Source organism: Anolis sagrei, chromosome Y (assembly GCF_037176765.1).
Source record: "Anolis sagrei isolate rAnoSag1 chromosome Y, rAnoSag1.mat, whole genome shotgun sequence".
Lineage (NCBI taxonomy): Eukaryota > Metazoa > Chordata > Lepidosauria > Squamata > Dactyloidae > Anolis > Anolis sagrei.
In genome coordinates, this window is record NC_090035.1 from 30,691,792 (window position 1) to 30,808,539 (window position 116,748).

Consider the following 116,748-nt stretch of genomic DNA (forward strand, 5'->3'; position numbering starts at 1 on the left):
CCATTCAACCTCACTCCTCAGGATGTCTGGTTCTAATTCATTCACCACACTGTCAAAACTATCCTCAATATTATTATCCTTCCTATACAGATCTTCTGTATAGTCTCGCCACCTTCTCTTGATCTCTTCAGCTTCTGTTAGGTCCCTGCCATCTTTGTTTCTTATACCAATTTTTGCCTGAAATTTACCTCCAATGTTTCTAACTTTCTGGAAGAGGTCTCTTGTCCTTACTATTCTGTTGTCTTCTTCCACTTCCATGCATTGCTTATTTAAAAATAGTTCCTTATCTCTTCTGGCTAACCTCTGGAATTGCGCATTTAACTGGGCATATCTCCCCTTATCCCTGTTTCCTTTTGCTTTCCTCCTTTCTTGGGCTACTTCCAGTGTCTCAGCAAACAACCATTTTGCCTTCTTGGTTTTCTTTTTCTTTGGGACGTACTTTGTTGCCGCCTCCTGAACAATGTCTCAGACTTCTGTCCATAGTTCTTCTGGGACTCTGTTTACTAAATCTAGTCCTTCAAATCTGTTCTTCACTTCCACTGTATATTCGCTAGGAATGTTAGTGAGATCATATCTAACTGGTCTGTGTATTTTCCCTGATCTCTTTAGTTTTATTCTAAATTGGGCAATAAGAAATTTGTGATCTGAGCTACAGTCAGCCCCAGGTCTTGTTTTCACCGACTGGATGGATGTCCGCCACCTTTGGCTGCAAAGGATGTAGTCAATCTGATTTCGGTGTTGACCGTCTGGTGAGGTCCATGTGTAAAGCCGTCTTTTAGGTTGTTGGAAGAGAGTATTCGTTATACACAGCGAGTTTTCCTGGCAAAATTCTATCAGCCTGCGTCCCGCTTCATTTTGTTCTCCCAGACCATGCTTGCCTGTGATCCCTGTTGCCATTTGACTTCCCACCTTGGCATTCCAGTCTCCTGTAATGAAAATAATGTCTCTTTTTGGTGTATTATCCAGTAGGTCCTGCAGATCCTCATAGAACTGATCTACTTCTGCTTCTTCAGCAGCTGTGGTTGGGGCGTATATTTGGATCACTGTAATGTTGAAAGGTTTTCCTTGCACTCGAATTGAGATCATTCTGTCATTTTTTGGGTTGTATCCAGGCACCGCTTTAGCGAATTTCTTATTAATTATGAAGGCTATTCCATTTCTTCGATGTTCCTCTTGTCAGCAGTAGTAGATCTGGTGGTCATCTGATGTGAAGTGGCCCATTCTATTTCAGTTCGCTGACCCCCAGAATGTCTATCTTTAGTCTTGACATCTCACCAATAACAACATCCAATTTGCCCTGGCTCATAGATCTTACATTCCAGGTTCCTATGGTGTGTTGATCTTTAGAGCATCGGATTCGTCATTCGCCTCCAGTACCGTCGGCCGCTAGCCTTCCTTTCGGCTTTGAGCTAGCTGCGTCATCACATCTGGGGCTAGTTGAACTTATCCTCTGCTCCTCCCCAGTAGCATTTTGGCCATCTTCCGACCTGGGAGTCCCATCTTAGAATCATAGAATCATAGAATCATAGAATCAAAGAGTTGGAAGAGACCTCATGGGCCATCCAGTCCAACCCCCTGCCAAGAAGCAGGAATATTGCATTCAAATCACCCCTGACAGATGGCCATCCAGCCTCTGCTTAAAAGCTTCCAAAGAAGGAGCCTCCACCACACTCCGGGGCAGAGAGTTCCACTGCTGAACGGCTCTCACAGTCAGGAAGTTCTTCCTCATTTTCAGATGGAATCTCTTTTCTTGTAGTTTGAAGTCATTGTTCTGCGTCCTAGTCTCCAAGGAAGCAGAAAACAAGCTTGCTCCCTCCTCCCTGTGGCTTCCTCTCACATATTTATACATGGCTATCATATCTCCTCTCAGCCTTCTCTTCTTCAGGCTAAACATGCCCAGTTCCCTAAGCCGCTCCTCATAGGGCTTGTTCTCCAGACCCTTGATCATTTTAGTCGCCCTCCTCTGGACACATTCCAGTTTGTCAATATCTCTCTTGAATTGTGGTGCCCAGAATTGGACACAATATTCCAGATGTGGTCTAACCAAAGCAGAATAGAGGGGTAGCATTACTTCCTTAGATCTAGACACTATGCTCCTATTGATGCAGGCCAAAATCCCATTGGCTTTTTTTGCCGCCTTAAATAAATAAATAAATACTGTTATGAATCGTAATGTAAATCTCTGATATATGGGATGTATTCTCATTGTTACAAACTGAAGATAATAAAAGCATAGTGATTAATCACAAAAGCAATATGTTTGGGGGAGCATGGACAATGGACGATGGTATTTGCAGTACCTTCAACCGATTCAGCTCTGACTTCCGCAGATGACTGAAATCCCCATGAATGACAGACCTGAACCAAACTTGGCACACAGAACCCCCATAGCCAACAGAAAATATGGAGAGGTTTGGGAGGAATTGAAGGTGATTTAGGGGAAATGTAGTTCACCTACATTTGCAGAACATTGTGAACCCAAACTACTATGGATCAGTACCAAATTTGGTACAAATACTCAATATGCCCAAATTTGATCACTGGTGAAATTTGGAGAAAACAGACATAGACATTTGGGAGTTGTAGTTGCTTGGATTTATCACCTACAATCAAAGAGATCACTATGGACTCAAACAATGAGGGATCTGGACCAAACATGGCACAAATACTTAATATGCCAAAATGTGAATACTGGCGGAGTTTGGAGAAAATAGACCTTGACATTTGGAAGTTGTAGTTGCTGGGATTGTAGCTCACCTACAATCAAAGAGCATTCTGAACTCCACCAACAATGGAATTGAACCAAACTTGGCACAGAGAACTCCCACAACCAACAGAAAATACTGGAAAGGTTTTATTAGTCCTGCAGTCACTCCAGGAGACTATTCTTATACATTATTATTATTATTATTATTATTATTATTATTATTATTATTCGACTCAGGCAGTTGAACGGGAGCCCCAAAGGTCATATAGTCCAGCCCCCTTCTGCCAGGCACGAAGATAGAATTACTATTACATTACTATGCATTTTATCATTGTTGTAAGACTCAGGCAGTTGGAAAGGAGCCCCAAAGGTCATCTAGTCTAGCCCCCTTCTGCCAGGCAGGAAGATAGAATTACTATTATATTACTATGCATTATTATTATTATTATTATTATTATTATTATTACTAGCTGTGCCCTGCCATGCGTTGCTGTGGCCTATAGTAAAACTTATCAAAGTTGAGGTAGATATCTTGACTATTATGAAAGAGAGGTACCTACCTATTCCTTCCCCCTTTTCCTCCCCCTTTCTCTCCTTTCTTCCTTCTCTACCTCTTTCTTTCTTTCTTTCCTTCTTTCACTACTTGGTTTCATCCTTTTCTCTTTCCTTCATTCCCTCCCCCTTTCTTCCTTTGCCTTTCTTCCCTCCCTGTTTGCTTCCTTCTTTCACTTTTTATTTCCTTTTATTTCACCACCATCATAACAATAACAATAATGCAATGCATTGCCTCCGGGACCTGACACCTCTCCCATTCCCCCAGGGTCTAATAGGAATAATAGCATAATAATAATAGAAATAACAACCTTTACCCGCCACGTGTTGCTGTGGCCAACCTTCCCTCTTTCCTTCTTTCCCTCCCTCCCTCCCTCCCTCCTTCCTTCCCTCCCATTTTTCCTTCTCCTCTTCCTTCTCTATCTCTTTCCTTCCTTCCCCCTTTTTCTTTCTCTTCTGGTCTCTTTTCTTCCTTCTCTCTTTCCTTCTTTCCTTCCCTCCCTCTTTCCCTACATCTTCCCCCTTCCTTCACTCCCTCTTTCCTTCCTTCATTCCCTTTTTTCTTTCCTTCTCTCCTTCCTTCCTTCCCCCTTTTTTCCCTCACTCTCTCTCATTTCTCCCTTCTCTACCTCTTTCCTTCCTTCCCCCTTTTTCTTTCTCTTCTGCTGTCTCTCTTTTCTTTCCTTCCATCTTTCTTTTTCTTTCCTTTTCTTCTTCCTTCTTGCTCTAACTTTCCTTCCTTCCCCCTTTTTCTTTACCTCCCTTTCTCTTTCTTCCTTCCTTCTTTCCTTCCTTCCTGTCTTTCCTGGATTTTGACAGGGCGGGAAGGGGCAGGGTGGGGTTTGGAGGTGGTGTGAAGTAAAAGGAGGTAAGGTTGGGGCAGGGGAGTGATGGAGCGTGGGGTTGTGTGTGTGTGCAGCGGCGGGGGGAGTGATGGAGCGTGGGGTTGTGTGTGTGTGTGGGGCGGCAGGGGGAATGACGGAGCGTGGGGTTGTGTGTGTGTGTGCGGCGGCGGGGGAGTGATGGAGTGTGGGGTTGCGTGTGTGTGTGTGTGGCGGAAGGGGGAGTGGGGTTGCGTGTGTGTGTGCGGCGGTGGGGGGAGTGGGGTTGCGTGTGTGTGTGCGGCGGTGGGGGAGTGATGGAGCGTGGGGTTGTGTGTGTGTGTGTGGCAGGGTGTGTGTGTGTGCAGGAAGCGGTGCGGTGGGGCTTGGAGTGGGCATGGCTTCTGCAGAGGAAATGTTGGCCGGAAGGCTGTGTGCGCGCGCCAGGGAACTTGCGGCTGGGCGCCAATGCGCATGCTCAGTTGTTTTGCCGTTTTGTAAGTGTGTTGTGTTGTTTTTCATTTTGAGTAGATATGTTTGTACCTTGTGGGTTGTGTTATGGGCATGGGAATTTTGGTTAAGTTTCGTTGGGTTTTTTTTGAGTTTTGTTGTTTTGCTGTTTTGTGAGTGTGTTGTGGTTTTTTTTCATTTTGAGTAGACATGTTTGTACCTTGTGGGTTGTGTTATGCGCATGGGAATTTTGGTTAAGTTTCGTTGGTTTTTTTTAGAGTTTTGCTGTCCCGTTGGACTCGTCTAACAGATTTATATATATAGATTGTTATAAGACTCGGACAATTAAAAGGGTATCCAAAGGTCATCTAATCCATGAACACACATTTTCTCATGATTCTGAAATTCATCAACCATGAAATTGAATTAAACTTGGCATACAGAACTCCCATGATCAAGAAAAATGCTGGAAAGGTTTGGGGAAAACAGACCTTGACATTTGGGTGTTGCTGGGCTGTATAATTCCTCTGCCATTAAAAAGCATTCCAAACTCCAACAACCACTGAATTGAAATAAACTTAACATATAGAACTTACATGCCAAGTGTGAGAACCAGGAAACCCAAACACTCACGTAGGCCTGGGCCCTGCAGGGAGTCTGCTTCCCGGTTTGCACTGCCCCCAAGCGCAGCGGACGGCGAGAGCCACATGACCCAGGCCCCCAGGCAGTTCCTGGCCATGCAAGGAGGCCATCTCCCCTGCTCGCCTCATCCCCAAGCGCAGTGGGTGGCAAGAATCTGGCAACCCAGGGTGAGAGAGGAGGCACAGGGCGAGAGACAAGGCAGCAGCAGAGGAGGAGGGAGCCCCAGCCCAGAGTTTTCCACAGCCTTGCTCTCCTTCTTGCTCTCCCATGCACGGCCGCGGTGGTAAGGGCAGCACTGGGAGGAGGTAGAAAAGCCGTGCATGGTGCGAGGCGAGGGAAAAGGGAAAGGTGCGCACTCTGCCATTCCTCTCTCGCCCTGCACACACCTTCCTCGGTGGCAGAGGCAGGAAAGGCGCACGAGGGAGCAGAGAAATCTCTGCTCCATTTGATGGTTATATGGGAATTTCAGCAAATGTTGCTTTTCGCACAACCAAATCCCAGCCACACTACCAAGAATCTTTCTTACACATCCTTCAAGGTAGAGGAGCCTTTTCCAGTTGTAATCCTGGCAACCCTAGGAGCCGTCCCTGATCTTCTGGAATGGGTTGTTGTGTAGCTTCCAGTGTGTGTAACTCATGTGGTTCAATGCATATTGTATTCCTTGGCATTATGTAAGACAATTTGGGGCTCCTCAAGAGACCACGAAAGATGACCCGCTCAATTGGTGAAGTCTTGCCCTTCCCAGTTGGCTTAAGCAAAAACAGATTGCTGCATCTACCCCTAGCTTGTGTGTTCTTCCCCATTAATGCTTTTGATGGAGCCCCCGGTGGTGCAATGGGTTAAACATCTGTTTATTTCATTTTGCATTTGTTTATTTGGTTTTCTGTTATTTTCTCTATTTTATTTTGATGTTATTAGTTTTGTTTGTAATTTATTCTATTTTGTTGTACCGTAATTCTGGGCTTGGCCTCATGTTAGCCGCCCCAAATCCCCTACAGGGGATGGTGGTGGGGTATAAGTAAAGATTATTATTATTATTATTATTATTATTATTATTATTATACCCTTGTGCCCGCTCAACTGCTGGCTGAAAGAGGTTGACGGTTTGAATCCAGTGAGCGGAGTGAGCTCCCATCTATCAGCTCCAGCTTCTGCAGGGACATGAGAGAAGTCTCCCACAGGATGGTAAACCATCCCAGCATTCCCTGGGCAATGTCCTTGCAGACGGCCAATTCTCTCACAGTAGAAGCGACCTGCAGTTTCTCAAAATGCTCCTGATGTGAAAAATGCATTTGAACACATTTTTATATTATAAAAACACATACAGTACGTCCCTGTGTTCATGGGTGAAATGTCAGAGGTTGTCTTATGCCTGATGCCAACACTGGAATGGCGGTGGATGCATTAAGTAATTTGCCCCAGAAAGCTATTCCTTCTTGCTAGCCAAATATTAATCTGGGGGCCAGAACTGGTTTATGATTCACCCTTTAAGAGTCACCTCTATTGCTTTCCATCCATCGTCCTCCCAATACACCAAACTGGGATACTGTCTTGGTGATCCTTTATAGCAGGGGTCCTCAAACTATGGCCTGCAGGCCACTTCTGGCCCGCCAAGGGCACTTATCCCCCCCACCCAGTGCCCCTCCCTTGGCTGGCTCACGCTATCCGTCAGGCCCGATGGGCAGCATGAGCCAGCCAAGGGCAGCTGCTCCGCGCGGCCTACTTGCGCATATAGCACCTCGCGAAGTGCTTTATGCGCAAGTAGGCCGCGCGGTGCTGCTCCTCCCTTGGCAGGCTCATGCTATCCATCAGGCCCGATGGGCATCGTGAGCCAGCCAAGGGCAGCTGCTCCGAGGCGCGTAAAGCACCTCGCGAAGTGCTTTATGCGCAAGTAGGCCGAGCAGTGCTGCTTCTCCCTTGGAAGGTTCTTGCTATCCATCAGGCCCGATAGGCAGCGTGAACCAGCCAAGGGCAGCTCGTGAGGTGCTTTATGCGCAAGTAGGCCGCGCGGTGCTGCTCCTCCCTTGGCACGCTCATACTATCCGTCAGGCCCGATGGGCAGCGTGAGCCAGCCAAGGGCAGCTGCTCCATGTGGCCTACTTGTGCGTAAAGCACCTCGCGAGGTGCTTTATGCACGAGTAGGCCGTGCGGTGCTGCTCCTCCCTTGGCAGGCTCACGCTATCCGTCAGGCCCGATGGGAAGCGTGAGCCGGCCAAGGTAGCTGCTCCGCGCAGCCTACTTGCGCGTAAAGCACCTTGCGAAGTGCTTTATACGAAAGTAGGCCGCGCGCTGCTGCTCCTCCCTTGGTAGTCCCCCGGAGCTCCATGCAGTCATGCCGACCACATGACCTTGGAGGTGTCTACGGACAACGCCAGCTCTTTGACTTAGAAATGCAGATGAGCACCACACCCCAGAGTCAGACATGACTGGACTTCATGTCAGAGGAAAACATTTAACTAGGAAAACTGTGGAAGATCCAGGGTGGGAGAAAGAACTCTTGTCTGTTGGAGGTAGGTATGAATGTTTCAATTGGCCAGCTTGATTACCATTTCATAGCCTGACAGTTTTTAGGGAGAATCCTTTGTTGAAAGGTGATTAGCTGGCCCTGATTGTTTATTGTCTGGAGTTCCCCTGTGTTTGAATGTTGTTCTTTATTTACAGTTATAATGTTAGAGTTTTTTGTTAGAAGTATTGTAAAATGTGCAAAATTATATTGTTCATTGTATGTATTTGGTTATATTTGTGTAAGTGAGTTTGTGCCTTTAATTGCTGAAATGCTTGTGGTTTGGGTTTGGTCAATTGGGTGCAGGTGGATCCCACTGCTGCTGTTATAATGGTTTGCATCTGCCTGCAGTCTTTAGGTCTTGGTCTTGGATTTGGTTGGAGGTTTTTGTTTAGGGTCTGATGTCTGATTTCTGAGTTTCCACTATGAAGCTATAATAAAGTAAGCTTCTGCTGTAGTATTGTTATTTTTTATTTGATATTATAACTCTGCTGTCAGGTTATGGGCCCAGAACGCTGCATAATCCATGTGTCTGAGGTGATGTTTGTTTTTGAAATATGTGGTGGAACATTAAGAAGTTTTTTGAAGGCATTTTTGAGTCTTCTGCTCCTGGCTGCTTTGGTGAGCAGCGAGGTTTAAAGTGATAGCTTGCTGCTGAACACTAAACCTTGGAAGATTTGCCTTCAGAGAAATCAAGAAGATTTATGGCTTGCTATGTTGGAGAATTTGCCTTCTACGTGCCTGAGCAGCAAGGGCCAACTATGTTGTTTTCCTGTCTTGCCTTGCACAAAAGGTTTTTTCAGCAAATGTTTCTGAAGCCAAAAGAAGAAGCAAACAGTTTGTGAGTCAGACCCTGTGTTTGAATTCCAGAGAATTACTGCAAAGTTTTGAAAGATATTGGACTGCTAGAAGCCAATTTTACTTGAAGAAATGAATATAAATTGGCTGGGCTGAAACCCGGGTATACTGGGGGTCCTTTCTTTTTTGGTGCAGTAAGTATTTGTTTCTGGAACTTTGGGACTTTAAAGTGAAATACCAAAATGGCTTTGCCGCCTCTTCAAGTTGGTTCACTCCCTTTTGATAAACTATCTGATAGTAACTGGCTCAGTTGGAGCATCAGATTTAAAGCTTATCTTGTTTCCCAGAATTTATGGGACATAATTGAGAATTTGCCAGCTCAACTAACTCCTGCGGATCAACAAAAAGATGAAAGAGCTTTGGCGCTTCTTCAGTTGTCTGTGTCAGATTCTTTGTTGGTTCACCTTCATAATATTCCTCATGCACAAACTGCGTGGAATCTGTTTAAAGATATGTTTCAAAGACAATCAAGTGGTTCAAAGATAATTCTTATGCGACAGCTGTTTAACCTCAAACATGAGGAGGGCACTCCAGTTCAAACTCATGTTACAAAAGTTGTGGCTCTTTTTTCGGAATTGAGAGCAAGAGACATTATTTTTCCCCCTGAGCAACAAGCGTTAATCTTGATGGGATCTCTATCTCGCCCTTTTTATGCGTTTATGGACTCTCTTCATGGAATTCCAAACAGGGATCTCACGATACCTTTTATTTCGGGGAAAATTATGGAATTTGAAGCTCAACGCAAATTGAGAAGTTTTGCTCCTATGCAGAAGAGTTCAAGTTCCGGGACTGCTTCTAATGACACTGCTTGTGTTGCTAAGCCAAAGTCACAAATTGTGTGCTTTAAATGTAAAAAGAAAGGGCATTATGCTAAGAATTGCAAACAGAATCCAGGACAATGGAGAAACAAGCAAGTGGAGAGACCTAGTTCTTCAAAGGACTTACAGCATGCTTTCCTAGTGACCTCTAAGAAGGATACAATGAACTCTTTCATTATTGACTCAGGCTGTTCTCAGCATTTGGTAAAAACTATAGAACTGTTGACAAATGTGAGAGACTCTGATATAAACTTTATTTCTTTGGCAGATGATAGAAAAGTTAAAGTATTTTCTTGTGGTGATCTTTATATTGACAGTCTGAAATGTACTCTTGAGAATGTGTACTATGTACCAGAAATTATGTATAATATTCTCAGTGTCAACAAACTTTTGGATGAAGGTTTTGAGGTGTCTTTAAAGAAAGAAAAGTCTATGCTAATTGATCTTCAAGGTAATGAAGTGCAACTGAGACAAGAAAAGGGATTTTTTGTTTTAAGGTCTGCTACAAATGTGTCTGCTTGCATTAAGCAGATACCTGATAATCCCAGGCCATTACACGACAAATGTATTCATGAATTTCACAGGAAAATGGGTCATTTGTCATGGCAGTATCTAAGACAGACAGCTGAGTTGTGTGAGATTCCTATTCAAGGATGTAAGAATTTTCTAGATTGTGAAATTTGTGCAGCAGAAAATCTTAAGAAAGCTCCTATAGCAAAATACAGTGCTAGAGTTTCAAAAAGGGTCTTAGAGCTTGTCCATATTGATGTATCTGGTCCTCATCCTACTTCTGTAGGCAGGTCGAAATATTTTTTGATTTTGGTAGATGATTTTTCACGGTTGAAGTTCACCTTCTTTCTAAGAACTAAAGGTGAAGTTTTTCAAAAAATTTCTGCTTGGCTGAAGCTAATGCAAACACAGTTTCCTGAGTACCCAGTACAAGCTTTTCAGAGTGATCGTGGTGCTGAGTTTATGTCCAAACAAATGCAAAATTTGCTTGAAAAGTTTGGCATAGTTCACAGGTTAACAAATCCTTACTCACCCAGTGAAAATGGGGTTGCAGAAAGGTGGATAGGTGTTGTAAAGGTTGTGGCTAGAAAAATGTTAAGAGATGCTAGTTTATCTGATGGATTGTGGGCTGAAGCCGTGGCAAACGCCACCTTTGTGCTCAATCGTTCTTTTTGCAAAAGTGTCAATAGTATTCCTTATGTGTTGTTTTTTTGGAAAAACTCCTGATTTGAGTTCAATCAGAGTTTTTGGAAGTGACTCATATGTCTTAATTCCTTCTCAACAAAGACATAAAAAGGATTCCATTTGGAAGAAATTGAAATATCTAGGCCCTGCTTCTGAGTCAAAAGGTTGGAGATTTTGGTGTGGTAATAATAGGGTGTTAGTTTCTAAAAATGTGAAGTTCCAACAACACAGTGGTTGGGAAAGGATTCATTCAAATAAGGAAGTGTTTCTGCCTTTCAATACTACTCAAATGCACACACCACTAACCACACAGTCAACTACACAGCAAGTTTCACAGCGGCCTGCTACACAAGTGCAATCAGTTTCACAACAGACTGCACAGCAAAATATACAACCAAGCACATCTCAAGATACACAGTTTGGAACACAAGTGCAAGTGAAGCAAGAATCTGTTTCTAGTCAGTTACAAGGCAGTAGTCCTGTAATTAAAAGGACAGAACCTCAGAAGAGAAAAGCTGAAGCTGAATCTTCTAGTTCAGAAAGTACTAGCTCTAGTAATTCAGAAACTGATGAGACTGATGGAGGAGATAGTACTAGGACCATTCCTAGGCGCAGTTCTAGGACAACTAAGGGTATTCCTCCAAAGAGATACCATTGTGAAGTTGTGAAAATACAAGAACATGACTGGTCTGAACCTCAAAGTTATAAAGAGATGTTGAAAAGAGATGAGACTGAGAGAAATCTTTGGTTAAAAGCAATGCAAAGTGAATTTGATTCTTTGAAAGATTTGCAAGTCATGGAGAAGTCTAAAACAGTTGACAATGTAAAGGTTCTAAGTTGTCGTTGGGTTTATAAACGTAAACAAACAAAGGATGGTGGTTTTTTGTACAAAGCCAGGTTAGTTGCTAGAGGTTTTGAACAGATATATGGAGAAAATTTTAATGAGATATTTAGCCCCACAGTGTCTGGGGAAGCACTAAAAATAACCCTTGCAATTGCCAGTAATAGGAATTTAAAAGTCAAACATTTTGATGTGAATACTGCGTATCTTCATGCAGACTTGGAGGAGAAAGTTTATATATCTGCTATCCCAGGTTTTGAATCTGACCTTCCTGAAGGGACTTATCTTCTTAAGAAAAGTCTTTATGGTCTTAAACAAAGTGCACGTAATTGGAACCTACATTTAGACAAAGTGTTGACAAAGTTGAATTTTGTTGCCAATAGTTTTGATCCTTGTTTGTACTCAAAAGGAAGTGGAGACACACAAATGTTTATTGTAATTTATGTGGATGATGTGTTATGTATTGGATCTGAGGAAAACATTCAGGAAGTATTTCAGAATTTGAGCAAAGTATTGAAAATCAAAAATCTTGGAGATGTTAATAGATATCTTGGCATAAATATTGCCAGAAATGAAAGTGGTTTTGAATTAAACCAAACTGACAAGATTTATGATCTTTTGAGAAGAACCAGAATGGAAAATGCAAACACTGTTAATACACCCATGGCTCTTCAGTTTTTACAACATGTAGATGGAGAAGTGTTTGATAACAATTTCATTTATCGTTCAGTTATTGGCTCTTTATTGTACATTGCAAACAACACAAGGCCTGACATTTCTTTTTCTGTTGGTATCCTAAGTCAAAGGATTCAAAATCCCTCACATACAGACTGGGCTGGAGTAAAAAGAGTTCTGAGATATTTAAAACAAACTGCTGAAAAAGTTTTCAGAATTTGTCCAGATGACAAAAAGTCTTTAGAAATACATTGCGATAGTTCTTTCGCAAATCTAAAGGAAAATAAATCTGTTACTGGATTTGTAATAAAATACGCAAATACACCAGTGTGCTGGAAGAGCAGAAAACAGAACATTGTGGCATTAAGTACTGGAGAAGCTGAATTCTCAGCGTTGTCTGATGCTTTGACATCAGCAGAATGGCTAGAATCTTTGATTAAAAGTCTGAACATTGATTTAGAATTGCCAATACAAGTTTATGTTGATTCTCAAACCTGCATCGCTTTGGGTAAAAGTCAAAATATGAAAACGAAGTCTAGATACATTAATGTTAGATATTCAAATGTGCAACAATTTGTTAAGGACAAAAGAATTGTTCTCAATTATGTTCCTTCAGTTGAAAATGTTGCAGATATTTTGACGAAGCCTCTTACTTGTGAAAAACATAACCAGTTTTGTGAAAAATTGAATTTATGAATGTATAAATATGAACTAATATAATTTTGTGGAGGAGTGTTAGAAGTATTGTAAAATGTGCAAAATTATATTGTTCATTGTATGTATTTGGTTATATTTGTGTAAGTGAGTTTGTGCCTTTAATTGCTGAAATGCTTGTGGTTTGGGTTTGGTCAATTGGGTGCAGGTGGATCTCATTGCTGCTGTTATAATGGTTTGCATCTGCCTGCAGTCTTTAGGTCTTGGTCTTGGATTTGGTTGGAGGTTTTTGTTTAGGGTCTGATGTCTGATTTCTGAGTTTCCACTATGAAGCTATAATAAAGTAAGCTTCTGCTGTAGTATTGTTATTTTTTTTATTTGATATTATAACTCTGCTGACAGAGTTCAGGTTAGTTGCTAGAGGGGCTCCTCAAGAGACCACGAAAGATGACCCGCTCAATTGGTGAAGTCTTGCCCTTCCCAGTTGGCTTAAGCAAAAACAGATTGCTGCATCTACCCCTAGCTTGTGTGTTCTTCCCCATTAATGCTTTTGATGGAGCCCCCGGTGGTGCAATGGGTTAAACATCTGTTTATTTCATTTTGCATTTGTTTATTTGGTTTTCTGTTATTTTCTCTATTTTATTTTGATGTTATTAGTTTTGTTTGTAATTTATTCTATTTTGTTGTACCGTAATTCTGGGCTTGGCCTCATGTTAGCCGCCCCAAATCCCCTACAGGGGATGGTGGTGGGGTATAAGTAAAGATTATTATTATTATTATTATTATTATTATTATTATTATTATACCCTTGTGCCCGCTCAACTGCTGGCTGAAAGAGGTTGACGGTTTGAATCCAGTGAGCGGAGTGAGCTCCCATCTATCAGCTCCAGCTTCTGCAGGGACATGAGAGAAGTCTCCCACAGGATGGTAAACCATCCCAGCATTCCCTGGGCAATGTCCTTGCAGACGGCCAATTCTCTCACAGTAGAAGCGACCTGCAGTTTCTCAAAATGCTCCTGATGTGAAAAATGCATTTGAACACATTTTTATATTATAAAAACACATACAGTACGTCCCTGTGTTCATGGGTGAAATGTCAGAGGTTGTCTTATGCCTGATGCCAACACTGGAATGGCGGTGGATGCATTAAGTAATTTGCCCCAGAAAGCTATTCCTTCTTGCTAGCCAAATATTAATCTGGGGGCCAGAACTGGTTTATGATTCACCCTTTAAGAGTCACCTCTATTGCTTTCCATCCATCGTCCTCCCAATACACCAAACTGGGATACTGTCTTGGTGATCCTTTATAGCAGGGGTCCTCAAACTATGGCCTGCGGGCCACTTCTGGCCCGCCAAGGGCACTTATCCCCCCCACCCAGTGCCCCTCCCTTGGCTGGCTCACGCTATCCGTCAGGCCCGATGGGCAGCATGAGCCAGCCAAGGGCAGCTGCTCCGCGCGGCCTACTTGCGCATATAGCACCTCGCGAAGTGCTTTATGCGCAAGTAGGCCGCGCGGTGCTGCTCCTCCCTTGGCAGGCTCATGCTATCCATCAGGCCCGATGGGCATCGTGAGCCAGCCAAGGGCAGCGAGAGTTTTTTTTTTATACTGGTAGCCAGATTTTGTTCAGACTAGAAATAGGAAGATATCCTATTCTCTGCTTCTGGAATTACTGCCTAGAGGGCTAGAAAAAAACCCCTCTAACGGCCCTTCCACACAGCAAAATAAGATATGTGCAATGTGCATAGGAATTTTTGTATTGATTTTTTTAAAAAAAAACTATAGTCCGGCCCTCCAATGGTCTGAGGAACAGTAAACTGGCCCCCGGTTTAAAAAGTTTGAGGACCCCTGCTTTTTAAACTTTTTAAACAGAGGACCAGGTCATAGTTCCTCAAACTGTTGGAGGGCCGGAATAAAATTTGAAAAAAAAATCATGAATGAATTCCTATGCACACTGTGCATATCTTATTTGTAGTGCAAAAAACACTTAAAAACAATACAATAATTAAAATGAAGAACAATTTTAACAAATATAAACTCAGATAAGAGAGGAATTCCAGTTGAAGCAATACAGAGAAGGGACAGATCGAAGGGACATTGATAAATGGAACAGAAGGTAGATGGAGGGAACATAGGTAGGTTGGTAGGTACTAGATAGATAGATATGTAAATGGAGTGATTGATGGATTGAAGGATGGATGGACATACATACAGACAAAGGGGGTTGGACTGGATGGCCTCTGGGACTCCCAGAGACTCTGGGACTCTGGGATGGCCTCTGGGACTCCCTTGACCATCTGTCGGGGGGGGGGGGGGGGGGCTTTGATGGTGTCTTCCTTTACTGTAAAATGAGATTGGACTGAATGGCCTTTGGGGCCCCTTCCTATACCTCAAAGGGTTTCCCTCGCCCGTCCTTCCGTGCGTGCGTGGCATCCAAGGGCTCCTTCCTTCCCCAGCGATCCCCTCCCTCCCCGGCCTCCCTCCTAACCACTCGTTGTTGTGGCCTAGCTTGGTGATATGGACAATATTTGAAAAGTAAACTACTAAATATTTTTAAATTAAAATACTAACAGTAAAATATTTTAAAGTTAATTAAGTATTTTTAGATTGAAATTTTGTAAAGGAAAACAATTTAATATTTTAAAATTAAAACATTAAAGTTAAATAATTTAAAATTAAATAATTATTTTAAAAACAAATTATTAAGTAATTAAATATTTCATAATTAAACCAAATAAAATACATTAAAATAAAGTATTATGAAATGTAAATATTAAATATGTATAAATTATAATATTAAAATTAAAGGAATAATATTAAAATTAAACAATTTTATATTTTAAATTTGAAAAATTAAAATAAAATAATGCACCAAACAAAACTACTGTATATACTCAAGTATAAGCCTAGCTTTTCAGCCCCTTTTTAGGCTTATTTTACTCTCTTTACTATTATTACATTTACAGTGTTTTACCCTATTATTATTATTATTATTATTATTATTATTATTACATTTATTATTTTACTTTATTATTATTGCATTTATTATTCTACTCTATTATTACTGTTATTATTGCATTTCCATTGTTTTACTTTATTATTATTATTATATTTATTATTTTACTGTCTTTATTATTGTTGGAAGGGTACGTAAGTACATTTACATTGAAGATATGTAATGATTTAATCAGAGTTGGGCAGTCTTATCTCAAATTACAGTTTTATGTAAATATTAAAAAAAATTCACCTCCTGATGCCTCAATTAATGTAATTTTATTGGTATCTATTTTCATTTTGAAATTTACCTGTGGTGGCTGCATTTCCCACCCTCGGCTTATACTCGAGTCAATATGCTTTCCCAGTTTTTTGTGGTAAGATTAGGTGCCTCGGCTTATACTCAGGTTGGCTTATACTCAAGTATATACGGTATTTACTACCTATTATTCCATGGGTGTATCAAGATCAGAGTTTTATTCCCTGTTTGGACACAGCTTTTTTGTTTTGTGTTTGTCAGGAGTGACTTGAGAAAGTGCAAGTTGCTTCTGGTGTGAGGGAATTGGCTGTTTGCAAGGATGTCGCCCAAGGGACGCCCGGATGTTCTGATGTTTTATCATCCTTGTGGGAGGCTTCTCTCATGTCCTCACATAGAGAGCTGGAGCTGACAGAGGGAGCTCATCCACACTCTCCCTGGATTCTAACCACCAACCTGTCAGTCTTCAGTCCTGCCAGCACTGGGGGACACAGTTGATAAACCCCAAACCACCCATGTGCAAATTTCTTTTAAACATTAGCAGAAGTATCAGTCGACGGAGCCCATATAAATACTGCTCCCATTCAACCTGTTTAATTTTGGGACTTTGCAATTGTGTAATTTTGCAATTATGACAACTCAGGGACCAAGTGTGATGGAGGAGATGTCCTAATAGGAAGCAGAGATGGCAATGGGGTCTGTTGAGGAAAGCCCAGTCGTAGCTGGCTTGAGCCAAACAGGATGGAACTTCCCAGCCAAGAGAAGGACAGGGAGGCTTATGATGCGAGCGCCATGCGCTGCCCGAGTCACAATGCCCCTGAGTGGTCACCTGCCTCTCTCTGGGCTCCATCCCAGCCTCTTGCCCTTTGCAAGAAGGCACAGCAGGCTGGCTGGTTGACTTCAGGGAGCATTCCTCTGCCTTTGAGAGGTAAGGACAGGCAGACAGAGGGGCCGAGAGAAGGGAAGGGGGTTAGGGAGGAGCAGGGGAACACTAAACCTCACAGCTGGGCGAGCCATCAAGTTCAACTCTATTGGGAGATGTCCATCCAACCTCGATTGGAAGATCTCCCAAAAGGGACAGCCCACAACTCTTTGGACTAGTTCCTCTTAGACAAGGTGTTCTTCCTAATGTTTAGGAGGAATATTTTTCCTTGTTAATTGGGGAAAAAAACTTCTTCCACGATTGGTTGTGGCAGGCATTTAGCCGGGGGGGGGGGGGGCTTGAGGGGCTTCAGCCCCCCCCCCCCCCCCGAAATTCTCATGGTGGTTCGCGAAAAGGCCTTACTGGTGCATTATTTAAACTGTTATGTTTATTCATATCATGATCTGATCACCATACTCAATATATCCCATAAATATGGGGTTATTGGGGTAACGATACAAAAGGTTTGCTAAGATAGACCCTCTTTCACTCAGACTCAGCCCCCCCAAAACAAACTCCCCCTCCCCCCGAATTGAAATCCTGGCTACAGGCCTGGGTTGTGCGAGCATTTTTCTGTATCAGTGGGATATTTTGGGCTAACTTCAGCTGGACTCTCTAAGGTCCTACTTGTCAGATGGCATCCAGAAACTTTGAAAGGCACGTTGAAGCCAGAATATGCCCTAAAGGGGGCTGTTCATTGCCCCACTCACATGGGAGGCACCTACCTGGGAGTCAGCTGCATTAAGATCACTACTGACTGAAAGGTCATGAGTTCGAAGCCAGACCATGTCAGAGTGAGCTTCCGACCAATTTGTGTAGCTTGTTGTCGACCTTTGTAGTCCGAAAGACAGTTGCATCTGTCATGAGGGGCCAGGAAGGCAGTTCCATTTTGCCTCCAGTATCATCAATTGGGAGCCCCCCCCCCCCCTTCCAGCATCAACTGCTGCTCTGAGATCAGAATGAAGAGAGGGGCCAGGAAGGCAGTTCCATCTTGCCTCCAGTGTCATCAGTTGGGAGCCCACCCACCCCCCTCCAGCACCAGCCACTGCTGTGAGATCAGAGTGGCCAGGAAGGCAGTTCAATCTTGTCCTGCATTCTGCATATAATATAATATAATATAATATAATATAATATAATATAATATAATATAATTGTGCCGTTACGCCCAGATGCTTTAAAATAAAAGTTTGACGTGCTGCTATCTAGGTCTGGGCAAACTGCTGGGGTCTTTCTTTAGAAGATTAAGCTTTCTTGAATAACTGAGTCCACTTCAAGTTTGAAACATTACACAGGGTATTTATTCATGAAATCCTGGTAGACTTGGCTCAGCTTATCAATATTACAAAACAGTCAATTGGAGTTCAATAATTGAGGCAATCTTTCTCCAAAAAAGGTATAACTTTCTCCAAAAAGGGTATCTCTATAACTATCTAGATAATCCTCTATAACTATCTAAATAGTTCTCTTTTAATCTATCTATCTCTAACTAAATAACTCAATCAAACTCAATTGTTTTTTATCTGTGACTCAATTGTTTTTACAATGGTATCTTCGGAGGTACCTGTCTGCCAACAGCACATCATGGATTCTTCCTTAAGACTGAAGGAGCAGGGAGACCTCCAAAATGGCTGCTTCTATCCTGGAAGCAGGGCTGACAGCAGAAGCTCACGCCGCTCCCCGGAATCGAACCTGTAACCTTTCGATCAACAAGCTCAGCACCTCAGTGCTTTAACCCACTGCGCCACTGGGGGCTCCCATACTACTAGTAATATTACAATATAATGTTATAGTACAATGTAATATATAATATTAATATTGTGCTATGATAATAATAATATATTGTATTTAATTTTTACTTGTAAGCTGCTCTGGGTGAGAAGGGCGGCATATAAATGTCATAAATAAATAAATAGGAAATTTAGGTACCGCGTATGCAGGGAGGCTATTTTAACTAATTTACGATGCCATAAAAATCTCCAGCAAGCATACAAAGAATGAGGAAGTACTTCATCAGTGTCACAAATGGAAGGTGAAGCAACAGTTCCCCTGGTGGCCAGAATACCCTCATCAAAAGCTGGAATGTTAAATAGCCTCTGTGTGTCTGTCTATATATGTTGTGTGTCTATGGCATTGAATATAATCCGCCCTGAGTCCCCTGCAGGGTGAGGAGGGCAGAATATAAATACTGTAAATGAATAAAAGAATAAAAGAAATCTCCACTCTTCTCTAGCCCTTTAGGACGTCAGATAGAAATCATCCCCAGACACTTTATAGAGTGATGACATACTGCAGCTATTGAGTTCTACAGATAGGATTTCAATGTTGTTCACTTCTGAGAGAGAGGTTGCAGAGATTGCTACACCAGATCATACAAAAATGGCACTACCATATTGTCTGTGACACAAAGACAACCAATAATGACCAGAGTAGGAAAGGACAATGACGATGCTAAATGGTTTACGGACTTGGATTTGGTGAACATTGACCACAAGATGTTTTTATTGCTGCTTGTATACTGTTTGACTGTTTTAATTAGTTATAACTGTGATATTATATGGTAAATTTGTGTATTGTATATTGTATTGTATTTTGTAATTGTTAGGCATTGAATTGTGCCTTTTGTAAGCCACCCTGAGTCCCCCCTAGGGGGTTGAGAAGGGTGGGGTAGAAGCACCCCAAATAAATAAATAAGTAAGTAAAATCGTTCCACTGCCAGTTGCATTTCGAGGATTTTTGGTCTTCTCATTGTGATGTCTCTGTGTGTTTCCTGTGTACATAAGATGTCACATGATATGTCCTCAGACATTTTGGCCAACAGTTCTTCCTTAGCAAGTGACAAACCTCCTATATTAATAGACATTAATAGACATTAATTAACAGAAGTGGAGTGGGCAGATCAAAAGACAACCTGGCAAAATGGCACTACCTAAAAGAATCCCACACCTTGTTTGACTGTGAAGCAGAACAGACAACTCCACTATACCCTGCCTCATGTACAGAGGAAGAATTGTTGGAGGCGACAGACAATGCCATTGCTGTTGCCCGTTTTTGGCCAAAAGATATTTAGCTCCTATTTTTATCAGTTTTATACTAATTTATGCAATGCTTTTGATACGAAATAAATAAGGATGTCACATCCCCAAATCCCCAGCCGTCATGGGTTAGGTTGGCAGAAACTGCAAGTCACTTCTGGTGTGAGCAAATTGGCCATATGCAAGGACGTTGCCCAAGGGACGCTTGGATGTTTTGATGCTTTTACCATCCATGGGGGAAGTTTCTCTCATGTTCCCGCATGGGGAGCTGGAGCCGACAGAGGGAGCTCAACCCACTCTCCCCAGATTCAAACCACTGACCTGCCAGTCAGCAATCCTGCCAGCACAAGGGTTTAATCCACTGGCAGAGGATGATAGGAACTGGTCCAAAACACATGGAGAAGTGAAGGCATCATTTCAAATAGTCCCTTACCAGCTTGAAATGATCTTATGAGGGGAAAGGAGATACTGAAACGGTTCTGTGTACAGCTTCATTGTCTCCAAATGGGGTCTGGCTGTCTCCCCATAGTTTTTCCTGAATAGTTCTCCTCTTCCTATGGGGCACTTTTTGGGATTGGAAGAAGACCCCAACCTCCCTGACCCTTTCCTGCTTCTGCAGACAGGTCTGGGGCTCTCGGTCATGAGCTCCCAAGAGACCCCACAAGGTCGGAGATTTCCCATAGAGGCAGGAGACTCTCCCAGCCTGGCGACGGCACCCGAAACACAGGAGCCAGTTGCACCTGAGCGCCCTGGAAGCAGGTGAGACAATTGATAGAGATAAAGAGACAGAGAGAGATAAAAAGAAAGATGTAGATAAAGGGATAGATAAATAGATAGAAAGATAGAGAAATAGACAGAGAGAGAGATAGACAAAGAGATAAATAAAGAGATGGATGGATGGATGGAGGGAGGGATGGTATCATTGAAGTGATAGGATTGGATGGATAGGGTAAGATGAATGGATTGTATCCTTGAAGTGACTGGCTTGACTCTGAAAGAGCTGGGGGTGGTGACGGTCGACAGGGAGCTCTGGCATGAGCTGGTGCATGAGGTCACGAAGAGTCGGAAGCAACTGAACAAATAAACAACAACAAGATAGATAGATATATAGATAGATAGACAGACAGACAGACAGACAGAGATGGAGATAGATACAGAAAGAGATGGATGGATGGATGGATGGATGGATGGATGGATGGATAGATGGATGGATGGATGGATGGATGGATGGATAGATAGATAGATAGATAGATAGATAGATAGATAGATAACCTGCAGCAAATATTTGCTATGGCACCCCCTTTATGGCTGCCTTCCCCTCGGCAACCCCATTGGCACCAATATTTAACTTTAGGTGTCAAGTGAAAAGGATAACTTTATAGTACAGCCTTTGAGGCTAATTGTTCATAGTCCTTAAATTGTGTGAGCATATAGATATTGCATTTTCCCCTATTTTCAGCAGAATTTCTAGTATGGTAGAGTATGGTGTATAGTATGAGTTAGGCCTATTTTTAATAGTTATTCTCAAACAACCAGAAACTACATTTATTCAGCATCTACCAATCCCCATCAGTGCTATGGGTTGCTGAGAGGCTACTGTAGTAACAACAACAACAACAACAACAGCAGCAATGTATGGTATATAATGCAGTATGATATGAGTTAGGCCTATATTCTCAAGGAATAGAAACTACCTTTCTTCTGCATCTGTCAATCCCCATCCGTGTTATGGGTTCACAAGAGGCTACTGTAGTAACAACAATAATAACAACAACAACAACGTATGGTATATTATGCAGTATGGATTTTTTGTTGTTGTGTCAAGAGTGATTCCTGGTGTGAGAGAATTGGCCGTCTGCAAGGAAGTTGCCCAGGGGACGCCTGGATGATTTGATGTTTTTATCATCCTTGTGGGAGGCTTCTCTCATGTCCCCGCATGAAGAGCTGGAGCTGATAGAGGGAGCTCATTCGCCTCTCCCCGGATTCGAACCTGCGACCTGTCGGTCTTCAGTACTGCCGGCACAGGACCCACTGTGCCACCGGGGGCTCCAATTGCAGTATGGAATGACTTAGGCCTATATTTATAGTTATTCTCAAGCTATAGAAACTACATTTATTCTGCGTCTACCAATACCATCAGTGCCATGGGTTTTCTGAGAGGCTACTGTAGTAACAACAACAACAACAATAACAACAACAACGTATGATATATTATGCAGCATGTTATGAGCTAGGCCTATTTTTATTAGTTACACTCAAACAATAGTTACTCTCAATCAATCCCCATCAGTGCCATGGGTTCACTGACAGCCAAAGGTAAGGTTTTCCACTGACATTAAGTCCAGTCGTGTTCGACTCTGGGGGTTGGTGCTCATCTCCATTTATAAGCTGAAGAGCCAGCATTGTCTGTAGACACCTCCAAGATCATGTGGCTGGCATGACTGCACGGAGTGCCTTTACCTCCTGCCAGAGTGATACCTATTGATCTACCCACATTTGCATGTTTTCGAACTGCTAGGTTGGCAGAAGCCTGGCTAACAGCGGGAGCTCAACCTGTTCCCCGGATTCAAATTGGCAACCGGTCAGCAAGTACAATTAATCAGCGGTTTAACCCACTGCGCCATCGGGGGCTCCTTCACTTAGAGCCTAGTGTAATAATAATAATAATAATAATAATACAAAATAAAATCCCAGGTGATAGCAGGATTACAGAGAAACAACTGGAAAAGCTGACACAATATGAGGATTTAAAAATCGAACTGCAAAGACTCTGGCACAAAACAGTCAAGGTGGTCCCAGTGGTGATCGGCACACTGGGTGCAGTGCCTAAAGACCTTGTTAGAAGTATTGTAAAATGTGCAAAATTATATTGTTCATTGTATGTATTTGGTTATGTTTGTGTAAGTGAGTTTATGCCTTTAATTGCTGAAATGCTTGTGGTTTGGGTTTGGTCAATTGGGTGCAGGTGGATCTCATTGCTGCTGTTATAATGGTTTGCATCTGCCTGCAGTCTTTAGGTCTTGGATTTGGTTGGAGGTTTTTGTTTAGGGTCTGATGTCTGATTTCTGAGTTTCCACTATGAAGCTATAATAAAGTAAGCTTCTGATGTAGTATTGTTATTTTTTATTTGATATTATAACTCTGCTGACAGACCTTGGCCTGCACGTAAACACAATCGGTGCTGACAAAATTACCATTTGCCAGCTGCAGAAGGCCACCTTACTGGGATCTGCATGCATTATTCGCCGATACATCACATAGTCCTAGACACTTGGGAAGTGTCCGACATGTGATCCAATTCAACAGCTAGAAGAATGTCTGTTGTGGACTCATCTTGTGTTTCAAATAATAATACAAAATATTGATAGTTGATGTTGCAATCCCAGGCGACAACAGGATTGAAGAGAACTGAAAAAGCTGACATGATTCAAGGATTTAAAGATTGAACTGCAATGACTCTGGCACAAGCCAGTAAAGGTGGTCCCAGTGGTGATCAACACACTGGTGCAGTGCCTAAAGACCTTGGCCTGCACTTAAATACAATCGGCGCTGACAAAATTACCATATGCCAGCTTCAAAAGGCCACCTTACTGGGATATGCACACATTATTCATGGATACATCACACAGTCCTAGACACTTGGGAAGTGTCCGACGTGTAATCCAATACAACAACCAGAATGATCTTGTTTGCTGAGGACTCATCTTGTTGTGTTTAAAATAATAATAATAATAATGTATGGTACAGTATGGTATGGTATATTATATGAGTTGGATTCGTTTTAATAATAGGCCCAACTCTTAAGCAACCTGAAACTACATTTATCCATCATTAATCTCCATATGGTGCCAGTGAACTAAGAGTTTATTCTATATTAATTCTATAGCATAAATACATCTAATGCTATGGAATTCTGGAATTTGCAGTGGGAGAGATGCTAGCCCTCTGGAAGAAAGCTTAAAAAGCCAAGGTTGATACATTGCTATTTATTGCAAATATAGTAAGTAAAATGGATAAAATAAAGGATCATTAGAGATATTTGGGAAAATAGCAGGTCTACAAGTTAACTGGAATAAGTCAGAAATGATGCTATTTAATTATACAAAGAAAGAAGAAAAAGACTTTATAGAACAGAGCAAAATGGGAATTAGAATTAAGAATAAATTAAAATACCTGGGAGTAATAATAACAAAGGATTTAAAAGAAACGGAAGAGGTAAATGTAGTAGCATTGAGAAAAGTTGTTCAAAAAATGTTAATAGAATATGAAAATATACATCTATCTTGGTTTGGAAGGATGGCAGTAGTAAAAATGAAAATACTTCCAAAGATAAATTTTATATTTAGGATGCTGCCACTTCAAATTACAAATGAAGAGCTAAATAGATGGCAACAAATGATAAATAAATATTGTAATGGTAGTAAAAGAAATAGATTAAACAAACAGTTATGGTACAGATCGCATAAAGAGGGGGGATTAGCACTACCTAATATTAAAAAAAATGTTATGAAGCAAGCAGATTAATATTGGCTATAGAAGGAATGATAAAAAAGAGGGAGTAGATTGGCTAAGAAAGGATTCAGAAAAGGTGGAATGTATATTTTAAAGAGTTTATGAGAAAAGAAATTAGGGAAATTAGAAACCCAATGTTGAGCAATATATTAAAAGTATGGAACAAATATAGGAGAATGTTAATAACAGAGGGTTCGGTAATAACCCCAATTGTAATAGAAAAGAAATTTCCATTTTTTTAAAGTAATGGATAAAAGGTTAAGGGAAACAAATTTAGACAAAATAGGGGATTGGATAAAGGTCGGAATGAAGAAGGAAATGATTATGGAAGAATTTAGAGAAATAAAATTGACATGGTTCCATTGTATACAATTAAAACAATGGTTTAAACATTGGGGGAAAAATAATAAAAATGGAAGTAAGCTTGATTTGAACAAATACTACAAAATGGAAGGGTTGTAGAGGAGCATGAAAATTTGAAAGGAACAACTAGTAAAATATATAAGATAATAATTGAAATAAAGGAAGGAAAAACAAAAAACAACATCCTCAAGGAGGTTTGGGAAGAAGATTTGGGAATAAAAATAAATGAAACAGAGCGGCAGCAATTATGGAGACAAAGACATCTAAAAGATTTATCAATACGGGTTAAAAAAATTATTATAAGTTAATATGGAAATGGTACCTAACATCAGTAAAAATAGCACATATGAATAAAAAACTATTCAAACAATTGTTGGAGAGGGTGTCAAGAATCAGGAACATATATACATATGTGGTGGCAATGTAAATATGTAAATAATTTTTGTGGAAAAGTTGAAATAGATAATATAATGAACATTAAAATAGAAAAAGTCCTAGTATAGCTTTACTATCATTATATAATAATAAACAATTGAAAAAGAGGATAACGATGTGATAACAAATTTGTTAACAATAGCAAGACTGCTTATAGCAAGGAACTGGAAAAAAAGAAATAAATATACAAATAGAGGAGTGGTATAAGGAAGTGTGAAAACTGGCAATAAATGATAAACTGACATGTATATTAAAAGTTAAAAGAGGTACATGGAAACAAAGTGATTTTGATGATGTATGGAGAAAATTTATTGAAAAAGGATTAAAAAATAAAGAAGGAAAGTTACCTCCACAAGAAGAATTGAAATTTTGGACAGATGATATGTAAAAGCCGTGGCTTGGGAGGGGGGAGGGGGGAGCAGAGCGGTGAGGGATAGATTATATGTATAAGCAGAAAAATAACAGTAATTGCCAAAAGTTAAAGCATGGTAGGTTGTATTGAATAAAATTTATCTTCTGTAAAACAAACAATGTATATCAAATGTATTGAATCATGATAAAATAATAAAAAATATCATTAAAAAGCCAAGGTTCCATAGCCTTGAGCCATGGCAGTTGAAAGTGGTGCCAAACTGCACTAATTCCACAGTGTAGATGCTCCTGTAGGGACGCATATGTTGATGGGATCTAGTGTGTATTCCTGCATGACGAGCTCTTTCCCCTTTTCCCGGTCCAGGCAGCTGCGAAGATGCCCCGGGTGCCACTGCCTGACCTTGCCCAACGTCCCCATTGACGTCTACATTGCCATGGGAGGCAGCCACCGGCCACGGACTACCTGAGGCTCCCCCAGCACAAGAGGCCACGGCGGCCGCCCCCTTTGGGAACAGACGAGGATGGACAGACAAGGGGTGGCCGCACAGCAAGCCACACAAAACAGCGACCCACATTTTAATAAAAGGACACCTTAAAATGTTTCGGTGGCCGTCCTTCCCGGAGGCCTGATTTGCTTCTCTCTCTTTGCGAGGAAGGGATGGAGTGTGGCCACAATTTGTGTCCTTGTCTGAACTCAGGGGCCTAGGGCTGAGGCATGTAGAATCACAGAGCTGGAGAGGAACCCTTCTGTCGGACAGGACAACACAATACAAGCCCTCCCGATAGAGGGTAATCCAAGCCCATAGACAGAAGCAGGTTTATGGAGAAATAGGGCTATAGGATCAAAATCCTAGAGTTCTAATAGACCCCAAGAGACATCCAGTCAGACTCCCTCCTGTGAGGCAGGAGTTGGAGGAGACCCCAAGGGCCGTCTAGTCCAACCTGCTTCTGCCAGGCAGAACATAATCCGATCCCTATCAACAGAGGGCCACCAGACTCCAAAGACAGAAGCAGGGTCATGGAGAAAAAGGGCTGTAGGATAAAAATATTCTAGATTTATAACAAACCCCAAGGGCCACCTAGTCTGACTCCCATTTGTCAGACAGGTGGGCATAATCCAAGCCTTCCTGACAGATGGTCATCTAGCTCCTGCTTAAACACCTCCAGAGAAGTAGACTCTGCTATCCAGTCTGCTTTGAGTGTTTCCATCTTGAAAGTTCACAGAATAAATAGAATACCAAAAAGTCATCCAGTCCAACCCTTTCTGCTTTAAGAGAAGGCACAATCATGACAGTCCAAGCCATCCAAGTTCATATACATAAGCATGATCATGGAGAAAAAGGGTGATATGATCAAAAAATCCTAGAGTTGGAAGGGACTCCAAGAAGCTAGCCAGTGCAACCCCATTAGGCTACAAGGGAAGACACAATTAGAGCCCTTCTAACAGAGGGTCATCCACTGCCTCTCCCTTAATCCTTTCTTTTCTATGGCACACATCAAACAGAGGAATTTATTTATTATTTATATATTTACGACATTTATATGCTGCTCTTCTCACCTCAAAGAGGATCCAGAGCAGCTTACAAGATATATATACATGTTGTTCATTCGTTCAGTCGTTTCCAACTCTTCGTGACCTCATGGACCAGCCCACGCCAGAGCTCCCTGTCACCACCCCAGCTCCTTCAAGGTCAAGCCAGTCCCTTCAAGGATACCATCCATCCATCTTGCCTTTGGTTGGCCCCTCTTCCTTTTTCCTTCCATTTTCCCCCAGCATCATTGTCTTCTCTAAGCTTTGCTGTCTCCTCATGATGTGGCCAAAGTACTTCATCTTTGTCTCTAATATCCTTCCCTCCAGTGAGCAGTTCCTGAAATATGGACTGGTTGAATCTTCTCGCTGTCCAAAGCACCTTCAGAACTTTCCTCCAGTACTACAGTTCAAAAGCATCTATCTTCCTTCGCTCAGCCTTCCTTATGGTCCAGCTCTCACATCCGTAGGTGACTATGGGGAATACCATTACTTTAACTATGAGGATCTTCATTGCCAGTGTGTTGTCTCTACACTATTTTATCGAGATTGGACATTGCTCTCCTCCCAAGAAGTAAGCGTCTCCTGATTTCCTGGATGCAGTCTGCGTCTGCAGTAAACTTTGCACCTAGAAATACAAAGTCTGTCACTGCCTCCACGTTTTTCTCTCTATTTCCCAGTTGTCAATAATTCTTGTTGCCATAATCTTGGGTTTTTTTATGTTTAGCTGCAACCCAGCTTTTGCGCTTTCTTCTTTCACCTTAATTAGAAGGCTCCTCAGTTCCTCCTCGCTTTCAGCCATCAAAGTGGTGTCATCTGCATATCTGAGGTTGTTAATGTTTCTTCCAGCAATTTTCACCCCAGCCTTGCATTCGTCAAGCCCTGCACATCACATGATGTGTTCTGCATACAAGTTGAATAGGTTGAGTAAGAGTATACAACCCTGCCGTATGCCTTTCCCAATCTTGAACCAGTCTGTTGTTACGTGGCCAGTTCTTACTGTTGCTACTTGGGCCTTATACAGATTCCTCAGGAGAGAGACAAGGTGGCTTGGTATGCCCATCCCAACAAGAACTTGCCACAATTTAGTATGATCCACACAGTCAAAGGCTTTAGAATAGTCAATAAAACAGAAATAGATGTTTTTCTGAAACTCCCTGCCTTTCTCCATTATCCAGCGGATATTGGCAACTTGGTCTCTCGTTCCTCTCCCTTTTCTAAACCCAGCTTCTACATCTGGCAACTCTCGCTCCATGTATTGCTGGAGTCTTCCTTGCAGGATTTGAGCATTACCCTACTGGCATGAGAAATAAGGGCCACTGTATTTATTTATTTATTTACTGCGCTTATACACTGCTGTTCTCAGCCCGGGGGCGACTCACAGCGGTGTACAACATAGAAAGGACAAGGTGCAAATTACAAGATACAATCTAAAATCAATCTAGCAATAACCAAAAAACATCTTCATCAAAAACATCAACAATATCACTAATCCAAAAAGCCGTTCGCGTCGTCTCATCGTTAAACCACAATCCAGTATCATTTTCCGTTGTTCCATTCCTGTCGTCATTACCAATTATTGCACTTGTTGTTCGAATGCCTTCTTGAACAGTCAAGTCTTTAATTTCCTGCGGAATATCATCAGGGAAGGAGCCAGTCTGATGTCCATGGGAAGGGTGTTCCACACTGTACAGAAGTCTGAGCAATTTTCACCCCAGCTTTGTATTCATGAAGCCCCGCACATCACATGATGTGTTCTGCATACAAGTTAAAAAGGTGGGGTGAGAGGATGCAGCCTTGCCATACGCCTTTCCCAATCTTGAACCAGTCTGTTGTTCCGTGGTCAGTTCTTACTGTTGCTACTTGGTCCTTGTACAGATTCCTCAGGAGAGAGACAAGATGGCTTGGTATGCCCATCCCACCAAGAACTTGCCACAATTTATTATGATCCACACAGTCAAAGGCTTTAGAATAGTCAATGAAGCAAAAATAGATGTTTTTCTGAAACTCCCTGCCTTTCTCCATTATCCAGCGGATATTGGCAATCTGGTCTCTCGTTCCTCTGCCTTTTCTAAACCCAGGTTGAACATCTGGCAACCCTCGCTCCATGTATTGCTGGAGTCTTCCTTGCAGGATCTTGAGCATTACCTTACTGGCATGAGAAATAAGGGCCACTGTACAGAAGTTGGAGCAGTCTTTCGCATTTCCCTTTTTTGGTATGGGGATATAAGTTGATTTTTTTCCAGTCTGATGGCCATTCTTGTGTTTTTCATATTTCCTGGCATATGGCGTGCATCACCTTGACAGCATCATCTTTTAAGATTTTAAACAGTTCAGCTGGGATCCCGTCGTCTCCTCCTGCCTTGTTGTTAGCAATGCTTCTTAAGGCCCATTCAACCTCACTCCTCAAGATGTCTGGTTCTAATTCATTCACCACACCATCAAAGCTATCCTCAATATTATTATCCTTCCTATACAGATCTTCTGTATAGTCTCGCCACCTTCTCTTGATCTCTTCAGCTTCTGTTAGGTCCCTGCCATCTTTGTTTCTTATCATACCAATTTTTGCCTGAAATTTACCTCCAATGTTTCTAATTTTCTGGAAGAGGTCTCTTGTCCTTCCTATTCTATTGTCTTCTTCCACTTCCATGCATTGCTTATTTAAAAATAGTTCCTTATCAGAGGTTAGCCAGAAGAGATAAGGAACTATATTGTACTACACCATTATATTGTAATATTAGTAATATACCATGTAATATAGAATATATGATTATAATATTGTATTATTAGTATTATATTGTATTATATTATAATATTACTAGCTGTCCCCTGTAATGTCTTTATGCTTGTGGGTAAACAGTATTTATTGTTGTTTGTCAGTGTTGATGTGGAGAGTGTCTGGTTTGCCTACTCTGGAATATGCAACATATCATAGTCCTTATTTAGGGGTCCCTTTCAAATGTATGATACTATATCTCTCTCTGTGTGTGTGAATCATATCTATCTATCTATCTATCTATCTATCTATCTATATCGATGGCTGGATGGATCTTTGTCAGGAGGGCTCTGATTACATTTTCTTGACCTGGTGAAGAGAGTTGGACTGGATGGCCTTAAATATTTTCTGTTGGTCATAGGGGTTCTGTGTGGGAAATTTGCCCCAATTCTGTTGTTTGTGGGATTCAGAATGCTCTGTGATTGTATGTGAACTATAAATCCCAATAACTACAAATCCCAAATGTCAAGATCTATTTCCCTCAAACTCCATCTGTGTTCATATTTGGGCATATGGAATATTTGTGTCAAGTTTGGTCCAGATCCATTAATGTTTGAGTCCACAGTGCTCTCGGGATGTAGGTAAACTACAACTCCCAAACTCAAGGTCAATGCCCACCAAACCCTTCTAGTGTTTTCTGTTGGTCATGGGAGTCCTGTATGCCACGTTTGGTTCAATTCCACAATTGGTGGAGTTCAGAATGCTTTAATTGTAAGTGAACTATAAATCCCAGCAACTACAATTCCCAAATGACAAAATCAAAATTTTTTGAGTGGACATACATTGGGTTGTTAGGTCTATGCTGTCCAAATTTGGTGTCAATTGGCCCACTGGTTTTTGAGTTCTGTTAATCCCACAAACTATATGTGTTTATATGTGTTCTGCATACAAGTTAAAAAGGTTGGGTGAGAGGTCACGAAGAGTCGGAGACGACTGAACGAATGAACAACAACAACAATCCCACAAACTAACATTATATTTTTATTTATATAGACTAGCTGTCCCCTGCCATGAATTGCTGTGGCCCAGTCTGTGTATATGTGTTTTATGTGTGTGCATATGTGTATATATGTGGTTTTACGCATGCATTGTAATGTATTTTTTTATTTTTTGGCTTTTTAAGTTTCTTCCGCTGTTTTCCAGTGTTTTTATGAGTGATGGTCATTCATTGGCCTGATAGGTGTCTTGTATCCAAATTTGTTGTCAATTCCTCCAGTGTTTTTTGAGTTATGTTAATCCCACAAATGAACATTACATTTTTATCTATATAGATACTAGCCGTCCTCTGACACGTGTTGCTGTGGCCCACTCTGGTGGTCATGGGGACTGTGTGGGCCCAATTCTATCATTGGTGGGGTTCAGAATGCTCTGTGATTGTAAATGAACTATAAATCCCAGCAACTACAACTCCCAAATGTCAAGATTCTATTTTCACTGTTCACCAGTGTTCACATTTGGACATATTGAGTATTCATGTAGAGTTTGGTCCAGATCCATAATTGTTTGAGTCCACAGTGATCTTTGGATGTAGGTGAACTACAACTCTCAAACTCAAGGTCAATGCCCACCAAACCCTTCCAGTATTTTCTGATGGTCATGGATGTGCTGTCGCATGCTGGGCCTGTGCATTAGACTGTACACAGGACATAAATTCTCTGTGCCCAACGGGACGCTGGGGCTGCGTCAGAATAAAGGCCCTTAGATTCCCCCAAACAGAGTCTTTAGAATGCTTTAAGTACGTCCAACAAAGTTCTTTTATTAAGGAACAAACAGGTACTTTAACGGTTTTCTTAACAGTCTATAGGCTCTTTCAATCTTGTCCACTAGGAACAGGCACTGTCTTCTTAACTATAATTAACTAAAGGGGATATCCTAGCTTCTAATCTGGGCAGTCTGTACTTGCCTCTGTTGACGTGGAGCCCCTGCACCCGGTACCAACTGCGTCTGGCTTCCTTGAGCGACCCTTGCCCCAACAGAGCTTTGTAGACCTCCAGGGAAAGAGAAGGAGTTCAGGTTGCTGTGGTGGCCGGCTGGAGTCCCTCAGCCAAGCTGTGGCTGTATGTCTCCTGGCCAAGCCGTAGGGCTGTATAACCCCGGCCAAGCTGTAAAAGATGAAGCTTTTCTACAGGAGCCACTTCATTCTATGTCCTGTGCAAAAGGCTTCTCTGTGAGAACTAACTCAAAATGGCTCCTGTTCCCTCCAAAACTCAAAAAGGGTTGAGACCAGGGAACCTAACTATTATTGACAGGTGGCTTGCCCTATGATTGCAGCCAAAAAAAAGCCACCTAACTGCAGGGTCCCTGAAACTTAGGACTGCAATAAACATTAAATGCAAAAGCAAACAGAAATGGAGCTCCTGGTACAGCTGTACCAGCACAATGGAAGTTCTGTATGCCAAGTTTGGTTCAATTCCATCATTGGTGGGGTTCAGAACGCTCTTTGATTGTAGGTGAACTATGAATCCTAGCAACAACAAATCCCAAATGACAAAATCAATTTTTGAGTTAAGGACATACATTGGGTTGTTAGGTTCTTGTGTCCAAATTTGGTGTCAATTCATCCAGTGGTTTTTGAGTTCTGTTAATCCCACAAATGAACATTACATGTTTATTTATATAGATAAATAAATATTGTTCTGTCACGCGCTGGGCGTGTAACAGCTGTACTTTTCTATAGGACGTATACTTTAAGCCCAGCCAGATGCCAGGGGGCCTCAAAGAGGGGTTCTCAGGGATTTTTCTGTAGTGATGGTCTTTAGAGTCTTTAGTGATGCAACAAAGTCTTTATTATGGAACAAACAACAAATCTTCAATGGTTCAAACAACACTTCAAGGCTTTCTTAGTCTAGTCCTCAATGGACTGGTACCTGATTAACTAAACTTTATAGGAAATCCCTTTTTAACTCTCCCAGGCTGCTTTCTATCTATGCTTCATCGGTGTGGGACCTACTACCGATTCCAAATGCGTCTGGGTATTGACTAGACCTACCAGCCGAGGTTTGAAGATATTTTAGATGGGGTTCTGTGGATCAGTAATGCTGTTCTGCCTTCGAGAATTCTTAAAAACTTCAGGACTGTTCCCTCTGATGCTGTGAGGTTGAGAGGCTGTGAGCTCTCAGCCAGAGCTTTTGGGACCTTTCTCCTGGAATTTCTGCTTCTGTATCCCAGGATGTTACTTTCCCTGGAAGCACCTTTTTCCCTGGATGGTTCTTTTCCCCTGGATGGTTATTGAGAAAGGAAGCTTTTCTATGGGACGAGCTGATCTACGTCCTATAGCTTAGCTACCTTGTGTGAGACTGCCCAAAAAATGGCTCTTTTCCCTCCCAGAGCCCAGAACAAGGGGTGGAACCAAAGCTTAATTATGATGGACAGGAGGCCTGTCCTATGACTGCAAAACAGATAACAGAAAGAAAATAAAGTTGGAGCTCCTGGTACAGCCGTACCAGCACAAATATTATATGTATATACAATCTGTATATATAAAAATGCTCTGTGCATAATGAGTACCCTAAAAACAAAAGAACAAATGAACGAAATTACACCAAATTTGGCAACAAAACGTCTCACAACACAAGGAGTGACCATCACTCAAAAAATTTTGATTTTGTCATTTGGGAGTTGTAGTTAATAATAATAATAATAATAATAATAAAACTTTATTTGTACCCCGCTACCATTTCCCCAAGGGACTCGGTGCGGCTTACATGAGGCCGAGCCCACAATACAACAATAAACAATAGCAACAGTAATTCAAAACAATAAATAAACTAATAAGCAGAAAATAAGCAATAATATTAACAATAACACGACACATTAAAAAACCTATGGTTGGGCCAAATGTAATAATTACATTTTAAAAATAATGCTGGGCATGACAATGTGGTATATAACTAGGGTAAAAGTTTTGGAGAGAGATGAGATGTGCAGACAAACCTAGATCACTAATAAAGTGCGTTTGGGGACATATTGCTGGGAAGCCCCACCCCTAGTTGCTGGGATTTATGTTTCACCTATAATCAATGAGCATTCTGACTCCACCAATGATGGAATTGAATCAAACTTGGCACACAAGACTCCCCTGACCAACAAAACACAATAAAAGGGTTTGGTGGGCATTGACCTTCAGTTTTGGAGTTGTAGTTCACCTACATCTAGAGAGCACTGTAGACTCAAACAATGATGGATCTGGACCAAACTTGGCACGAATACTCAATATGCCCAAATATAAACACAGATGGAGTTTGGGGGAAACAGACCTTGACATTTGGCAGTTGTAGTTACTGGGATTTATAGTTCACCTACAATGAAGGAGCATTCTGAAGTCCACCAATGACAGAATTGGGGCAAATTTCCCACACAGAAGTTGTTTTCTGGTGGTCTTTGGTAACCCTTCTGATACCTCCTCGCAACCCCCAAAGGGGTCCCAAACCCCAGGTTTGAAGTCGATAGGAACTTTTGAAAGGTCTTTCCCAGGAGGAGGGACCCTGAGACCCCACCAAAGAGGGATCGTACTTTGGTGAGCTAGGAGAAGCCTGATTTCAGCCATTTTTATTTCTTTAAAAATTATTTAAAAATTCAAAGAAAGTTGAAGAAGCGGCACCGAGGTGTTTTATTAGTGATTCAGCTGTAAAGGATGCAATGTAGCAATAATTCGCCTACAAAGCATGTGGTTACAGAGATCAGAGGCATTTTTATAGGAATAACAGGCTTAGAAGTTTCAAAATTTCCAGCCTCCACCCTCCTCCCGGCTCGAAGGGGATTGGCTGACGCAATAACAGCTGGGAGGAGGCTCGGCCGCCCGCCCTGCACCAGAGCCAATCACAGAGCACCTCCGCTGTGCAGGAACCAATCAGAAAGCTCCTACCGCCTCAGCGCTCTGGCGAATCAGGAGAAGGGAAGCAGGACAAAGAAGAAACAATGCATTTATGAGTGGATTAATGGCTTTCGTGCCTTGGGGGTCTTGAGACTGAGAAACCGGCCTGCGAAAGATGCCCAGCCTATGGTCTATTGATGGATCTGTGATAAGCATTGATTGCTTTATCCAGGCTTTCCTGTCGCCATCAGATATGACACAGTGAAGAGGCTGGGGTGAATGTCCATTGTGACAAGTTTTGAAAGGAAAAACAGTTTTGGGGGGAAAGACTGTTCGAAGGTCCTTTGTCCCCAATGTGAAGTGATCAAGCGAAATTCTTTGTTTGGCGGCCCAACTCCGAGACCAAACAAAGACTCTCTAGTTTATGGTTCCATGCAAAAGTATCATGATAAAAGTTCTTTTGTGATTGCTGATTCCCTTTTCCGCACAGCTGGCAGCTTCCTGATTGATTTCCCCCAAGGGGAGGGGGAAATGGGCAAGGCGTTCAGAGTCAGGTCAAAAATATGAGGGAAACTACATGGGGGAATACAGGAATCACAAGAAATTCATATTAAACATCCCCTTCCTCCCCCCACCCACCAGAGAAATTTATTAAAATAATAATTTCAGAAAAGCATGTGTCCATGGTTCATAGGGGGGAAATTCATATGAGAGAACAAGTTCATTAAAGCCAGAAATGTTTTGTAGAAGGTCCAACAGTCACAAAGGGAGCTTGGTGATCTCCACTGAGCCAAAGAATAGATTCCTGCAGCACCAAGTTCGAGCTGGTCCTTGGTTCTTGGGAAAGTATAATTCCTTCCAAGGACTGGGACCAAGGCCAGGCTCTTCCCTGAAAGCCTCATGGGATAACTGCAACGGGTCTCCGGGGCAGGGGCTTGGCAGAGGCGATGGAACAGCGAAAAGCAGCAGCACAGCAGCAGCAGCAGCGAGGCCAGTCTTTTGACAATCAGCTGTTTCTTGAAATTATATTCTTAAAACTTAAAAGATTATTCCCTGAGCGTAGAAGCCCGGAATGCAAAAAGTGAGATAGCAGATAGTGCTAAAATTAATCTAGGAAAAATATGCCATCAAAAAGGAGGCGATCCGCCATCTCGCGGATACAGGGGCCCCTAGGGGTTTCCGAATCCGTGGTTTGGAGGAGTGCAGATTCGGCCTCCCTGGAATGCCTGGAAAGCATTCCGGGCAGGCCTGCAGTCTCCCGCAGCCTGGGATTGTGGCGCAGCTGGCTGAGTGTCAGCTGCATTAAGATCACTCTGACCAAAAGGTCATGAGTTCGAAGCCAGCCTGGATTGGAGTGGGTTTCCAACCATTGTGTAGTCTGTTGTCAACCTTTGCAACCCGAAAGACAGTTGCATCTGTCAAGTAGGAAAATAAGGTACCGCCTTAAAAATGTGGGGAGGCTAAAATTAACTAATTTATGAGGCTATAAAGAAGCACTCCAGCGGGAAGCATGCGAGGAATGCGGAGGTACTTCATCAGCGTCGCAGATGGACGATGAAAGTGACAGCTTCCTTGGCGGCCAGAAAAAGTTAAATTAGCCGCTGTGTAAGTCTGTATATGTTTGTACGTCAAAACTGGCATTGAATGTTTCCATTTATGTGTACACTGTAATCCGCCCTGAGTCACCTGCGGGGTGAGAAGGGTGGAATATAAAAAAATGTAAATAAATAAATAATAAATAAAAGGTTAGTTTAATGCATTTGGATAGTTTCAGGCAAGGAAAAGACACAAAGTATCAAGCTAGAGAGTTAAACGTTGCAATTTCATTAATCTTTGTTTAGGGATTTGTTACAAAGTTGGGACTTGGCAGGGAAGTGAAAGGAGAGAGCATACGGCAGTGTGAGCCCCCGTTTGAGCTTGCTGTTGGGGCACATTTTATGAGTTTGGCCCAATTTAGCACCCAGGAACTGTGGAACTACCTGCTGCTGGTCACACCAGCTTGAAGCCAGGGGCCTGGGATGTCCTCGACGACAGGTTGAGAAATGCTGCCTGAAGGCCATCCAATCCAACTCCCTTCATCAGGGCAAGAAAACATAATCAAAGCCCTTCTGACAAAGGGCCATCCAGCCATTCACACACACACACACACACACACACACACACATGTGTTTATGATAGATGCAGAATCAAAGATTTGAAAGGGACCCCTAAAGAAGAACAATGATGTGTTGCATGTTTCAGAGTAGGCAAACCAGACAATCTCCACATCAACACTGACAAGCAAACAGCAAGAAATACTGTTGGCAGGGGACAGCTAGTTTATACTATGTTCAGTTGCTGATCAATTCAGTAAGGCAGTTCCATCTTGTTTCCTGTGCTTTACTACTAATATAATATGACCAACAGAAAATACTGTGTTTTCTGGTGGTCTTTCATGACCCTTCTGACACCCCCTCGTAACCCCCCCCCCCCCCGGTGTCCCAATTCCCAGGTTGGAAAATGCTGCCTTAAGGCCATCCGGTCCAACTCCCTTCACCAGGTCAGGAAAACATAATCAAAGTCCTCCTGACGGAGCCATCCAGCCATAGATATAGATAGATATGATTCACACAAACACACACACATATATGTATACTAGCTGTGTCCTGCCACGCATTGCTGTGGCCCAGTCTGTTGATCTGGCAAATAAAATAATGAGAAAGTGTTGGTTTCTAATATATGTAATTTCTTTATGCTTGTGGGTCAACAGTATTTCTTGCTGTTTTTTTTGCCAGTGTTGATGTGGAGAGTGTCTGGTTTGCCCACTCTGGAATATGCAACATAGAATTGTCCTTCTTTGGGGGTCCCTTTGAAATCTATGATACTATAATCATATCTATATCTATCTATCTATCTATCTATCTATATCTATGGCTGGATGGCTCTTTGTCAGGAGGACTTTGAATACGTTTTCTTGCCCTGATGAAGGGAGTTGGATTAGATGGACTCAAGTATTTTCTGTTGGTCATGGGGGTTCAGTGTGGGAAGTCTGCCCTGACTGTCATTTGTGGAATTCAGAACGCTCTTTGAGTGTAGGTGAACTGTGAATCCCAGTGACTACAACTCCCAAATGTCGAGGTCTATTTCCCCGAAACTCCATCTGTGTTCATAGTTGGGCGCATTGAGTGCTTGCACCAAGTTTGGTCCAGATCCATCATTGTTTCAATCCACAGTGATCTCTGGATGTAGGTGAACTACAACTCCAAAACCAACAGAAACTGCCAAACCCTTCCAGTATTTTCTGTTGGACATGGGAGGCCTGTGTGCCAAGTTTGGTTCAATTCCATCGTTGGTGGGGTTCAGAATGCTCTTTGATTGTAGGTGAACTATAAATCCCAGCAACTTGAGACGTTTTGTTGCCAAATTTGGTGTGATTTAGTTTATTGGTTCTTTTCCTTTTAAGGTACTCATTATGCACAGAGCATTTTTATATAGATAGATGGATAGATAGATAGATATGCAACTATACAAACATGTGATCCCAAACACTTTTGGGAAAGGGCAAGGCCACTTTCTTGCGGCGCCTGTCTCTTTAAAAAGGGGTGTGTCCGGTGAGGGCACACCGCGAAGGCTTTTTTGTCCCCCGCCGGTTCCCGTCGCCCTCTTCTTCTCCGCATCCCTACTGAAGCCCCACCCCTTCCGTTCCGGCTGCCCCTATTGGTCCGGTCCTGCCGCCTTATTGTTGCCGGAGGAAGCGGCAGCGGAGGAGGCGGTGGCGGCCCCAGCTGCGGCACGCGCGAGGAAGACATGGGTGAGGCCCGCTCCCTTCGCCCTTTCCCTTCCCCGGGCTCCAGAGGGGCCTCTCTGGGCCTCTGTATTGGCCTTTCCGGGAGGCCTCGGCCACGCCCGCGACTCCTTCCAGGCCCCTCAGGCCTGCCTCGCACACGCCGGAAAGCCGCCCTTCTGAGGGGGCCAGGTCTTTACGCAGATGGATTAATAATCTCATCGAGTGTTTGAGGCATTTTAAAATTCTGACCGTGATATTAGGCATTATTATTATTATTAAATTATTATTAAATTCTTCCAAATGCACAAAGACGTAGAGTGCGTCATGTGGGCTCTCTGTGTGAATTGTGGTCCAGATCCATCATTGTTGGCAGTTGTAATGGTCTTACCAAGGGAGTGCAGGTATTGCAAATCCCGTCGTCCATGGTGCATCCTCCTCCAAATTGCACCAGGATGTAGAGTGCGTCATGGAGACTCAGTATGCTAAGTTTGGTGTTTATCAGTAATTGGATGAGGGATGCAGTGGTCTATATTGGTAATTTTCTGACACAGCCCCTGGTCTTTTCTTTTCCTCTCTTTGTCATCTCGGAATCTTGGAATTGAGGCTGGCCAATCAGAGACCATATGCAAATTTCCTTCTCAGGTCACCGTTTCTGTCATGAACTCTTTTCTCCACCAGTGACTCCTATTGAAGCTGGCCAATCAGAGACCGTATGCAAATAGCACCACAGCGGCAGCCAATCAGAATGCTGGCACATACTCCTCCCGCCACACTTTTGTTCTCCGGGTACAAACTTTGACTTTTATTATATGCATAAATAGATAGAGTATTATTATTAATAGTCATTTTAAAATAATAATAATATAACATAATAACATTATAATAACATATTATAATAATATACAACTATCTATATCTCTATATCTATCTATATCTATCTACCTATCTATATCTATGTTGTTATTGTTCATTCGTTCAGTCGTCTCCGACTCTTCGTGACCTCATGGACCAGCCCACGGCAGAGCTCCCTGTTGGCCGTCACCACCAGCGCCTTCAAGGTCAGTCCAGTCACTTCAAGGATGCCATCCATCTTGCCCTTGGTCGGCCCCTCTTCCTTTTACCTTCCACTTTCCCCAGCATAATTGTCTTCTCTAGGCTTTGCTGTCTCCTCATGATGTGGCCAAAGTACTTCAACTTTCTCTCTAGTATCCTTCCCTCCAATGAGCAGCCAGGCTTTATTTCCTAGAGGATGGACTGGTTGGATCTTCTTGCAGTCCAAGGCACTCTCAGAACTTTTCTCCAACACCACAGCTCAAAAGCATCGATCTTCCTTCTCTCAGTCTTCCCTAAGGTTCAGCTCTCACATCCGTAGGTTACTACAGGGAATACCATGGCTTTGACTAGGCGGATCTTTGTTGCCAGTGTGATGTCACTACTCTTTACTATTTTATCGAGATTGGACATTGCTCTCCTCCCAAGAAGTAAGCGTCTTCTGATTTCCTGGCCACAGTCTGCATCTGCAGTAATCTTTGCACCTAGAAATACAAAGTCTGTCACAGCCTCCACATTTTCTCCCTCTATTTTCCAGTTGTCAATCATTCTTGTTGCCATAATCTTGGTTTTTTTGATGTTTAGCTGCAACCCAGCTTTTGCACTTTCTTCTTTCACCTTGATTAGAAGGCTCCTCAGCTCCTCTTTGCTTTCGGCCATCAGAGTGGTGTCATCTGCATATCTGAGGTTGTTAATGTTTCATCCAGCAATTTTCACCCCAGCCTTGCATTCAACAAGTCCCGCACATCGCATGATGTGTTCTGCATACAAGTTAAAAAGGTTGGGTGAGAGTATGCAACCTTGCCGTACACCTTTTCCAATCTTGAACCAGTCTGTTGTTCCGTGGTCAGTTCTTACTGTTGCTACTTGGTCCTTGTACAGATTCCTCGGGAGAGAGACAAGGTGGCTTGGTATGCCCATCCCACCAAGAATTTGCCACAATTTATTATGATCCACACAATCAAAGGCTTTAGAATAGTCAATGAAACAGAAATAGACGTTTTTCTGAAACTCCCTGCCTTTCTCCATTATCCAGCGGATATTGGCAATCTGGTCTCTCGTTCCTCTCCCTTTTCTAAACCCAGGTTGAACATCTGGCAACCCTCGCTCCATGTATTGCTGGAGTCTTCCTTGCAGGATCTTGAGCATTACCTTACTGGCATGACAAATAAGGGCCATTATGCGGAAGTTGGAGCAGTCTTTCGCATTTCCCTTTTTTGGTATGGGGATATAAGTTGATTTTTTCCAGTCTGATGGCCATTCTTGTGTTTTCCATATTTGCTGGCATATGGCATGCATCACCTTGACAGCATCACCTTTCAAGATTTTAAACAGTTCAACTGTTATCCCATCATCTCCTGCTGCCTTGTTGTTAGCAGTGCTTCTTAAGGCCCATTCAACCTCACTCCTCAGGATGTCTGGTTCTAATTCATTCACCACACAGTCAAAACTATCCTCGATGTTATTATCCTTCCTATACAGATCTTCTGTATAGTCTCGCCACCTTCTCTTGATCTCTTCAGCTACTGTTAGGTCCCTGCCATCTTTGTTTCTTATTATACCAATTTTTGCCTGAAATTTACCTCCAATGTTTCTAATTTTCTGGAAGAGGTCTCTTGTCCTTCCTATTCTGTTGTCTTCTTCCACTTCCATGCATTACTTATTTAAAAATAGTTCCTTATCTCTTCTGGCTAACCTCTGGAATTGCACATTTAACTGGGCATATCTCCCCTTATCACTGTTTCCTTTTGCTTTCCTCCTTTCTTGGGCTACTTCCAGTGTCTCAGCAGACAACTATTTTGCCTTCTTGGTTTTCTTTTTCTTTGGGACATACTTTGTTGCCGCCTCCTGAACAATGTCATGGACTTCTGTCCATAGTTCTTCTGGGACTCTGTTTACTAAATCTAGTCTTTCAAATCTGTTCTTCACTTCCACTGTATATTCGCTAGGAATGTTAGTGAGATCATATCTTAGACCCGTCGCAAACTAGGCTCCTGCGGGAGCAAACCTTGCCAGCACTTCCCTGACGTCATGAGACTTCGCCTCTCGCCCCGTCCCTTCTCAGCCTCTTCCTCCGTGCCAGAGTGGTTTTTCCTTTGCTAGGGCAGCATTGCCAGCATATTCTCTCAGTTGAATTCTGGCAACTGAGAGAGTACGCTGGCAATGCTGCCCTAGCAAAGGAAAAACCACTCTGGCACAGAGAAAGAGGCTGAGAAAGGGGCGGGGCGAGAGGCGCAGCCTCATGACGTCAGGGACGTGCTGGCAAGGTTTGCTCCCGCAGGAGCCTAGTTTGCGGCGGCTCTAACTGGTCTGTGTATTTTCCCTGATCTCTTTAGTTTTATTCTAAATTGAGCAGTAAGAAGTTAGTGATCTGAGCTACAGTCAGCCCCAAGTCTTGTTTTCACCGACTGGATGGATGTCCGCCACCTTTGGCTGCAAAGGATGTAGTCAATCTGATTTCGGTGTTGACCATCTGATGAGGTCCATGTATAAAGCCGTATTTTAGGTTGTTGGAAGAGAGTATTCGTTATACACAGCGAGTTTTCCTGGCAAAATTCTATCAGCCTGCGTCCCGCTTCATTTTGTTCTCCCAGACCATGCTTGCCTGTGATCCCAGTTGTCATTTGACTTCCCACCTTGGCACTCCTGTAATGAAAATAATTTCTCTTTTTGGTGTATTATCCAGTAGGTCCTGCAGATCCTCGTAGAACTGATCTACATCTGCTTCTTCAGCAGCTGTGGTTGGGGCATATATTTGGATCACTGTAATGTTGAAAGGATTTCCTTGCACTCGAATTGAGATCATTGTGTCATTTTTTGGGTTGTATCCAAGCACTGCTTTAGCAAATTTCTTATTAATTATGAAGGCTACTCCATTTCTTGTATGTTCCTCTTGTCCGCAGTAGTAGATCTGGTGGTCATCTGATGTGAAGTGGCCCATTCCAGTCCATTTCAGTTCGCTGACCCCCAGAATGTCTATCTTTAGTCTTGACATCTCACCAATAACAACATCCAATTTGCCCTGACTCATAGATCTTACATTCCAGGTTCCTATGGTGTGTTGATCTTTAGAGAATCGGATTCGTCGTTCACCTCCAGTACCGTCGGCCGCTAGCCTTCCTTTCGGCTTTGAGCTAGCTGCGTCATCACATCTGGGGCTAGTTGAACTTATCCTCTGCTCCTCCCCAGTAGCATTTTGGCCATCTTCCGACCTGGGAGTACCATCTTCCAATGGCATACCGACATATCGCTGGTTGTACTGGTCCATTTAGTTTTCTTGGCAAGGATACTGGAGTGGTTTGCCATTGCCTTCCACAGGGATCACGTTTGGTCTGACTTCTCTGCCACGACCGTCCCGTCTTGGGTGGCTCTTCACAGTTTCACTCACGACATCATTGAGGTGCTCAAGCTCCAGCGCCACGACAAGGCGATGATCGTTTGCTGGAGATATCTATCTATATCTTCTATACATATAATAGAAGAAAAGTTTCTATGCGGTGGAAGTGTGGCGGTGTATGTGCTGGCTTTCTGATTGGCTGCCGCTGATAAAGACAAACCTTGATACACAATTCCTTTCTCAAATAACCCGGGCAGTGCCGGGTCCCCAAGCTAGTCTTCCATCTATCTATACATATTATAAAAGTCAAAGTTTGTATGCGGCGGATGTGTGGCGGTGTATGTGCCGGCTTTCTGATTGGCTGCAGCTGTGGTGCTATTTGCATATGGTCTCTGATTGGCCGGCTCCAGTAGGAGCCCCCGGTGGAGAAAAGGGCTCATGACAGAAACGGGGACATGAGAGAAGAAAATGTGCATATGGTCCCTGATTGGCCAGCCAAGATTCCAAGTTTCCGAGATGACAGAGAGGAAAGGGGCTGGGTTAGACAATTACCAATACAGACCAAATTTGGCTCACAGAGCCCCCATGACCCACTCTACATCCTACTGCAGTTTGGAGAAGGATGATCCATGGATGATGGGACTTGCAGTACCATCACTCACATTCTGAGACTGCTGTTAACCTCATCCAACTACCGATAAAGACCAAACTTGGCACACTGAGTCTCCATGACGCACTCTACATCCTGGTGCAGTTTGAAGGAGGATGCACCATGGACGATGGGACTTGCAATACCTGCACTCCCTTCCTAAGACCATTACAACTGCCAACAATGATGGATCAGGACCACAATTTACACAGAGAGCCCGCATGACCCACACTACATCCTGGTGCAGTTTGGAAGAATTTGACAATTGATAATGGGACTTACAGTCACTTCACTAACTTCCTGAGATCACCGAGACCCTCGCCAATGACTGATCAAGACCAAACTTGGCACCCAGAGTCCCCATGACCCATTCTACATCCTGGTGCACTTACGAGGAGGACAGACCAGAGCCCTCATGACCCACTCTACATCCTACTGCAGTCTGGAGGAGGATGGACCATGGATGATGGGACTTGCAGTATCTAAACTCACTTTCTGAAACCACTGTGACCCTGAACCAATGACTGATCAAGACCAAACTTGGCACACAGAGCCCCCATGACCCTATCTACACACTTTTTCAGTTTGGAGGGGGGTGGATCATGGATGATGGGACTTGCAGTACCTTCACTCACTTACTGAAACCACTGCCTACCTCATCCAATGACTGATAAAGACCAAACTTGGCACACAGAGCCCCCATGACCCACTCTATATCTTGATGCTGTTTGGAGGATATAGTACCTTCAAGTACCTTCACTCACTTCCTGAAAACAATGCAACCATCATCCAGTGACTAATAAAGACCACACTTGGCATACGGAACCGCCATTACTACTTTTTTGAATAACCCAGGCAGTGCCGGGTCCCCAAGCTAGTCTATACATATAATAAATGTCAAAGCTTGTATGCGGAGGACAAAAGTGTGGCGGGAGGAGTATGTGCCATCGTTCTGATTGGCTGCCGCGGTGGTGTTATTTGCATATGGTCTCTGATTGGCCAGCTTCAATAGGAGCCCCTGGTGGAGAAAAGAGTTCATGACAGAAACGGGGACATGAGAAGGAAATTTGCATACAGCCTCTGACTGGCCAGCCTCAATTCCAAGATTCCAAGATGACAAAGAGAGGAAAGGAAAAGGCCAGGGGCTGGGTCAGAAAATTACCAATATAGACCAAACTTGGCACACAAAGCCCCCATGACCTACTCGACATCCTACTGCATTTTGGAGGAGGAAGAACCATGGATGTTGGGACTTGCAGTACCATCACTCACATTCTGAGACCGCTGTTAACCTCATCCAATGACTGATCAGGACCAAACTTGGCACATAGACCTGTCATGATCCACTTTACATCCTGGTGTGGTTTGGCTGGGGATGGACCATGGATTATGGGACTTGCAGTACTTTTGCTCAATTCTTGAGACCCCTGCAACCACCATCCAATTACGATAAAGACCAAACTTGGCACACTGAGTCTCCATTGCGCACTCTACATCCTGGTGCAGTTTGGAGGAGGACTTGCAATACGTGCACTCCCTTCTTAAGACCATTACAACTGCCAACACTGATGGATCAGGACCACCATTCACACAGAGAGCCCGCATGACCCACTCAACATCCTGGTGTGGTTTGGAAGAATTTGACAATGGATGATGGGACTTGCAGTCACTTCACTCACTTCCTGAGACCACTGAGACCCTCACCAATGACTGATCAAGACCAAACTTGGCACACAGTGTCCCCATGATCCACTCTACATCCTGGTGTAGAGGACAGACCATGGATGATAGGACTTCAAGTACATCCACTCCCATCACAAGACTGCTGCAACCCTCATTAATGTCCAATCAAAACCAAACTTGGCACACAGAGCCCCATGACCCACTCTACATCTAACTGCAGTTTGGAATAGGGCATACCATGGATGATGGGACTTGAAGTACCTCTACTCACTTTCCGAGACTGCTGCGACCCTCAACAATGACTGAACAACAACAAACATGGCACATAGACCTCTCATGACCCACTTTACGAACTGGTGTGGTTTGACTGTGGATCGAGCCTGGTTTTTGGGACTTGCAGTACCTTCGCTCAATTCCTGAGACCACTGCAACCACCACCCAGTTTCTGATAAGGACCAAACTTGGCACATCGGGTCTCCATGATGCACTCTACATGCTGGTGTGGTTTGGAGGATGATGCACAATGGACGATTGGACTTGCAGTACCTTCACTCACTTAGTGAAACCACTGAGACCCTCATCCAATGACTGATGAAGACCAAACTTGGCACACAGACCCCCCATGGCCAACTCAACATTCTGGTGAGGTTTGGAGGAGAACAGACTATGGATGATGGGACTTCAAGTACCTCCACTCACTTACCAAGACTGCTGCAATCCTCATCTAATAACCAATCAAGACCAAACTTGGCACAAAGAGCCCCCATGAGCAACTGTACATCCTGGTGCTGTTTGGAGGAAGATGGATGATGGATGATGGGACTTGCAGTACCTTCACTCACTTCCTGAAACCACAGTGAAACTCATCCAAATGCCAATAAAAACCAAACTTGGCACAGAGAGCCCCCATGGCCAACTCAACATTCTGGTGATGTTTGAGGGAGACTATGGATGATGGGACTTGCAGTACCTTAATTCACTTTCTGAGACCGCTGTCTCAGGGGCAGTGCCGGGTCCCCAAGCTAGTCTATATCTATATCTATATCTATATATATAATAAAGAAGAGTGTTTGTTTGTATCGGACAGAGGAAGGGCGGAGGGCGGAAGGGCGGAGGGCGGAAGGGGTATGTGCCAGCGTTCTGATTGGCTGCCGCTGTGGTGCTATTTGCATATGGTATCTGATTGGCCAGCTTCAATAGGAGCCCCTGGTGGAGAAGAGGGTTCATGGCAGAAACGGGGCATGACAGAAGGAAATTTGCATATGGTCTCTGATTGGCCAGCCTCAATTCCAAGATTCCGAGATGAGAAAGAGAGGAAAGGAAAGGCCGGGGGCTGGGTCAGAACACTCCCAATACAGACCGAAATAGGCACACAGAGCCCCCATCACCCACTCTACATCCTACTGCAGTTTGGAGGATGATGAACCATGGATGATGGGACTTGCAGTACCACCACTCACATTCTGAGACCGCTGTTAACCTTATCCAATGACTGATCAGGACCAAACTTCGCACATAGACCTCTCATGACCCACTTTATGTCCTGGTATGGTTTGGCCGGGGATGGGCCGTGGATTATGGGACTTGGAGTACCATTGCTCAATTCTTCAGACCACTGCAACCCTCATCCAATTACCAATAAATACCAAACTTGGCACACTGAGTCTCCATGATGCACTCTACATCCAGGTGCAGTTTGAAGGAGGATGCACCATGGACGATGGGACTTGCAATACCTGCACTCCCTTCCTGAGACCATTACAACTGCCAACAGTGATGGATCAGGATCACAATTCGCACAGAGAGCCCGCATGACCCACTCTACATACTGGTGTGGTTTGGAAAAATTTGGAAATGGATGATGGGACTTGCAGTCACTTCACTCACTTCCTGAGACCACCAAGACCCTCACCAATGACCGATCAAGACCAAATTTGGCACACAGAGTTCCCATGACGCACTCTACATCCTGGTGCACTTTCAAGGAGGACAGACCATGGATGATGGGACTTCAAGTACCTCCACTCCCTTCCCAAGACTGCTGCAACCCTCATTTAATGTCCGATCAAGACCAAACTTGGCACACAGAGCCCCCATGACCCACTCTACATCTTGATGCTGTTTGGAGGAAGGTTGACCATGGATTATGGGACTTGCAGTACCTTTACTCATTTACTGAAACCACTGTGACCCTAATCCAATGACTGATAAAGACCAAACTTAGCACACAGAGCCCCCATGGATGATGGGACTTCAAGTACCTTCACTCACTTCCTGAAAACAATGCCACCGTCATCCAATGACCAATAAAGACCAAACTTGGCATACAGAAGCGCCATTACCCACTTTCTCTAATAACCCCGGGCAGCGCCGGGTCCCCAAGCTAGTCTATATATATAATAAAAGTCAAAACTTGTATGCGGAGGACAAAAGTGTGGCGGTGTATGTGCTCGCTTTCTGATTGGCTGCCACTGTGGTCTCTGATTGGCCAGCCTGAAAGTTCAAAGATTCCGATTGGCTGGGCAGCGGTGCTATTTGCATATGGTCTCTGATTGGCCAGCTTCAAGAGGAGTCCCTGGTGGAGAAAAGAGTTTGACAGAAACGGAGTCATGAGAAGGAAATTTGCATATGGTCTCTGATTAGCCAGCCTCAATTCCAAGATTCCGAGATGACAAAGAGAGGAAAGGAAAAGGCCAGAGGGAGCTGAGTCAGAAAATTACCAATACAGACCACACTTGGCACACAGAGCCTGCATGACCGACTCGACATCCTACTGCAACCATGGATGATGGGACTTGCAGTACCATCACTCACATTCTAAGACGGCTGTTAACCTCATCCAATGACTGATCAGGACCAAACTTGCCACATAGACCTCTCATGACCCACCTTATGTCCTGGTGTGGTTTGGACGAAGATGGACCATGGATTGAGGGACTTGCAGTACCTTTGCTCAATTCCTGAGACCACTGCAACCCTCATCCAATTACCGATAAAGACCAAAGTTGGCACACTGAGTCTCCATGATGCACTTTACATCCTGGTGCAGTTTGGAGGAGGATGCACCATGGACGATGGGACTTGCAATACCTGCACTCCCTTCCTAAGACCATTACAACTGCCAACAATGATGGATCAGGACCACAATTTACACAGAGAGTCCGCATGACCCACTCTACATCCTGGTGCGGTTAGGAAAAATTTGTCAATGGATGATGGGATTTGCAGTCACTTCACTCACTTCCTGAGACCACTGACTGATCAAGACCAAATTTGGCACACAGAGTCCCCATGACCCACTCTACATCCTGGTGCACTTTCGAGGAGGACAGACCATGGATGATGGGACTTCAAGTACCTCCACTCCCTTCCCAAGACTGCTGCAACCCTTACTAATGCCCGATCATCCTGGCGCTGTTTGGAGGAGTACGGACAATGGATGATGGGACTTGCAATACCTGCACTCCCTTGCTGAGACCATTACAACTGCCAACAGTGATGGGTCAAGATCACAATTCGCACAGAGAGCCCGCATCACCCACTCTACATCCTGGTGCATTTTGGAAGAATTTGGCAATGGATGATGGGACTTGCAGTCACTTCACTCACTTCCTAAGACCACTGAGACCCTCGCCAATGACTGATCAAGGCCAAACTTGGCACACAGAGTCCCCATGACCCACTCTACATTCTGTTGCACTTTCGAGGAGGACAGACCATGGATGATGGGACTTCAAGTACCTCCACTCCCTTCCAAAGACTGCTGCAACCCTCATCTAATGTCCGATCAAGACCAAACTTGGCACACAGAGCCCCCATGAACAACTCTACATCCCGATGCTGTTTGGAGGAGGACGGATGATGGATGATGGGACTTCCAGTGCCTTCACTTACTTCCTGAAACCACAGTGACACTTATCCAAATACGAAGAAAGACCAAACTTGGCACAGAGAGCCACCTTGGCCAACTCAACATTCTGGTGAGGTTTGGGGGAGAACAGACTATGGATGATGGGACTTCAAGTACCTCCACTCACATCCCAAGACTTCTGCAGCAGTCATCCAATGACCAATCAAGACCAAACCTAGCACACAGAGCCCCCATGACCCACTCTGCATCCTGCTGCAGTTTGAAGGAGGATGGACTTTGGATGATGGGACTTGCAGTACCTTCACTCACTTACTGAAACCACTGCCACCCTCCTCTAATGACTGATAAAGACCAAACTTGGCACACAGAGCCCCCATGACCCACTCTATATACTGCTGCTGTTTGGAGGAGGGTTGACCATGGATGATGGGACTTCAAGTACCTTGACTCACTTCCTGAAAACAATGCAACCATCATCCAAAGACCAATAAAGACCAAACTTGGCATAGAGAACCGCCGTTACCCACTTTCTCTAATAACCCGGGCAACGCCGGGTCCCCAAGCTAGTCTATCTATCTATATAATAAAAGTCAAAACTTGTATGCGGCGGATGTGTGGCGGTGTATGTGCCGGCTTTCTGATTGGCCAGCCTGAAAGTTCCAAGATTCTGACTGGCTGCTGCTGTTGTGCTATTTGCATAAGATGCCTGATTGGCCTGCTTCAACAGGAGCCCCTGGTGGAGAAAAGGGTTCATGACAGAAACAGGGACATGACAGAAGGAAATTTGCATATGGTCTCTGATTGGCCAGCCTCAAATTCCAAGATTCCGAGATGACAAAGAGAGGAAAGGAAAGGCCAGGGGCTCTGTCAGAAAATTACCAATACAGACCACACTTTGCAAACAGAGCACACAAGACCCACTCGACATCCTACTGCAGTTTGGAGGAGGATGAACCATGGATGATGGGACTTGCAGTACCATCACTCACATTCTGAGACCGCTGTTAACCTCATCCAATGACTGATCAGGACCAAACTTGGCACATAGACCTCACATGACCCACTTTACGTCCTGGTGTGGTTTGGCTGGGGATGGACCATGGATTATGGGACTTGCAGTATCTTCGCTCAATTCCTGAGACCACTGCAACCATCATCCAATTTCCAATAAGGAGCAAACTTGGCACACCGGGTCTCCATGATGCACTCTACATCCTGGTGCGGTTTGGAGGATGATGCACCATGGATGATGGGACTTGCAGTTCCTTCACTCAGTGAAACTACTGAGACCCTCATCCAATGACTGATAAAGACCAAACTTGGCACACAGAACCACCATGGCCAACTCAACATTCCGGTGAGGGTTGGGGGAGAACAGACTATGAATGATGGGACTTCAAGTACCTCCACTCCCTTCCGAAGATTGCTACAACCCTCTTCTAATGACCAATCAAGACCAAACTTGGCATACAGAACCGCCATTACTCACTTTCTCTAATAACCTGGGCAGCGCCGGGTCCCCAAGCTAGTCTATCTATATCTATCTATATATATAATAAAAGTCAAAACTTGTATGCGGCGGATGTGTGGCGGTGTATGTGCCGGCTTTCTGATTGGCCAGCCTGAAAGTTCCAAGATTCTGACTGGCTGCTGCTGTGATGCTATTTGCATAAGATCCCTAATTGGCCTGCTTCAACAGGAGCCCCTGGTGGAGAAAAGGGTTCATGACAGAAACAGGGACATGACAGAAGGAAATTTGCATATGGTCTCTGATTGGCCAGCCTCAATTCCGAGATGACAAAGAGAGGAAAGGAAAGGCCAGGGGCTCTGTCAGAAAATTACCAATACAGACCACACTTTGCAAACAGAGCACACAAGACCCACTCTACATCCTACTGCAGTTTGGAGGAGGATGAACCATGGATGATGGGACTTGCAGTACCATCACTCACATTCTGAAACCGCTATTAACCTCATCCAATGACTGATCAGGACCAAACTTGGCACATAGACCTCACATGACCCACCTTATGTCCTGGTGTGGTTTGGCCGGGGATGGACCATGGATTATGGGACTTGCAGTACCTTTGCTCAATTCCTGCAACCCTCATCCAATTACCGATAAAGACCAAACTTGGCACACTGAGTCTCCATGATGCACTCTACATCCTGGTGCAGTTTGGAGGAGGATGCACCATGGACGATGGGACTTGCAATACCTGCACTCCCTTCCTAAGACCATTACAACTGCCAACAATGATGGATCAGGACCACAATTTACACAGAGAGTCCGCATGACCCACTCTACATCCTGGTGCGGTTAGGAAAAATTTGTCAATGGATGATGGGATTTGCAGTCACTTCACTCACTTCCTGAGACCACTGACTGATCAAGACCAAATTTGGCACACAGAGTCCCCATGACCCACTCTACATCCTGGTGCACTTTCGAGGAGGACAGACCATGGATGATGGGACTTCAAGTACCTCCACTCCCCAAGACTGCTGCAACCCTCACCTAATGTCCTATCAAGACCAAATTTGGCACACAGAGCCCCCATGACCCACTCTACATCCTGCTGCAGTTTTGGAGGAGGACGGACAATGGATGATGTGACTTCCAGTACCTTCACTCACATTCTGAGACCTCTGCAAACCTCATGCAATGACTGATCAAGACCAAACTTCGCACATAGACCTCTCATGACCCACTTTACGTCCTGGTGTCATTTGGAAAAAAAATGGAGATGGATGATGGGACTTGCAGTAACCTCACTCACTTTCTGAGACCACTGAGACCCTCACCAATGACTAATCAAAACCAAACTTGGCACACGGAGCCCCAATGACCCACTCTACAGCCTGGTGCAGTTTGGACCACAGATAATGGGACTCACAGTAACTTCACTAACTTCCTGAGACAACTGCGAGTCATATAAATAACTGATAAAGACCAACCTTGATACACAATTCCTTTCTCAAATAACCCGGGCAGCGCCGGAGGAGTATGTGCCAGCATTCCAATTGGCTGCCGCTGTGGTGCTATTTGCATATGGTCTCTGATTGGCCAGCTTCAATAGGAGCCCCTGGTGGAGAAAAGGGTTCATGACAGAAACGGGGACATGAGAGAAGGAAATTTGCATATGGTCTCTGATTGGCCAGCCTCAATTCCAAGATTCCGAGATGACAAAGAGACGAAAAGAAAAGACCAGGGGCTGGGTCAGAAAATTACCAATATAGACCACTGCATCCCTCATCCAATTACCGATAATGGTTGGATGATGGTTGCATTGTTTTCAGGAAGAAAGTGAAGGTACTTGAAGTCCCATCATCCATGGTCCACCCTCCTTCAAACTGTAGCAGTATACCCACTCTACATCCTAGTGTGGTTTGGAAGAATTTGACAATGGATGATGGGACTTGCAGTCACTTCACTCACTTCCTGAGACCACTGAGACCCTCGCCAATGACTCATCAAGACCAAACTTGGCACACAGAATCCCCATGACCCACTCTACATCCTGTTGCACTTTCGAGGAGGACACTCCATGGATGATGGGACTTCAAGTACCTCCACTCCCTTCCAAAGACTGCTGCAACCCTCATCTAATGTCCGAACAGGACCAAACTTGGCACACAGAGCCCCCATGACCCACTCTGCATCCTGCTGCAGTTTGGAGGAGGACGGACGATGAATGATGGGACTTCCAGTACCTTCACTCATTTCCTGAGACCACGGCGACACTTTTCCAAATACCAAGAAAGACCAAACTTCTCACAGAGAACCCCCTTGGCTAACTCAACATTCTGGTGAGGTTTGGGGGAGAACAGACTATGGATGATGGGACTTCAAGTACCTCCACTCACTTCCCAAGACTGCTGCAACATTCATCCAAAGACCAGTTAAGACCAAATTGGCACACAGAGCTCCCATGACCCACTCTATATACTGCTACAGTTTGAAGGAGGGTGGACCATGGATGATGGGACTTCAAGTACCTTCACTCTCTTCCTGAAAACAATGCAACCATCATCCAATGACCAATATAGACCAAACTTGGCATACAGAACCACCATTATCCACTCTCTAATAACCTGGGCAGCGCCGGGTCCCCAAGCTAATCTATATCTATTTATGTATATAATAAAAGTCAAAGTTTGTATGCGGCGGTGCAACCGGGTATGTGCCAGCATTCTGATTCGCTGCCACTGTGGTGCTATTTGCATATCGTCTCTGATTGGCCAGCTTCGATAGGAGCCCCTGGTGGAGAAAAGTGTTCATGACAGAAACGGAGACATGAGAGAAGGAAATTTGCATATGGTCTGGACTGGGTCAGAAAATTACCAATACAGACCAAACTTGGCACACAAAGCCCCCAAGACCCACTTGACATCCTACTGCAGTTTGGAGGACCATGGATTATGGGACTAGCATACCTAGCATCCAGCAGTACCTTTGCTCAATTGAGACCACTGCAACCCTCATCCAATTATCGATAAAGACCAAACTTGGCACACTGAGTCTCCATGACGCACTCTACATCTTGGTGCGGTTTGGAGGAGGATGCTCCATGGACGATGGGACTTGCAATACCTGCAGTCCCTTCGTAAGACCATTACAACTTCCAAAAATGATGGATCAGGACCACAATTTACACAGATGACCCGCATGACCCACTCTACATCCTAGTGTGGTTTGGAAGAATTTGACAATGGATGATGGGACTTGCAGTCACTTCACTCACTTCCTGAGACTACTGAGACCCTCGCCAAGGACTCATCAAGACCAAACTTGGCACACAGAATCCCCATGACCCACTCTACATCCTGTTGCACTTTCGAGGAGGACACTCCATGGATGATAGGACTTCAAGTACCTCCACTCCCTTCCCAAGACTGCTGCAACCCTCATCTAATGTCCGATCAAGACCAAACTTGGCACACAGAGCCTGCAAGACCCAGTCTACATCCTACTGCAGTTTGGAGGAGGATGAACCATGGATGATGGGACTTGCATTCTGAGACCGCTGTGAACTTGATCAGTCCAATGACTGATCAAGGCCAAACTTGGCACATAGACCTCTCATGACCCACTTTACGTCCTGATGTGGTTTGGCTGGGCATGGACCACAGATTATGGGACTTGCAGTACTTTTGCTCAATTCCTGAGACCACTGCAACCTTCATCTAATTACCAAAAAAGACCAAACTTGGCATACTGAGTCTCCATGACGCACTCTACATCCTGGTGCGGTTTGGAGGATGCACCATGGACAATGGGTCTTGCAATACCTGCACTCCTTTCCTAAGACCAATACAACTGCCAACAATTATGGATCAGGACTACAATTCATACTGAGAGCCTGCATGACCCACTCTACATCCTTGTGCAGTTTCCAGCAGGATGGACCATGGGTGATAGGACTTGAAGTACCTTTACCCAATTCCCAAGACTGTTCCAGCCCTCATCTAATGACCGATCAAGTCCAAAGTTGGCACGCAGAGCCAGCATGACCCACTCTACATCCTGGTGCTGCTTGGAGGAGGATGGCCCATGGATGATGGGACTTCCAGTACCTTCACTCACATTCTGAGACCTCTGCGAATCTCATCCAACAACTGATCAAGACCAAAGTTGGCACAGAGAGTCCCCATAACTCATTCTACATCCTGATGCTGTTTCAAGCATGATAGACCATGGATGATGGGACTTGAAGTACCTCCACTCACTTGCTGCAACCCTCATCTAATGACCCCACCAAGGTCACAGTTGGCACACAGAGCCCCCATGGGCCACTCTACTTTCCTGTGCTGTTTGGAAGATGGATGATGGATGATGGGATTTCAACTACCTCCTCTCACTTCCCTGGACTGCTGCAACCCTCATCCAATTACTGATAAAGACCAAACTTGACACACTGAGCCTCCATGATACACTATACATCCTGGTGCAGTTTGGAGGAGGATGCACCATGGACGATGGGACTTGGAATACCTACACTCCCTTCTTAAGACCATTACAACTGCCAAAATGATGGATCAGGACCACAATTTACACCAAACTTGGCACACAGAGCCCCCATGACCCTATCTACACCCTTTTTCAGTTTGGAGGGGGGTGGATCATGGATGATGGGACTTGCAGTACCTTCACTCACTTACTGAAACCACTGCCTACCTCATCCAATGACTAATAAAGACCAAACTTGGCACACAGAGCCCCCATGACCCACTCTATATCTTGCTGCTGTTTGGAGGATATAGTACCTTCAAGTACCTTCACTCCCTAAAAACAATGCAACCATCATCCAGTGACTAATAAAGACCACACTTGGCATACAGAACCTGAGAAACCATGAAAATGAACAAAATCTGGCTACCAGTATTAAAAAATTCTAAAATTGCAACAGCAAAAACAGCAGAGAAAAAAACAGGAAGGGACATCTAATCACCTTTCAAGAAGAGTTTGCTCCAGGCACAGTCAGCCCATTGTATGTTAATCAAGGTGGTCAGTTGAAAGATCCACACCTAGCCCAACTTACAAAAGCCCTTTGTCTCACCCTGGTCATTCCACAGATATATAAACCCCTTTTTTCCCAGCTCCAGCAGACCTCACCTCTGAGGATGCTTGCCATAGATGCAGGCGAAACGTCAGGAGAAATGCCTCTAGACCATGGCCCTATAGCCCAAAAAAACCCACAAGAACTGAGTGATTCCAGCCATGAAAGTCTTCGACAATATTATGAGTATTATTAATAGTCATTTTAAAATAATAATAATACATAATTATAATAATATAATAACTTTATTCTATAGTCATTTTAAAATGATGATAATAATAATCTTATATGATAATTATAATGATATAATGACATTATTCTATATAATGATAATATTATTAGTTTTTGTGGCATTTAAAATTATGACAATCATATCTGTTATTATTTTTATTTCTGAAGTGTGTGTATATTCAAGCCTCAGAAAGGAAAATTATAATCTGATAATATAATTATAATAGTATAAGGTAATAACATTATTCTATATGATGATAATAATATTATTTAGTGTTTGGGGCATTTTAGAATTATGACGGTCATATCAGTTATTATTTCTATTGCTGAAGTTTGTGTATTTTCAAGCCTCAGAAAGGAAAAGGATAACTCAGCTTTATGATATTATGAGTATGATTAATAGTCATTTCAAAACAATAATATTCTTATAATATGATAATTATAATTGTATAATATAATAACATTACTCTATATAATGATAATATTATTTAGTGTTTGGGATATTTTAGAATTATGACGATAATATCAGTCATTATTTTTATTGCTGAAGTTTGTGTATATATATATTTATAGTTTATTTTATGTTCCAAAATTGAATGTTTGCCATATATATGTTGTGTTCCATCATTAGTCCCCTTGGGAGTGAGACAGGCGGAATATCAATGCTTTAAATTATAATAATAATAATATAATAAAATAATAAATAATGTTAGAATTAAGACAGTAATATCAGTCATCCTTATTATTGCTAAAGTGCATGTATTATTATTATTATTATTAACTTTATTTGTACCCCGCTAGCATCTCCCGAAGGACTCGATGCTACAATAGAAAACATAACGCAACAATAAACAAAGCAAATCAAAAACAATTAAGCAAAATAACAACAATGACAATACATCAAGACACTATTAAAACTGGTTCGGCCAGCGCAATGGGGTACAGGGGTTAAAAGTGCTGAAATGGCAGGAGGAACGTAGGATTAAAAGTGCGGTGTGCAGCAACATTGGTTGTGCTAAAGTGCTTCTAGGACTTGGGATGGGGAATTCCTAATCTAAGAAGGCACATCGGAACAGCCAAGTTTTTAGGTTCCTTCTGAAAACTGCTAAGGTAGGGGCCTGTCGAAGGTCTTTTGGAAGGGCATTCCAAAGTCGGGGGGCCGCCACAGAGAAAGCCCTGTCCCGTGTCCCCACCAAGCGCGCTTGCGACGTAGGTGGGATCACGAGCAGGGCCTCCCCAGATGACCGGAGTGAGAGTGTGGGTTCGTAGATGGAGATGCGGTCACGCAGGTAGGGTGGTCCCAAACCGTTCAGGGCTTTGTAGGTGAGCACCTGCACCTTGAATTGGGCTCGTAAAATAAATGTATATTGAAACCTCACAAAATAATGTTAATATATTGTTATATTATAATTATTATATTGTAATGTTATTGTAATAATAACATTATATTGAAACCTCAGGAAGGAAAGAGGTCACTCTCTCAGCTTTATTTATGGTGCTATTATAATAACTTTATTCTTATACTTCGCCACCATCTCCCCGAAGGGACTCGGGGCTGCTTACTTACGGGACAAAATTCCCACAGACACAAATACAAAACAATCCATCAAAGCAAAAGCACAATTAAAATAAAAGACATGGTTAAATATACCAATCCAGATAGAAGCACAATTCAATAAAACATATAAGAGTATAAAATAGCAATCTTAAAACTCAGTCAAAACAATATTAGACAAAACCAATTACCAGTAGTACAATGGGTGTGACCATTATTAGTATTATTAATAGTCATTTAAAATAATGTTATTATAAAATAAACAATTTATAATATAATAATTATAACATAATAACATTATCATATAATTTTATTTAATGTTTGGGGCATTTTAGAATCAAGACAAAACTATCAGTCATTATTACTGCTGAAGTTTGTGTGTGTTGAAGCCTCAAAAAGGAAAGAGGTCACTCTCTCAGCTTTATGGTATTATTATGAGTATTATTAATAGGCATTTTAAAATAATAATCTTATAATATGATAATTATAATAATATAATAACATTATACATAATAATATTATTCATTGTTTGGGGCATTTTAGAATTATGGCGATCATATCAGTCATTATTGCTGAAGTGCGTGTATATTGAAGTCTCAGAAAAGAAAGAGGTTACTTTCTCAACTTTATTGTATTATTATGAGTATTACTATTATGCATTTAATATTAAAAAATAATGATGTTGTTTTAATAACTTTATTGTTGTGTTATTATTTAATGTTTGGGGCATTTTAGAATTATGATTATAATGTTAGTTATTGTTATTATTGCTAAACTTTGTGTGTATTGAAGCCTCAGAAAGAAATTCTAGTTATTGCTATTCATATGATTATTATTCTCATAATTATAATTAATATTACGTATTTAGCACAAGAGACAAGGTTTGCATGGAGTGGACCCTCATAAAGTAAAGGGTGCACTATCTCAGTCACACTTGGGGACAACTTTGAATGATGATTAGCAGGATTAGGATGAGCTTCTCTCTACTTTCCTTTTGCTGCCCTTTTTGTTTCAACGTGTTTTTCATGGGTAAGCAGGGGAGCTGCTTCTTGGGATCTTTCATTTATCCTTTTAAAACTTCTGGATGTTTTATATGATTTCCAATTTTTAGTAATGTGATTTTTAATTGTTTGGTTGCTCTCTAAGCCACTGTTGTTGTTGTTATTGTTGTTATTGCACTGGTCTTCTCTGGAGCTTCTTATCGGCGTCTTTTATTGATTCTTTAAAAACTTGTGGGTATCTTTTTACATGGTTTTATTTTGTTTAAAGTGATGGTTTTTAATCTTTTAAAACATTTTATTTAGGTTTTTTTAGTAATCTCTGAAGGTGCCTCCTGCACCACACTGCCTTTGGTCTTCCTGGTATTTTGAACTTCAACTCCCAGAAGGCTCTGCTGCCATCTTAACCAACAGGCAGGAATTCTGGGAACTAAAATCCCAAACACCTGGAAGACTAGTATTTTGAAAAACATTTCATTGTTAGGCCCACATCACTCTAGCTAGAGTCCCCATCCATGCATCCATCTATCTGTCTATCTATTGTCGGTATTATCTGTCCATCTATCCTTCTTCCTATCTATCATCTTCCCAATTTGATCCATAATTAGATATTACATATTGCCCCTGTTCCCTTTTAGAGACATAATGCTCTCCTTACACTACCCCCTCCCCCCGGGTCCTAGTTTTGTCATTTGCCTTTAGCACTTTAGCTATCAACCCTATCCTTTGGCAAGTGATTTGCACCAGTCTCCCACTCGAACTCAGAACTATACAGTACTCAGACCATTGGAGGTTGTTAGATGTTTGCTATGTATTGTATTCTGTGGTTGTTTTATATTGTTGAAATGTTCTTATGAATTTTGTTATATTTTAACTATGTTGAACCTCAGGCTTGTCCCCATATGAGCTGCTCTGAGTCCCTTCAAGGAGATGGAGGGGGGATACAAAAACAAAGTTGTTGTTGTCGTTGTTGTTGTTACTATTATTATTGTTGTTATTAATATCATTTTCCTACCTTCCCTGTCTCTCTTATCTATCATACTCTGTCTATTTTTCTTCTCTGTCATTTTCTAACTACCATCTTTCTACAAATAAACTTTTATCATTTGTCTGTCTACTGTACTTATCTTTTCACCCATCTCGATCTACACACATACATATCCATACAGATATGTCCCCTCTAGCAGTGAATATGACATAAATACAGTTAGTTACATTAAAGTACAAATGTTATAGTAATGATTCAGTCAGAACTACAAATTCCATCTTAAATTAAGATTTTATGTCAGGTGTTCAAGTTGTGTTGTCTAACATTTCTCTACTATTGGAATCTGTAATCCTGTTAAGGGGTGGTGGCGGCGGGGGGGGGGGGGGGGGGAGGGGTTAATGTATTTTTCCTCACCAAAGGATTGCTTGTAGTAGCCAAGAGCTAGCCTTTCCCTCCTTAGCTTGTCTCCCCTTGATTGCCAGAAAAGAAATCCAAAATAACAATTTTTCTTTAAAAACAAAACATAGTCTTTTCCTGTTCTGTCTTAGTTTTTAGGTTTAAGTCTTTGATTCTATAAGGCCTTTCCTCTGGCAGTTGCCTTTTCTGCAATACCAATCAGGCCTTGCTGGAGTGGGCCACCTATCAACTTAAAAAACCCCTATGAATTTCATCTTCTTTTTCACCAAGGAGAACACAGAGGTGGTTTTGCCTGTTCCTGCCTCTGAAATATAGCCTGCAGCAATTATTGGCAGTCTTCAATCCAGTTACCAACCCGCACTGATTCTGCTTGGTTTCCAAGATGAGATGCCTCCCTATAATCCAGTGGTTCCCATTTTTTTTTTTTTTAACCAGGAACCACTCTTCAACATTAGTACCAAAAGGCTTACGAATCAGTTTTTGGTCAACTTTAGATTCAGTTTGATTATTTGGGGTGTTGTTTCAGAAAAGGATTGACCACATCAGTTTTGTTTCTGATAGAGAACATGTGCCATTCAATAGGCGTCCTTTGTTCGCCCACAGAAAACCATATTTAATGACATATAGCTGATGTGGTAGCTGTAATCTTTTGTGGGTAGTCGGCCTTTCCCCTCCCGACATCCCCATTACCTTGGTGACTGGTTTTGCAAGACCAGTCGCTCTCATTGCTGCGTGGTTTCAAGGCAACGGTGTAATAATGGTGAAGCCATGGACCATATTTCCATTCTTATGGACCACTGGTAGTCCACGGACCACAGGTTGGGAATCACTGCTATAATCCAAGCAAAGTGTAAGTAGTCTTTGCTAAGAGCTAAAATAACAATTCATTGTGGGAAGTCCCACAAAAATGTTGTTGATGGTAATTTTATAAATAGCCCACCTGTCTTAACTAGCGGCTGACAAGGGAACTTGAACTTTGGCCTCACCTCCCTGTCTACTTCTTTGAGTGCTACAAGATATGCCATTCACCTACCTTTCACCAGTCCAGGTGGTCTGAGATGACTTCCTTTGATCCAGACTTTTGTACTTTTAGGGGGACATAGGCTAATCCTGCCAGAAAGAGGAGAACCTATTTTACATACAGTCTTGATATCCACAGAGAGTGCATTGTGGCAAGTTGTTCTGTCTTGGTTAATTTACCCCCCCCCCCCCCCCAAATGTAGGTTTAGTATGTGTACCCCTTCCTATCCATCTGTGTTCTTTCCTATTGTTTCCTAGGGCATAATCTGCTGCTGTGAAATGTCTTTTCATCTCTTCTCTGCCTTCTAGATTTCCTGGTGACAAATGAGTGTATTAGAAGATGGATATTTGAGAGCCTTTAACTGGGTTTTGGGAGATGTATTACAGTTTCTTATTCTCTGCAGCTGAACTGGTATGTTTATTGGTTGTTGATTAGCACACTGACTTTTTGTGGAGGATGTGGCATAGACATGGTTTCATGACATAGGATAATTTTCTGGACTTAATTAGCTACGGTTTCTTGTCCCCTCCCTTGGTAAAGTACATGGCTAATTCTTGGGCATACAGGTTCCGTCTTGTGTTGTAAGTTCAGACAGCTAATGAAACTTACTCCTGATGTTATAGGGCAGAAAAATTATCTAGGAGAGCAATGGACAGTCAGCTGTGTCATTTTTGTAGCAGTTGGTTGTGTTCAAAGGGTACAGCAATCGAGACATCTTGCTTTTATTTTGCATTACAGGATCTGTGGACTTTTAGCAAACAGAGCTTGTAACCACAGTAGGTTTGGGGATAGTTTTATTGTTTTTATTGCTTCCATAAAGGCCTTATTTATTTCTCTTTGTGCCCACCACCATCATGTAAATTAAAAGCCAGATATATTAACTCCTGTACTGTTTGAACGCAACTGACATGATACAAAATAAGGTGCTTTGCTCTTGTGCCGTCCCGCCTGGGGGCTAATATTCTTAATGAAGGAGGCATGGACGTGGCATCTTTCCCCAGGGGATTGCTTCTTGCCCACCTATAGGAAACTGGAACTCTCAAAAAACCAAAACTCAAAATATGTTTTATTGATCACAAAGAGTTATTTCCTTAAAGCAATGAGCTGGAAACTTCAGAGGGGTGAAATAAAATATACGTTACAGTCTCAGTTAGTCCTGGGTCCAAGGTGTTTGAAGCTGAGAAGCCTTACCAAATTTCCTCTTTTCTCAATGGCTGTGAATGCCGGAGCAAACCACAACCCTAGTTCAGATGGCCTATGTTTGAAGACTCAGGATCTTCCTCTGGTGCCAAAAGAACCGGTTTGAAGGCGCTTGAGACTTCCAACGTCGTTCAGGTTGGTCTGAACATGAAGCACAAGTCTCAAGGGTAAAAAACCTCAGATATGGTGCTGAGAGGAATTTTAAATCAGGGTCTTTTAGAGTCAGGTCTCTTAGTCACGCCCATCTGGTAGAAACTCTGATGGCAGAATGAAAAGAAAGGAAGCACTCCCCTCCTGCAGGAAGAGGTGGAGCCAAACAGTATTGATTGACAGCTATAAATAACCAATCCATACAACTATACATAAGCAGGGTAGGCTTAAGCATGATACAACAGTTTAAATCTTGCAACGAACAGTTCTACACATAGGTGGCACCACTCGTGCCGTCACAGCTCTCCTAGATTCAAATGACACCAAAAAGTAAATTTCACTTGCGAGCAGATTTGTTTGTCCTTTTCCTTTGTTAATGCATTAGAGCTTAGGTCAAATAATGAAGATATTGAATTGACCACTTGTTGGAGCTGGAGTTTAAAGATGAATGCTTTCATAAATATTTGCACTGTAAAATTTTCTATTACGCCTGTTCCTCTTAATAATGTATTTCCCCACTCTTAGGATCTCTTCACACAGGGCATTTTTGCTCCATTTTGTTGCTTTTATTTGCGACAAAGATGGGGCCTGCAGTGCACCATCACATGACACATAGCAGTCCGTTTTAAGCTATAAGACAAGTGGCTTAATATTTTTCATAGGTCTGGCTTGGTGATTCTTGGTCTTCCTTACACAATTACTAGCAAGTCCTGAACCTATTTATCTTCTGAAATAAGTTGAAATCTGGTAGTGTAATATGGAAGTGACACAGGTTTTTTTTTTTTGGGAGGGGGGGGGGGTGATCCTTGAATTATATTTATTCCTAGAAGGGGGTTAATTTGTTCTATTATGTGTTCTCTTGATAGTGTTGGACTACAATTCCCAACTTTCTTCACCATTGACTATGCTGTCTAGGGCTGCTGGGATTTGTAAGCAGACAACATCTGGAAAATTACCTTACCTCTGATTTCCTGAGGTGATCTGTAAAACAGACACAAGTCCTATTTAGCCTCCAAGAGTGATTTTGAGGAGAAAGGTATTCCGGTTCGTTCTCTCTCTTTCTCTCTCTCTCTCTGGTTGCCTTGAAATTCTTTCATTCAAGAGTTCCTTTGCGATTGTGCAATTGTGGAATTTTCAGTCCCAGAGTTTGTTTTGTGATTCAGGCAAGACCTTAATCCTTTTGAGGGATGCTTGAAAAACAGGCTGACCTTGGTTTTGCGGTGTGATTATACATCTGAGCATGTGCAAACAGCAGTTAAAGGGGCTTTGGGTGGGTTGGTGTGGCAGCAGGATTGCCTAGATTTAAAATATGGCAATGGAAACAGCAATTTAGTAAAAAAAAAAAATGCCATCTTGCTGTGCTGGTTAGATTCCTTGTTACTTCCCAGTGAAAATTTTGGCTGCTTGGACTGTGAAAAACCATTAAGCTGTCCAGAAGATGCTTGAGGTATTTTAAAAGGTAGAATTTATGGTGGAATAGGTTTTGTAATGTGGCGTGAATTATCAATTTCTTATATTTATGGAGCTTTTGTGATCGTTGTAATGCTAGCACGACATGTTGTTGCTGCATGCTTTCCAGTTATTTCTGACCCAATCACAAGGGGATTTTGGGACTGTATTTGGTTGGTGGGGTTGCTTTTGATTCTTGAGTGGATTGAGACACAAGGAGCCGCAAAGTTAAATAGCGGCCACCGATGGCCCCATAAGATTCCTCTCCCTCAAGGAGGGGGGTCGAGTGGGCCCGGGAGGACGCTAAGGCTACACGGATTCGGGGATGGGAAGCTAGTCGACAGACTAACATTTACTGCCAGCCAAGCTCACTTTTTTAAATAATAAGAAGAAGCTCTAAGAAAGAAGGCTGTGGAACGACTGCTGATCGGCTCGGCCTCAAGGAACAGTAAGTTCCCAAGAATATTAATCTAACTCTCCAGGGAAAAGATACGCTCCGCTAACTTTGTCAAGTATCAAGAAGTTCTCTCTATATTTGTAAATTTTAGCAAATTACCGAATAGCCATAAGAAATAAGAAGGAAGATATTATAAAATATTAGTCTTCATAAATAGAAAATAAAATAGTGACAAAGTGACAAAACTTTAATATAAACTGATATAAAGGGATAAGTGGATAATATAACTAAGTAAGTAAGTTTTTAACTGCAATCAGCTGTAATTAATTGTAATTAACCAATTATTGTGACTATTTAATCAGTCCTTTGATATAAGCTAATTGAAACAAGTGAAACAAGTGAAGAAATACCCAATATCCAATATATATTTAATATCCAAGTCATTCTTCCCTATTTAAACTAGCTAATGCAAGCAACTAATCAATCAATTAATCAATTGTTTAATGCACTTTATTGCGACTAATTGCACTTTATGAATAAAAGGACTAGCATGGAACATTAAGAGGTAAGGAGAGCTATTGAGACATAAGATGCAATAGCCTAAAGGAAATAAACTGGAATTAATTGGAATTAATTGGAAAAGGATCACTCAACCCTTTACTCTCTCCTCCCCCCTCCCCTTGAGGAAAACCAAATCGCGCAAATGAGAAGAGAAAGACGCGTAATATCGGGAGAAGAGCGAGAAGAGCAAGAAGGTGACGACACAAGGACGCAGGAACGTAGCGTCAAGATGTAAAGAGGGTGTAAAGGGGTCATTAAACTGCTGCCACCAATTGTAAAGAAGACCGTATTAATGCCACCGAATGCCACCAAATGTGAAGGTGCGAGTGGTAAAACACCCACTGCCACCTAATCTATGAGGGAAGCCGGACAACGATCAATATCAACCTATTTTATAAAGGGACTGTTAATTACAGAAGGCTTTGTTCACTTGATAGCATAGCGGTTACTTTCTTGGCTTGACTTTATTATTGTAGGCTGTTCAACTTAGGAGCAACTGTATCAGGCAAGGCTTGAGGAAAACAGTCACAAGTTTATTTTAACAGGAGTATAACAATGTATAACTTCTTCAAAAGAGGCACAAATCTTGATGGATACATTGGAAAGGTTTCATGAGTAAACTCAGGCAAACACTTCATAAGGTTTCACAGCTGGCACAACAGGCTTAAACCCAGCCAAACCTTGATTCTTAATTTAGAATCAACAACCCCCTGTACCGGGTCCTTCTCTGCAACCACTTGGTCACCAATTGATTCCCTGAATCTCCACCATGAGATTCAATTTTTCCCTATAGCACACTGGCTACAGACACATTCCCTGAATCTCCACCAAAAGATTCAGTGTTCTCTCAGTAGCTCTCCGGCCACTGACTGACTTTTTAAAACACAGCTGCCTCATGAAGAGGTGGTTGGCTCCGCCCCTGTTGCTATGGCAACTCAGCTAACACCAAGCCACTCTCTCCCACAAAACATAATCTCCCATACTTACCATCCCTAAACCACTATCCAAACTACACATAACCAAAGAAATAAAACTTACACATCGTCACAGAGGGCTGAGGCCAGAAGAGGAAGAGTGAGAGGAGTAAGGGCGGAAGAGAAGCTAAACGGGCTGAGACGGGTCGCAAAATCAGCGAAATTAAAGGAAAAGCGGCAAAGGGGGAACTCAAAGGATAGAAAGAAGGAAAGGCAAGTAAATCTTTATTGGTGACTCGGAAGACAAAAGAGAGACTGAGATCAACATTAGGACATTTAAATAAGAGGAGGAAAAAGAGAAATTCAGAGTAAAATAATCAATAATAAATAAATCAGAAACATATAAAATAAAATAATAAATAATAACAATAAATAAATAAATAAATAAACAGTAAATAACAATACCTATCAAAATAAATTTCAATAAATAACAATAACAGATCAGAACAAAAATAAACAGATATAATAAATATAATAAAATAATACAAATAAAGAATTAATTAAAATAAAATAAAACAAAATATAATAAATATAAATAAACATAATAAAATAAATATAAACTAAAATATAACTAAAATATAACAATATATAAAATATATAAATATGAAATATAATAAATAAAAACAAATAAAATAGTAATAATAATAAAAATATATAATAATAAATAAATTAAATAAATAAATTAAAATTAATAATAAATAATAATAATAATAATAATAACAAAAAAACACAGAAAAAGGAGAGTGCGGAAAATAAGAAATAAGAAAATCAGAAACGCAAAGCATAGCTATACATACACACACATTAAATAACAATAAAATAATTATTAAAAAGGAAAGAAAAAAGAAAGAAAAAAGAAATAATAATTAAAGCCACACAAGAGAGAAGAGATTCTTAGACTAAGAAAGGAAGCAAGAAGCGGAACAGACCGCATAAAGACAAAGATGACAATGCCAAAGCAAAAGGTGAGAAAGAATTGAAAGAAACAAAGGACACTAAAGACTCTAAAGACATCAAGGAACAAAAAGGGGCAAATAGAAAACCTTCGGGTACAGAAGAAGCTACAACTGAAAGGAGGTTCTAAAAGAAATACAAAAACTCTCCGAAAAACAAGATAACCTACAAAACGACTTCAACAAGATAGTACTGAAACAAGAAGAACAGCAAAAACTTTTTGAAGAGGAACTGAAACAAATCCATAACGAGGTGAAAGAAATCAAAATGGATAAGACAATATTACAAGAAGCACACAAAAAATAGACAAAAAGATACAAAAAGTAGAGGGAAAAAAACCTGAAATTGGAAGAAGTGCAAGAAAATTTAGAACTTAAAAATCTTGAATTTCAGCTAAGGTTCAGGAACATACTAGAAGAACCGAAAGAAGACATCCGCCAAATAATGATCACCCTCCTTATGCCCCTCCTAGGAAAACAAGAAGCAGAACTGGAACAAGATCTGGATAGGATTTATAGAGTAACAACACATTTCTCAAAAAAAAAAAAACAACAACAACAAAGTACCAAGAGACACAATTGTCCACTTTGTAAAAAAAAAGAACATGAGATGAGGTCCTAGGACAAAACAGTACATCTCCTCTGCACTTCAAAGAGAGTAGAATTATAATAATGAAGGAATTCCCGCAATCTATGCTGAACAAAAGAAAGAAGTATTACTTCTTAACTGAAGAACTCAAAAAATTACGAATCCGCATCCGATGGGAAAAGCTAGAAGGAATAATGGTAACATACAAAGAACAAAAGCACTGGCTTACCAATGAAGACAAAGCCATAACCTTCTTTAAAAACTTACTAAAAGACTTTAAGATGTCCCCAACAGAAGACCACCGCTCAGGAAGACAACAGAAAAAAAGACGCCTCGACTCTCCAGAAGACAAGATAAGACCTCCAGAACAAACCACAAGCGAACCCAGCAAGCCGGCAACCAAGGAAGACAAAAAGGAAAAAGACAGACCAACAGTTTAAATAATGAGTAATTTGAATAGACAAATAAAGTGTTTTTCTCTAAATGTAAACGGCTTCAATTCTCCTTCAAAAGTCTTTAACTCAATTATAAAAGGTAATTATGACCTGGTCGCCTTGCAGGAAACTCATATTTCACAAAGGCAAGTAGCTCATCTCTCACACAAAAAACTAGGAAAGGCTTATCATTCCTCTGCACCGGGAAAGAAACGGGGGGTAGTGATATACGCGAAAGAACTATCAGAGACACAACTAGCATTCAGAGATTCAGATGGAAGAATGGTGGGAATAATTATGATTCAGGAAAATAAAAAAAACATTAATCTGCAATATTTACGCACCTAATGGTCCTAAAACCAAATTTATAGCAACTCTGAAAAAGGAGCTTCAGGAAGTAGAATTCGACAATCTAATTATCCTAGGTGACTTTAACGGAGTCATTAATAGTAAATTAGATAAGACCAAACCTAATAAAAAGAACAAAAAAGAAGAGCTAAGTACACTTCCTAATAAATTCTTAAAACTAAAACAGGAATTTGACCTAGAAGATGCATGGCGCATTCATAATGAGGACGAGAGAGATTACACCTTCTACTCGAGTAGGCATAAAGGTTGGTCCAATAGATATGGTCTGGACCTCAAAATCAATAAAATCCAAAATCTCAAAAATTAGAATATTACCAAGGGACTTATCAGATCATGGAGCCATAGAAGTCATATTTAACCAAAAACCACCACAAAAAAGATGGAGACTAGATGACAACCTTCTTAAAGCGGAAGAAGACATAATAAAAAATGCCAGATTAACGCAAGAATTCTTTAAAACCAATGATACTCATGACATTAAAATTGAAACCTTATGGGACACATGCAAAGCTGTTATGAGAGGCAATCTCGTTCAACAAAAGGCAACTAAAAATAAAATAATAAGACACGAAGCCCAAAAAATAGATAAAGAAATAGAAAGAGCAGAAAAGGAACTGAAACTCAGAGGGGAAGACACAGAGACAGAGAAAATCTTAGATCGTCTAAAAAAGCAAAAACATCAATTAGAAATAGACCAATTAGCAAAACAACTAAAATTCATAAAACAAAAGGAATTTCAAAACGCAAATAAACCAGGCAAATGGCTTTCTCAAAAATTAAGAAAGAAAAAGCAATCAACCCAGATCACAAATCTAAGAATCAACAATAAACAGATCACCACAGACAGTGATATCCTACAAGAGTTCCAAAACTTCTATGCGAATCTATACTCAAAAAACCACACCAACTTAGAAGAAATATCTGAATACATCTCTAACCAGAGACTTGATAAGATTACAGAACTACAAAGAGAATCTCTGAATAGGAAAATTACAGAAGAGGAAATTCAAAGGGCAATAAAGAAATTAAAACCTTCAAAGGCCCCAGGCCCAAATGGCTTCGCGGCCATCTTTTACAAGACAATGGCAAAAGAAATAATACCATACTTGAAAAAATTATTTAATAAGATCATGGAAGAAGGAATATGTCCAAAAACTTGGAAAACAACAAATATAACTATAATACACAAAGAGGGGATGGATGAGACAGACTTGAAGAACTACCGACCAATTTCCTTGCTAAACCTAGACTATAAAATATTTTCAGACATTCTTGGAGAGAGACTAAAAGGATTCCTATCAAGTTGGATAGATGAAGACCAGTCGGGTTTTCTTCCAGGCAGACACATAGGTGACAATGTGCGGAACATACTAGATGTCATTGAATTCTACAAGTTACACCACGAAAGAGAACTGGCTCTAATGGCTGTCGACACTGAAAAAGCTTTTGACAACCTGAGCTGGGAATTCTTCAAAGAAATACTCAGAGAATTAGATATAGGCTACAACTTTCGAAATGCCATTGAAGCCATCTATAGAGAGCAAAAGGCGGTACTTTGGATAAATGGACAACCCTCAAAAGAAATATCAATAGAAAAAGGCGCCAGACAGGGGTGCCCTCTGTCGCCACTGATCTTTATTATGGCCTTAGAAATCTTACTGAGAAACATAAAAAAGGATGAAAATCTGATGGGCCTAAAGGTAGGAAAACAGTCATACAAATATCAAGCCTTTGCAGATGATTTGATCTGTCTTATAGAAAACCCAAGAGAGAACATACTAAACTGGTTAAAGAAAATAGAAGAGTTTGGAAATCTCGCAGGTTTTAAGATGAACAAGAAAAAGACAATGATCCTGACAACGAACATATCTAAGAAAAATCAAGAAAAGCTGAAAGAAAGCACTGGAATACAAATATCCACGAAAATAAAATACCTGGGAGTACAACTAACAGCTAGGAACTCTCAGCTGTTGAAGAACAACTATGAGGCTAAGTGGACAGAGATAAAAAAGACCTAAAAAACTGGAACAACCTAGCGCTATCCTTACTAGGAAGAATTGCCACGGTAAAGATGAACATCCTGCCAAAGTTGCTCTATCTCTTCCAAAATATTCCAATATTAAGAAATAACAGACTATTCAATGAATGGAATAAAGAGATATTAAAATTCATATGGAAGAAGAAAAAACCGAGAATAAAGTTCAGACATCTGATGGACAAGAAAGACAGAGGAGGGCTAGGTCTACCAGATCTCAAACTCTACTATGAAGCTTGCGGTCTAAGATGGATAAAAGATTGGATCTTACTAAGGAAAGAAAGAACTCTAGAATTAGAGGGTTTCGGTCTGAGAATAGGTTGGCATTCGTACCTTTGGTACGACCAAGTTAAGAAGGAAAAGAATTTCAACAACCACTTCATCAGGTCGGCACTAATGAAAATCTGGACCAGATATAAAACCAAACTATACACAAAGACCCCCTTATGGGTTTCCCCTCTGGAAGCTGGGCAGAGAAGGCTACTAGGGTGGTCAAAGTGGCCCACTTATAAAGATGTACTAATAAAAAAAGAGGGCACGCTGCAATTAAAAACAAAAGAAGAAATTACCCAAAAATTTAACACCGTTTCATGGTTTCAATATATTCAACTTAAGGAACATTTTAAGAAGGATAGAGAAATAGGCTTCAATGAAAAAGATGAGTTCCAAGATAAGATCATACTGAAAGAAAAAAAAAAACAATAACGAAGATCTATGGCAAGCTACTAGACTGGGCAACAGAGACTGAGCAATTTTGCAATTGTGGAATTTTCAGTCCCAGAGTTTGTTTTGTGATTCAGGCAAGACCTTAATCCTTTTGAGGGATGCTTGAAAAACAGGCTGACCTTGGTTTTGCGGTGTGATTATACATCTGAGCATATGCAAACAGCAGTTAAAGGGGCTTTGGGTGGGTTGGTGTGGCAGCAGGATTTAAAATATGACAATGGAAACAGCAATTTAGTAAAAAAAAAAATGCCATCTTGCTGTGCTGGTTAGATTCCTTGTTACTTCCCAGTGAAAATTTTGGCTGCTTGAACTGTGAAAAACCATTAAGCTGTCCAGAAGATGCTTGAGGTATTTTAAAAGGTAGAATTTATGGTGGAATAGGTTTTGTAATGTGGCATGGATTATCAATTTCTTATATTTATGGAGATTTTGTGATCATTGTAATGCTAGCACAACATGTTGTTGCTGCATGCTTTCCAGTTATTTCTGACCCAATCACAAGGGGATTTTGGGACAGTATTTGGTTGGTAGGGTTGCTTTTGCTTCCCTCTGAGCCTGAGTGGCTCATCCAAAGTCACATTGTGCATTTCCATGATTCGAATCATGGCCTCCAGAGTCATAGACCAATGGACAAGTGATTATGCTGGCATAGAAGTGCATAGATTAGCCAATGAAAGCATTAAACAGCTGAGTACACTTTCTGAGTTTAAAACACCAGTAAAGACCAGTCTCTTCTGACAGGCTAATTTGTATGTTTCATATGTTCTTTTAACGGGTATTTATTTGCCCAATCCACAGTTGTTCACTGCTTCATTTTAGAGGGAGAGGCTGGTAAAACTATTATTTACCTAGTTTACTGTTAACTAAGAAGATTGTCACCCAGTCCTTCCTGTTCTGACTGTGGGAGAGGATGGGATGAGTTCTCCAATGGCTTATTGCTGTGGAGTGATTGGTGTCGGTTGCAAGCCAGTTGCCATCCAAACTATTTGCATCCAGTAGGAAAATAGAAGGGCCAGTTCGACCACATTAATACTGGATCCCCTTGGATCACACTGTTCTGGCTGTAAGATTTCCCACTATCATGCAGTTATCAAAACATGGGTGGCATTCAGGGGAGTCTCTGTTTGGCTTGTCAGAATGCCACCCATATTATTTGGCACCGAGAGCTGGAAAAGGCTGAGAGTGAACACCTGGGCATTTTGGATGCTGTCACTGAGGCATCTGTGCTATGGCTGCCTCGCAGGTCCTACGAATGAGACCCACATACCTTTTCCACCTTGGAACAACACCCAGCAATTTCATTTATTTGAAGGAAACCAGTGACATCCTACATCCCAGACTTTCGTTTCCTCCCTAATCCCGGACTCGGTTTGGTCAGCAAAGTAGTGCATTCCAGGCATGTTTGGGTGCAGCAAAATCTTTTGTGCCCCATTTCGATTGAGGCAGGAGAGAGTCCAGCCACCCGTGACCATTGCACCAGGCCCAGAATTGTGAGAATAAAGCGTGAGGGAATTTTGTTTTTCCCAGCACAGAGTGTACTGTGCTCAAAGCTCTTGGCTCCAGCAACTCATCTTAAGGTCAGAGCAGATCCTGTTTTTTTTCTGTCCATGTCTCACCCTCCCTCTCTTCTCTTTGTTGTACATTTTGATACACATTCTGTGACTCTTTGGAAGCTTTCTAGTAAGATTTGGGGCTCCCCAACCTAAATAAATCGATTAAAATAACTCATCAGAAGTCTGGTAAATTGTACAAACTACGCCAGGCACATACAGCCAGGCATAAATAATAGTAACCAGTACTGTATTTTAAAATTATGATCGAGATTTATTAGAATATTTTGGAATTTTCATAGAAACTGCTGCCTCTGTAGTGGAGTTAGGTGGCAGAGCACTTGCTTTTTGGACTGTGGTTTTACAGACCTTTTCGTTCATGTTTGCTAACCCCCTCCATCCACATGTCACTGAACCAGATTGTGTGACACTTTTATAAGCTATTTGCAGCTTGATTTTATATTGAATAGAAAGGATCTCTTTGTTGCCCTTCATTTTTGAGTATTGGTTGTAGTGTTCCAGACTGACACTGGGCAGAGTGCAGTAGTGTGAATGTAGTCAAACAGGTATTTTCCTGACCTGGATGAATATCACAGTTGTTTGTGTTTATATAGACATATGCCTTCGAGGCACTTGCTAACCATAGTGATCCCTTAGATTTTATAGGGTTTTCTTAGGAAAACAACACTCAGAGGTGGTTTTGCCTCCAAATTGCCTCATGATCTATGGCAACTCCATAATTTTCTTAAAGTTTTCTTAGGGAAGAAATATTCAGAGATGTTGTCCAGTTCCTTCCCATAAAACCTTACAGGAAAAGTAATGATCTTTAAAAATTTCAGTAGCTGTTTTGAAGTCCCAAATTTTAACCTTTTGGTAGTAAAACACACAGGTAGGTCTTGTGGCCTACCTGTGTGGAGGAAAAGGGATTTCTTTGCCTGTCCTTCAATAAGAGGCAATACTTAATTTTAAATTGGAGAAGGCGAAAAGAAGGGAGTCCAGTGCTTTAGGGACATACTGGTTGAGCGGCATGCAGGTTTTTGTCTTTGGCAGGCAATCTGCCCAGGGAAATCCAGGACACGCAGCCCTTTCTGTCAAGCATCAATGAAACAGTGTTTTGTCTTGCAGCTTTTGTGTCTTCTAGGTTGAGGGAATGGGGTGTTACCTGTAAAAGCACTGAATGTGGCAGCCAATACTCAAGGGTTAGAGAGACCTCCTTGTAACATTTCAGAGGGATGCCTTGGGTGACTTATTATTGCAAGGGCCAACCTCAGAACAAATCTTGCCAAGAAAACCTGGTGATAAGTTTGCCTTAGGGCTGCCATAATTGGGAAACAACTCGAAGACACACAAAACAAACAACAAACCATTTACCTCTATTACTTGTTTGAATTTAGCTGCCCATTTGGGGTTATCAGAACATACCCTGGAGTCTTGAGAAACTGCAGAAAGCAATCATGTGAACATTTTGTGTAGAATTGTGATTCAAGAAAATTCTTGTCAATTCGGGATTTTTATGGTCAGTGTTTCTCAACACTCGAACACCTTTTCTCACTTCCTTTTTTAAAGGTTTTCTTGTTATCATTACTGGATGCTGGCAACAAAACTCATGGCTGGCTAGACATAGCCAGCATGTTTTATTATGTAATCAAAATCAAATTGAAAATTTGTCCAAAGGACTCAGATTTCTCCTCCCTTGGATTTTATGCTTGTGATGAAGTACACTGGGCTGACAGAAGCAGATTTGGGGAACATGAGAGCATGAGTCAACTCTTCTGTCTATGAGTGTGTGGCGGGAAAGCGAGGTCCCACCTAATCCTCATTTCTTTTTAAAATTATTTTCTCATTCAGAAATGGTGGAAAAAATATAAAGGCAGCTAATTATGTTAAGGTCTGAAAGGGGTTCCTGAGCCGGCGTGCTATAAACTCATTAATTTCATCAAGAAAAGGAGCGTCTGGACAGGGCTCTGGGGTTTTTTTGTACTCCACAGAAATGAGCAAGCAGAAAGATTTGGTAGCACTTAGTCATTCTCTAGTGACATGCCTGGCACTGAGTAAGGAAGGCCTCCTCCGCAGAACAACATCTCGGATGGATCCCGAACTTCCTTCCAAAGCGGGCCTTGAAATCTGCCTTGGCCTCAGCTGCCAAATACCTTGCGTTCCTGTGTCTCCCTTGGCAGCAGGACCAAATGGGCTTACTCTCCAGTGCAGTCAGTTTGTCTGTTTAACTCATGATCCAGTAGCATATTGGTGGTGCTCTGCATTATAGCAGGGCGACCAAAATAACCCCTGAGTTAATAATTAGGAAATAAGCATGAGGTATTTTATCCTCCTCAGTGATAAGACTCTTGACAGTCTCAATCTATATCTATATCTATATCTATATCTATATCTATATAATAAAGGTGAAAGTTTGTATGCGGCGGACAAAAGTGTGGCGGTGCGACGGGAGGAGTATGTGCCAGCGTTTTGATTGGCCAGCCTGAAAGTTCCAAGATTCCGATTGGCTGGGCAGCGGTGCTATTTGCATATGGTCTCTGATTGGCCAGCTTCAATAAGAGCCCCTGGTGGAGAAAAGAGTTCATGGCAGAAACGGGGACATGAGAAGGAAATTTGCATATGGTCTCTGATTGGCCAGCCTCAATTCCAAGATTCCGAGATGACAAAGAGAGGAAAGGAAAAGGCCAGAGGGGACTGAGTCAGACAATTACCAATACAGACCAGACTTGGCACACAGAGCCCCCATGACCCACTCAACATCCTACTGCAGTTTGGAGGAGGATGAACCATGGATGATGGGGCTTGCAGTACCATCACTCACATTCTGAGACCGCTGTTAACCTCATCCAATGACTGATCAGGACCAAACTTGGCACATAGACCTCTCATGATCCACTTTACGTCCTGGTGTGGTTTGGCCGGGGATGGACCATGGATTATGGGACTTGCAGTACCTTTGCTCAATTCTTGAGACCACTGCAACCCTCATCCAATTACCGATAAAGACCAAACTTGGCACACTGAGTCTCCAAGACGCACTCTACATCCTGGTGCGGTTTGGAGGAGGATGCACCATGGATGATGGGACTTGCAATACCTGCACTCCCTTCCTAAGACCATAACTGCCAACAATGATGGATCAGGACCACAATTTACACAGAGAGCCCGCATGACCCACTCTACATCCTTGTGCGGATTGGAAGAATTTCACTATGTATGATGGGACTTGCAGTCACTTCACTCACGTCCTGAGACCACTGAGACCCTCGCCAATGACTGATCAAGACCAAACTTGGCACACAGTCCCCATGACCCACTCTACATCCTGGTGCACTTTCGAGGAGGACAGACCATGGATGATGGTCTGGGAAGGGAGTACGTCCATTCTCTTCCCAAGACTGCTGCAACCTTTACTAATGTCTGATCAAGACCAAACTTGGCACACAGAGCCACCTTGACCCACTCTACATCCTGGTGCACTTTCAAGGAGGACAGACCATGGATGATGGAACTTCAAGTACCTCCACTCCCTTCCCAAGATTGCTGCAACTCTCATCTAATGACCAATCTAGACCAAACTTGGCACACAGAGCCCCCATGACCCACTCTACATCCTGCTGCAGTTTTGGAGGAGGGTTGACCATGGATTATGGGACTTGCAGTTTGTTCTCGTTCAATAGTTTTTTATTAGTTTCATTTAATTTGTGACATCGAAAGAGGGGGAACAATGCAGTTATAGGAAAGCTTAGAAGGTACAGATTAGAGGGGAAAGGGTGTGTAGGGAGGGGGACTGGTTGGGAAGGGTAGGGAAAAAGAGATGTGTGAGGGTAGATGGGGGAGGGTTGGTAGGGAAGTTTAGAGAGGGGAGGGGTGGTTCTTGACACTTCCGTTTGGTCCACAGTAGAATTGCTTGCTGACTGGTACCTTGGATCTTTGTTTTCTAATTTTGTTTGGTTAATTTTTGTTGATTGGGTACTTTTAAATATTTTTCAAATATTCTTTGCAGATATCCCAATTTGTCTGGTTATGCTTGTTTTGACTCTCCATCAGGTTCGATAGTCTTTCTAGGTCTATGAATTCAATTACTTTTTCTATCCAGTTCTCCGCCGTTGGAATTTCTTGAGTTTTCCATTTTTGAGCTATCAGCATCCTTGCTGCGGATGCTAGATAGAAGAAGATTTTTTCCTCATTTTTCTTTGTAATGGGAACTGACATATTAAGAAGGTAATATTCCGGTTTCATTTGGAATTTTGTTTTTGTTATTTTTTGTGTGTGGTTGTGTATCGTTGACCAAAACTTTTGGATTTTCTTACATCTCCAAAACATGTGGAAGTACGTTCCAGTCTCTTTCTTGCATTTCCAGCACAAGTTGTTATGGTTTTTGTTTAGTCTGGATAGTAGAGCCGGCGTAAGATGCCACCTGTAAAACATCTTGTGACAGTTTTCTATGATAGATGTTGCTTTTGTGAAATAGGTTTTTTGTTTCCAAATTTGCTCCCATTCCCTCAGCAGTATGGTCCTGCCAATGTCTCTCGCCCATTTATTCATGCACTCTTTGATAAGGTCTCTTTCGTTGTTCCACTCTAATAAGGTTTTGTATATTGTTGCTATCACTTTTTTTTCTTTTTTCATTAAGCTTTCCCATAGGGATCCTGTCTCAGAAAAACCATTTTTGCAGTCTTCTTTGTAGCATTCCTTTGTTTGTAGGTAGTGGAACCAGTCTAGTTCTTCTTCACGAAGTTCTTCCATTGTCTTGAGGCGCCATTTGGTATTTTCTTTTATAAGAAGTTGGTTGTAGTTGAACCATTTTTTTCCTGGGCAGTTCTTTTTTATGGTAGGCCTCCGAGGGCGATATCCACATGGGCGTTTTTGAGTAGAAGTAGCTTTTGTATTTTTTCCATACCCTTAGAAGGGCGGATCTTATATAGTGGTTGTTGAATGATCTTTCAATTCGGTCTTTCTCATACCAGAGGTATGCATGCCATCCTCTTCTGTTGTTCCATCCCTCTAGTGCTAATATCCTTTTTGGTTCAAGGTTCGCCCAAGGTATTGTCCAGGATAGGGCGCAAGCCTCGAAGTACAGTTGTAGGTCCGGCATTGCAAGTCCTCCTCTTTCCTTTGTGTCAGTCAAAGCTTTGAATCTAACCCTGGGTTTTTTCCCATCCCATATGAATCTTGTAATTTCTCTGTTCCAGTTCCTGAAACAAGTGTTGTTTTTAATAATTGGAATTGATTGAAATAGGAAAATCATCCTGGGCAGTATGCTCATTTTAATCGCGGAGATTCTTCCTACCCATGATAGGTTGAGATGTTTCCAATTCTTAAGCTTCTTTTGGATGCTTCCCCACATCTTTTCATAATTATCCTTGTAAAGATTAACATTTGATGTTGACACATTTATCCCCAGGTATTTGACTTTTTTGACAACCTCTAGTCCTGTTTCTTTGCCGATCTTAATTTTTTTCTCTTCCTTAACATTTTTTGTTAGTATTTTGGATTTATTTCTTTTTATTTTTAGGCCTGCTAGCTTCCCAAATTTTTCTATTTTCTCTAGCCATTTTACAATCGACTCAGCCGGATTTTCTACAATGCATACCACATCATCGGCGAAAGCCTGGATCTTATATTCTTCATCAACAATTTTTGTTCCTTTTAGTGTCTTGTCGGTTCTTATATCTTCTAAAAGGGTTTCTAGCATCATTATAAATAATAGTGGGGACATTGGACATCCTTGTCGGACTCTCTTCTGTATGTGGATATCTTCCGTAAGTTGGTCATTCACTATTATTTTCGCAGACTGTTTTGTATAGACAGATTGGATTGCATTTGTAATATGATAACCAGCATCTACCTCTTTTAGTAGTGATATTAGAAAGTCCCAACTCGCGTTATCGAACGCTTTCTCTGCGTCTACAAAGAGGAGGCCTACTTCTTTTTGTCTGTTTTGCTCATAGTATTCAATTACATTGAGGATGCATCTTATATTGTCCTTTAGCTGTCTTTTAGGAAGGAATCCTCTTTGGTCCTCCTTAATTCTAGTTTGTAGTACTTCCTTAAGCCTGTTGGCAATAACTGTGGCGAAGATCTTATAATCGCAGTTCAATAATGAGATTGGGCGATAGTTTCGTACATTTGCTGGATCGGTGTTTTCTTTGTGTAGTAGCGTTATGTATGCTTCTTTCCACGAATCTGGTGTCTTTCCTCCTTCTCTTATGTTGTTCATGATTTCTTTTAGGAAAACTATTAGCTCTTCTTTGTGAATTTTGTAATATAAAGCTGGTAATCCATCGGGTCCTGGAGCTTTGTTGCCTGGCATGTCCATGATCGCTTTGTTTATTTCTTCCTCTTTAATTGTGGCATTCAGTAGCTCTCTTTCACTGTCGTTGAGTCGAGGTGTTTTTTGCTCTGATATATATGCGATAATATCTTCTTTCTTTGTTGGGTCTTTTTTGTACAGCTTCTTGTAGAATTCTCTAAATTGGCCGACAATTTCTCTCTCCGTGGTATAATTTTTCCCTTCTTCCGTTATCTGTGTTATAATCCTTCGCTGTTTTTTCTTTGCCAGTTTTCTGGCAAGAAGTTTCCCTGGTTTATTTGCTTCTGTGAAGTATTGAGCTTTTATGTATTTCAAATTGCGGGCCATTATTTCTAGCTGAGCTGCACTCATTTCTTTTCTTAGAAGTTCTACTTCTCGATGGATCTTTTTGTTCTTGGGGTGCTTCTTTAATAAACTTTCTTTCTCTGATAATTTAGTTTCAAGCTTTGCTCTCTCCTCTCTCTTTCTTCTGTTTTTTTATAGCTGCTTGTTGGATATAATGGCCACGTATGACAGCCTTACTAGCCTCCCACACTGTCTCTAACTTAGTGCCTTTATCCATATTTTCCTCAAAATAGGTTTGGATCGTTTTTTTACTAAGCACTATGTCTTCTTTCCGCCTAATTAGAGCCTCGTTCAGTTTCCATCTTCTATTCCGTGTACCAATTTTTATGTTTATTTTTAGTGGACAGTGATCTGAGGTGGATCTTGTAAGTATCTTAACCTTCCTAACCTTGGTTGATAATAAGTTAGTTACCCAGCACATATCTATTCGGGTCCAAGTGTGGTGTCTCGCTGAGTAGAATGTGTAATCTTTGGCCGTTGGATTTTTAAGACGCCAGATGTCTTGCAGTCCTAGCTCTTTTTTCATTTGGAGAAAGTTTTGGGGGAGAGTCCCACACTTGGCTTTTTTCCCAGATTTGTCAATTTTGCCATCTATCACCCCGTTAAAATCGCCCATTATTACCAGGTTGTCGCTCATGTGATCAACTAGCTTCCCTCTCAGTTGTTTGATAAAGGCTGTTTTGGCTCCGTTGGGGGCATATATGTTGGTTATAAGTATATTCATACAGTTAATCGAGATTTTTACCCCTATCATCCTACCCTCACTATCCTTGAAAGCTAGTTCAGGGTTTAGATTTTCTTTAATATATAGTGCAACTCCTCTCTTCTTTTCAAGGGAGGAGGAGTGGAATAGTTTCCCTAAATATTTATTGTCTAGGTGCGAGCTATGTTTTTGGGCTATGTGCGTTTCTTGAATCGCTATGATATCACACTTCAGACTCTTTAGTTGGTTGAAGATAAGTTTTCTTTTATTGGGGCTATTCAGCCCATTAACATTATTGGATACAATTCTCAATTCCATCTTTAAGGTTTAAATCAATCAAGTCCTTTGGGGGCTGGCTTCTGTGGGGTTGTTTGACATAATCCTCTGGTGAGGTATGCCTTGCTCTTTTTTCTCCTTTTTTCATTCCAGGTTCTCCTTGGGGTTGTGTGGTTTCCATATCATTCTCTTCCGTTTCTGAATGGTCACTTTCGGATGATAGTCGTCTTTGTTTGTTGGTCTCCCGATCTTGTTTGTTTGTAATTTTTTGGAAGAGGTCTTTCGCTTTTTCTACTGATGTTATCCACACCTTTTCTCCTTTTATAGTTGCCATTATCCCCTCTTTTTTCTCCCAACGGAATTTAATTTGTTGTTTCTTGAGTTCGTCCGTAAGGAAATAGTAGGGTTTTCTTTTACTCATACTGGATGCTGGCACTTCTTTTATGATGGCAATTTTCCTGTCTTTGTAATATGACGGCTGTTTGGCATTGATTCTCAATATCTGGTCCCTAAGATGTTTTCTTGTTAACTGGGCTACTATATCTTGGGGTGTTCCATTTTTTTTGGCGTAGCTTGTTTGTACTCGATACACCTTATCCATATTCGAATCCATCTCCTCGGTTGGTATATTTAGAATTTTTTCTGTTATTTCAGTTACTATACTTCTTAGATCTTCTTGCTTTTCCTCTACGATATTCCTTAGTCTTAGTTGATATTCTGACTCCCTTAATTCCATCTTCTCTTGTTGTCTAGAAAGTCTGGCTGAGATTTCTTCTAGTGTATCTAGCCTTTTTTTAGACTTCTCTTGTGTTTTTTTCAATACTTGATTGTCGGCTTTCATTACCGTGACTTCTTCTTGTATTCCATCTATTTCTTTTTTGAAGGAGGATAGCTCTTCCTTAATTTCTTCTTTCATTTTTCCCATTTCATCTTGAATCATCTTTTCCAGCCTTGCCTGTTGTTTTTCCTGGGAGGTTCGTATTTTTTCCTGGATTTCTTGTACTTTTGTTTGTGTCTCTTGCATTTTAACTTGTGATTCTTGTATCTTTGTTAACTCGGCCATTAAATCTTTTAAAGTCGGTTCGTTTTCTTTTGGGGGTTCTTTCGGGGGTTGGGGTAGTTCTCCTTGGATCGAGTGTCTTCTTGTTGTCAGTAGTTTGCTTTGTTTTAAAATATTTGGTTTTTCCATTTTGGACTCTTTGTTTCCTTGAGTTCCAGTTCTTTTTACTCTTTTGGGTTTGATTCTGAGTTTATTTCGACCCCGTTCGGCTTCGTTGAGTCTTCCTTGATTTTATTCTTATTACTTCACCTTATGTTCTGGACACTTCCGCTTGTCCGGTTTACTTTACTGGTTAGTAGTACAGGTAGTGTTCTTCAAAGTTATACTAATATAACTGGTATTTTTGCAAATAGTCTTGTACAATACATTCCAGATGGTACCCAGTAATACACTATTTTGGTGAATTGCAATTCTTAATACCTTCGTGGTACAATTCGTATCATCTAGTGTGTGTTACCGTTACTTTTAAAGTATTTATATCTAATGTCTATTTACAACCTTAGTAACAAACATTAAGTGCATTAAATAAATACTACAAATTAATATTATCTTTTACAATTGTAAATAAATTTTACTCACATAAACTATGTGCTGTATGTTGTGGGTATGCCCTTCCTTCTTTACTTTCACTTGGGTATCTTCACCAGTTCTTGGCTCCAATTGTAAAGGAGAGGAGATAGGGAGAGGAAAAAAAAGAAAAAAAAAGAAAAAGAAGAGGATGGGGGGGAAGGGGGGGAAGAAAAGGGAGAGAAAGAAAGAAAAAGGAAAAAAAAGAAAAAAAAAGGGGGGGGGGAAGAAAAAAGAGGGGGGAGGAGGGGGGGGAGATGCCGGAATGTAAATAAGGGGGCAAAGGGAGATGAGTCTTCTTCTTTACATTGACAAAGTCACTGGGAAAGGGGTTTCTGGCAATTTCTTCTTTGTCTCCAGGAGGGTAGGGGAGGGTATGGGTGAGGGGTGGGCACCTTCGCTGGGCAGCGTGGGTCTGTAGGGTTGGGGATTCTCTCCTCTGCCTATGGCCGCTGCTGTCTGCCTCTGTAGATGTAGCTTTCTCCTCTCCCCTTCCCCTCACCTTCCCTCTTCTTCTCTTTCCCTCTTTCCCTCTTTTCTCTTTTCCTTTCCTCGGCTTGTTATTCTCACTCTTCTTGTTCTCCTTATTTCTCGTCCTTCCTGTTGTCTTTTACTTCTTTTCCTCGCTTTTCGGTTGTTTGCGACGTTTCTCTTTGCCTTACGGCATGCGGCTTTTCATTTTCTTTATATTTTCTTTTTCCCCTTTCGCTTTCGCTTCTCCTTCATTCCAACTTCACTGTAGCCAGGGCCGGTAGAGGGTGGCTCCCGGCGGGGACTCGGCGTTCTGCGGGGGAACTCCCGCTGTACTCGGCAGCCCTCTCTCATCAATCTCGCCCTCTCCCCTCGCTGCCGCCGCCCGTCCTCCACTGATGGATGCTTTTCCCAATGGGGTTTACTACTCAATGGAGTTTTACTACTCACAGTTCCGGTAGCTGGGATTGAGTTTAGTTGAGCTTTGTCTTTGTCTCTTGACTCTTTATCTCTTTTCCTCTGTGGCCTTTAATTGTTGTACAGACCAATTCTTTTGTTTATGTTGATTTTGTCTAACTTGAAATGAGGCAGGAGGCAGTCTGCCGTCCTTGTTGTCCGGCGTCTTCCTCCGGGGTCCTTCCTCAGGCTTCGGGGGGTGTTTCTTCGGGGCGGTTTGCTCCTTCTCGCAACCCCCCCGGAGATTGGCCCTGGGATTTATTGCCAACACGACTCCTTCTGTCGATGTCGGGGAGATTTGAGTTCTCCCGACCCCTTGGCTGGTGGAAGAATCAGTCCTGAGCTCTGAGAGCTCAGCGTTCTGCTGCTGCCTCCATCTTGCCTCACCGGAAGTGCTCTCAGCACAGGGATCCACACAGACATGCGCAGTAGCGGGACTTGCAGTTTGTTTACTCACTTACTGAAACCACTGCGACCCTAATCCAATGACTGATCAAGACCAAACTTAGCACACAGAGCCCCCATGACCCAGTCTACATCTTGGTGCAGTTTGGAGGAGGACAGACGATGGATGATGGGACTTCAAGTACCTCCACTCCCCAAGATTGCTCAACCCTCATCTAATGACCAATCTAGACCAAACTTGGCACACAGAGCCCTCATGACCCACTCTACATCCCGATGCTGTTTGGAGGAGGATGGACGATGGATGATGGGACTTCCAGTACCTTCACTCACTTCCTGGAACCACAGTGACACTTATCCAAATACCAAGAAAGACCAAACTTGGCACAGAGAGCTCCCTTGGCCAACTCAACATTCTGGTGAGGTTTGGGAGAGAACAGACTATGGGTGATGGGACTTGCAGTACCTAAACTCACTTTCTGAGACCACTGTGACCCTCATCCAATGATTGATCAAGAACAAAACTTGGCACACAGAGCCCCCATGACCTACTCTCCATTCTGATGCAATTTGGAGGAGGATGGACCACAGATGATGGGATTCGCAGTACCTTCACTAACTTCCTGAGACCACTGCGAGCCATATAAATAACTGATAAAGACCAACCTTGATACACAATTCCTTTTCTAATAACCCGGGCAGCGCTGGGTCCCCAAGCTAGTCTATCTATCTATCTATATCTATCTATATAATAAAAGTCAAAACTTGTATGCGGCGGATGTGTGGCGGTGTATGTGCCGGCTTTCTGACTGGCCAGCCTGAAAGTTTCACGATTCTGATTGGCTGCTGCTGTGGTGCTATTTGCATATGGTCCCTGATTGGCCTGCTTCAACAGGAGCCCCTGGTGGAGAAAAGGGTTCATGACAGGAATGGGGACATGACAGAAGGAAATTTGCATTTGGTCTCTGATTGGCCAACCTCCACTCCCTTCCCAAGACTGCTGCAACCCTCATTTAATGTCCGATCAAGACCAAACTTGGCACACAGAGCCCCCATGACCCACTCTACATCTTGATGCTGTTTGGAGGAAGGTTGACCATGGATTATGGGACTTGCAGTACCTTTACTCATTTACTGAAACCACTGCGACCCTAATCCAATGACTGATAAAGACCAAACTTAGCACACAGAGCCCCCATGGATGATGGGACTTCAAGTACCTTCACTCACTTCCTGAAAACAATGCCACCGTCATCCAATGACCAATAAAGACCAAACTTGGCATACAGAAGCGCCATTACTCACTTTCTCTAATAACCCCGGGCAGCGCCGGGTCCCCAAGCTAGTATATAATAAAAGTCAAAACTTATATGCGGCGGATGTGTGGCGGTGTATGTGCCGGCTTTCTGATTGGCCAGCCTGAAAGTTCCAAGATTCTAATTGGCTGCTGCTGTGGTGCTATTTGCATATGGTCCCTGATTGGCCTGCTTCAACAGAAGCCCCTGATGGAGAAAAGAGTTCATGACAGAAACTGGGACATAAGAAGGAAATTTGCATATGGTCTCTGATTGGCCAGCCTCAATTCCAAGGTTCCGAGATGACAAAGAGAGGAAAGGAAAGGGCCAGAGGGGGCTGGTTCAGACAATTACCAATACAGACCAGACTAGGCACACAGAGCCCCCATGACCCACTCGACATCCTACTGCAGTTTGGAGGAGGATGAACCATGGATGATGGGGCTTGCAGTACCATCACTCACATTCTGAGACCGCTGTTAACCTCATCCAATGACTGATCAGGACCAAACGTGGCACATAGACCCCTCATGACCCACTTTACGTCCTGGTGTGTTTTGGCTGGGGATGGACCATGGGTTATGGGACTTGCAGTACCTTTGCTCAATTCTTGAGACCACTGCAACCCTCAACCAATTACCGATAAAGACCAAACTTGGCACACTGAGTCTCCATGATGCATTCTACATCCTGGTGCAGTTTGGGGGAGTGTGCACCATGGACGATGGGACTTGCAATACCTGCACTCCCTTCCTGAGACTATTACAAGTGCCAACAGTGATGGATCAGGATCACAATTCGCACAGAGAGCCCGCATGACCCACTCTACATCCTGGTGCAGTTTAGAAACATTTGGACATGGATGATGGGACTTGAAGTCACTTCACTCACTTCCTGAGACCACTGAGACCCTTGCCAATGACTGATCCAGACCAAACTTGGCACACAGAGTCCCCATGACCCACTCTACATCCTGGTGCACTTTCGAGGAGGACAGACCATGGATGATGGGACTTCAAGTACCTCCACTCCCTTCCCAAGACTGCTGCAACCCTCATCTAATGTCCGATCAAGACCAAACTTGGCACACAGAGCCCCCATAACCCACTCTACATACCGATGCTGTTTGGAGGAGGGTTGACCATGGATGATGGGACTTGCAGTACCTTTACTCACTTACTGAAACCACTGCGACCCTGAACCAATGACTGATAAAGACCAAACTTGGCACACAGAGCCCCCATGACTCACTCTATATCCTGCTGCTGTTTGGAGGAGGGTTGACCATGGACAATGCGACTTCAAGTACCTTCACTCACTTCCTGAAAACAATGCAACCGTCATCCAATGACCAATACAGACCAAACTTGGCATACAGAACCACCATTACCCACTTTCTCTAATAACCCGGCCAGCGCCGGGTCCCCAAGCTAGTATATAATAAAGGTGAAAGTTTGTATGCGGAGGACAAAAGTGTGGCCATGTATGTGCTAGCTTTCTGATTGGCTGCCACTGTGGTCTCTGATTGGCCAGCCTGAAAGTTCCAAGATTCCGATTGGCTGGGCAGCGGTGCTATTTGCATATGGTCTCTGATTGGCCAGCTTCAAGAGGAGCCCCTGGTGGAGAAAAGAGTTCATGACAGAAACAGGGACATGAGAAGGAAATTTGCATATGGTCTCTGATTGGCCAGCCTCAATTCCAAGATTCCGAGATGACAAAGAGAGGAAAGGAAAAGGCCAGAGGGGGCTGAGTCAGACAATTACCAATACAGACCACACTTGGCACACAGAGCCTGCAAGACCGACTCGACATCCTACTGCAACCATGGATGATGGGACTTGCAGTACCACCACTCACATTCTGAGACCGCTGTTAACCTTATCCAATGACTGATCAGGACCAAACTTCACACAGAGACCTCTCATGACCCACTTTACGTCCTGGTGTGGTTTGGCCGGAGATGGACCGTGGATTATGGGACTTGCAGTACAATTGCTCAATTCTTCAGACCACTGCAACCCTCATCCAATTACCAATAAATACCAAACCTGGCACACTGAGTCTCCACGATGCACTCTACATCCAGGTACAGTTTGAAGGAGGATGCACCATGGACGATGGGACTTGCAATACCTGCACTCCCTTCCTAAGACCATAACTGCCAACAATGATGGATCAGAACCACAATTTACACAGAGAGCCCGCATAACTCACTCTACATCCTGGTGCGGTTTGGAAGAATTTGACAATGGATGATGGGACTTGCAGTCACTTCACTCACTTCCTGAGACCACTGAGACCCTCGCCAATGACTCAACAAGACTAAACTTGGCACATGGAGCTTCAATGACTCACTCTACATCCTGGAGCAGTTTGGAGGACGACAGACCATGGATGATGGGACTTCAAGTATCTCCACTACCCAAGACTGCTGCAAAACTCATCTAATGACCAATCAAGATCAAAGTTGGCACACAGAGCCCCCATGACCCACTCTACATCCTGCTGCAGTTTTGGAGAAGGGTGGATCATGGATGATGGAACTTCCAGTACCTTCACTCACATTCTGAGACCTCTGCAAACCTCATCCAATGACGGATCAAGACCAAACTTGGCACATAGACCTCTCATGACCCACTTTACGTCCTGGTGTTATTTGGAAAACTTTGGAGATGTTTGATGGGACTTGCAGTACCTTTGCTCACTTCCTGAGACCACTGAGACCCTCGCCAATGACTAATCAAGAGTAAACTTGGCACATGGAGCTCCAATGACCCACTCTACATCCTGCTGCAGTTTGGAGGAGGACAGACCATGGATGATGGGACTTCAAGTACCTCCACTCCCTTCCAAAGATTGCTGCAACCCTCTTATAATGACCAATCAAGACCACACTTGGCGCACAGAGCCCCCATGATCCACTCTACATCCTGCTGCAGTTTGAAAGGGGATGGACTTTGGATGATGGGACTTGCAGTACACTTACTGACACCACTGCCACCCTCATCTAATGACTGATAAAGACCAAACTTGGCACACAGAGCCCCTATGACCCACTCTATATCCTGCTGCTGTTTGTAGGAGGATGGGCCATGGATGATGGGACTTCAAGTACCTTCACTCACTTCCTGAAAATAATGCAGCCGTTATCCAAAGACCAATAAAGACCAAACTTGGCATACAGAACCACCATTACCCACTTTCTCTAATAACCCGGGCAACGCCGGGTCCCCAAGCTAGTTTCTTATGAAGAACAGTTTGGAATGTGGACCAGCTGGCCCAGGCAGCAACCCAAGTGGTGGATGCAGAGTTTGCAAAGTTGGTGTGTGGGCCTCACATTTAGATGAGTGTGGGAATGACCCCCAGGATTTTGACAAATGGCAATTCCCAGTAACTGCCTGGCCAGTAGTGAGGAATGTTGGGAATTGCAGTCCACCAAGTCTGGAGGGCCCCATTGTAGTACGGACTCAGCCTCGTTTAATGCAGCCTTTTGATGCAGGAAAAAACAGATCGTATGCGGTTTTTGGTGTTTTATGTGGGGGAAGCTCACTTTCAGTTCTATGTTTCTTTATGAGTTTGCTTTCTGTAAACCTCTCTGTGGTGGTTTTTAATTGTTAGGTATGCCATGCAAGTCGTATCCTTGGAATTATGGCAAGGCAATGCCAACCGGTGTGTTCTATGTTGGTACTGGATTGAAAGTGCAAAAGTAATGTGCACTCAGTAAATAGCAGGGAAGGGGGAAAAGGAGAGTTGGAGTCTTTCTTCCCCTGTAGACTCATGCAGACTGCGGCATCCTTTTCCGGCTTCTGTGCTTTTCCTCATTAATACCTTTTTCCCACCTTGACTACACGCTGATGCTGCTTGCCCTGGTTTTCAACTGTTAAATGTTTCAGGGCCTGGTGCTCCAGGTTTCCCCCCACAAACGCAACTGTTGAGGACTCCCTTTTGTGTGACGCCGTTCAGGATTAATAGACTGCTGCCTTTATCCAGTCCACTTAGATAATAGCTCTCCCTGTGCTTTGGCTTCTGACTCAGCAGTGTGTCGGCCAATTTTAGGCATGTGCATTTCTGTAGTAACTCAGCAAGGATTAGCAGGAAAGGTGGGGAATGCAGAGAGTGAAAGGATGGGAAAAGCTCTGGGGCAGAGCTTTGGACCTAGGTCTTTTCAGAATCATTTTATGGGAGTAGCTACATGCACCCCACTCAAATAAGTTGCAGGGATTGCCCTACATAAACACTGATTTATGTAGGGAAAAAGTCTAAATACAACTTCAGGGCCTAAAGTTGTGGGTTGCTACCCCCAAACAATCCACAACATTTACTAGATGAGAAAGGATGGGCAAATATATGAACATAGACTCTGGAGTGGTTAGGTATGGAGGCTTGGATTTGAGTTGGAAAGTCCAAAGCAAAGCTGCGTTTTTGGATAGACAAGGTGTTGCCACATAGGTATTCTAGGAGTCATTTAAAAAGTAGAAATGGGAAATGTTTTGGAGGTAAAAAGAATGGAGACCGGGTTTCATCTGTTTTGCAGCTTTGCCTCAATGTTCTCTACAGTCACCATAAGTGATGAACTAGCTGGTTTCCTTTGGTCTTGCTCCTTCTTCCATTCTCTTGACTAGAGTCTTCAGCTACCAATGAAGTCACAAGCCCTCTTTTATGACATGATGGTTGCTATGGGAATAGGAGTGTTCTTGTCACACTTCCACTTTTTTGATGTCATTGCTGGAGATGAAAAGACGGGACTGAGAAATACATAATCAAAAAACTGGTTCAGAGTGGGTTTGAAAGTCATACAACAATAAACAGGTGCTAAATGGATTTGTCCCCTTTCGAAATGTATCCCTTTTCTGGTCCTCCAAACAGTAGTTTTGGTGCCTTAAATCTGTTTTACAAGGCCTGCAGTCAAGCAGATGTGGAATATTTGACTTCTCCTATAAAATCCAAGAAGTCCTTCCAGATTTCTATGTTGGGGACAGAACTTCTGGAAACACCTATTCTCCATGTACAATGGGTACAAGAGCATTCATACTCATGCAAGCTTTAGTGGATGTTGGTTGTAGCTCAGAATTAATTCAGAGTGGTCTTGAGTATTCCTTACTACTCATCTTGATTTCCTTATTTCCAGGAGAGAAGTTTGGTCTTTGAAGCTTTTTGTATGCCCTGTCTAAAAGACTTGCAGCTAGTACTTTATCGTTTGTAAAGTGTTGAGAGGTTCAGAGTGGCTTCATGTGAAAATCTCAAAGGAAATTCTATATAATAATGGCAAATCTGTAATAAAATGGGTGGGTACATCAAGTCCTGAGGAGAGATAAGTATATTGCTGCAGCTATTTGCATCATTACATTTTTTTAAAAGGTTGATTACCTCTTGCTCCATTGAGACATTAAAGTAACTTCAGGAACCCCTTTGTAATTTTCATTTAAGGTCACATTTCTTCATAGTGGGAGGGAGTGTATTATTGTTGGTTTCAATAACCCCAAGGTCAGTAGAAACGCTTAATTTTAATAAAAGGAAATATTGTAGACTATTAAAGACATCTCAAAACAGATGGAGGGTGAGGAATTCTTCCACACATATGATGGACTGACGCCCTGAGCAGTTCACTTGGATCCCCACCTGGATACAGATTAACTTGGAGCCATTTGGGCCATTCTTACACAGAGCCAACGCTTGGGAAGGCTGGCATCTGATCTCCTTCCTTCCCTTCTCCTCAGAAACCATGGCGAGCCCAGCGAAGGAGAACAACTACAGAATGAAGAGTTATAAGAACAAGGCGTTGAACCCAGAGGAGATGCGCCGGAGGAGAGAAGAGGAGGGAATCCAGTTACGAAAACAGAAACGGGAGCAGCAGGTACATAGACCTGCCTTTCTTTCTGTCTCTCTGACTTTCTTTTCATTTTTGGGTTTACAACCCCTTCAGCATCTTGGGCCAGAAAACTGACATAAGCCACCAGAGTCATCCTCCTTCCCCTCTGACTTAATCTGTTTTCTACTTCAGCTCTTTAAAAGACGAAATGTGGAACTAATAAATGAAGATATTGCTATTTCCGACAGTCCCCTTTTTGATGCCTTTGTCAGCTCCACCACGGGTGGGGTAAGTCAACCTTGAAAGCTCTTGTGTTAGTTAAGCCTTTTGTTTTAGCTGTTTTTTTGCTATGGTCAGTAGCAGAAGACCAAATGGGTTTAAGTACCAGACAGTATTGGAAGTACTTCCTTTGATATCTTTCTTTCCAAAAGTTTATAAGATAAATTGTTTATTTGAATAGAACAATCATCCAGAATCCATACCAGCATTGTTCTTATTTCAGGTTTGATAGCTTCCCCTTTGAAAAGAGAAATTTCTTGGGGATGGGATCTGGGGATTGATGTTTGAATGTGGATTTTTCAGGAGGGAGTGATTAAAAGAGAAATGGTGGAGATGCTCTTCTCTGAAGACCCCGACCTTCAGCTAGTCACCACCCAGAGGTTCAGGAAGCTACTGTCAAAAGGTAAATGCAGCCTCAGGTCTTTTTTTAAAATATCTGTTTGTGGGAGCAACTTTGTCAGAATTTCTGTCAGGATTGCACAGATCACTGAATTGGTTTGCATAAAACATCTGAATGTTATAAATATTACAACAGGAACTGTGGAATAGACATAACTGCCCCATTGTTTCTGGTTTACAAATCCTTGTGAAAATGAGACATGGAGTTTTGAGGTGTGTGCACAATCTCATCAACCTGCCAGACAGTGTTATGAAAAGTTGTTTCTGGCCAAGGAGTTTTTCCAGAGGGTTTAAAAGAGGTGGTCTCTCCCCTGCTGAAGAAACCAGATTTAGATCCTTCGGTTCCCTCCAGTTACCACCCAGTTTCAAATCTCTCGTTCCTGGGCAAGGTGATTGAGAGGGCAGTAGCGGAGCAGTTGCAGCAATTCCTAGATGACACAGCCGGACTAGATCCCTTCCAGTCCGGCTTCCGTGCGGGGCATGGGACAGAGACTGTGCTGGTCTCAGTCACGAATCACCTTCAATGCCAGCTTGACCAGCGTGGGTCAGCGCTGCTTGCGTTATTGGATCTCACAGCAGCATTTGACACAACTCTACCACAATCTTTTGACCCACCGCCTTGCTGTTGCTGGAGTCAGGGGGACAGCTTTAAACTGGCTGTCCTCCTTTCTTCACAACCGTGGACAGCGCGTAGAGAGGGGAGGCCTGGTCTCTGAGAGGTCCCCTTTATCTTGTGGGGTTCCTCAGGGGGCCATTCTCTCGCCTCTGTTATTTAACATCTCTATGCAACCACTTGCTCAGCTGGTTTGAGGTTTTGGGCTTGAGTGTTACCAGTACGCTGATCACACTCAGCTTGTGCTGAAGATGGAAGGCCGACCGGACTCTGTACCCGATTGTTTCCATCAGTGCCTTGAGGCTGTTACTGGATGGCTGCGTGCCAGCAGGTTGAGGGTGAATCCAGCAAAGATGGAGATCCTATGGCTGGGTCAACCAGGCAGTGGGGATATCCAGCTGCCTACCCTGGATGGCGAGGCGCTACGCCCGTCACCATTAGTAAAGAGTCTGGGAATCCTTTTGGACCCTCTGCTGATGATGGAGGCCCAGGTCTCCGCCACTAGCAGAACCTTCTTTTTTCATCTGCGGCAGGCTAGACGGCTGGCCCCCTACCTGTCCAGGGATGACCTAGCTACGGTGATTCAGGCTACGGTTATCTCAAGACTGGACTACTGTAACGCCCTCTACATTGGCCTTCCTCTGTCGGTGATCCGGAAGCTCAAGCTGGTACAAAATGCAGCTGCTCGGCTTCTTGCGGGAATTCCGATGAGATGCCACATAACACCAATCTTACTGTAGCTGCATTGGTTACCAATTGATCACTTTCAAAGTGATTGTACTCACCTTTAAGGCCTTGCATAGTCTGGGTCCGATGTACCTGAGGGACCGCCTCACCCCCTACCAACCCCAGAGATTATTATTATTATTAAACTTTATTTGTACCCCGCTAGCATCTCCCGAAGGACTCGATGTGGCTTACAAAGGCCAAGGCCTCAACAACAACAACAACAACAAACAATAACAATACAATGCAAGCAAATTAAAAACATAAGCAATAACAACAACAAAGCATTACACTATTACGCAATAGAGATCCCTCCTATACAGAAGTTGATTATAAATTGTATGATTTTAACTGTATTTGTGTTTAGATTGGCTGCACTAATGCTGGAGCGGCCTAACTGAGAGGAGTGCGTTGCCATGGAGACGATGTAGGCTAGAGAGAGAAATGGGAGGAGCTTAGAGGGGAGAGTTTGAAAAACGACAGTTAATGTTCAGTTAGGGTTTAGGTTTAGAGGAGTGAACAGTCATGAGTTAGGTTTTAGGTTTAGAGGAGTGAGCAGTCAGGAGTTAAGATTTGAGGGTGAGGAATTGATAGAGGAAAGATTAGGAGGTTATAGCTGTAAGAGAGTGTATTGTGAAGCAAAGTTTCGAGGCTTTGGAAAGCCAGATTAAGTTACTGGAAGTTTCTTAGGCTAGAGAGGTTGATAAGGGAAACATAACCAGTATTCCGTTAGTCTAAAGAAAGGCTAAAGAATATGCTTATTAAGTATCTGATCAGGGGAGGATCAGATAAGGGAGACATCCCTGTATTGAAACTTTGTTTTGTAATAAGTGCTTCACCTCAGGAAGATACTGTATAACCTGAAAGAGTGTAACATTCAACTAACCAAGCATTATTGAGTTCTATAAGAAAAGTTACAACTTGCAACCACACGCTTTGTGCTCAATAAACTTGTTAACTTTTGTTTGAAGACTGCCTCATCTCCATCAATTCTGCGTCCAGTGTGCCATTTCTCACAATATTATAACTTACCTCAAGTGGTGGCAGAAACGCAGGGGAAAGTGACCAAATAGATCTATATTCTTATCTCCAGTCACGCTGCAATACATACAGTATAATTACTACTAAGTTATTACTATCTTAATAAAGGAAGAGGTGCGATTGAACAGCCTCCCTTCTAACTTGATGGTAAATTTGGTTCCTTTCAAATTGGTAGCAACAATAATCATCCCTAGGCTCCCCTCCCCTGCTTCTTCGCACCTCCGTTCTGAGGACCAAGATCTATTGGAAATTCCCAGTGTCAAGAACTTGCGTCTAACAGCAACCAGACGCAGAGCCTTCACAGCAGTGGCACCATCACTCTGGAATACTCTGCCACCTGAAGTCCGTGCCTTGTGGGATTTATCAGCTTTCCGTAGGGCATGTAAGACATATCGATTTCGACGGGCCTTTGATCTCTGATTGTTTTTAAATTGTTTTAAATTGTGTTCGATTTTAGCTTGTTCTTGTAAGCCACTCCGAACCCCAGGGGAGTGGCGGCATATAAGTTCAAATAATAAATAAATAAATAAATAAATGTATAAATGACACCCAGCAGACTGCTTCCTACAGCTCTGCCAGCAAAGTGCTTGAATGAATAATGTGAAGAGTTTTTGATAATAATAATAATAATAAACTTGCAGGACTGAGGCCCTGCTCTCGGTCCCACCTTCTTCGCAAGCACGGCTGGTGGGGATGAGAGATAGACCTTCTTAGTGGTAGCCCCTCAGTTGTGGAACTCCCTCCCTAGAGATATTAGATCTGCCCCTCCTTCTTAACCTTCAAAAGGAGAGTAAAAAATCCTGGGAGCAGGCTTTTGAAAAATACTGCAGTGCAGTAATGTGGAATATGTGCAATTGATTATGGAATGGCCTTAGACTCTGGTCCTTGGATAGCGTGTTTTAACATTGGAATGTATTTTAATTATGTTAAACATGTATTTATTTTAATCCAATTTATTTTTAAGTTAACATTGTATGTTTTTAGGCACTGTGTAGGTGCCATATGTAAGCCACCTTGAGTCCCCCTTGGGGTAGAGAAAGTTAGGATATAAATAAGATAAATAAATTTATATACCATCCTATTTCCCCAAGAGGACTCAGGGCAGTTTCCAACATATAAGACAAAACATTCAATTTCCAAAAAGGAAAACCATACAGACAAATTTAAAATAAACATCATAAAACATACAATCCTACTAAAGCATACATAAAAAATTAAATTTCTCCATCAAAAAGCAAATTATTATCATTTATGAACATAGAATCAAATGCTACATACAGCAAGAGGAAATAGCCACTTAAAAAGTGTAGTGTTCCCTTGCTACTTCCCGGTTTGCTTGTTGCGGACTCGCTATATCACGGGGAGCAGTGAGGGAACACTGTATAACTGCTCCCATTCTTTTCCTCGCCAGGCTGGCAAGGAAGGGGTCTCTGAGGCAAGGAGCAGTGGAGACGGTGAGGAGGGGGGCGCCGCCGAAGAGGGCCTTGGCAGCGGCATCTTCCTCCTCACCTTCCGTCTTGGAGGGGAGCAGCGGAGGAGGCAAAGAGGAAGAGGCTGCTGCCAAAAAGGGCGGTGGCGGCGGTATCTTCCTCTTCGCCCCTCTTCTGCTCTGTGCTCCTTCCTTGACAGGCGGGGCGCCAGGCTTGGGCATCCAACTTGGCAAGGAAGGGCTCCGGTGAGGCAGAAAGAAGCAGAGGTAGCGAGGAGGAGGCCGCTGCTGAAGAGGACCTTGGCAGCAGCAGCTTCTCCCTCACCGTTTCACTACTTCGCGCTCCTTCCTCACCAGGCTGGGCACCAGGGGCCTCCGAGGCAGGGAGCAGCTGAGGTGGTGAGGAGGAGGTCACCGTGAAGTAGGGACACTCCATCCACTTGAGTGGGCAGAGCATCCCTACTTCGTAGATTTTTACTTATTGCAGGTGGTCCTGGAATGGAACACCCGCAATAAGTGAGGGATTACTCTCTGTCACTTTAGAGAAAATGTCACCGTTGTGACCTTAATCTCAATCCTTTTGAACAGTTTATTTACAGTACTTTGAAAAAGGTTTATCTTGGCATAGCCCTGCCTCAGATTTGAATAGGAATCTCAATGATCAAATAACATGTTTTTAATGCATATACTGACTGAGAAAATTACTATTACTATTTATACTGACAGTTCTGAATCTTTACATTAAAGAGTGGTTTCCAACAGAGCACCTGGTGCCATGTTTTCTTATTAAATGTTATTAAAAGTATCCCCGTTTTTTTCTTTAGAGCCCAATCCTCCAATAGATGAAGTGATAAGCACTCAGGGAGTGGTAGACAGGTTTGTTGAATTTCTCAAGAAAAGTGAGAACAGCACATTACAGGTAAGTAGGGAAGGGGGTCTTTTTGACTTGGCATTGCTTTTCTGCAAATCTGATTGGCCCAGTTTCACATTTTGATGAACTGTACAGGGTACTGTGCCTCTGAATGGCATTCCTTGAACATGCTGTTGTGCCCACAACTGTGGTCTTTCCTTGGCACCAAACAACGTAAAGTGTCTTAACTGTAAACTGAAATGCATTGTTGTTGTTGTTGTTGTTGTTGTTGTTCTGCCTCTCATTGTGACTTGAGGATGTGGTGCAGTATGGTTAAAACAATTAGATAAAACACTATTAAAATACATATAACAAATATACATTGAGTAAAATACAGATTAAAATTCACCAGTAAAATGCAGATTAAAATGAAAGTGTTGAAGAACAAGTGGGTTTTTTTTGGTCCTGATACTAATAAAGGGCATTGAAGTCAAAATGTCTGTACTTGTTGTAGTGCCCTCCTGTCAAATGTTTGCTAAAATGTATGTGAAAAATTATTAAGAGAAGGCAGATAAAGAATTTTATGGAACCCCAATTTGTGTAACTTTTTTTTATGAAAGCCCAAACCCAGCACTGCCATTGGGATTAGTTTGTGATAGACTCTGCTGTACTTTGCAGCTCAGGACTCCTTTGTTGGTCTCTATACTTGGTGTGAGGAGGTCAATTAATGGGTTGCTTCTTGCTTTTCCAGTTTGAAGCTGCCTGGGCATTAACTAACATTGCCTCGGGCACGTCACTGCAAACCAAAATAGTAATTGAGGCTGGCGCCGTTCCTATCTTCATTGAGTTGTTGAGTGCCGATTTCGAAGATGTCCAGGAGCAGGTGAGGCACTTTCAGGGTGAGCTTGGACCCCACATCTGAGAAATCTTTCATAAAATACATTGGGCTAAGCAAAAGTCACACAGTTTTAGTCCCTTCTTTAAGTCTTTATAATCAGAGGCAGGCAAATTGTGGCCCTGCAGATATGATTGGAACTACAGATCCCATCAACTGCAACTAGGATTGATGTGAATTACAGTCCAACAGCATCTAGAGGGCTGCCTCCTGCCTCCTTTTCTGTCCATGGTTGCTCTCTATTCATCACATGTACAGTGTGCTCCTTCCAATCCTTTGGTCACAACATGTTCAAGTGTTCTGACCATTCAAGGGAAAAGACAGCACTGCTGAAGGGGTTTTAAGAGCAGGGGAGCTCAGAGAAGAGGGCAAGAAAGAAATGGACATCAGGGGAAGCCCCGTGATTCAGTGTGAGGACAGCAAGATCCAAATGATGGGTTTACATTTCACACAATTTACAAGCAACCTGACACCAGCTTTCTAGAGGAAACCTTCAAGCTACAAGAAGCTTAATTGCTTAATTGCTCATTTAATAGCAAAGCTGATGGACAGTGGAAAGTTAGTGCAAGGAGATCATCACGCTGTGCTCTTAAAGAGTTGTTATATTACTTTAAATTCTATGGCTGGCTCCCCTAGAATCCTGGGGTTTGCAATTTAGAGAGAGGCCTTTAAAATTCCCAGCCAGAAAAGCCCTGGGACTTGCTAAACTGCAAACTGTATTCTTGGTAGATACGGATTATCTAGACCCGGCACAGCCTGGCTTTAGGCCGGGACATGGTACCGAGACAGCCTTGGTCGCCTTAGTGGATGATCTGCGCCGGGAGCTCGACAGGGGGAGTGTGTCCCTGTTGGTGCTGCTGGACCTCTCAGCGGCCATCGATACCGTTGACCATGGTATTCTTCTGGGACGCCTCGCGGAGATGGGTCTTGGAGGTACTGTTCTGCAGTGGCTCCGGTCATTCCTAGAGGGTCGATCTCAGAAGGTGTTGTTGGGGGACACCTGTTCAACCCCACAACCATTGTCTTGTGGGGTTCCTCAGGGCTCAATATTGTCTCCCATGTTGTTTAACATCTACATGAAGCCGCTGGGGGAGATCATCCGGAGTTTCGGGGTACGGTGTCATCTGTACGCGGATGATGTCCAACTCTGTCACTCCTTTCCACCTGCTACTAAGGAGGCTGTCCAGGTCCTGAACCGGTGCTTGGCCGCTGTGACCATCTGGATGAGGGCGAACAAATTGAAATTGAATCCAGACAAGACAGAGGTACTCCTGGTCAGTCGCAAGGCCGAACAGGGCATAGGGTTACAGCCTGTGTTGGATGGGGCCGCACTCGCCCTGAAGACGCAGGTTCGCAGCTTGGGTGTGACCCTGGACTCATCGCTGAGCCTGGAACCCCAGGTTTCGGTGGTGACCAGGAGAGCATTTGCACAGCTAAAGCTTGTGCGCCAGCTGCGCCCGTACCTTGGGAAGTCTGACTTCGCAACGGTAGTACACGCTCTGGTTACATCCCGTTTAGACTACTGCAACGCTCTCTACGTGGGGTTGCCTTTGAAGACAGCTCGGAAGCTCCAACTAGTCCAACGCTCGGCAGCCATGATTTTAACAAGAGCGGAACGCAGGGAGCATACAACCCCCCTGTTGCGCCAACTCCACTGGCTACCGATCTGCTACCGGGCTGAATTCAAAGTGCTGGCGTTGGCCTTTAAAGCCCTAAACGGTTCGGGCCCAAGCTACCTATCCGACCGCATCTCTGCCTGTGAACCCACCAGGACTTTGAGATCTTCCGGGGAGACCCTGCTCTCGATCCCGCCTGCTTCTCAAGCTCGGCTGGCGGGGACGAGAGATAGGGCCTTCTCGGTGGTGGCTCCTCGGCTGTGGAACGCCCTTCCTACGGACATTAGACTAGCACCATCTCTAATGGTATTCCGCAAAAAAGTGAAGACCTGGCTGTTTGAGCAGGCGTTCCAATAATTAGTGCAATGATTGGTTAATGAACACTGGAATGGAACAATGGATGACGAATCTGGAACATGTTTTTGATGATGAGACGACAGTGAATGGGTATTGTAGTAACTGTTTATTAATTGTGTAATGTGTTAGGTTGTTAACTGTTTCTATACTGTAGCACTGAATTTTTGCTGTTCGTATTTGTTGTGAACCGCTGTGAGTCGCCTTCGGGCTGAGAACAGCGGTATATAAGTAAGGTAAATAAATAAATAAATAAATATAAGCCCCAGCATTCTTTAAAGAGCTCCCTGGTGATGCAGCAGGTTAAACCACTGAGCTGCTGAACTTGCTGACTGAAAGGTTGGCAGTTCAAATCTGGGGAGCTGGGTGAGCTCTCGCTGTTAGTCCCAGTTTCTGCCAACCTAGCAGTTCAAAAACATTCAAATGAGAGTAGATCATTCCTGCATCAGCAGGAAGGTAACGGTGCTCCATGCAGTCATGCTGGCCATATGACCTTGGAGGTGTGTACAGATAATGCCAGCTCTTTGGCCTAGAAATGGAGATGAGCACCATCCCCCAGAGTCGGACAAGACTAGACTTAATGTCAAGGGAAAACCTTTACTTTACCTTACAACTCTTTAAAGTGTAGTGATAATCTCCCAATACAATAGGGCCTTGAAAGGACTAAAGTCTGGGACTGTGTCCCCTTCCCATTCCCTATTTTCCTCTCCATTCAGGGATTGAGTGCTGTACTTCTTCTTCTCCTTCCTCCAGGCTGTTTGGGCGTTGGGAAACATTGCTGGAGACAGCTCCGCCTGCCGCGACTATGTCCTCAACTGTGGCATCCTTCCTCCACTGTTGCTGTGAGTAGCTGTTGGGAGAAACTGGAATATTATACCTCCCTTCGAGATGTATTAACTATATAGGGCATTCTGTAGTAAAAAAAAAAAACAAAACCTGATGGCCTGGACTTAAGACGACAATAAACATTTATTTATAAGATTTATTAATAAACTTTTACTACAGCCTTCTTCAAGGCCATAGAGTATTATTCCAGGATCAATTTTTTATGTGAAAGACAGCCTTTGTAGAGATAGGAAAGCCTGGAAAAAATAGGAAAATTAAAGGAAAAATAGGTTTTTTTCCAAAGCAAATTTCCAGAAAAATTGGGGAAAAGGTGTGTAGAATAAATTATTTTCCAATAATATAAATATTTTCATGTTATATTGCTTGAATACCATAGCATAGATATATTATTTATCACTGGAAACTAACATATTCTGTGCACTTTTTTTCTGGAAAAAATTGCTTTGGAAAAAATGGAAAGAAATCCTGTTTTTCCCTCAGTTTTTCTGTCGCCCCCCCCCCCCCCCCGGCCTTCTAATCTCTAGTATGTATATCACTATGCTATAGACTTGATTTAACATGGCTAGTTAAAATTGTTAAGGCTTAAACCTTGGTGGGAGTATTTCTGAAGGAGGGCTGTCAAATCTACATGAGTGTGCATTTTCACTGTACTAAGAAGATACGGTTTGCCTCATATTCCAGGCTTCTCACAAAATCTACCAGGCTGACAATGACACGAAATGCTGTCTGGGCCTTGTCGAACCTGTGCAGAGGGAAGAACCCTCCCCCTGAGTTTGAGAAGGTGAGATACGCGAATTCGCCCAACATAATCCTTAGAAGTCGGAACATATTTCCACCAATATTGGGAATGTAGGAAGGTACAAAAATTCTGGCGGTTGATACACAAACACACCCAAAATATAATTCAAACAAAATTTGAAATGAAACCGGAATATTACCTATTGAATATAATAGATCTAGATTTTAAAAAAATGAAGAAAGGATTTTCCTCTATATCTCGTCAGCCGTGAGAATCCTAATAGCACAGAACTGGAAAAATAAGGATACCCCAACTAACGAAGATTGGATTCAGTAGATAATGGAATTCAAGGACTTGGATAAGCTGTCACAAATACTAGAAGAACAAAATAAAACAAGTAAATTGGAAACAATTTGAAGAATATATTAAAAGACAAAATAAGTTGGACATTTAGGATGCTACATATAAGATTGAATACAACCTAATAGGAACACAAGAAGAGTTGTCAAACCAATGACCTTTCCCCTGCGGACTGAACGGGAGTCCACACTTCATCCCCTCCCCCTTGGTTTTTTTTTCTTCTCTCTCTTCTTCCCATTCCCACCCCCAGTACCTACCCCTAGAGTCACAGGACACCACCCCCACCTACCCCATTCCCAACCCTCTCCTTCTCCTCCTATACAAACCTCTAATTTTTCCTACCTTTCCTATCCAGGAACATATTCCCCCTCTTTCACTGTATATGCAAAAACTCAATAAAATTTATGCAAACCAACATAATCCTTAGAATTCTGAAATGGGCCATTTTAGTCTTCCAGAGCCCACACTGATATTGCCAAATGCTCCCAACTGTAAAAGACTGTGATCCATAAACAAGTGCATGAGGAATACATATTTAGCACAAGCCTCTTGGCAAACACTTAATATTGCTAACCCTGCTGCTGGTCAAGATCTGCTTATGGCAGCTCGACTCTTGTTGTGCTCCTTCTCAGTAAGGAGAATGGATAAGGGCAACCAAATGAGAAGTTACTGCAGCCTGTGTATATTGAAATGTTGGTGGAAAATATTGATATATTGGTAGGATGTTTACACCAGCTTCAGTCATTGGCTTAAACAGCTTTCTTTCACTTTGGATTTTTAAATGTCCAGTTCATTCAATTGGATGGGAAATTCTAGTTTTCCAGGTGAAATATATATTAGGACTAGCCGTCCCCTGCCATGTGTTGCTGTGGCCAACATGGAGGTTCTGTGTGGAAGGTTTGGCCCAATTCTATTGTTGGTGGGGTTCAGAATGCTCTGTGATTGTAGGTGAACTATAAATCCCAGAAACTACAACTCCCAAATGTCAAGATTCTATTTTCCCCAAACTCCACCAGTGTTCACATTTGGGCATATTGAGTATTCTTGTAGCGTTTGGTCCAGAGTCATCATTGTTTGAGTCCACAGTGATCTCTGGATGTAGGTGAACTACAACTCCAAAACCAAAGGACACTGCCCACCAAAACCTTCTGTTGGTCATGGGAGAACTATGTGCCAAGTTTGGTTCAATTCCATCATTGGTGGGATTCAGATTGTTCTTTGATTGTAGGTGAACTATAAATCCCAGCAACTACAACTCCCAAATGACAAAATCAATTTTTTTTTAGTGAAGGACATACATTGGGCTGTTAGGTGCCTTGTGTCCAAATTTGGTGTCAATTCGTCCAGTGGTTTTTTAGTTCTGTCAATCCCACAAATGAACATTACATTTTTATTTATATAGATAATATCCCCAACAATTTACTGTGTAAGCATCAAATGTTGAGGGCTAAGAACAAGAGCTGAACAAATCTCTTGGTTCCCCCCCCCCCCCCTTTGGGGTACAAAATAATCTGCAGAGTCCTCTTTAAGGCCAACTGTTGCCCTCTCGCCTCCTTCAGGATCCTTCTTCTTCTTCGCAGGTATCCTCCTGTTTGCCAGTTTTGTCCCGCTTGCTCTTCAGCAGCGACTCCGACTTGCTGGCAGATGCATGCTGGGCCCTCTCCTATCTGTCGGACGGCCCTAATGAGAAAATCCAGGCTGTAATAAATTCTGGTGTGTGCCGCCGGTTGGTGGAATTGCTGATGTAAGTATCTTGCTTGGATTAAGGTGCTGGTGACACCCCAGCACCTTAATCCACAGTATTACTAAAGCATTGTATTGGAAGACCTAGCAAATTCCTAGAGAGGAGACATCTAGGAATCTCAGTGGAACTCTGTGGCATGCTGGGATTGGAAATTGGGTAATTTAATGGCATTTGGTTGTGTATGTGGTTTCAGGTAACACTGGAGCGTATCCTCCATTGACACAGGGCTCTTATTGCTCTTAATGTATCCTAATGGTTACAACCTTATATAAGTTCAGTGTTAATTAAAATAACCTCTATAACCGGCATGGGCAAACTTAGGCCCTCCAGGTGTTTTGGACTTAGTCTGCCACAATTACGGCTGTTAGGATTTGTGGAAATTGAAGTCCAAAACACCTGGAGGGCCTAAGTTTGCCCATGCCTGTTAAATAAGGATCTTTTATTAATACAGACTAGCATAGCCAGCCTAATTTGTGGGTGTTCATTCTCAAGCCTTCATCCTTGGATCCGCAAAAGAATCTCAACATGGTTATCTTGTTTTGCTTTAAGTGGGCTAGAGCTCTGTGGAGATATTTTCAGTGCTGAGAGGGCTGAGGTGGTGCCCTTGGGATCCTCGACGCAGTGATTAGCTGCTTAAGAAGAGCATGAAATCTGTCCGGGCAGTGAATGGAGTTGACCTGCGGCATTGAAACCCCAGGCACTAATCCCTGGCTCTCTCCTGGAGGTCAAGTGGAGGCACTTGGCCAAATGAGACTCTTGGTTCATTTGTGGAGTCAGAAGTGAACACTGCCAACATTGTGGTGCCTTGTAACACACTACAGAGAAGGATCCATGGTTGCACATGGCTGACTGGGAGGACAGCAAAATCGTAGAATCATAGAGTTGAAAGAGACCCCAAGGGCCATCCATCCAAGCTCATTCTGCCAGACAAGAAGATTCAATCTAAGCCCTCCAGACAGATGGCCATTCTGCCTTTGCTTAAAAAACTCGAGAGAAGGAGACTCGGCAGCACATTCCACTGCCAAATAACTCTTATCATTAGTTATATGTGGATTGATTTCTGGGATTTGGTTGAGTGGTTTATTAGTTTTTGTTGGTTTATTACAGCATTGAATGTTTGGCATTATTTTGTTGAAAACTGCCCTGAGTCCCCTTGGGTTTACATTAAAAGCATTTCAATAAAATTTAAAATGTACAAATATACAAACATTAAAACAGAATTAAATATCATTGGTATTTTAAAAAATAGTTAAAATCCATAAAAACATTAAAAACTACAAACCAAAACACCCTCTGACTTGATCTTTAAAACCTTCTTTAAAATTTTAACACATTGTTTTGGTTCTAAGTCTCAAGGATAGCAGAAAACAAGCATGTTGCCCCTTCCTTAGGACATCCTTTCAAATATTTAAACATGGCTGCCATGTTTTCTCTTAACTTTCTCTTCTGTAGGCTAAACAAATGAGCGAAGCCTGTAGGCTCAAATCTGTACCTTTCCTCCTCCTTCCCTCAGGCACAGTGACTACAAAGTGGCTTCCCCAGCTTTGCGAGCGGTTGGCAACATAGTGACCGGGGATGACATACAGACCCAGGTGATTACATGGGACAGAGTCCTAAATCAGGGCCTCCTCCCAGCCTAGGTTACCGATTTAACAACCTACAACCTATCAGCATCACCATGCTGGATGGGTTTGTGGGAGGCTTCCCTGAAAATGGCACTGAATGGCCATCCCTGATCAGTTCACCCTCAACCCTTTTTGTCTTCCTTTCCAGGTGATCCTGAATTGCTCAGCTTTGCCGTGTCTGCTCCACTTGTTCAGCAGCCCCAAAGAGTCTATCCGGAAAGAGGCGTGTTGGACCATCTCCAATGTCACGGCAGGGAACAGGGCTCAGATACAGGTAGGGCTTCTCTGTCCCCCGGTTTGGGTCTGAGGCCTAGAGATCAGGGCCCTAAAGTAGCCTAGTCTAGGTGAGCTATGTTTCGTGGCATCTTAGAATGGAATAGAATCTGTTTACTCCTTTGAGGGGTCTGTCTTCACCACCATTCCCATAATGTTATGAGGGAGCTTACAGGAAGGGGCGTGTGATGGCACACCAGGAAGATCTAATGAGAAACCTAAATGTGTCTGGCTATTTTCCCGGTGACCATCAGTTTGCCCTAGTTACTATAATTCCCCCAAAATAAAACTCTATAAACAAGATTAAGTTTACCAATTGTTTACTAAATAATCAAGGTGAATTACAACAATGAACAAAGGTGAAAATTGATTATGATAATATAACTCTGAGGTAACAAATTACTATTTCTATGAGGTGAATATAACTATACACTATGGGGGATGTATGACTATAGACTATAGCATGTACAACTATGAACTCTGGGTTTGTATAACTATAAACTATCTATCTATAATCTATAAACTTTGGCATATGTGTATTATCTATGAAACATGGCAAATACAACTATCTATGAACTATCTATAAGGCAAATACAAACTGTCAATGGCAAGTACAACTATTCTATGGAACGTATATTATAAACTTTTGGGCAAATACGTGTTATAAACTTTAAGGCAAATACATATTATCTATGAACTATCTATCTATAACTATCTATCTATAAGCTTTGGCAAATACAACGATTCTATGAAACGTGTTATCTATGAACTTTCTATCTATAGGGCAAATACGTGATAAGGATGGCCTGTTCAAATTGCTAGGCCAGACCAGACACTATCTGGCTAACTAACTTCTAACTATGACCAAACGAATGGAATAAAAAGTCTTTCTGCCAAGCTTTGAGCCAGAATGGGCTGAACCAACTGAGCTCAGCCTCTAGGGGAATCTTAAACTCCTACTCTAAACTTGGTAAAATGGAACAGTCCAACAGGCAACAAGGAAATAATACTAGGCCGAGACATCACATTCCCCGCTCAAATTTGGAACAAATTTGCAAATACACATGATAACATATCACTCTATACAATAAAATACAACAAACTTTAAACTTTTAATAAACCACCAAGTCTGTGAAAAGTCTTTGGTGAGTATCAGTCTTTCAGTTGGAGTCCGTCTTGATTGGAGTCTTCCTGATATGGTCATCCACACTCGGACACTCTTCTTGGGTGACACCCATATGCCAAAAGTTTCTGGAAGCATTTGGGTCCTTCATAATGACAACGTCTCCTACCTTGACGTCCTCGTCGGGGTGCTGTCCAACCTTTCCTCTCTGGAGTTGACTCAGGAAGCACTGGAAACGTCAATGTGTTATCCTTTGGAGAACCAGGGTCTGCAAGGCATCCGGAACCCAACAGCCTGCTGGAACGCTGCCACCTCCGAGTAGACACACTTCGGGAAGCGATGTCTGCAGGTCTCTCCTCTGCGGCGATGTGAATCCACCAACTTAGCTCAGCACAGGAAATGCTCTTGTTGCCATCTGGCCTATTGCTGGTATCAGGCACAGTGTTCAGCTCCAAAGGAATGGAATCCTGACAAGCTGACTCTTTAAGCAATGCCTTCTTGTGGGATGGCAATGCTGCAGGGGACACTGTCTCTGTCGCCTCAAGCTGCTCAGAATCACCATGGAGTGCATGAGCATCAGACTCCAAAAAATCCGGGTTGAAGCCGCTGGAATGTGGAGTCTCTTTCCAAGCAGTTCTGGCAAGCAGCACCTGCTGTGAGTGTGGAAAAGCCAGGTGGAGTGCCAGATGTATCCCTGGAGTCAAAGGCTAATCTCACTTTGTCAGGCTTATTGTCTTTAAAGAGAAGGGGAGTTATCCAGTTTCCCTCTTCCGACTGCACTCCTTCTTTGCTTGGAATGTCCAGAAGTCTTTGCTCTTCTTTGGAGAAGCTCAATCATCACCCTTACAAGCAGATTCAAAAATTGACGAGTTGTCAATGATCGAACTTGAACAGCAAACACTGATTTGACTTAAACAGCTTTGCAATTGTGTAGGGTGTGACATGAAAGATTTGCTGTTGTCCACTAGCTTGGATGTGGCTGGAGGGCACATTTTGTCCTTGCAGACTGGCCCTATGATTATCCACCCCAACGGAAGCTTCTGGGTGATAGGAGCTCCTGGGGGACCTTTTATTTGATCTAGGATTTGAAATAAATCCGGGCAGTCTGAACCTAAAAGGAGAACTATGTCAGCCTCTATATGTCAGGGATCTGACTTTTAAGTCTCTTTAAATGAGGATGACTCTCAACCACTGCTTTGGTGACTATTTGACCTTTGTTCCTTGGTATGGTGGAACACTCAAGCAATGCAGGCAACTTGAAACTTGTCTTGCTACCACTCGGGGAGATGGTGAAGCCTGATGTAACTCTTCCCTGCAGCTTCTGTTGGCCAGTGCAGATGGACATTACATACTCTATAGATTTGGCTTTGATGTTGAACATATCAAAGAAACTAGGGGTAGCTAAAGACGCATCGCTCTGCGAATCAAGGGCAACATAAAGTCTCTTCTTCAGTTGAGGCTTTCCTTGAGGGAAAACCTCAGCCAAACAAATCGGGTGGCAGGTTCGTTGCTGATCGGAACTCTGACATAGCTTGGTGCAAGCTACAGCAGTATTATTTTCTTCCTTGTGAAGACTAGGATCAGGTTTGGTTGCAGAGCTCGACCCTCCCTCGAGTTGACTGCTTTACTCCCGGCTTTGAAATTGTGCATGGCAATACAATGTTTTGCATTATTGCACTCCGTACATTTTACTGTAGACTTGCAGTCCCTTGCAAAATGTCTTTGGGAACTGCAACACCTAAAGCAGACCTTTGCCTTTTCCACTATGGCAACTCTTTCATCGTAAGGCCTTTTAGCAAACTCGGTGCAGTCTGCGAGACTATGGGGCCTTTTATGTAGAGGGCAAAGAATTTCTTTAGTCTCTGGTCCACACTCAATAACTTCTGTGGACTTAACAGAAAAGGCAGACCTTTTGGCACCATCTGGCAGGTTCTTCTGAGCTTCAAAAGACCTTTCCTGTCGAGGGCCTTGGTAAAGAGTAGGAAATCCTGTTTGAGGATCATTTCTTTCCCTTGCAACTCTGTTTACAAATGCAACAAGGTGTGCAAAAGAAGGGTATTTTTGCATATACTGCTCTTTATAAGTGAAGACTTCTTTTCCCCATGCTTCTTGAAATTGGAAGGGGAGCTTTTGCAGAATTTGCTTCTGAGTGATGTATTGGTTTAGACATGCCAACCCAGGGAGCTGTGGGTTGGCCATGGCAGATTCTAACTCCACTAACAGGTCACTTAAATCCCATAGTTGCTTATAGTCCTTGAGTTTAAGAACTGGAAAACTATTTAGTCTATTTAGGAGAGAAGTCTCTATTTCAGAGGAGGCCCCATATTTCTCTTGCAGCCGTGACCAGGCAGAATCTAGCGCCCTTTCAGGGTCTGATACTCTCTGAACTTGTGGTGCAGAAGTAGGACCCAGCCAAGAAATGAGCAAAGTAAGCTCCTCATCAGCAGATAACTGTAAATCTTTTATAGCTCTTTTAAAGGTTGTCTTCCAAAGGTGGAAGTCTTCTGGCTGGTCTGAAAACTTTTGAACCCCCTTATCTTTTAAGTCTCTCTTGGGGCTTTTGAAGAAGGAGGGGTTCCAGGCCACAGATGGCATGGAAACCATTTGATTTGGTGCAGAAAAGACTGCCTTTTGCCTCCCTGTGCCTTCACCCTGACCCAAAGGAGAATCACCCGAGGCTATGGTTTGATTGGGGAAGGAATTCTGGACACAAGGTACATTGTCCAAAAACTCCATTTTAACTTCTTTCTCAGGTTTGGGGTCAGGGAGGGACCACTTGGCAGGAACAGGGGAACAGGTGGAGAGCATAAAGGACTGGCTCTCCGCTGTAGATTTCTGCACTTTGACAGGACTCTCATCTTTGTGAAAGACTGCTGCTGATGGCTGATGGTTAAGCTGAGGTGCCGATCTTTCCCCCTCAGCATTAGGCAGATCCTCTATTGTGTTGGTATAGATAGGGCTTAGCTCTTTGGTGGTGACATCTTTGTCAGACAGGAGAAGAAATGACATCTTTGATTCGATGTCCTCCTGAGGCAGCAGCCTAACATTTTCAGGAATCAACTCGTCCTGAAAAGCTTTGGCAAGAATTTTTGCCTTAACAGCAAGCTTGGCCGCTTCTTTAGCTTTTTCAGTTATATTTCTTTTACTTTGTAAAACTGATAACTGGGATTCCATTTCAGCTTGCTGTATGGCCTGTTTAGCTTCTAGTTGAGAGAAGTCTAGCTCTTTCGCAGCCATAGCCGATTCAGCTTCTCCCTGCAATATTTGCGCCTTGAGTTTCATCCTCTCAACTTCTTTGAAATGTTGAACTGCCACAGAAGAAATCTTACTGTGACAGGATGAGGCAGAATGTGCACTGGAACGTGAACGGTGGCTAAGTGATCTGTGCGTGACAGAACTTTTGACACTTAGGGGACGCTGAGGGTAGAAACCCTTGCTGGACTTGGGGCTTCTAGGAGGGGATAAAGAATAAGCCTCCCTCAGCTGAAATTCTTGAAGCCAAAACTGTGCAGCTTCAAGCACGGCATTAAACTCTCTTTCTTTACTTTGATAGTTAAGTGATAATGCTTGCAGCCTTGCTTGAGCATCATCATCATTAATGTTTGTAATGACTTGTTGTTGCCTTTCTATAATAGTTTTCCAGAGTAAAAAACTATCCTTGAGCTCTTCTTTATGCACTGCTATTACCTCAGGGTCTCTGGAGGCTGACAAGGTGTTCATGCTATACTGCAGGTGTTTCCAAGCACTTTCTGCCTTCACAATTAAATGACTTTCCCTTTCTAGCAACAGCTGTAGGGCCTTCTCTGTGGGGTACCTAACCCTATATGAACAGGAAATGTGTCTGCACTTCCATCAGAAAGCCCATCCATTTTTGTTGTTTGCCGGTTGCTGAGGCAACAACTCTATGTGGGTGAAGAGGACAGAGTGTGAGGCAAAATGTTCACACAGCCTACTGTCACCACCTATGCTATAATAGCAAAACAACAATTTACTGGGATAGGTTTAAGAGTCTTCTAACTCCTTTTCCTCAGAAAAATGCAAGAACAAGCCCCAAAACACCTTTTCCCGCTCTTTTTACACTATCAGCACAAACCAATAGAAATCTATGTAGGCAAAATGGCTGCCGCTTCTTTTTGAGGGGACAATAAGGCTGTCACAGTTCTGATGTTACTATAGTAGCCTTAAAGGATGAACACAAAATGGCTGCCAAACTGTAAAAAACCCCTTTTGGCGCCAAATGCCCCCTTAAGACAAATAGCAGATGCTAGCCTTGCCCTTTTTACTCTCTGACAGGAAACAAGCCTCCAATATCTTTTAAAAGGGCAGGCAGGCAGCTTTTTTACTTTAAAAGCTGCCCCTAACTCTCCTTAATATAAAAGTATTCAATTTAGCAACACTTCACCCAAGTATTCCTATAACTTTGTTACACTTTCCAATGGAAAAGTGGAAACAGTGCCTTTTTGTCTCTCACACACCCTGAGGGAGTGGGCTCTCTCTTTTCTTTGTTTCTACAAGCAATCTGAAATGGCTACAAGCCGATCAGGATCCTAATCACTGTGATGGCACACCAGGAAGATCTAATGAGAAACCTAAATGTGTTTGGCTATTTTCCCAGTGCCCTAGTTACTATAATTCTCCCAAAATAAAACTCCATAAACAAGATTAAGTTTACCAATTGTTTACTAAATAATCAAGGTGAATTACAACAATGAACAAAGGTGAAAATTGATTATGATAATATAACTCTGAGGTAACAAATTACTATTTCTATGAGGTGAATATAACTATACACTATGGGGGATGTATGACTGTGGACTATAGCATGTACAACTATGAACTCTGGGTTTGTATAACTATAAACTATCTATCTATAATCTATAAACTTTGGCATATGTGTATTATCTATGAAACATGGCAAATACAACTATCTATGAACTATCTATAAGGCAAATACAAACTGTCAATGGCAAGTACAACTATTCTATGGAACGTATATTATAAACTTTTGGGCAAATACGTGTTATAAACTTTAAGGCAAATACATATTATCTATGAACTATCTATCTATAACTATCTATCTATAAGCTTTGGCAAATACAACGATTCTATGAAACGTGTTATCTATGAACTTTCTATCTATAGGGCAAATACGTGATAAGGATGGCCTGTTCAAATTGCTAGGCCAGACCAGACACTATCTGGCTAACTAACTTCTAACTATGACCAAACAAATGGAATAAAAAGTCTTTCTGCCAAGCTTTGAGCCAGAATGGGCTGAACCAACTGAGCTCAGCCTCTAGGGGAATCTTAAACTCCTACTCTAAACTTGGTAAAATGGAACAGTCCAACAGGCAACAAGGAAATAATACTAGGCCGAGACATCACAGGGCACATTCGCTGTCCCACCCCATAGTACCGGTAGGCTGTTAGGAATTGTGGGAGTCCAAAACACCTGAGGGGTTAAGTTTGCCCATACTCGAGATAAACCCATTGAGATGTCACAAACACAAGGAGCAACTCTTGCCTCGTCCTGAAGTTAGAGAGAGGTTGGCTTTGCTCTCTTGCCCAGTATTCCTAAGTCTCTTTCTTCTTTGCAAGTTGAGACTTCAAGCACAAAAGGGGATTAGAAATACTCAAAACAACAAGGGATTTCAACTTCTTGCTATTGTTGTTCCCTTGCTCTGTTCTGTTGGGCAAATGGGCTGATTAACAAAAGACCCTCCTCATAAATATACAGCAGGGTAACTTAGCAGCAGCATGACCAAGCATCAATAGCCCAAAATGATAAAAAGAACAAAAACTCACAGACCAATGTTATATCTTCCATAGGAAGCTTTTCTTTATAGTAAAATAATATAGTTGAACTATTTACAATAACAAGGTTTCCACAATACAAATAAAGTCCTTTATACTTCCTTCTTTGCTTCCATGCTTATTTGCTTCTTTCTCATACAGATTACAGCTTTGCTCTCACAAAGCCTCCTCTCACACTGAAATTACACAGGAGCTTCACATAGTAACTTTACACACAGCTGTACACGCGAGTCCTTTAACCTGGGGCTACTTTCACCAAAGCTTCTTACACACTGAGATTTACCTCACACTTCTCAGGATGACACTAGCTTTTGGCCTACTAACTCTTAACAGGTTTCAGCCTGCTCACGCTCCTCAGGATGACACTAGCTTTGGCCCACTGACTAACTAATTCTTTCAGTGATTGACTCACCATTTTGTCATCAAAAATACCCAGTTAATTCTTAATATTTCTGGCATGTTCTCAAGGCAGTCATAGACGCCAACATTTTCCCAGTCCTGATCGAAATTCTGCAGAAGGCTGAATTCCGCACGAGGAAAGAAGCCGCCTGGGCCATCACCAACGCAACGTCTGGAGGAACTCCGGAGCAGATCAAGTAAGTCCAGGCATTTACCACTTAGTAAGGCTTACTGGGGCTGCTCTCTGATCAGTCTTAAAGGGGCATACATTGGATAGAGAGATTTGTGAGTCCATGGAAGCAATAGTTTAGGCTTGATGTGCAGTTTTCCATTTTCTCCTATCTGAAAAGGAAATCTACAGTGTCCAAGCTGGAGCTTAGTGTGTATTCTCAGATAAAGGCTACTTGTGTTAAACTCAAGGCCTGTGGGCCGAATCCAGCCCTCCATGTCATTTTGTGTGTTCCTCCAGATGTCCCTCTCCCTGAATCCCCTTGTGGGAAAAAGGCGGGGTAGAAATGAAGGAAATAAAAAAATAATAAATGCCAGACTACAACTACTGTATTCCTCCTCATTAGACATCATGACTAGGTCTGACGGGAGTACAGTAACACCTGCAAGGCTACCATTTGCTCTACTTAGTCAGGAGAGTGGGGTCTGAGTTCAGATACAAGGCTTGTTGGTATGATGCCCGAATTTAAAAGTTTCACCTGGGCCCCCAACCTCACAGCCACAAGGGCTGTTGGGTTACAATCCTCATTACCCCCCCCCCCCCCCAGTCTGCATGTTGTTCCATGACATCTCAAGACCCAAACTGGGCAAAGACTAGAGAGTACCAATCATCATATTAAAAATTATAGTTGTCCCACTGTCTCCATGGATTGAACAGTCATTTGAAAGCAACCATAAGGCAGATGTGGCCCTTGATGAAAACGAGTTTGACACTCCTATGCTAAAGGATGTTTTACACCTCAAGTAGATTATTGTGTAAAGCTGTGGCACTGGGCATTAGGATCAAGGGCTTTCTTGAGATTAATGCATGCCTCACTTTTGATTGCGGGTGTGACTCTCCTGAACATTTACTCTCTCCTACCATAGGTACCTGGTAAACCTGGGCTGCATCAAGCCCCTGTGCGACCTCCTGACTGTCATGGACTCCAAGATTGTCCAAGTGGCCCTGAATGGCCTGGAGAACATTCTGCGACTTGGGGAACAGGAGGCCAAGCAGAGCGGCACCAGCATCAACTCTTACTGCAGTCTCATTGAGGAAGTTTACGGTGAGTCCTCCCTTCAACTGGTCAGAAAAGAGATACCCATGTTAGGACTCTTCCCTTGAAATAGCTGTGAGTGAGTGATGTTTACCTTGATGCCTCCCCAAATATACCTCTTAACTACATATATATAAGTGTATGCAATTTTAAAAATCTGTATATTATTTCTTCAGCTATATAAAAACGTTGGAAAGACAGTAATTTTCCAATACGTCACTTTTATCACCAATACATTTCCTTCAGACTAACTTTCCTCACTCATAAAAACAATAACCTTAAAGTTAAAAAGATATATAATGAACATATTCCACTAACTTATTATCTTAGACAACTTCTGCATACCATTTCATTTCATCTTCAAAACCTGCAAGAATTTTTGTTTTCCTTCATTCTTTATAAATAACATAAAGGATTCCCATTGTTTTTAAAGGGTAATGAGCCGATGTCTCCTGTAATAGACAAGACAGTTTGCCCATTTCTGTCAGTTCCAAATAATTTTATAATCTGATTTTTCTAAGGATCGTTATTTATTTTTCCATGTTTGCACCTAAATGGAAAGAGTGTGTGTGCACACATATAGAGGGGGGAGGGATATAATGGAGTTGGAAGACATCCAGTGCAACCCCCTGCCATGCAGGAAGAGCACAATCAAAGCACCCCTGACAGATGGCCATCTATTTTCTGTTTACCCTATTTACTCAGATCCAATGCTCCTCTTTTTTTTGGCCAAAATGCCTCTCCAGAATTAGGGTACACATTAGATTTGTGTCATATGGTCATCTTAATGCTGAGGCAAAACTAAGGAGGAAGCTACTTCAGGAGCTTTACTGGAATCCCTATTTGAGGGAATGTCATCTCTAATTTAATAGCCACAGCTCAATGCTATGCAATTTTGGGATGTGTCATTTGGTGAGGCACCAGCATTCTTTGGCAGAGGTTGAGAATCTTGAAAAAGTACACCCTTCATGACATTGAACCAAGGCAGTTAAAATGGATTCATTCTACAGCATAGATGCATCCCATAGTTTCTTTTTAATCACAGGAAGCTTTGGTGTCATAACAATTTTTTTAAAGAAGTGATTCTAAGTAGGCAGTAACTGTGATGGCCAAATGACAAAGAATGCACTTTTTGCCGCTGCACATGACATTCTACAGCAAATACGGTTTTTGATTTCAGGGTTTTGAAAATTGAGGCATGCATTGGATTTGACAGTACATGAGACTTGAGTCTTATTCATAAAAATGCCCTTTCTCTTCCAGGCTTGGATAAAATTGAGTTCCTCCAGAGCCACGAGAACCAGGAGATCTACCAGAAGGCCTTTGACCTGATTGAGCACTACTTCAGTATTGAGGATGACGATGGAACTTTGGCCCCCCAAGTCGACGAGGCCCAGCAGCAGTTCATCTTCCAGCAGCCCGAGGCCCCCATGGAAAGCTTCCAGCTATAATGCCCAGATGGAGACGGATGAAGGGGGAGAGACCACCGGGACATCCATCCATGGAGGAAACCCTCTTTGCCTCTGGACCTGTTCTCTCCTCTGCCAGAAGCAGAAGGTAGCAGCACCCTTGCACCTGTTGAGAAAGCAGTTTTCCCTTCACCAACACATGGCAGCCGTCCTTCGCTCTCATGAAGAGGAGATCATCCTTAGTACACTCCCCCCCCCCCTTTGGCTGCTGCGTTTGGGGGGCAGGGGGCGGGGAGAAGAAGAAGCAGCTGGTGGATGGATGAGGGGTGTGAATCCGTGACACTTTCTTGTGTGTGTGGATTTTCCTCCAGGTTTTCTTTTCTTTCCTTTATTTTTCCTTTGTGGTGTGGTTTTTTTCTCTCTCCTCTTAAAACATTGACTAAGGTACTTGAGAGAGGAAGGCTTCTTCAGAGGAAGGAAGCCAAAGAAAAATAAATAAATAACACAAATCGTAACCAAGGAATCTAATCTTGGACGCTTGGATTCAACTATTTAAAAGATTATTATTTTTGTTTTGGTTTTGCACATATTAATTTTTATTAAAGACTCTATCCTCTGCCAAAGGCACCACTTTGGCCGACTGTTTATTATTTTGATTTCTTTGGTCTTTTGAAGCCCCTCTCTTGCCAAAGCAAGGATTTGGGGGCAAAGTTCCTTGCTGCTTTTTTGTCCTCTCCTCAGAGAAAGAGAATTTTCCCCATAAACAGACTGCAAGGGAGGAAAAGAAATAGGACCATGCCTTGAGGAAGAAGAAGAAGAGCTTTCGTGTGTTTGTGCATTTGCATTTGGGGGGATCCTTTTTCTTTTTGTTGTGGTTGATCTCCTTGGGGGACAAGGCTTCCAAATTGCTCTCCCAAAGGGATCTGTAAGGCATAGAAGGCACACGAAAATGATCAAAGCACAGCCCCCCCCCTTTCTTTGTAGGGATGGGGACAATCCCTTTGGTTGTCTTCATGTTTTTTCCTTGCGCTCCAAAGGCTGAAACCTGGGCTCCTGAAACCTTCAAGAACAGATCTGATAGTACAAGCAGGTAATGCGTGGCGCTAGATCATCATAAGCCTCAGGTTGTATTTCGTAATAGAGAGAGATGCTTTTCATTGTTTAAAAAGAAATGACATAGAAAAAAAATGCCAAGGAAATTTAATAAACGACATCTCTGCATTCGGTGACTGCAATCCCAACGTGACTGGAGGTTTCCCTTAACACGGCCGGCTCTGTCTTACACTATTATTGATGTTTCAGAATAGCATGAATATTTAAAATTGACCAGGCTTGGTGTTCTGGAGTTTATCTCGTATTACCAATGGGCTTTATGATCAAGCTGACTTGACCAAAGGTGGGCTCTTTGTCCCTTTTAGAGCTGGGATTTGAAACCAGCAAATACATCTCCCTATATATAGCCTAATACAAATATAGCCAAGGTTGGCTCTTTCAATTACAGGGCAGCATATATCTTAAGATGAGCAGCCACTTATTTGTATGTGTTCCATATCTTTTAAGATGACGGCCATTTATTTATTTTGATACGTAATGTTTTTTTAAATTTATTTTTATATTATTTTTGTTTTTTAAATATTTTTAATTTATTCAATATTTATTTTGATACTTGATACTTAACAGCATATTTCTAAAGATGACCAAGAATTTATTTCTATTTATATGTTCTTGGCAAATAACTTTGAAGATGATCAGCCATTTTTATTTATTTACTGGACAGCATATCTCTTAAGATGAGCAGCCATTTATTCATATTTTATTTACTTTTTTGTGCCTTTCTTCCAATATAGGAGGCATGTGAACTTGTAGTGCCTTAACCTACAAGCCAACCAAGCCAACCTACCCCAGGTGCAATTACAGAGCATCACCTTTTCTGAAAATCAAATCCTCTAAGAATGAACCAAAACAGTCCTGCATTAATGGGAGGTTGGGTGGCTTTTCCTTCTGAATTAAGGGCCCAATGTTTTTGCAATATTGGATCATACAGAGCAGCAGCAGAGTGAGGTCTAACGCTATGCTTAGAGCAGATCATGAAGAAGGCAGTCTGTCATCACTTAGGAAAGAAGGCTATGATCATTCAAAGCATGGATTTCTCAAAAACAAGTCTCATCTAGGTGCCTCTAGAAATACCTCTAGAACATGGGCATATAGCTCGAAAAAACCTATAACAACCCAGTGATTCCGGCCATGAAAGCCTTTGACAATACAAGTCTCATCTCTTTCTTCAGTTGAGTTACAAGTGAATGGCATGAGAGTTATCCAGAAAGTAAGGTTGCAAAATTTCTTTAAAATACAAAGAATGAATATATTTTAATAAAACTTACATGGATTGTAGCGTAGGTATTATATTTTTCCACATAATCACCATTCAGTTGAATACATTTTGTCATCTGTGGGGCGTGTTTTTGATGCCTGTGTCATAGAAGTTTCCCTCCATCTTTTTCAGCCAGTTTGTCACTTTGATTTTCACCTCCTCGTCGGAAAAGTGTTTTCCATCAAGGTGTTCCTTCAATTTATGAAGTGAACGGATGATAGTCACTGGGTGTGGGAGGGGTGGCTTAAAAACATCCCAACCAAATGAAGTCAACAATTCTTGTGTTGCATGAGCAGTGTGCAGACACACATTGTCATGAAGAAGACAGACTCCCACCATCAGGATCCCACTACGTTTGTTTGGGATGGCCCGGCGAAATATCTTCATGGTCTTATAATACATTCTGTACCCATTTTGTCACATGCTGTCTTGATATTACATCCTCTCCATGAACTAGAACGATTTTACGATGAATCTCAGTGGTGTACATACCCTTAGCATTTAGGTAGTGTATTACAGTGTAAATTTTGCACTTGGAGAGAAACAGAATGAGGATGCTCATCTCTAACCTTCACCATAACGCAGTGGATGAACTACTGACAACTGGCAGTGCTCATTTGCTTCTACTGGCTTCCCGCTACATGGCAGT

At 42.5% G+C, this 116,748-nt stretch overlaps 1 protein-coding gene across 2 annotated transcripts; it reads left to right on the forward strand.

Moving 5' to 3' along the window:
* The first annotated feature begins 38,431 nt into the window (after positions 1-38,431).
* Positions 38,432-114,963, forward strand: LOC137095185 (importin subunit alpha-7-like). Of its 2 annotated transcripts, none has more exons than XM_067461552.1 (14): positions 38,432-38,506; positions 89,838-89,974; positions 90,122-90,217; positions 90,512-90,611; positions 95,241-95,335; positions 96,018-96,149; positions 98,885-98,973; positions 99,659-99,758; positions 101,657-101,820; positions 103,334-103,412; positions 103,594-103,719; positions 111,124-111,251; positions 112,150-112,328; positions 113,583-114,963. In XM_067461552.1, exons 1-14 carry the CDS (start codon positions 38,503-38,505, stop codon positions 113,768-113,770), a joined length of 1,617 nt encoding a protein of 538 aa, XP_067317653.1. In that variant the 5' UTR covers positions 38,432-38,502; the 3' UTR covers positions 113,771-114,963. The 2 variants fall into 2 exon arrangements, with proteins under 2 accessions (XP_067317653.1, XP_067317654.1); XM_067461553.1 differs by lacking the exon at positions 38,432-38,506 and adding an exon at positions 63,206-63,228.
* The last annotated feature ends 1,785 nt before the right edge of the window (positions 114,964-116,748 follow it).

What these genes read in the sequence shown, in the direction of transcription:
- LOC137095185 (XM_067461552.1), top strand. An exon ending in TCGAAGATGTCCAGGAGCAG is followed by an intron (nt 96,150 to 98,884) that starts GTGAGGCACTTT and finishes TCCTTCCTCCAG; the next exon opens with GCTGTTTGGGCGTTGGGAAA. An exon ending in CTCCCCCTGAGTTTGAGAAG is followed by an intron (nt 99,759 to 101,656) that starts GTGAGATACGCG and finishes TCTTCTTCGCAG; the next exon opens with GTATCCTCCTGTTTGCCAGT.